This window comes from Emys orbicularis, chromosome 17, assembly GCF_028017835.1.
Source record: "Emys orbicularis isolate rEmyOrb1 chromosome 17, rEmyOrb1.hap1, whole genome shotgun sequence".
Classification (NCBI taxonomy): domain Eukaryota; kingdom Metazoa; phylum Chordata; order Testudines; family Emydidae; genus Emys; species Emys orbicularis.
The window spans coordinates 2,932,989-3,074,467 of NC_088699.1; the positions used below are offsets into that span (position 1 = coordinate 2,932,989).

General features: G+C 54.5%; 3 protein-coding genes across 4 annotated transcripts; 1 reads left to right on the forward strand and 2 right to left on the reverse strand.

The window, feature by feature from the left end:
- The first annotated feature begins 1,671 nt into the window (after positions 1-1,671).
- Positions 1,672-19,389, forward strand: ANKRD13B (ankyrin repeat domain 13B). The gene is given in 15 exon segments (XM_065418315.1): positions 1,672-1,782; positions 11,696-11,831; positions 13,319-13,443; positions 13,695-13,740; positions 14,172-14,315; positions 15,048-15,237; positions 15,438-15,504; positions 15,895-15,976; positions 16,167-16,231; positions 16,368-16,498; positions 16,896-17,053; positions 17,395-17,547; positions 17,952-18,112; positions 18,638-18,744; positions 19,188-19,389. Coding segments are annotated over 15 exon segments (1,878 nt in total).
- A 4,389-nt stretch (positions 19,390-23,778) lies between these two features.
- Positions 23,779-35,696, reverse strand: CORO6 (coronin 6). Of its 2 annotated transcripts, XM_065418170.1 has the most exons (12): positions 35,663-35,696; positions 34,506-34,705; positions 31,275-31,397; positions 29,763-29,892; positions 29,489-29,670; positions 28,577-28,696; positions 27,901-28,020; positions 26,595-26,699; positions 25,871-26,016; positions 25,521-25,578; positions 24,527-24,757; positions 23,779-23,901 (listed from the first exon to the last, which is right to left on the reverse strand). In XM_065418170.1, the coding sequence occupies exons 1-12, from the start codon at positions 35,694-35,696 to the stop codon at positions 23,779-23,781; spliced, it is 1,572 nt and encodes a 523-aa protein (XP_065274242.1). The 2 variants fall into 2 exon arrangements, with proteins under 2 accessions (XP_065274242.1, XP_065274243.1); XM_065418171.1 differs by lacking the exons at positions 28,577-28,696; positions 35,663-35,696 and having other exon boundaries at positions 34,506-34,703.
- A 10,513-nt stretch (positions 35,697-46,209) lies between these two features.
- SSH2 (slingshot protein phosphatase 2) lies at positions 46,210-106,754 on the reverse strand. Its single transcript, XM_065418118.1, has 14 exons — positions 106,633-106,754; positions 82,138-82,241; positions 76,773-76,837; positions 72,195-72,316; positions 69,339-69,407; positions 68,516-68,581; positions 67,703-67,897; positions 65,855-65,948; positions 65,570-65,698; positions 62,635-62,681; positions 60,937-61,083; positions 58,143-58,343; positions 51,538-52,378; positions 46,210-49,411 (listed from the first exon to the last, which is right to left on the reverse strand). Exons 1-14 carry the CDS (start codon positions 106,752-106,754, stop codon positions 47,372-47,374), a joined length of 4,242 nt encoding a protein of 1,413 aa, XP_065274190.1. The 3' UTR covers positions 46,210-47,371.
- Between the last annotated feature and the right edge of the window lie 34,725 nt (positions 106,755-141,479).

Below are 141,479 nucleotides of genomic sequence, written 5' to 3' on the forward strand. Positions count from 1 at the left end.
TCACTCCAGTATATTTTCTACCCTGGCATTACCATCGCCCATTGATTATTGTCATTCCACCAAGTTTCTGTTCTGCCTGTTATTTCAGTATCTCGTTTAATACCAGGCCCTCAAATCCACCCATCTTAGTATTTAGGCATCTAGCATTTGTATGCAAGCACTTCTCAAATGTGTTAATATTTAGTTGTCTGCCTTCATGTGATGTAATCGAATGGGACTTTTTTGTTTGACTGTTTTTTCTTCAGTTCCCACCTCTACTTTATACTTCCATCTCGCCTCTTTATGAGGATGCAGAGTATCCCCTTTAATAAATCCTCCCTTAATGGATGTGTGGCCGAACCATGTGCTCCTCTGCACCTATCGGCTTTCCCCCAGCCCTTAGTTTAAAAATTCCTCTGCAACCTTTTAAATTTTCCACGCCAGCAATCTGGTTCTGTTTTGGTTTAGGTGGAGCCCATCCTCCCTGTATAGGGCTCCTCCTTCCCCAAAGGTTCCCCAGTTCCTAATACATCTAAACCTCTCCTCCCTACACCATTGTCTCCTCCACGCATGGAGACCCTGCCTGTCTGTCTGGCCCTGCGCGTGGATGGGAGCATTTCAGGGAATGCTGCCACGGAGGTCCTGGACTTCAATCTCTTAATCTAGCAGCCTAAATTTGGGCACCAGGACCCCTCTCCTACCTACACGCACTGCAACCAGCGGCTCCTCCCAGCACTGCACATAAGTCTGTCCTGATGTCTCGAGAAGCCCACCAGACAGATTTATGTGCAGTGCTGGGGAGGAGCCAGTGGTCGTGGTACATGGGGGTACCAGTGACATAGCAAGAGGTAGGAGAGAGGTCCTGGGGGCCAAATGTGGGCTGCTAGCTCAGATGAAAGCCCAGGCCCTCGGGTAGCAGGTCAGGCGCTGTGTCTCGCAGGAGGAGCAGGGCATGACATGGGCCCCTAGGCAAGGACCAGTGCCCAGTGCCCCAGCTCTGAGACGGGGCACCTGGCTACCACCAGAGCCCTGAGGTGATGTTGGCAGGGGCGGCGGGAGCAGGGTCACTGCAGGCCCAGCGGGGGGAGCCAGGGCAGGCCATGGGCACGGTCCAGCTGCTGGGATGGGGCCGGGGGCAAAGCCGGGAAGGAGAAGCCAGGGCAGCCCGTGGCCGAGGTGGGAGGAAGATGAGCTTGGGGCCCGGGCTGCCCAGTTCCCGGAGCGCCGGGGGACAGAGAGCCCGGCCTGGCCCGGCCCGGGGAACTACAGCTCCCATCAGGCCCCGCCGCCAGGCCGCTGCACGGAGCTCTCCAGCCGGCGGGGCTGGTCCCGGAGCGGAGCAGGGCGGGGTCCATGCCGGGGCCTGGGGGCCCGCTGGGGCTCGGGGCCCTTGGGCAGCCAGCGCCGCTTCCTGCCGCCGCCTGCGCGCCCTGCGCTCCGGGTGAGCGCTGCGCTGCGCGGCGCGGCCGGGCGCTTCCCTTTGTGTGCGCGGGCGGAGCGCGCAGCGCTGCCTGGGGCCCGGCGCTCGGCGCTGGAGCGCCCCCCTCTCGGGGAGCCCCGGAGCCGGGCCCGGCGCGCCGGAGATCCCCTCCCAGCCACATGCCTCCGCAGCCCCAGCCTCCTCCCCGCGCCGCCGGCAGCCCTGCGCCCAGCCCCCCGCCCCTGCGCCGCCGGAGCCGGCGTGCCGACAGGATGATCGCCGCCGCCTCTGCCGGGAAGGGGCCGGAGGGCAGGTACCCGCTGCACCGCCTGGTCTGGCACAACCGCGCCCGCGAGCTGGACCGGGAGATCAGCACCCAGCAGGTGGGTCCGGCCGGCGCGCACCGCCCCCCTCCCCCGGCTCAGCCCGGGACGGTGCTGGGGGGCAACGGGGCTATTGCTGGGGCCGCGGGGGGGGGGGGACTGATGCAATAGAACCCCCCCCCCAGCAGCATCCCCGGGAACGTGTCTGCATGGCAGGGCTTCCCCGCTCCCCGGCTCCAGCCAGCAGGGCCCTTGCCGGGCGGTGCAGGAAGCCTCCCATTGCGGTGGGTCTGGGGGAGGGGGAGCGGGGTCTTTGCCTCCGCCCGCTAGGACTTGGGGTAGGTAACAGCGCAGTGGTGCCAGAAGGGAGGTGAGGAGAGGGCTGGGGATTCTGCTGTATGATTTGACCCCCCCCAAAAAAGCCCTTCTCCCCAGAAATTGTCCAGGGGCCCCTCACCGGGGCCAGGGGATCCAGGCACTGGCTGTCGCGCCGGGGCCAGAGCCAGCGTCGAAAGCAGCCGACAGAAATCCCGAAGCAGCAGGCAAAGCACTGCAGGGTGGGCGTCCTGGGGCGCCGGCTTTTCACACCCTGGGGTGTCGAGTATTTGTAGAGAGGTACATCCCGGGGCCGGGGTACTCGAGGCCTAAGGAAAGGGGCGCAGAGCAGGGCCAGCTTGGACCAATTGGTTCACCTCTATCAGGAGCCCAGCACCTGGCTTATGGCCCGTGGGGGATGATGGCCACCGTGGGTGATACTCTGCCACCTTCTCCCATCCAAACGCCCCCTGGGTTTGGGAGCTTGGTGGCTGCCTAAGGGCTTTGTGCCAGCGCCTGTCACCATGGGACCGGAGCAGTTCCCAAGTCAGGCGGCTGGCACAGCAAGATCCCATGGCACATACATTCCCTCTGGCCTCAGAGTCCCCTTCACACAGGCTCCCAAGGATCACCTCGCACCTGAGGCTGCGATTTGCCTGGGCCTACAGGCAGGGCCGGCTCCAGGCACCAGCTTAACAAGCAGGTGCTTGGGGCGGCCAAGGGAGAGGGGCAGCACGTGCGGCAATTCGGGGGCGGCAGGTCCCTCACTCCCTCTAGGAGCGAAGGACCTGCCGCTGAACTGCCGCCGCCGATCGCGGCTTTTTTTTTTTTCCCCCTCAATTGCCGCCGCCGATCGCGATTGCGATCACGGCTTTTTTTTTTTTTTTTTTTTGCTTGGGGCGGCAGAAATGCTGGAGCCGGCCCTGCCTACAGGAATCCACACCCAAAGCCCAGTGAATTTCAGTGGAAGCTGGTCACCTAATTCCCTTGGACTGGGTTGAAACTCCCAGCGTGGGTGTTAACAACTCATTGAAAGCTCGGGGTGCTAGGAGGAGAGGAGCGGTAGGCCACGGGCCCCTCGTCCTCCTTTCCTCTCCAACCTGGTTTGTTATAGACACTTGATATATGTTTTGCCTCACAATGAATCTGGAGTAGCTGGAGGGGCACTTGCCTCTGCTATGGTGAAAACAACGCCTGCTAAGAGCAAGGACATGGACCTTGGGAAACGGGCAGTGTGCGTGTCAGGACTGTGTTCTGGCACGGATTGCCCTGGGCACGCTCTGGTGAACACGTTTACACGGGGCAGAGAGTAAGAGCTCCTGGGGCCGCTGGCCCAGCAGATAATTAATCTGGGTTTCCACAGTGTCGAAATACAAATTTACCAGCTTGGGGGGGGGGGGGTCCTTTATCACTGTTATTCAACTAATTAACCCCCCGCCCGCCCCCAGCAGCACAACGCTGTCTCCGTTACAACAGCAGTATGGTGTTGTGGGGAAAATGGCAAACTCCAGGCAGTTCTGCATTCGGGCATCCCAACTCCCTCCTTTGCCTGCCCGCTCTGTGCCAGGGCACAACTCCCTGTGGCTGAAGTTGTGTGAAGTGTGTGACGATGCCTCGGTTTGCAGATCCTGCTGGTGCCCAGGTACTGGGAGTCAAGAGCGCTCAGTACCTTGCAGGATCAGGTCCTTAGTTGTTTTTACCGTGAGACGTACAACCGCCTCTGACGCATCTTCTTCCGGCTGGGATATTTGCTATGCCTGCAAGGGTTTTCTTTACCTTGGCTGGCTGGTGCCACACCCGTCTGTATTGTAGCAGGCAGCTGTGGAAAGATCCTGGCCTAATTGAGATTTGCATGGAAATGGAGACGCCACGTGGGAGCTCCTGTTTTCTCCTCTTTCCTGATCGGAGCAGCCTGTGGGGGAATCTCCTGCTTGTAATTCAGGGTCGTTTTTAGCAGCAGCTCGGGGAGGCGGAGATCTCAGCTAAGTTGAAGAAGTGTGTGCTGGCCATTTCCCCGGGCCCAGAACGGACCAGGCGAGCGTAGAAATAGCAAGGGGGATTTTTCCGCCCCGCTTGGTAACTTATGTCTTTGGAACGTTGCGGCGGCTTTTCCTCTGAAGGAAAAATAACAGGAGTACTTGTGGCACCTTAGAGACTAACAAATTTATTAGAGCATAAGCTTTCGTGGGCTACACCCCACTTCTTCGGATGCATAAGTGGGTTGTAGCCCACGAAAGCTTATGCTCTAATAAATTTGTTAGTCTCTAAGGTGCCACAAGTACTCCTGTTATTTTTGCGGATACAGACTAACACGGCTGCTACTCTGAAACCTCTGAAGGAAAAATTCTCCAAGATGCACGAGGTCTCTCCCCATTTTCTGTGACATGGCTGGAAGAGGCAGCAGTAAAACGAGGGTTTGGTTGGTAGGAGCTGCCTGGGCTAGAGGTCGGCTTATTCTGAGGGAGAAAAATACCCTGCCCCTGGTGCCCACGAGAGCCCTGCGCAGGGCCCAGCTGGAGGACTCCAGGCAGCCCATGGCGCTAAGCCGGGTAGCACCAGCGGCAGGTCCGAGCAGGGTCTCTGATCCACGGCGGCTGTGTGATCACCCCGTCTGACCTCGCCCAGCATCACCTGCATCCTGCCCAGAACGTCCAGCCTCTCCCAAAACACAGCCCACCGTACAGCCCCCCGGCCCTTCCCGTACCATTGCCTGCCGCAGTGCAACCTGCCTGCTCCGCATCTGGCGCTTCGGCCGTCGTCCGGCAAACTCCCCTGGGCTCCTCCGGGAGGGGGCAGGGCAGGGCAGGGCCCACGGAGCAGCTGTTTGGGGCAGGGGTTGCGTCTGAACAGCACTGAGCATGCTCGGTCCTGAACTAACAGCTGAGTCCTGGCCTCACCCCGGCGAGCTGCATGTTGTCAGGTTAGGGCTCCCGTAAATAGGGGCAGCCAGAGCCTGCCTAGGCAAAGATCCCCCTGGAAAGGAGCCCCAGACTTTGTGGGGGGGCAGGGGGGCAACTCGCACAGACTGGCCCCTGGAAAGGGGCTGCCATGGGTATTGCACCTCCGCGGTCCGGCCGGAAGAGGAGAGCGCTGGGTGCTGCTGTGGGAACTCTCGGCTTGTCAGGTTCTGCACAGGTCACTCCAGGTGCCCCATCCCCTCCTAGCCAGGCCCCAGTAATCCCCCGAGGCAGGGGAAGGCCAGTTCTGCCTGCTGGAGCCCAGCTCAGCTACTCAGCCAGACCCAGGCCATGGCACAGCCGAGATCCAAGCCCCACTGTGCTGGGGGCCGGACAGACACAGTGAGGCCTGCAATCGAATTGTATCACACTAGCAATGAAAGGCCCCGGCCAGGTGAGCCCAAGGGACCCGCTCCTTGGGCCAGATGGATCCAGCCCAGATTCCAAGAGCTCAAGGCCCGAGCGATGTGGGCGAGGTCAGACACGTGGCCCTGGCACCAGGGCGGTGCCACTGTAGTGCAGACAGAGCGCTGGCATCTCGCCCTCTGCCCAGCTCTGAGTGCAGCAGTGAACACCAGGCCCCGGCTATGCTGCCTCCCATGCTGCTGGCTCTGTGCTCGGGGCAGCCGGGGCCCTGGGATGGTGCCGGGGCATCACCGCAGCCAGGCTGAGCTGGGTTCAGGCGGCTCAGGGGCAGAAGAGACTCCTCAGCTGGGGTGAGCTCTGCCCCCTAGTCTCCCTCCAGCTCACGGGCCCCCGCAAACGGGGCATAGTCGCCTTGGCCCTGGCTGCCTGCCCCTCTCAGCTGTCGCTGGCAGGGCACACCTGGGAACTCCCAGCTCCTCGATCGCTGTGTGCCAAGCCCCGGGATGGTGCTGGCTTAGGGGGGCTGTTCACACTCTCCTGCTGCCAGCATGGAGCCAGGATTGGGAGGGGTCTGGGGCAGCAGCGAGGGAACCCCCTCTCCATTGCCGCCTCTCGGCTACGGCAAAGCCAAAGGATCTGGGTAGCTGCTTGCAAGACCAGCCCTGGCTTTCCTGCCCCACGGATTCCCTGCCCCCACGCGAGCCCGCCCCTGGGAAATCCCAGGCGTGGCAGCCTGTGCCCATGCTGCAGCACGAAATGAAGGTGTGTCTGGAACATGTTTCAGACCCCGATACATGGCAAGGCACCAAGGGGTGGGGAAGCGAGCAGAACATGGAGCTGAGCCCGAGGGCACGTTCAGCTCTTGCTTGGACAGGTCGGCCAGTGGGGATGGCCCTGGAGCCTGAGTTCCCCGGGCACAAGCAGAGGCGACCCAGGCCTGTGCTGTCAGCTCCAGGGAGACCTCACCGGGCTACACCCGCATCATGGCCAGCTGGGGGGTGGGGACCAGAGGCACAGCTCGACTCACCAGAGGCAGGTTCTGGCTGGCACTGAGGGGCAGGCTGGGCTGGAGCCGGCTGGCACGGCCACTCCGATTGAGTGGAGCCAGAGCAGCGCCTGTGGATTAAACAGTGGGAGTCACAAACAGTTTCCTTCTCCCCCTTGGTGCTGCCCAGCCGGCACCGGGGCAGCCCCAAGCGCCTGCCAATGGAAACTGGCATCTCAGGCTGCAGGATGAACTGTCAGCACCCTTCCTTTTTCCTGGCGGGCTCAGTGATTGGTGCCCTCTGAGGCCAGCTGTCCCCAGCTGCCCGTTGGCAAAGCTGGCCCTTAGCAGCCCTGCAGGAAGGCGGAGTCAGTTCAGCGGGCGTGTGGGAACCGCGTCCCAGCCTCAGGGCCCTGGGGTGGGCTGGGCAGTGGTGTCTGTGCTCATGGCTCTGGACAGAGCCCCTGGCTCTCAGGGCGATGGGGCCGCCCCCCTCCCCCCGAGGAACCCCATCCCGGAGGTGTGATGAGCAGTCCCAGCCCCCCTGTTCTGCTGCCTGCCCAGCTGGGCGGTTGGGCTCTGTCACTGAATGGGGGGACACAAGGCCCTGCACCCCCAGCTTCCTGCGATTCACCCTGACTCTCAGCCAGCCAGTAAAACAGAAGGTTTATTTAGACGCCAGGAACACAGTCCAAGACAGGTCTTGCAGGCACAGACAACAAGACACCCCCCCCCCCAGTTAGGTCCATTTTGGGGCCCCAGGGGCACCACAGCCCCGTTGGGGGGGGGGGGGTCAGAGCCCCATCTGGGCTCCCCTCCATTACACCAGCCAGCTCCCAAACTCTAACTCCCTCCAGCATCTCTCACCCAGCCTCCCCCGGCTCCTCCCCCAGCCTTTGTCCAGTTTCCCGGGCAGAGGTGTCACCTGGCCTCCAACCCCTTCCTGGGTTACAGGCTCAGGTATCTTCCCTCAAGGCCAATCTCCCATCCCCAATCCAGCCAAACTCCCCTGCAACCTTCCCCGGCCAACACTCCCCACTCAGCATTCAAAGACCACATTAAGAACAGTCCCAGTTTGTCACAGGCTCCTCCTGCCCTCCTCCTCCTGAAGACACCACCGACGTGCGGGGAGCCAGCAGCTAATGCCATGGCCTGCTGCAGCCACTTGCCGTGTCTAATATCCGCTGCCCTTGCGCATCTTCCCCTGCAGCCAAGATTGCTGATCTTATCTGGCCACGCAAACTCGCTTTGCTGAGTCCCCATCCTCCTGGTGCCTGGGCGAGAGACGCTGCCACTCACTGGCCATGAGCAGGGCAGGAGCCAGGCGGCTGCCTCAGGAACTCACCGCCCCAGGCACTGTGAGCCGGGTGCTGCCCAGACCAGGCAGCAGCAGCGGGGTGAGCAGGGGAGCCACAGGTGGCGCTGGGTGTGGGGGACGGCCTGGGAGCCCAGAGCTGGCTGGGTGGGAAGCCTGGGCATTAGCACTTGGTGCTGCCATTCACCCAGCTTCTGCTCCCGGTCATGCCTGATCTGTCACCTGGTGTAAATGGGGTGACTCTGGATTTACACCCAAGGCACCAAGAGCCAGCTTTGGTTCCTGGTCCACAGTGAGGGACCCATGTCCCATCCCCTCCCTGGGGCAGCACCCACTGGGCCCAGCCCCCGGGAAAGCCCTGCTCCCGCAGCCTGGGCTGGGGGGAAGCTGCGTTAACCAGCTCCCAGCTGGAGGGCTGGCGTGTGTGTTTTCTTTCATTAGTTAGAGCCCTTTTCATCAGAGCAATTAAGAGCGAGCGAGCGATCACCTTGGAGAGCGTTTAATTAACGTGCCAGCTCCTGCTACACTGGAGGTGCCGCTTCCAGAACCAGTTTTGTTTCTGGGGTCTCAGTACCGTGCGCCGTGCCCCTCCGCAGGGCCAGCTGCGTTTGCCAGGCCCCTGCCACCAAGGTGGGCAGGATGGAGGGGAGGCCATGGCTGGGCGGTGTGGGTTTGGGGGGCCGGCAGGAGCGGTGCATGGGGGTGTTAACAGCTGGATCCAGCTGGCATGTGAATGGGAAGCACCGAGGCGGGGGGGAGGAACCAGGGCATGGGGGAGTCAGACCTGAGCATCGGGGAGCCCGTCTCCCCGGGCGGGGCAAGGCTGAGACCCCTCGCGGGCTCCTCCCTCCCCAGTGTTGTGATTGGGGCACCCCCGAGGGGCATGGCAGGGGATGGCCGAGCTCTGCTCCCTGGGGGGATTGTGGGAGACGCCCCAGCCCGGCTGGCAGCACCCGACCCCACTGGCTGCTCCCAGGGAGCCTGGGGCAGCTGCTGGGGATGAGGAGGGAGCCCATGGGCCGTCTGGTGCTGCCTGCCGCCCCTCGGCCTCCGGCACGGCTCTGAGCTGGGGGGCTCCTCTCCTGGCACAGCTGCCCCGGAGCGCCAGGGCACCATGGGCAGGGGGCTGGCAGCCTTGCAGCAGTGGAGCTGCCCTCCCCCCACTCTCCAGGGGGTTACAGTTTCTCTCAGCAACAAGAATCGGCCCCTGGGAGCTTGTGTCTGGCAAAGGAGTATGGGGCAATTAGCACGGGCAGGGGAGGGGCTCCAGGGAGAGGCCGTCTCCAAGCAACCTGGTCTCCCCCCCACTCCTAGGGAGCCTCCCTGTGGCAGAGCTGCCAGGAAAGGGGGGGCCCCTCTCACCCAAGTCAGGCACTGGGGCCCCCCAGCCAATGCCCCTCATTCCACCCTGCAGCCCCCCGCTGCTCTCCGGGGGGGGGTCTCCCACACTCAAGGCCTCCTCTCAGGGCCCCTGTGCCTCTAGCCGGGGGGCTGGAGGAGACGCTGGCCCAGAGCCACTCAGCTGCCACCTCCAGACATGCAGCCCCATCACATCACAGCCGGGGGCCAACCCAGCACCCCACCCCCGGGGCACTGACCCCCCCGCTGGGCCAGGCACTGGCCAGCTCCCTGCTCCTGCTGCAGACCCAGCTGGGCTTCCCCTCCCACTCCCCATGGGCTGCAGGACCAGCCCAGCGGGCAGGGCACGCTCAGGAAACAGCTGGCACCTGTGAGCCCGGCCATCTCTCGCCAATGGGCTCCCGGCAGCTCACCGGGCCTGGCCCAGAGGCCTGCAGGCCAGACGCCACTAACCCTTTCAGCGCCGCTCTACACCACTGTGCCCCGCCTCGGGGCGGGCCCGAACCTGCAGTCAGGCTCATCTCTGCAGCGGCTGGAGGGCGAAAGGCAGGGCTGCCCCCGGAGCAGGGCTCGCTGGGCCCGCCAGTGGGGGCATTGCTGGGCCCCCCTCCATGTCGGGGCCAGCCTCTGCAGGGAGTGGGGTTCCCCCCCCCCCAGGGTTAGACCTTCTCCTGTGCCTCCTATGGCCTGGCACCCCACACCGTCCCCAGCCTGGCTCCTGGCACGGCCGTCACATGAGCTCCCGTCCTCTCCGCCGCCCAGCTGCCCCTTGACCCGGCAAACCCAACTGATCATCTCCTCAGCTTGGCAGAGCCTTTCATGCACGGCCGGCTCGGCAGCCTGGCAGGAAATGGATGTGACAGCGCTCCCCGGGGACGCCGCTGGGCTTTCAGTGGGGGGAATGGGGGGGCAGCGCGGGATGGGAACGGAGCTGCCCACAGAGCGGGAGCCTTGTGCTAGCGGGCACAGCGGGCGCTGGCAGCCCTCCCTGCTGCCCCCCCAGAAGGGAACGTGGGGCAGAGATGGGGATATGCGCAGGAGGAGCCACTGGCTGTACCCACGCTCCAGGCCTGGGGCATGTGCTGAGCTCCCAGCCAGTCCCAGCAGCTGGGCCCATGGTGCAGAGCTGGGTGGTGAGCAGAGCCGGGCGCCCGCCACTCGCCCTCAGAGCAGGAGGGGGGGAACATGTGGCCTGAGGTGCGGTGATTGGCACGTCTGGCTGGGCGTGACGTGGTGTGTACCGCGGCTGGAGGTAACACACCAGGGGCACGTGAGGGCAGGGAAGCGCATGCTGGGTGACCCAGGCAGCAGTGCTGGGGTGACCCGGGCAGAAACGGGGGATGGGACACAGAGGCTGAGTGCTCAGGACTGCCCTGGGAGCACCCGGCCCAGCCATCCCCGCACCAGGTGGCCGGTGGCTGGGCAGTGCCACGCACCCAGTGCCCAGCGAGGCAGCAAAGAGGCACCATGGTGTCAATTTGCAAATTGCATTGGTCACAAATAAAGGCCGGTGGATTTAGCGGGGAAGGCCGGGGGCAGTTACAGCCTGTATTGGCCCAGCTGCTGTAGGAGGCCAGGGGCAGTTACAGCCTGTATTGGCCCAGCCGCTGTAGGAGGCAGGGCTGAGTGCGTGGGCTCCTCCGAGGTCTGGACGGACTCACCAGCTTGTCTCATCAGCAGAAGCTGGGACAATAAATGCTATGAACCCTTCCACCTCTCTCCTGTCCTGGGCCCAGCACAGCTCCACACCCTCCCCAGCTCGCTACCTAACAGGGGGCATCAGCTCATTGCTTGGGCCAGGGCTGCCCCTGGTGTGTGTGTGGGGGAGCCCTGACACCAGGGTGCTGGTTCGAATCCTGCCCCACAGCCCACCTCCCAGGAACTCGGGCTGCTAGCCCAGCGCTGTCCTCCATGCCCGGCCCCTCCTTGGCTGCCCCAGCCAGGGGCCGAGGAGGCTGAGTGCCGCTCCCCACCGGAGGCAGGGGGAGATGTGCTGGGGGGGTGCCCAGCCCTGGCTGCATCCCGGTGGCCTCCAGCCCCTGCCCTGCAGCTTTGGACAGGGAGTGCCCAGGGCTGGAGCACAGGAGTCCGTGTGGGCTCCTCCAGCTGCCCTGGAGCTGATCAGGTCCCAGCTCAAGGCCAGGCCCTGGGGGCTCAAATCTCACCCACTGCTGGGCTGCCTGCAGCAAGCTGTGCCCTGGGCTCAAAGCGCTCGGTCCTGGAGGCAGCAGGGCCAGAGCTGGAGGGATGTACATGGGGCCCGGGTTGTAGCCCGTCGGCCAGGCCCGGTGCTGTGCTGGCCAGAGAAGCAGCCAGCCCAGGGCACTGGGGTCTCGCCCTGGCTCATCCGCATGGGGCTTCCCCCACGAAGAACAAACAGCACCAATGGGCGAATGGCTGGCCCTGCCTCCGAATTCCCAGGCCAGGGCCTCTCGCCAGCCAGTTCCTTGGGCAGCTCTCTGTTCCTTGCCCTCCCCCTCCTGCCCCATGGGCGTGGCTCTCAGACCCCAGTAGGGCTTACACCCCCTGGAGCACTGAGACACCGGGGGCCCCACAGAGGGGATGACGGCTGGGAGCAGCCCCCTCCAGAGCAGCAGACAGGCCTGCTGGGGCTGCTCCCCCGAACGCCATCCCTGGGTCACCCCAGCTAAGCCCCTCTCTGGGCTCTCCCGGCAGGTGGACATCGAGCAGCTGGACCCGCGGGGCCGCACGCCCCTGCATCTCGCCACCACGCTGGGCCACCTGGACTGCGCCAGAGTCCTGCTGCAGCACGGAGCCGACGTGGGCAAGGAGAACCGCAGCGGCTGGACAGGTGGGCGGGCGGCTCCGGGACGCCGGGGAGAGGCTGACAGCCAGTGCCCGCAGCAGCCCCACCTCTCCTGCGCCGGGGGCTGGCACCTGGGGACGCTGCCATTTCTAGGCACCAGAGCCAGCTCTCTGCAGGGGCTGGCACTTAACGGGCAACAGATCTGAGTGAGACCAGCTCCACTGCACGGGGGTTGGGGGTGTGACAGAGCAACCGGGCGCCCGGTGTGAGCTCATGGAGGTCAATGTGCAGTGCAGGGGGGGGGGGGGCTGAAGAGCGTGAGCTCGTGGGCACCCTGCCCCTAGCCAGCTCCGCTGAGCCCCTAGCCCAGCGTGCCCCCCCAGCCCTGCCGGTGCCCCTCACTCCCGACCCGCAGCCCTCTGCTAGCCCAGCCTGCCCCCCCAGCTCTGCCGGTGCCCCTCACTCCCGACCCGCAGCCTTCTGCCAGCCCAGCCCAGCCCCCCAATCCCAACCTAAGTTCCCTGTAAGCTGCGCGGCCACGCAGCAGGCTATCAAGGGCCGTGCATGCGGGGAGAGGCGCCCCGACCCAGCCCAGCCCTGCTAGTCCTCTCTCCCCATCGCAGCCCCAGGGCAGTCTGCACCCCAAACCACTCATTCCTGGCCCCACCCCAGATCCTGCACCCCCCTGCACCCAACCCTCTGCCCCAGCCCTGAGCTCCCTCCTGCACCCCAAACCCCTCATCCCCTGTCCCACCGCAGAGCCCAGACCCCCAGCCAGAGCCCTCATCCCCCAACTCTCTGCCCCAGCCCTGAGCCCCCTCCCACACCATGAACCCCTCATCCCCCGCCCCACCCCAGCCAGAGCCCTCATCCACCATTCCCCAATCCTCTGCCCCAGCCCTGAGCCCCCTCCCAACTCCGAACCCCTCAGCCCCACCCCTGCCACACAGCACCTCCATATTGGTGCACAGAACAAAATTCATTCCGCACATGGATGTAAAAAATTAGAGGGAACATTGATCCCAACCCACAGCCCCTGCTAGCCCAGCCCTGGGCTCCCGCCTGCCCCCCTTCCACAGCTCTGCTGGTGCCCCCCAGTCCCAGCCCACAGCCCCTCTGCCGGAGCCCCTCAGTACCATCCCCCCCCAACAGCCCCCAGGTCTCCTGGCAGACATTGTGGAGGTGCTGTATAGGCCTACGGTGCAAGAGGGTGTCCGTTCCCAGCACCACATGCAGGTAGCCAGCCTGTGCTCCTGCAGTGGCTCGGGGCAGGTGGGAGGGGCAGCCCCAGGGGGTTCCTAATGGCTGATGCTGATGCCCCCTGGCTGAAGCAAACCCACGGGCCTCACAGAGCTGCAGGAGTCGAGCTCCGCCTGGGGGCACGGCCAGAGGACCAGGCCAGGCTCCTCCCTGCTCTGGAACAGGGTGCCCTGCTCAGGTGCTGCCCTCCCCAGTGCAGGCTGGGGCAGGGCTGGCTCTCCTGGTCCTGTGGGCGGAGGGGACACTGCCTGAGGCCCCCTCTGTCCCCCCAGTGCTCCAAGAGGCGGTGAGCACCCGCGACCTGGAGCTGGTGCAGCTGGTCCTGCGGTACCGTGACTATCAGCGAGCCGTCAAGCGCCTGGCTGGGATCCCCATCCTGCTGGAGAAGCTGCGCAAGGTACGGCCCGCCCGGCCCCCCGCACACTTCCCCCCGGGCCACTGCAGGGAGCCAGTGCTTCCCGGGCCATCGGCCCCCTGCCCAGCGGGGCTCCATGCGCCCTCACCAGCCCCACAGAGGGGGGAGCTGGCAGGTTTTGCACACGGTCACACCAAGGACTCCTGGCTCCCTGCCCCTGCAGCTGCTGGGCGTGAGGGGACCCCGCGGGTGTCCTGGGCACCCCTCAACCCCGGCCTCTCTCCTCTCCCCAGGCCCAGGATTTCTACGTGGAGATGAAATGGGAATTCACCAGCTGGGGTAAGTTCTGGGGCCACTGGGGGGGGGGGGGGGCTGGGCCCAGCACTTTCCCTCCTTGCCCCAGGACAAGCGGCAGAGCCCTATTGCTTCCCCACCCTCCCCATGCCCACGGACGCCCCTCGCATCCCCCCGGTGCTCCCCCACACCCGTGACAGCCTCAGGCAGCCCTCGGGTCCAAGTGCCGCCTGCCAGACCCCCTCCCTGCTGGGGACCCCACTGCCTCGCCCCTCACCTGCCGGGCCCCCCACCCTGCTCCCCCCAGTGGAGAGCTCTGGCCATGCGGCAGTTTGGGGAATTCTAGCTCCTGTCCAAACCGGGCACCTGGGGTTCTGGAGCGACGGGGCCCAGGCCGGCGGGACGCCCCTGCCCGGCACCCCACGAGGCAGCGTGACAGGGGTTGGGAGCTGCCCCTAACGTTTCCCTCCCCACAGTGCCCTTGGTCTCCAAGATCTGCCCCAGCGACACCTACAAGGTGTGGAAGAGCGGCCAGAACCTGCGTGTGGACACGACGCTGCTCGGCTTCGACCACATGACCTGGCAGCGGGGAAACCGCAGCTTCATCTTCCGGGGACAAGGTGAGCGCGGCCCCTGGCACAGTGCGGTGCCCGAAGGCTCCGGGGGCAGCCCGCGGACACTGGCTGGTGATAATGCACACGCCCATCTCACTGCAGCGGGAGGCCACACCGGCCCCTCAGTGCACTCTGCCCCCCAACCTCCCAGCAGCCAGACAGGTGCTGCCTCAGTCGCTGGGGTGACCCTGTGCTGGAGGTGGGGGGAGCCCACTGGCTGAGACGCACTCAGGAAAGGCCCAGCTTAGCCCTGTGGCCTGGGGCTGGTGCTCCATGCCCTGGCTCTGCCCGCTGGCTGATGCCCACTCCCCTGGCACGAGGGTAGCAGAGGTCTCGTCCTGCTGGCTGGGCGGGAGGAGTGAAAAGCTCCTGTCTGCACACCAGGTGGCATGAGGGAAGACGCCTACCCCGCCGGCTGGCACCCTGAAGCTGGCAAGCGGACGCAGCAGCGTGGAGGGGGCACGTGGGGTTCATGCAGCCAGAGGAGCAGTTATGGATGGGGGAGGTGCTGATGTCCAGGGAGGGGCAGCAGCCCACCTGGCCCCTGCTCACTGCCAGGGCAGGGGGGCTCTGCCACAGCCGGAGATCCAGCACTGGCAAAGTCAGGCAGACTCCTGGCACATGCACGCCCAGCCCTACTGCACACGCCCCCATCCCGCACCCCCGGCGCCGTTCTGGAGCCCCCCCCAGAGCTGCAGCCCCCTGGCGCTGGGTGCTGATGTGGCCTCCTCCCGGCAGACACCAGCGCGGTGGTGCTGGAGATCGACCACGAGCGGCAGGTGGTGTACTCCGAGACGCTGGCGCTGGCCAGCCACGACCGCGAGGGCCTGCTGGCTGCTGTGCAGCCCACCGAGGAGCAGGTGATGGGCCGCCTCACCGCGCCTGTCGTCACCACCCAGCTGGACACCAAGAACATTGCCTTCGAGAGGTGGGCACATGCTGGGTGGGGGAAGGCTCGGGAAGGAGGCTGGGAGGCAGGCGACGTCTGCTGCAGCCCAGGGGTGCCTCAGTTCTGGGCAGGGCCTGGCAGATGGGTGCTGGCAGAGGGCGGGGGGCAGCACGGGGTGGGGTGGGCTGAGCGTAAATCCCCCAGGGGTCTGTCGCTCACGGCTGCCTTGTCGCCATCAGGAACAAGACGGGGCTCCTGGGCTGGCGGAGCGAGAAGACGGAGGTGGTGAATGGGTACGAGGCCAAGGTGAGGGGCAGGCGGGGGCAAGGCGGCCTTGCCAATGGCCCAGGGGAGGGGGGTGCAGGGCAGCGGCTGCCAGGGGGAGACAAGTGCACCCTGCCCAGCTCCGGGAGGGGCAGCGGGAGCCAGGACGGGACCTGACGCAGCACAAAGGCAGGGTCACATCTTGGCCCCCTCGCCATCAGGGCTTGCCTGACCCCAGCCAAGGCTCTTTGGTGGGCGCAGAGCCGCGATGCCCCAGGCTTAGCAGGGCCACGGCAGTGGGGCCTTAGCTCCTAACCAGGGCCCAGGTGCCAGGGGAGCAGCCTGAGAAGCCTGGGCACAGCGCCTGGCGGGGCCACACCTCTGGGGGGCAGAGAGAGCTGCAGCCTCTGGCCTTCGGGCTCCTCCCCGCAGGTTTACGGCGCGTCCAACGTGGAGCTGATCACGCGGACGCGGACAGAGCACCTCTCCGACCAGCACAAGGGCAAGAGCAAAGGTAAGGGCCGGCTCTGGGGGATGGGGGGTTGCCCAGGCCCCCGGGGATGGGCCCTGTTTCTGCCCCTGCCGCCCCATAGCTTTCCCGTCTGCCTTTGGCTGTGGGAGGCAGGTGGGTCCCGGCCCTGCCCTGCCCCAGCCGGGGAGCCGATGGTGTCACAGCCCCGTGCTTTGTCCCCGTCTCTCTGCAGGCAGCAAGACCCCACTGCAGTCCTTCCTGGGGATCGCCGAGCAGCACGTGGGGCCCAGCAATGGGGTGAGTAGCGGGCTCAGCTGGGGGGCGACTTTGGGACCAGCACGGCCCTGGCAGCTGGGGGAGGCGAGGGGCCCGTGTTTGGGCGGAGCAGCCCCAGCCTGGCCGGGCTAATGAGGCCTTGCTCGTCCCGGCGCAGACGCTGATCACGCAGACCCGGAGCCACACCAACCCCACGGCCATCACCCCCGAGGAGTACTTCAACCCCAGCTTCGAGCTGGGCAGCAGAGACATGGGGCGCCCCATGGAGCTCACCACCAAGACGCAGAAGTAAGGAGGGGCTGGAGTCCCTGCCAGGAAACCTGGGGCAGAGGGGGACCCCTGGCAAGAGAGGGAAGGCTAGGGATAGGTGGAACTCACTGCTGCAGGGAATTGGGGCAGAGAGAGCAGGAGCGGAGGCTGATCTGGGAGAGAATGGCAGGGCAGGGGCATGGCCAGAGCCCCCTGAATCCACCCGGGGTCTGCCTGGGGCTCCCCACATGGGACCGCAGTGCAGGCTGCCCAGACAGTGAGGAGTGTGGGTTGTCCCACGGGGCAGCAGGCAGCACCTGCCCAGGGAGCTCTCGTGGGCAGCCTGTGCTCCGCAAGGCTCTGTGCTGGGGGACCCTCTGGCTGGGCAGTGCCAGGCCGGGGCCCGTGCTCTGCTGGGCATCTCTCCCTGCTGCAGGTTCAAGGCCAAGCTGTGGCTGTGTGAGGATCACCCACTGTCCCTGGGCGAGCAGGTGGCGCCGATCATCGACCTCATGGCCATAAGCAACGCGCTCTTCGCCAAGCTCCGGGATTTCATCACGCTCCGCCTGCCGCCCGGCTTCCCCGTCAAGATAGGTGAGGCCGCGCTGCCCCTGCCCTGCCCTGATCCGGCCGCTGGGGGCTCCGTGCACCAGGCCCTGGCGTGCCACATGGACGCCAGCTTCTGGCCGGTGCCCTCACCCCACGACCAGGGGCTCCCTGGGGCCTGTGCCCCCAGTGCCCAGGTATGACTCTGGCTGCCGCCCGCGGGAGATGTGTTGGCTGCCAGCGCCCGAGGGGCCCGCAGTCTGCACGTGCCAGTCCCGGAGCCCCACGGACGGGGGGGTGCATGCGCTGCTCTCCTGGCCCTGGCGCTGCCAGCCCCAGGCCCCGCAGGCGGCACCTCCCTCACTGCGCCCGCTCTCTCCCCCCCCCAGAAATCCCCATCTTCCACATCCTCAACGCCCGCATCACCTTCGGGAACCTCAATGGCTGCGACGAGCCCGTCAGCTCCGTGCGCCGCAGCTCCGGGAGCGAGGCACCTTCGCCCAGCAGCGACTCCTCCAGCGTCAGCAGCTCCAGCTCCCTGGGTACGCGGCCCCTGAGGGGACGGGCGAGGCGCCGGGGTCTGCAGTCAGCCCCACATCCTGAGCTACCTGCGCACCAGCCCCCTGGTCCCCCTCCCCCACACGCCCATCACCCCCTCGGGCTTGATAGGGGAGGGGGAGTTTGGCTTGTGCATGTTAGCAGCCCCCCCTTGGACCTGGCTTGCCCCCCCCTGTTGGCGACCAGCCGGGAGGCCAGTAGCAGCTGCGCCCAGTGCTGCTGCCACCTGCCCTCCCCTTCAATAGGGAGGCAGGGCTATGGGGCCTGCAGCTCCCAGCATGCATTGCGGCACAAGCCAGCAGAGTGCATGCTGGGGGATGTAGTCCGCAGGGGGTGCATGCGGCACCGTGTCCTCGCCCCCAGTGACAGGTGCGTCTGGTCCCCGCAGCCTCCTGCCGGGCCTGCGAGATGGACCCGTCCCTGTTTGAGGCCCCGCCTGGGTACAGCGTGCTGGGCAGCCAGCGGGATGCCATGCGCGAGGAGGACGACGACCTGCTGCAGTTCGCCATCCAACAGAGCCTGCTGGAGGCCGGCACGGAGTATGACCAGGTGGGCTCCGCGCCCCCTCTGCCGTGGGGCCAGCAGGTGTCACGGGCCGGGAACAGCCTCATCCCAGCGCGGGGCTCCTGGGGCCGCCCCTTCTGCCGGGCACCGGCGGGGTGCAGGGCGCGGTGAGCACCCAGCCTCGGGGGCTGCCGGGGACCAGCTCTCGCGTTACGTCTGTCCCAGCCCCACAGCCCCAGAAGGGCAGCACAGACACCCTGAGCCCCATACGCAGCTCTGCAGCCAGCCTGGCCCGGGCAGCCCCGCACTGCCGCCCTCCCCTGCCCCGCCTTGGCGCTGGCACACACGTCGGGCAGCAGCGCCAGTCAGGAGAACGGTGCTCCCAGGGCTGCTGCAGCTGGGCTGGTGGTGGGGCCCTGTGCTCGCTGGGATAAACGTCTCCTCTGCGCTCTCTGGCCACGCCCTGGGCCTTGGCCTAACCCCTGGCCAGGCCCCAGGAAGCGCCATCCAGGCTGGGGAGTGGGGGGAGGTGGCAGGCGAAGGGTTAATATGCTGCGGCTCCACCTGCAGGTGACCATCTGGGAAGCTTTGACCAACAGCAAGCCGGGCACGCACCCCATGTCCCAGGAGGGCCGGCGAGGAGACAGGTTGGTAAGGTCTGGCTAGTCCTAGCCAGGGTCAGGGCTCACGGGGCCTGGCATTGGAGCGGGGGGGTCGGTCTGTCCCGCCCAGCCCAGTGGCCCCACGCAGCATAGCCCCATGGCTTTGTTCCACAGTTGTGTGCAGCCCCACCTCGAGAGGGGACCCTCCCCACGACATGCCCAGGCTGTGCCTCAGTTTCCCCAGCTGTAACGAAGCTGGCCACCCTCCAGCTCCTTGGGGACGCCGCCAGGGTCATCATACCGGGGCCTTCTGCTCACCAGAGTCTGGTGTGACCGACGGGGCTCTAGTGTCCCAGCTGGGGGCGGAGAGCTGCTGGGCCTGTCTGCCCCGGTCACTTAGCACCCCGTATCCAGGCGCTGGGAGCGGCACTGCGCCCCACAGCAGCCTCAGCTCAGCATTGGCACCCGCGTTCCCAGGGGTCCCGCTCACCTTTGCTCTGTTCCCCTGCCCCCTGTAGGACACCCCAGCACACGCCTCCCCCCCGGCAGGCCAGCCCCCAGCAGCGGGGCGGGGGCAGCCCCCTGTTCCGCAGCTACGACGAGCAGCTGCGCCTGGCCATGGAGCTGTCGGCGCGGGAGCAGGCAGAGGCGGAGCGGCGCACGCGGCAGGAGGAGGAGGAGCTGCGGCGCATCCTGCAGCTCTCGCTGACCGAGCAGTAGCCCAGCGCCTGCGACGGGTCCTGCAGCTGCTGCCCAGCTTGCGCAGGGCCGGGGTGGTGCGGCCGCCGCTGGGCAGTGGCGTTCCCTGAGCCAGCAGTGCCCACTTGAGCAGAGAGGTGCCAGCGTTGGCCCACCACAGATGCCATCGCACTGAGCCAGTCAGAGACCATGCCAAGAACACTGCCAGGGGGTGCAGGGGCTGGCCCGCCAGGAGGAGACTGCTGCATCAGAGGGAGCCCCCGTGACGCCGCTCCCAGGGCCCTGCACCCCCGAGGGAGCGGGCTGGCTCCCCGTGCCCCCCAGATGCCTCGTTAACCCTCACCTGCCCTGGGCAGCCCCAGTGACCCGGGCCCAGCCAGCGAGGGGCAGAGATTGTGGGCCCAGGGCAGGGTTCGGCGAATGGGGAGAGGGCACCCCGCCCATAACCCTGCAGGGGAGGACAGGACGGGGCTGCGGTGGCAGGAGGTGACCTGTTGCGAGGCAGGGGGCACCCCCAGACCCATTACTCACGCCCCAGTCCCAATGGGCGGGTACTCACCAGCTACAGCCAGCTGCAAGGGCTGGCAGGGCATGGGTGGAGAGCCCAGGGCTGGGCTAGCAGGAGGCTGTGGGTCAGGAATGAGGGGCACCAGCAGAGCTGGGGAGGGGGCGGTCAGGGTCTCAGGAAGGGAGGGTGCTGGCTAAGCGGTGTGGGGCCCAGAGGCAGGGCTGGATGGGGTTAGCTGCGCAGGGAACCAGGAACGCTGCTGCGTGGTGATACAGGGTTCTGCTCCGCTCCCCACTTCATGCTGCCTGGACTGCGCCCCTTACCCTGCCCCTCCCACCCCAGGCAGCTGGGCCTGCCTGAGCCTTCTGCCCCCTGTGACCCACAGCAAGGGCAGGGCCCAGCTGCACACCCCCTCCCCCCCCACTGTGGGCTCACGGATGCCCCCAACTCTTCAGCGACCCAGGGACACTGCCCAGCTGCATGGGGCTCTGGCGCTGCCAGCGGCCGGCCCTGACACCTTCACTCCCATGAGATGCCGTGAGGCTGCTTGTGCCAGGCCCTGCCTCGCCCCAGGGCTGCCCCCAGGAGCTGGGGAACGAGCGGTGCCAGCCCTGCCTGCTGGGCTGTGGCAGTGCCAGAGCTAGGGGAGGGCTGGCAGGCCGGGTGAGACTAGCACCCAGGCAGCCCATAGGGAGGTGGGCACAGGGCAGGTAACCGCTGCCCTCCCTCCGGCTGCAGGCACCAGCCCCGTCTGCTGCCCTCTCAGCACGCGCCAGTCCCGGGCTCCGTGGCACCGATACAGCATCAAGTGCACTTAGCCAGGAGCCAGGCCAGGCTGCCGGCCGCTTTGCCACTCACCACGGAGCCCCACCGGCCCGGTCCCAGCCCCCTGCCAGCACACGTAGGATGGGCACTTACCAAAGCCTGTTAGTGGGGGGAGGGGGGAGGGGGCAGGGCAGGTGCTGCAGCCCCCACCCCCTGCCCAGGAGCCATTCCCCCAAGGAAGCACTGAGAGCCCAGCACTGCTGCCCCCCAGCCCTGGGGCCCCCCACGCACCAGGATCCAGCCGACTCCTGAACTATGGGGAGTGGGGGCAGGTTTCTCTGCCTGGGCAGCACCTGCACCCCAGGCCGGGGGTGGGGGTGTCTGCCCACAGCACCATTAGGAAGGGGAGCCCCACTGCCCCCTGCTGGCCCTCCAGCTCTCAAGTGAGCCTGGGGTGGTGGTGGGGGCTGAGCCGGGAGCACCCCCTGAGCCAGGCCCAGTCCCCGCCACGGTCCCTCTCAGCCTGCACGCTGCAGCCCCATGGCCTGGGCTGAGGGGTTCCCTCGTGCCCCCTGCAGCGCACATGCCTCACACAGGGCCCTAAACCCCAGCGAAACCTTACGTTAAATGGTGCTAACTCCCTGCATCTCCCCACCCCCAAGAACACAGCAGCCCTGTGCTGAGACGGGGCCCGGGCCCTCCCCGCGCCAGGCTGGGGGCACAGGGCTTCGCTCGGTCTGACAGACTTCCAGGCACAACCAGAGAGGCGGCCTGGTGTACACGGCTGCAGGCCACCCCCGGCCAGAGGGGACATGCCGCCTGGCGCCGAGTCATCACACTGAACCCAGGGCAGCAGCGGGCGCTTGGCTCACTCCCGAAGCCGTGACGGGGCAGGGACCTTTTCTTAATCGCCCACGACACCCCCCACACACACCAACTGTACAGCAGGGGCTGGGGCACGTGGGCATGGCCACGCGGGGGGGCCAGGCCCACAGGCTGCGATCACGGTGGACACCAATAAAAGTCTTTAACGTTTGTCTCTTAGCAGATGCTGGCTCCACGGGAAGGTGGGGAGGGGCCCCAAGCCTGGCTCAGGCCCTGGCGGTAGGACACAGCAGGGCACGCGCGTTTGGCTTGATTGAAGGCAGCCAAGCAGGGACCAGAGCCTTGGCTACCCCCCGGCCCCAGAGACGCCTGGTGCAGTGGCTGCTGGCAATGCAGCACCAGCCACTCAGGAGGTAGGGGGCACTGAGCGCAGGGGGGAGCTGGGGTTACTCCAAATCCCCCTGCTAAGTCCCATTTCCCCCACACACCAAGGTGCCCTCCAGCCCCACAGGCAGATTGGCACCACCCCAACCCCCTTTGTGCCATGGCAAAGTGCCCTCCTTTGGCAGGCACTGGGGGCTGGGAGAGCTGCAGCCCTGGGGGTGACGTGCCCCCTCTGGCTGGTGCCCAGCAGGAGCAGCCCCCCTTGCTCTGCTGGAGGGTGAGCGTGGGGGGGGGGGGCAGCGTCTCCCAGGAGACATGGTCTGCGCCTCCTGCGCACTAGCCGAGAGGTCGTGTGGGCTCGTGGTTACAGCACAACACTGCTGGGCTCCAGGGGCTGGGCTGGGGACATCCAGGGGGCTGGCTGCATGCACGTCCCCCTCTGGGCAGCCATCTCCCCACTGCAGGCAGCTGGGGGGTGCTGGGCTAGATCCCGCCCCGGGAGTCCCCCAGTAGCCAGCTGGGCGCACAGAGCAGGGCTCAGTGCTGGTTGGGTGCTTGGCACGGTGCTGGGGTCACCCCCCCCCCAATGCTCACACCCCCCACACCAGGGTCGGAGAATGCAGCCGTTTATTGCTCAGGGACGGGTACAACACCAGGGGCCCAGGAACCTGCAGGCGACACCCAGCCCCCAGCGCCGCCACAAGCCTGGTTCTGTAGCAGGCCTACCCCGGCTGCGGGGAGAGCGGAGTCCCCAGGCCAGGCTGCTGCTCAGGGGCACCCGGGCTGACCCACACGCGCATCGCTGGCAGGGCTGGGCAGAGTGCAGCCCCCCAGGTGCCCTGCATGGATGGGGCAGGCTGGGCTGGGGGGGCTCTCTGCCCCTTCTGCTTTGAGGGCTCCCAGCTCAGTGCCTGCCTGTCCATGGCTGGAGGGGGCGTAGCAGGCCTGAGCGATGCCCTCCCAAGAGCCCAGCCTTGCCCTGGCACCCCGACCATTCAGTGTGCGCTGGGAGGGGCTGGCTGCCAGGGCTCCCAGCCCTTCCTCAGGGCCCTCATGCCAACTGCCTGGACATAGCCCTCGCCCAGCCTGGGCTCCTGTCCCACGCGGTGCCCATGGCCTGGCGTGAGTCCCCCCCTGCACACGTGCCCGGGCAGTGGGGCCGAGTGGGAAGATGGGGGCTCACCGCAAACAGGCCTCTGGGCTACCGACCAGCTCCCCAGGCCAATCAATGCCAGGGGGCCCAGGGCCTGGGGGTGGAGGACCAGGCAGAAGAGGGTAGGGCAGGGGGCCGAGGGGATGGGGGCCTGGCCGGGGAGGGCCAGGCAGCAGGCAGGGGGCTGGACAGGCAGGGGGCCTGGCGGAGGAGGGGCAGGCAGGGCCCAGCAAGCCCCCACAGTGCAAGGGATGAGGGTTTGCCCATAAATACGTTGCCTCAGAAGGCTGGGCTCTGCTGAGCTAGCCACAGACCCCCAGCTCTCTGACCCACGTAACCACCCACTGCCATCACCTGGACCTGGCTGGGGACGGGGCAGAGACAGCAGCAGCTCAGGGCGGGCAGCCAGGGACCTTCCAAACAAATACCTCCCCCTCCCCGCAGCATGGGGTCCCTCCCCTCTGCCCCCCACCCCAGCCCAGCAGGAGGCTTCCCCACACTCAGCCCCAGGGCGGGGATGGAGAGGGGGGTCGGTGTCTCTCGCCAGCAGAGGCCCCAGGGAGCAGCCCCTGGAGCCGAGCAATCCACCGCCACCGCCAGCTGGGCTCCTCTGCAGACTGCCCATGGCGCCAGGGGCGGAGGCCTGCCCGCAGGGGGGCCTGCCCGCAGCTCCGGGGCCAGGGTAAAAAACACGTCTCCCAGCTCCTCCCCTGGGGGGTTGGATTTAATCCTTTCAATACGGCTGGGTCCGCCAGGAGTGGTGGCGTGGGGACCGCTAGGCCGTGCCGTTGGTGAATTTGCAGAGTTTGTTCTCCAGGTCAGAGATGCGCTTCTCCTGCGCTTGGACGGTCTGTCGCAGGGATCGGATCTCCTCCAGCAGATCCTCCAGGCTGGGCCGCTGCAAGGGGGCGAGCAGGGGCAAGGGTCAGAGGTGGGGCTGCCTCACGGGAGTTGTGGGGGGCCCCTGGTCCTTCTCTCCCACCCCCAGCCAGTTACCACGGTCTCATCCTAAGCTGAGCTGTGCAAATGGGCAGCGCAGCCCCTTCCACAGGGCTCCGGAGCCGCCCGAGCCCCAAGAGGAGCTGCCAGACCCATGGCAGGGCCCCCATGGCTCCCCACTCCGGCAGGGAGGGGCCCAGAGGGGCTGTCAGCAGGCTAAAGAAACCCCTGCCCTTCGCATCCCACGCAGCGCAGAAGAGACGCTCCTGGCCCTGCACCAGCTGGGGTGCAACTGCCCTACTTGGGCCCTGGCGGGGCTGGGACTCCACCAGCCAGCAGCTATAGGAGACTCTTATCCACCTGTGTGGTTCAGATACTAGCGGGAAGCCAAGGCCCCAAGCTGTCCTACTGTGCCTGGCTCAGCAGCAGCAGAGTGCAAGGGCCCGGGGACAGGCCTGCCCTGCCCTGCCCCTCCCAAGAGAGGTCAGAAAGAACCGTCCCCTGGGGAAGGCTGGCGGCTGGGGGACCGGGTGAGCCTGGCGGCTGCTTGGCAGGCCCTAAGGCGGGGGCACCCGGGCACTCACTGAGAAATTGGCATCACACGTGGAGTGGCTGCGGCGCGGCCCCACGGGAGGTTTGTTGTCCAGGATGTTCTTCCTGGTGACCTTGAGCTCGCGGTTCTTGACGGGCACGTAGCCGTCCCGCAGCGAGACGAGGACGGGCTCCGCGTCCTGCCCCGCCAGCCACTCGGCCGCCTCGAGAGCCGGCTCGGGGCCGGGCGTGTCAGGGTACAGGTCGTCCTGGAACAGGTCTGACTGCGGGGAGCCGAGGGGCCCGGTGAGGGGCCGTGGCACGGAGCGCCCAGGCCTTGGGCTGCCTCCCCGCGCCCCGTCGACCCAGCCCCATAGCCTAGCGCTCTGCTTACCCCGCCCCTCCCTGTGCCCCATAGCCTAGTGCCCCGTCTACCCTGCCCCTCCCTGCGCCCCATCGACCCCGCCCCATACGCTAGCTCCCCGTCGACCCCACCCCATAGCCTAGTGTCCCATCTACCCTGCCCCTCCCTGTGCCCCATCGACCCTGCCCCACAGCCTAGCGCCCCGTCTACCCTGCCCCTCCCTGCGCCCCATCGACCCCGCCCCACAGCGTAGCACCCCGTCTACCCAGCCCCTCCCCATGCCCCATCGACCCCGCCCCACAGCCTAGCTCCCTGTCGACCCCACCCATAGCCTAGTGCCCCGTCTACCCTGCCCCTCCCTGTGCCCCATAGCCTAGCACCACATCTACCCCGCCCCACAGCCTAGCGCCACATCTACCTTGCCCCTCCCTGTGCCCCATCGACCCCACCCCATAGCCTAGCTCCCCGTCTACCTCGCCCTTCTCCGCGCCCCATAGCCTAGCGCCACGTCTACCCCGCCCCTCCCTGCGCCCCATCTACCCCACCCCTCAGCCTAGGCCCCTCTACCTTCCCCCTCCCCCAGTCCAGGGCTCCAGGAGCCCCATGTCCCGGGAGCCCCGGCCACCAGGGCGCAGCCCACAGGGAAGCAGGGGCTGGGGCCAGGGGGTTCTCCCAGGACTCACCTTCCGCGGCACTGTCATGACGATGGGCTCGCACTTCCGCTCATGCAGCTTGAAGAACCTGGATAAATGGGGCATGTGGTTACGGGCCTGGCCTGGAGCCCCGACCTTCCCATGGCCCAGCCCCCAGTCCCTTAAGTCTGTGCCATGCCCAGTCCCCACCCTGCCAGCAGGGCCCCTCGGGGTTATGGGCAGGGCATGGAGACACCCCCAGGGCTTAGAACTGACAGGAGCTACCATGGGCCTGGGGGAGGGATCCGAGGACTTGTGGGGCAGTAGCTCCAGGGGTGTCTGGGCCCCTGGCAGCCCCACATACCATGGGGGTTAGCGTGAGCCGTGCCCGTCCCCCTCACCTGGCAATCTCGCACTTGCTGACGTCCAGGCCCCGCTTTGGCATGAAGCCCATGCCGCGCTGCGGCTCCTTGCTGCTGTAGGTGCTCAGGTAGTGCACGTAGGGCGCCTCGGCCGTGATCTCGAAGTAGCGGATGCTGCTGTCGCCCTGTGGGTGGGCACAGGCAGGGGCATCAGCATCCCGCAGGGCACCGCTACTCCCCACAGCCCATGGGGAGGAAAAGGGACCTGATGGCGCCAGGGAGGGGTAATGCCCTGCATGCTGGCAGGGCACTGGGTGCGGGATCTGCCCAGGGTACCCGCCCCCAACCCCCCGGCCACCGGGAGCCCGCCCCCAACCCCCCGGCCACTCCGGGCACCCGGAGACCGCCCCCAACCTCCCGGCCACTCCGGGCACCGGGATCCCGCCTCCAACCCCCGGCCACTCCGGGCACCGGGATCCCGCCCCCAACCCCCAGGCCATTCCAGGGACCCGGAACCCACCCCCAACCCCCCGGCCACCTGGAACCCGCCCCCCAACCCCCCGGGCACCGGGATCCCGCCCCCAACCCCCAGGCCATTCCAGGGACCCGGAACCCACCCCCAACCCCCCGGCCACCTGGAACCCGCCCCCCAACCCCCCGGCCACTCCGGGCACCGGGATCCTGCCCCCAACCCCCAGCCACTCCGGGTATCGGGCTGTGTCAGGGCCCAGGGTGCCCTCTGGGCCGGCTGGTGCAACGTTACCTTGCCGCACAGGTAGACGATGCTGGAGTCGGGGTCGTAGAAGGGGAGCAGCACCCCATTGCTGGTGTCCATCTCCTGCAGCGCAATCGGCTCCTCAAAGTTCTCCTGCGGGGGAGGAGGGAGCGCAGGTGAGGAGGGAGCGCAGGTGAGGGGCGGCAGGGCGGCCCAAGCTGGTTAGCCAGACACACACACACACACACACACGTTAGTGACCCAGGCCCGGGGCAGGCCCAGCCCCTTCGGGCCCCTGGCACCAAGCAAGGGACAGCTCTGGCTCTTGGCGGCTGGCCCGGTTCTCCCTTCATCTCCCCCCAGCCATGTACGAGGGCGGCCAGTGGGGCCAACCTGCTCTGCCCCCCCTGGCCTGCCTCTGCTATTCACCCTCCTGCCCCTCGGCCAGGCTCAGCCCTGCCCCACAGAGCTGTGTCCCGGTGCCCCCCACACAGCAGCAGGGGCAGCCCAGGGAGTGGGGGCTGCCCGGGCTGACTGTGAGCATCCCCAGTGCCCCACAGGACAGGCCCTGCCCTCCCTCCCCGCCCCAGAGCATCTGTGCCCCCTGACCCCCAGCCTGACCAAGCCGTCTCTGCTCACCCACCCCGCCCCCAGGCAGGGTGAGCTCCTCCGTCCCAGGAGCATCTGCCCCCCAGCCCGCACCTGGACAGTTGTGCCCCACACTCCCAGCATGCATTGCAGTTCTAGCCCCCTCCACTCTCTCCCCCACCCCATCCCATGCAAATTCACATCACTCCAAGCCCTGGGAACTTGGCATCATCCCGATGGGACAGCTCTGCCCCCGCCGCGCCCGTGACTCGGGGCAAAGTGCCCTGCTCCGAAGGGACACAGTCCGACAGGCATCCTCGGGCCCCCTGGCACTCAGAGCAGCCCCGTTGCTGCTTCCCAAGGCCCTCGGGTTTGCGTCCCCCACCCCACAGCTCTGACCCCTGGCCCTTCGAAGGAGATGGGCTGGCTCGAGGACCGCCAGCTGCTGAAACCAATCTGCCGGGAGGGCTCAGTGTGGGGTTGGGACTGGGGGAGCCAGCCCCTCCCCCAGGAACCCAGCTGTGCTGCCCGGAATGCGCTGACGGGGGGATGCAGGGACCTTACCCGTGGCAGGCTGTGAGCTGTGCCCACGCTGCGTCCCAGGTGTGGCACTCACAGGGTTAATGACTAGTCCCCTCCTGCCCCGCCCGCAGAGGCCAGCTGCTCATGGGGTGCGGGCCCTGCCCACGGGGCAGCAGGGCAGGGTATGTGCGTGCGGGGTGATGATTCCCAAGTCCCGGACGAGCACCCCATGCAGTGGTGTTACCGGGTCCCACAAGCCCAGCTCCCGCTGGCTCATGCGGGTAAAGCCCGTGGTAAAGATGTGTCCTTCCCGCGTGAAGACAGCCCGCATGGGCCTCATTCCTTCGTGGGGGGCAAACCTCTCCTGGGGAAGACAGGCAGCGTGTTACCGGGGGTGGGCGGAGCTCCGCAGCCCTGCCCCTACCCCTGCTGCCAAGGGCCCGGAGCACGGGGGCGCGGCGCATGGGGAGCCCACGCCCAGCGAGACCAGAGGCAGGCTGCGGTGCAGTGTTCAGTGTCCTTACCCCAGCCACTAGGGTGCGCTGTAGCAGAGCTGGGAAGGGAGTCGGCCCAGGCCACAGAAATAGAACCCAGGAGTCCGGAGTCCTCTGACCACCCCGTCTCATTCTAGCCCTCCCCAGCAACGCAGCGTCTGGGGCTGTCCCTGCAGAAATGGGGCGAAGGCCCGGAGTGGGCTGCAGTTTCTAACGGGCTGGGGAGCCCCCCAGGGGAGCTTGGGGCATTTCCTGTTCACACCAGCCAAGGCCTCTCTGTCACGCTGAGCAACGGGTCCCAGGCTCCACGCCGACTGTCCCCCCCACGCAGACGCGCTGGCAGAGCACCGGCTCGCCCCCCCGCCGGGCGGGCTAGACAAGAGCCGCTGGCAAGGCCTGGGGCGCAGAGCAATCGCCTTCTCCTACCAGGTCCCAGAGCGCCAGCTGCCGCTCACTCATCTTGCTGAAGCCCGTGGTGAAGATCTTGCCATCAGCCATGAAGATGGCTCTGATGGGGCGGGCACCTTCATGCGGCTTGACTTTCTCCTGGCGCCGGCGGTTAGAGGGTTAAAACCAAAACACAGACACACACCAAGCTGTTAGTCCGAGGTGAGCCCCCGCACACAGGCAGCATGGCACGGCCCTCCCCTCCCCCCGCCCCTGCAGCCCCAAAGGAGCAGACACTCAACAAACCCCAGCCGTGAGTTGGGCAGTGCAGGGCTGGGTGGGCTCTAATCCCCACAGAGGGCACAGACCAGGAAGTGGCAGGGTGAGCTTTGCCACCCTGGTCCTGCCCTCTACGACAAGAGGGGTCTCTGTGCTCTGCCTCTGGGCATCCATCCTGCACCCAACCAGTCATCGGCCAGGAGCTGGTGCCCTGCTCTTGAGCCCCGAGAGCAGCCAGTCCAAGACGCCCTAGGCCATGGGGCTGGGGGCCGGTGCTCCGGCTGTGCAGGGCTGGTGACATGCACGGTTACAGGCGGGAACAGCTGGGCGTTAGCTCTCAGCGCCGAGGGAGGGAGGGAGCTGTGGGACATGGGGTAACCGCACTGCACAGCCATGCTCCCCTGGGGTGACGGGGGGGAGCTCAGAGACTAGCCCGGCACCTTGGTTTGGAGACACCATGACAGCAGCCCCGCTCCAGCTCCCAAAGGAGGGCCCGAGTTTCCAGCAGAAGGGAGAACAGGGGGCTCCATCTCCCAGGGCGGGCAAGGAGGGGAGAGGCACAGGTTGCTTAGAGCAGGGGGCGGTGCATGCGCTCCATGGGCACGGGATTGCTCCCAGCAGCAGCGTGCGAGGGCTGGGGCCGGCCCGATGCTGGAGGCGCTACGGACTCACCGCCACCACCTGCTGCTTGCGGGGGTCGATGACGCGCACGTGCTTGTCCTTGCAGGTGGTGATGAGCAGGCTGCCGGTGCGGTTCCAGCACACGTTGTAGATGAGGTCGCTGTGCATGTCGTCCAGGGTCAGCAGCATTTCGCCCGTGCCCACGTTCCACAGGATCAGCAGGTTGTCTCCGCCTGGGGACAGGCGGGACGGGCGTCACTCAGGGGCTGCGCCCAGCCCGAGGGCGCAGCCCAGAGACCCTGGGCGCCCGGCCTGGGGGCCTTACCTGCACTGAGGAGCACGTTCCGAGCCGTGGGGTGCCATGTGATGATGCCCACTCTCTTGGAGTGCCCCTCCAGGGTGACGATGGGCTCTGTGATGTTCCGCGTGGGCACGTAGTCGGGGATCTGCCAGACCTGGGGAGCAGGGAGAGCGAGCGGCGGTGAGGCTGTCCTCTCCGGGGGGTCAGAGCCAGATGCTAGTGCGGGGGGGGGGGGGGGGGGGAGACATCCAGGGGCCTGTGGGGGCCGACGGCTCTGGGACATTTATGGGTTCAGGAGCTGTAAGCAGCTAAGAGTCCCAGAGCCAATTTACTTTCTCCCTTAATCCTCTGGCACGTCACCCTGCCCCGGGCAGCCGTGGAGAGAGGGACCCATGCCTGAGCCCCAGGCAGAAAGGGCACTCAGTGCCCCCAAAGACATGGCCTGGGCCCCCCACTACCTGCCCCCCCTCGGCAGGGAGCGCCCCAAGAGCCCAGCGGGCAGCGCTCGCAGTGAAAGGGAATGGGAGCACATGGGGTAGGAACCCAGGGACCGGCCTTGCTACACACTCCCTTCGCTAGCATTGCCCTGGGGTGTTGGGGTGAGGAGGGCTGGATCCCAGCCTGGCCTGTCTGAGGAGCTGACGCCGTCTGCCCAGCCCCTGGGTCTCCTATTTCTGGCTGCCCCCCACCCCCCAGGAGCGGCCGGCTGCACTGGGAGCGCTTCTGCCGCTCCCGCGGCCGCCTGCTAGCAACAAGGGGGAGCCACAGGCCCCCTGCCCCAGCACTACCTCCCATGCGGCTATTCTTAGGTGCTGAGTCAGGCAGTGAGCGCTGCGTCACCCACACCAGCAGGCACCAGCACCGGCACGTGCCACCCGGCTAAAAATAGCCCCCACACTTCCAGTGATTTCAAAAGGAACAGCACTGAGCCAGAGCACTGCCCCCCAGCCACCTGGCCCCCACTGCAGCCCCCCGGCCCCCCTTGCTGCAGCCCCCCCAGCCACCTGGCCCCCACTGCAGCCCCCCAGCCCCCCTTGCTGCAGCCCCCCCCAGCCACCTGGCCCCCGCTGCAGATCCCCAGCCCCCCCGCTGCAGCCCCCCCAGCCACCTGGCCCCCCAGCCCCCCTTGCTGCAGACCCTCAGCCCCCCCTGCTGCAGCCCCCCTTGCTGTAGCCCCCCCCCCAGCCACCTGGCCCCTGCTGCAGCCCCCCAGCCCCCCTTGCTGCAGCCCCCCCCCAGCCACCTGGCCCCTGCTGCAGCCCCCCAGCCCCCCTTGCTGCAGCCCCCGCAGCCACCTGGCCCCCACTGCAGCAGCCTCACATGCACATTCCTGCAGCACCTCTCCAATGCATTCACCCCCCGCAATACCCTCAGCCCCCAAAACCGACCTTGTCACCCCTCAGAGCATGCCCACCCCTTCCCCCCCCACAGCACCCTCCCCTCCAGTACCGTCCCCCCAGCCCATGCTCCCCATGCCCCCCGAGCCCCCCGCCCTGTGAGAGGCCCTGAGCTCAGCTCCCATCCCGTCCCCCATACCATGACCGTGGTGTCCTCGGAGGCGCTGGCAATGACGTTGTCGTTGTGAGGGCACCAGTCGATGTCCAGCACGGGCGCCGTGTGCCCGGTCACCAGGGGATGGTTCTTATCCACGCGCCCCGTCTGGAACACACAGGCAGGGCAGTGAGCAGGGGCCAGCTGACAGCGCCCTGTGCCTCTCACCCCTGCCCCACAGCCAGTGCCCCATCGCGGTCTGCCCTGCCCGCGAGGGGCACCGAGCTGCCCGGCCCCCCAACTGCCGGTACTGGGGCCACGTCCATGGGCAGCCAGCGCTGGGCAGAGGGAGCTGGGCGGAGCACAGCCTCCTCCCCTAGCCAGGCTACCAGCTGCAGTATGTTGGCCCCTCTCACCGTGCCCTGGGCCCGGCTACGGGACTCGTCGAGGGGAGGGGGGCTCCAATGACTGAGCTGGGGGGTGTCAGCACGGATCCCAGTGGGACAGGTGCCCACGTCTCCACACAACTAGCGTCCTCGGCACTAATCGCGCCCTCGGCAGAAGGGCTAGGGCCTGGCTGGGCCCCGCAGTTCGAGTCGCCCTCCCCCAGCATCTCCTATACACTCACTGACCCCCAACACCCTCGTCCCCTGGCAGACAGGGGGCACCCGGCTCCCACAGGGCAGGCCCAGGTTTGTCACTCAGAGCCTGGCCACAGCTCCTTCTCAGCCCGTAGATCTCAGAGCGCTGCTCGAAGCAGTATCACCCACACTGCACAGATGGGAAACCGAGGCACAAGGTAGGGGACGAGTCTTCCCCAAGGCCCTGCAGTGAGTCAGTAGCAGAGCAGGGAATGGAACCCAGGAGTCTGGACTGAGTGTCCCCAGCAGGCCACGCCTCCTCCCAAGCGGGCAGGGGCTTGGACTCAGGACTCCTGGGTTCTAAGCCCAGCTCTGGCACCGACTCGCCATGTGACTGTGGAACAGTCCTGTCCCCTCGCTAGGCCTTAGGAAGGAGCCCCCCACAAGCAGCCTCTGATCTGCCTGCCCCTTCCTGTGCCCCCTCTCTGCCCCTCCCCAGGCCAGCGAGCTGCACACACCAGGGCAGCGCTGTCCAACTGGAAACTCGAGCTGTGGAAACAGTGACCCCGTGGTTTCCTGCTGTCCCCTCGATTGTTCCCGGTATGAGTCACATGTTATTGTGAGCACAGCCTCCCCGCACCGGACAACTGCTCCAATCCATCTCTGCCCGGAGCCCGCCTGGCCACGGGCAGCCTGGTGTGGGTGGGGGGCAGCCAGGTCAAGGTCACAACCCGTAGGTGCTGGTAAATGGACTCCCCAAGGCCCAGAAAGGCTGGTGAGCATGGGAGGGGGCGGAGGGGAGTGGGCCTGGAGGCAGGAGACGGGCAGGTGGACGGGGCAGTGCTGGGGACCAGACAGGACGGAGTGGATACGGCAGAGAGGATAACGGCTGGAGCTGAGAAAGGCTTGTAGCCCGGGGAGGTGGGGGGCAGCAGGAGCAGGACAATGATCTTACCAGAGTAAAACATCCCAGAACTTCTGGGACAGACCCCCGCGCTCAGGGCCAGGGCAGGATCAGGCCCCGTTCTACAGCCCCACTGCTTAGCCTGATGCCCACTCCCAGCAGTAGCCCATCCACCTGCCCCGCTGACAGGCCCTGTTGCAGTCTGGCTGCCTCCGGCATTGCTCGAGGGCTAGCAGGAGCCGGGGGGGGACCCAAAATCCTGCCCCACCCTCTCTGCTCCTCCTCCTGTCTCCCAGCCAGGCTTCCGGCCTGCTCCCCCGGGCCCCCCAGGAGGAAGGCAGCACAGGATGCACCTCCCCACCCCTCTTGACTCACCGGCAGCTCCTGTCTGCTCGCTCACGGTGCCTGGATGGGGGCTGTCTACAGGAGCCATGGAGCTGCCCGACCCTGGGCCCGGAGGCACCCCCCACCCCCCGGGGCAGGTCACACACACCTCTCTCTGCAGCTGCAAAACAAGCCAGTCCCCAGAACCAATTCATTCCCTGAGCAGCCCCTGGTGCTGGGTACCAGCCGCCCAGCCCTCCTGCCGCTACCCACCCCAGCGCCGGTCACACCCCCGGGGCAGCATGCCCTGCCAGGGCCAGTCACTCTCCAACGGCCGAGGCTGTAGCCAGAGGTGCGGGGCCCGAGCCCATCAGCGGACACGAGGGGGTTCAGAGTGGCTGGCTGGGAAAGGGCACCGTGCTCTGGGAGGGGGCCTGCAGGCGCCCCACAGCATGGCAGCTGCTGCCCGCTGGCTCCTCGAGAGCTGCCCCATGCGCTGTGGGGAGGCGGGCGGTTCCCTCGCTAATAAACCCCACTCAGCCAGCGTGGCCAGGCTGACCCAGAACCAGCGGAGCCGGGAGCCCGGCTGCTAACTCCCCTTCGCCTGCGAGCTTGTGCCAGAGGGGCGAGGGTAGAACCCACCCACGCCCCACGTAGGGAAAACCCCACAGCCGGGCTCTGCTGCGGGCCCCTAACCAGCCCCAAGCACAGCACATCGACCTGGCCCAGTCCTGGGGCTGGCGGCTCTTGGCAGCGTGGGGCTGCTGTGAGGAACCGGGAGCTGGGCTTTGTGCTCCTGGCCATGGCCCCACAGCCCCAGGGGCCGGGCGTCACAAAGTGCTGCCTGTGCCCGGCCGGCTGCTCCCATGCCTGCGCTCAGGAGAGGCCAGGGCAGGGACGGCCTGTCCGGCAGGAGCCCGAGAACCGGGCAGCCCGCGATGGGAATTCAGACCAACCCAGCCCCGTTACCATGGCAATGCGCTAGGACTCTCCCAGCTCCAGGCCCAAGACTGCAACAAAGGCCTGGCAAGGCCAGGCAGCTGCTCCCGCGTGCCGGACTGGGGGGAGGGGCTGGCAGATGCCCCCCCAACCCGGCACCATCCCCAGCCAGGCCAGCTGGGCTCAGACGCGGCCGAGCCCGGCTGCCAACGCAGAGGGGGCCGTGGCCCAGCGCTGCTTCGGGGAACTCACCGCTCCCTTCTCCCTGCACTGTTGCTCCTGCTTGGCTCTGCCAGCCAGGGGCCACCACGCAGGCTGGGGCTTCGCACAGAAACACGCCCCGCCCCACGGCCTGCCCCCCACGGGCCCTGGTGGCTGCCGTCCCCTCCCCCCAGCAGCCCGGAGCACTATACAGCACCCAGCCATCTCCACCAGCGCCCGACTGCGGGGAGCCCAGCGAGCCGGAGGGTTAACCCGCCCCCGGGCTCCCGCCTCCTCCTGGCCTACCCACACCAGCCACTCACTCACCTTGGCCAAGGGCAGCACCATGAAGGCCCCTCCGCCGCCGGACTCCACGATGATGGCCACGAACTTGGGGTTGACGGCGCAGAAGGAGCTGTCCCACGTCACCTTGGACACCCGGATGTCCTCGTACATCTGGTCGGCCTTCACCGGCTGCCCGAAGACGTGCCGGAACTTACTCTGGCGCACCACCCTGCGGCTCATGGCTGGCGGGAGATGGGGGGGTCAGCGAGGGAGCAGGCCCCCAGTACCGTCAGACCAGTCCCCTCCCTGCCTGGCCTCCCCAGCCATCCACCTGCCTCTAGTCCCCAGGACACAGCAGGCCCCTGCGGGCGCCAACCCAGCAGAGCTGTGGGGGAGACCAGGGCCGGACGAGCTGGGGAGCTGGTTTGGAGTCTGTGAAGGAGCTCTCTCTGAACGTGGATTCCAGCCTCTCTCCTCCCCAGGCAGCTCAGAGGATCTGGCTGGAGACAGCAAGTGAGGGGGGTGAAGGGGCTGCTTGGCGTCTGTGCCCCATGGCGGGACACACCCCGCAGAGCAGGTGCTGGGAGGCAGCCCGCAGCAGGGCAGGGCTGGGGAGTTCCCAAAGTGCCAGCCCCCCATCCCAGCTGCAGCAGGAGCTCTGCGAGCAAGCGCCCCCCCCCACCCCCCCGTTAGAAGAGCAGCAGAGGCAACACCTGGAGCTGAGAGAGACGCTGGGGAGCCAGGCAGAAGGGAGCAGGGCGGGAGCATCCCTCCTGGGGCTAGTGGAGCTCTACTTCCCCCGACCCTGCCTCTCTCCTGGGACAGAACGGAGGAACGGAGCCCAGCCCAGAGAGCAGGTGCAGCCCCATGGGACGATGGGGCTCTGGATCCCTACTGCCCTGGGTCAGCCCATCGCCCCCATGGTCCCGCGGCCACTGCCCTGGCCAAACCCCAGCCCTAATCAGGCAATTCCATTCAGACTCCCTACCACCAGGCCCCCGCAGCCTGTTGGATCAGAGATTTTGCCTCACTTCCTGCCCCAAACTGCTGGCAGCATTGCTGTGCAGGCATTAAACAGCCACCACATTAGCCTTCAGAGGTGGCTGCATGTTCGCGGTGGGTAGATGGTTTCCCACCCGAAGAGTTCTGGGTCCGGAGAGCCCAGGGTCATGGGGGAGGGAAGGGGGGGGCCCCCTTGCCTGGGTGGGCACAGCCGCGGAGCATCACTGCCATCCTGGCAACTGTGACCGTGACAATGCTGCCCCCACAGCCATTCCCCAGGGGGGCACCCAACGCTGCCCCCTGATGGGAAGCATCAGCAGCACCGTGGTGTTGGAAGGCCCCTGTGGCTCCGGGCTGCAGCACGTCTCCTCAGCAACACCAGCTGCTGCAAGTGTATGGTCCTGCACCCTGCGCTGGCCTCATCGGCACCGATTCTGTGGGTGCTCTGGGGCTGGAACACCCAAGGAAACAAAATAGTGGGTGCTCAGCACCCACCAGCTGGACTTGGGGGAGGGCGGAGAGCAGTGAGCAGGCGGGGGCCTTGGGGAGGGGAAGGAGCGAGGGTGGGGCTGAGGGGAAGGGGACCAACGGGGGAGGGAAAAAGTGGAGCGAGGGTGGGGCCCTGGGGGAAGGGGTGGAGTGGGGGCAGGGCCTCAGGGCGCAGCACCCGTGGGGAAAAGTAGAAGTCGGCGCCTATGGCTGGCCTCCCATAGAATAGAGTCAAGGGCAGAGTCTCGGGCCTGGTCTTCGAGGCGCTCAGCGGCCTGGGCTCAGCGTATCTAGAGGGGTCTATGGCTCCGGGCTGGGGACCGAGCTCCATAACTCCACCCCTCGAGCCCGTGGAACTTTCTACCACCGGGGCAGAGCCCAGCTGGGCAGCAAACAGCATCCCACGGGGTCGGTCCCAGACCCCCAGGAACTCAGGGCCACCCCAAACCTCCCCAGGGGCCCTGCTCCCACCGGCCTTCTCTAACCCAAACCCGGAGCAGCGTGGCTGTACAGGGAGGGGAGGAACAAGCTGCTCCACTGCTCACACAGCTCTCCCCGAAGGAAGCACGTGCTGTCGCTGGACGGCGCTCTGACACCGCGGTGATGAGGGTGAGCCGTGCAGAGAGCAGGGCAGGGGGCAGCTGAGACATGCAGTAGCCTACAGGGGCCATTGGCCCCCATGGTGGGGGGCTGAGAGGGCTGGGAAGGTGGCCACTCGCCTGTAAGCTGTCTGGGCTGTGTTAGTACAGCACCTGGCACAGGCGGGCTCCGGGTGCGACCGCCACGTAACCAAATACAACAGGGACTGCCAGGGGCGGAAGATGGTACAAAGTGGGGGGAGGGCAGCCTAAGGGGAGGTCTCTCTGCATGAGTCTGAGAGCACGGAGCCTGTCTTGGCGTGCCAGCGTGCTCACCCACCTGGCCCTCCTCATGGCCTGCCATGGCTTTGCCACATCCCATCCCCGAGGGAAGGAGGGAACCTGGAAGCCATCTGCTGCCGGGCTGTTGCTGGGCTCTATGGGCACCTGCCCCTCTGAACGCTGCAACCCCTGGGGGGCTAATCCGTGCAACAGGCCAACCTCCGGGCTAGGGGCAGCCATGAAATCGGACATTGCTCTCAGCCCCTGCCCTGTCACGCCGCGCTGGGGCTCTCTGCCTGCCCCCTTCCCATCCCCTCCACTCCACGCCCAGAGGAATAAACCTCCCAGAGACGCTGAGCCATGTTAGAGCAGATAACAAACACATTCTTCCACAAGCGCCCAGCAACCTAGGAGCTCCTAGTGCCAGCGCGTTGCCCCACGTCACCCCGCTTCACAGGTGGAGAAACTGAGGCAGGGGGAGGGACGCGACTTGCCCAAGGTCACCCAGCAGGCCAGTGGCAGGGCCAGGAATTGAAACCTTTGGCTTGCTGCAGTTCATTGGTTCTCCTGTCAGCAGTGTGGCCAGAGGCCTGCGCTGAGCCGGGGCCAGGGGGAATCAAGCCCATCTTCCCCCCAGGCTCGGCCTCCCCCCCGGCCCAGGCTGAAGGGGCACCTCACCCGACCAAGGCTGGGGGGCAGAGCTGAGCAGCATCCCCCAGCGGGCGCCACTCGGGGGGGCTCTGCTCTGCCCCCCAGAGCAGCGGTGGGATTCTGGGGTCACCCCAGGCGCCCAGCCCAGCCCCCGTTCCTCCTCCCCGCTGAGCACAGCCCTGGGGGCCGCGCCTGCCCGCCCAGACCCCGCTGGGGGGCCAGGCCCAGACCCTCCCCAGCATCCCCAGCACACACAGCACCAGCCCGGCACCGGGGGGCCCGGGCAGGATGGGGGGAGGCACGTCGGTTATTCTGTGCCACGCTCCCAATTCAATCCCGCTGGCAAAGCCCCGCCTGCCCCCGGGAGAGGGGCCCGGTGCTGGCCCCACACCCCGCGGGGCCCTGAGCTCCCCCCACCCCAGCAGCGCCCCAGGGAGCCGCGGCCCCCGCCCGTGACACCGCGGACGCTGCAGCAGCTAAAGAAGGAGACGCGGCGGCGGCAGCGGGACGAGCCGGGGTCACTTTCCTAATATAGTCACATCTCTGCCAGCCGGGCCGGGGGGACCCCGCGAGCCGAGCCGGGCCGGGATTCCCCCGCCCAGCCAGCACCGGGCTGCCCGGGACACGGGCTGGCAGCACCCCCCGCTCCCCAGCATCCCCGGCCCCATGGGGCGCGGGCCGGGCCGGGGCCCCTCACCTGCTCCGGGGCGAGCTCGGCTGCTTTGCCCGGCCCGCCGGGGCGGCTCGTCTCGGGCTCGCGGGCTGCGGGCTCCGGGGCGGAAATGGACGAAGCGCTTCGTGCGGCTCTAACCGGCCCAGCCCGCGGCAGCTGCCGCCAGCCACGTGCGGCCGGGCCGGGGAGCGACAGCTGCTGGGGGGGGCAGGGCCCCCGGCCGGGGGAGGGGCCGGCGGGCACCAGCTGCTGCCCCGCCCCAGGGGAAGGGCTGCCCCCCAGCCCCAGGGAAAGAGCTGGTCCCCCAGTGACCTAGGCAGCGCCACAGGGGGCCTCTCCCCTTCTGGCAGGCCGGCCTGGCAGCGCCCAGCAGCTATGGGGGGGTGGGGGGGAGAGACAGGCTCCTGTTGGAGCGGGGGCTCAGGAGGACGGGGTGGGGGGGGGTGTTTCTGCCCGGCTGGGTCCGCTCGGAGGGTTTGGGTGTCACCAAAACAATCCATTGGAGAAACCTAAGAGCAAACTGCTGGTCCCCCCGCCCCTCCCCGCTAGTCTGAGTGGGGCCAGCCCTGGGGGGCCGGTGAAATCATTGTACAGCCAGCTGATGGGCCGCCGTGGTGGCTTGTGGGCTGCCGCACCCCCGTTGACTGGCGGGACCCCCCGACAGCTGGAGCTCACCGCAGAGCGCGAGGCTGGAGGGACAGACAGGTCGCAGCAAGCTCTCAGCTAAGCGCCAGAGCAGGCAGCCACGAGGGGCCACGCCCATCAGACGGTAACGAATTCACCCTCCCACCCCCACAGAGGCCACTGTTGCCCCCATCACGCATAGGGAAACTGAGGCACGGGGAGTGTTACAGGGTCACGTGGGAGCCAGTGGCTGGCGGGCCTAAAGCCCTACAGCCCCATCTCCCCATCTCTGCTCCAACTGCGAGGCACCGCTGCATCCGGGCACATGCGGTGCAGGGGTCCCGTAGCCTGTCACGTCCCCTGCTGGCTCCAGCAGGCTGAGCACCCAGAGGTGAACGGGCAGCATCTTGACCCTACGGGGGTGTGTCCCAACCCCCAGTGGGAGGGGAGGGAGTGCTGCGGGAGTGGGGGGGGGATATGGGGAGCAGCCACACCCCCCTTCACACAGTGGCGTTGGGGTGACCGCAGCAGCTGCAAAGCAGGAATGTTGCTGGTTGCTGCGGCTCCTCGCAGGGAGGGGTGAGGGACAGCCTGGCACTGGCTGTCAGCACCGGTGATGGGCCAACTCATCCGTGGGTCCCACCCCGGCAGCCAAGCCCTCCCGCGAGGCACCAGAGAGCGTGTGCACCATCACAGCCGGCCCGCGTAGCAGGCACAGCGTGTGCCACCCCCCCAGGGCAGCTCCTAGAGCCCCCTAGGAGGCGGGCGACTCTCAGGCCCAGACAGACAAGGCCAAGAGTGGGGAGCGAACGGAGGCTCAGAGCAGAGCCGGGACGGGCCCAGGGACAAGCAGCAGAGGCAGGAACAGAACCCAAGAGTCCTGCTTCCAGGGCCTCTCCCTGGCAGTGCTGCCCTGCGCTGGGCTGGGCACTATGCAGGATGAGCCGGGACTCTGAACCTGCCGGGAAAATGCAACGTCGTTAGCACAACTCTGGCTCAGAGGGGCTGGGGGGGAAGGAACAGGCCTCAGGTCCCGCGGGCGGCAGCCAGCCCCTGCTGGACACAGCCCAGCCAGAGCCCTCGGCCAGGGCCCTGGTGCCAAATGCCACTAGCGCAAGGCATTCTGGGAGAGCCCGATGCTACTGGGGCTCGGTCTCTGCTTGGCTGCAGCCCAAGAGCAAAGCCGCAGTCAGCAGCGTGTTCTGGTAACGTTCCCTGCACACCAGCAAACCCTCAGCACAGCAGGCCCAGCCCCCTGCAGGGCCTGCAGCCGCCCCCGGGGGATTAAGGGGATTGTGGGGCTCAGGCCAGCCAACGAGGGAAGCGATGCCCTGGCTCCAAGAGCGGCAAGGGCCCTACAAGGGCACCGAATGGAGCTGCATGGGGACTGGGTGAGTAGGAGCGAGACAGGACGGGCACAGCCCCAAACCCTCCCACTCCCAGCACCTGGCCCGGGCCGGCACTGCTGATGGAGGGCATGGTCACCTCAGGAGCTGCGCCAGCCCTCGAGGAACAAGGGCAGAGACCCTGAGCCACTGCTCGGTAGGGGCAAGGGGACCATGGGGTGGAGGCAGCGCCTGGGCCTGCCCTGGCCCCATCTGTGCACGCTGCCCTTTGCCCTCTCTGCTGACCCCGCAGCGGGTGGCTACCACAGAGGTGCCCCACAGGCCAGCAGGGACGTGAGCACCCTGGCTCCACAGGAACCACCCTTCTGTCTCCCACCCAGCTCCCAGATTGTCCACGCGGACGCCTGGGCTCCGAGAAAAGGCTGTTGGTGCCCAGCACCTCGGCTTCAGCCTCCCCTGGCTCTTGCTGGCCCAGGCAGGCCGTAGGTCCCAGGGTCATCGCAGCACTGGGGAAGGTAGGAACATCCCCCCAATGCCAGCCTGGCGCTCAGGGAGCAGGTGAGAGGACAGGGCCATGGGAAAGCCCTGACCACAGCCCCTCTGCCACCTCCGCTCTGGCCACAAGGGATTGAGTTTGGAGCCAGCTCAGCCCACCCACTCCCTTCCATCCCATTGCTCTCCTCTGCACCACCTGTTTGCCAGCCGCTGCAGGAACTCTGGCCCTGGCATTAGCACCTGGTGCAGCAGCATCGCCTGGCGTCCTGCGGGGAGAGATGGCCAGTGAGAGGGCAGCTGGCTCTGGGGAGGGGGCTCGGGATCTGCCCCAAGGGGGCAGCAGACAGAAGAGATGGTGCTGGGTAAAAAGGGGATTTGCTGAGGAAGCTGGACCGTGCCTGGCTGGTGGCAGGGAGCGTCAGGCTGGGCATGTTGGCCAGGGGACGGAGGGATGGCAGTTTGGGCAGCTGGGGAAGGGGTTTGGCCCTGCAGGTGAGGAGCTGGCGCTCGCATGTGGACCCACTGGAAGGAGGCGCAGCGGCAAAGGGGAGGGTGACGGCTGATGCTGGAGGAGGGGCTGATGCCCGTTGGGGTGCCAGGGGTTGTTGGAAATCTTTTTACCGTGCTGGTGATTTAGTGTCCCCCCCGGTGAGGGGGGGATGCTGCTTTCTAGTGGAGTGGATTTGTTCTATTGGACGTTACTTTATATTATCACCTCCCCACTCACGCCCCAGTTCTGGGTTTTTCCTTGCTAACAGGGGAAGGTTTTCTCCATGGGGCTGGGGTGCCTCTGTCTCTCGGCCTTCCTGGGGCAGCAGAGCCCAGGCCAGATGTATGTGCCTGGGGCATTGGATGGAGCCTGGCCCCAAGAGTAAGGCGGGAATTCTGACTGATCTCCCTCCCCAACCCGCTTACCCTTGGCCTCTCCACCTGCAGCCTGCGCCATCCCCGCTGGAGAGCTCCTGGTCCAAGCAGGCCGACGCTCCTGGCGTTTCCTCCCCTTGTGTCCATGGCGGCTCAGGCTGCATTAGCGCTGCGCAGCGGAGGCTCGTTGGGGTCGATAATGGGGAAGTGCCTGTGCCCTCTGCCGCCGGAGGAACTTAGCCTGCGTCTGATCTTGGACGACACCCAACGCTCCGGAGTGGGAGAAGCCGCTCCCTGCCCTTGCCCAGATCTTGCTCCAGGCCTGAGAGGTTCTTTCCCAGCCGCGGCCTCTCGCCTAGGCCAGCTGGTATCGAGCCCACCGTCCTCTTGCACAGCCGCAGGTGAGACCGGCCCACAACTGTGTTCTAGGCCACGCACAGCAGGGAATAGGGCAGGGGCAGCAGCCCCTCAGCTTTGCACTCTCGGCGGGGCGGACATAGACTTAGAGGAGGCCAGGCCAGGAGCTTTGGATTAAGCGGATATCCCAGAAAAGGAGTTGGTGGGTGTTTTGCTGCTGGAGGCTGCGGAATGGGCTGCTGTGGCCCCGGCTGTAGTGCCGGCAGCCTGTAGGGCACCGTGAGGACAGAGGCCGGGGACCAGCGAAAGGAGGAAGATGGGGAAGGTCGCCCATGTGTGATTTGCTGGGGATGCATTTTGCTCTTACAGCTAGAATCCCAGTCCTGCTCCTTGGTATGCTAGTCCGGATCCCACCAGGCCTGGCCCGGCCCCTAATGCAGGCCCTGCCCAACCCTCAACAGCACCTCAGTGCTTCTTACGCCTTTGAGTTGAATAGTTCGGTTTAACCACTATTCCCTTCAGCTCCCTCTTCCCCTTCGACCCACTAGCCCAGTCGCTGCCTTTGGACAAGCTGCAGAAGCCAGACTCCTCCGTGGGCTGCTCCGAGTGCCAGCCGCGCCCCAGCTAACAAGGGAATCCGAACGCGCCTGGATAAATGCCTCATCCCTGCAGGATGGATCAGGAAATCGGGGGGTGGGGGTGATCCTTTCTCATTTAAACCCTAAGCATGCAAGATAGCTGCCTGGTGCATTTCATCTGCCGGATCCCCACGCATGCAGCTCAGTGCAGCTGGCTGCCTGGCTGGCTAGCAGGGCTGCCCCAAGCTCCCAGGGAAGGCAAGTACCTCGCCCAGCTGCAGGTTTGGAAGAAACGTGCAAGTCGTAATAGCCAGGGCCAGGGATCTTTCCGTGACCAGCTCTCCCAGCGCAGCTTGGGGGACGCTAGTTCGGTGTTGGATTGAGAGAACGCCACCGACTGAAATCACCACCCCCGCTTCCTGTGGCGTTAAGGACGACTGCTCCTTGGGGGCCTCCCATCCCAGCAGTGACCAGGCCTGCCCCGGCTTAGCTCCGAGGGGTGCCTTAGGTGCAGAGAAATGCTGAGAGGGGACAGGAGTTTGGCTGGAGCGGTTCCTGCACTGGGCACCTCCCCCATGGCCTAGGCAAGGGCAGGCAGGACCCACGGCAGAGGGCCAGGATTCTCCTTCTTGGGGCCCGGGTTACACCCAAGGATTTCCCAGGAGGTGGGGAGGGGAGATGGGAGTAAGGGCATGTTTCAAAAGCACTTAATGCTGGCTGCCCCTGCTCCCAGGACTCCTGCCAATCACAGCTGGTCTCGAGGTGCTAGAGACCCCCATCCCTAGCTTGACCGTGTCCCCATGGGCCACGTGATCCTTTGCATTTCCCCACAGCAGAGGGCAAGGAACCCGTGGAGCAAGCTGCCAAGCCTGTCTCTTGCTGCCTCCCTCTCCTAGGAGATCTGCTTTAGCCAGCGCAGGTCACGTGAGCTTAACGCAGGAGCAACCGGATGAAATCCCACAGCCTGGGTTACCCGGGAGGTGAGACGAACACAGGCCGTCACGTACCAGGTCAGCCTGGCAGTGCCTGGCTAACAGCACCCTGCTCATGCTCACCACTCCCGCCCGCGCCGCGAGCAAGATGGCTCACGTTTGAGTCCCATGAACCCCCCCACAGTACCAGCCCTGTCTCCTTCCCCCCCGCCCCCCAGGAAACTGAGGCACCCACATGCTTCATCTCAAAATAAAAATTTATTCAGTAACAAGAACATTGAATCTGCACATCAGTGCACGAGTTCACATTTCCAAACAGCCAAGCACGTGGGTACGAGTCTGGGACCAGTGGGAACATCCCAGTGGTGGTGGAAGATCGGGGAGGGTACAAGACGAAGTGCCCCCCTCCTCCCCCCCAGTCCAGAACTCCGTTTCCAGCTGTCTCCGGGGCAGGTGCTGCAGGGCCCCTGCGAGGGAGCCTGCCTGGCTGTGAATTCTGGAGCAAGAACAGTTCCTACAAACCAATGCACGGAAGTCACAGTTGTAGGGAAAAAAACAAACCCAAAAGGCACTGGCACGTGGGTCAGAGCCCAGCAAGGATCTCGGTGTGCGTGGGCTGAGCTCTAGCCTCCGCCCCAGCACCAGCCTCCCAGCGTGTGTGTGTGTGTGTGTGTGACCTCTGCCAGCTGCGAGGGGTTAAGCCTTGGCACCCTTCCTGTCTCCCGCACCAGGCAGGCTCCTGCAGCTCCTCCTTCGGGAAAGGGATGTGGCATTCTGTTGAGCTGGGTCACCCATCTCGGGAGCAGGTCACTCACCATAGGGGGAAGCGACATGCACCCCACTCCCAGACAGGCTGTGCACCGCAAGGAACCTGAAACGACAGGCTGGGGGCATTGTTACTGCCCCTGGGCATGTGCCTGGGGGGAGCTCAGGCTCTAGACAAGCATATACCGGTTTAAAACCCACGTCCTGATCTCGGCTGTCGTCTGGAGGGAAGCCTGAGGTGTGCCAGGAACAACACGGAGCTAAATCCCACCCTGCTGAAATAAAGCAGGGAACCAGACCCAGGGCTGACCTCGGCATTCGGACGTGCACTTGGAATAGGCCACCACGACTGAGCAGAAGGGGATTTTTTTACACATTTTCTTGAGCGGCTCAAAGAAAGCTACGTACGCATCAATGAGTGCAACAGACCAGTTCACGTTTCACGCACACACGATCCGGGAGGACCGAACACCATGGCACCCTCCGTGCAAGGCTTGCACGGCAGGCAATTGACAGTACAGCCGGAGCTCGGGGGCAGAGATATTGTCCACGAGTCAGGGGCACAATGTAAACAACGTATCCTCCAAGAGCTTTGCAAGAGATCAGCAGAACGGTGGCTTTGTACAGAAATGCCCTTCATGGTTCTTTAAACATTTGTCACAAGCCCCCTCAGCAGCGGAGGGGACTGGGCATGCTGCTGCGTCCTCTCAGCCAGGACAGCACCTGCTCTGCCTCGACCTGTGTCAGTTCCCAGACTGATCACCTGGGGCGTCTTGGCCAAGCCACTCTGTAACCACAACAGGCTCCCAGATCCCACCCTCCAGCCATAAGCCAGCAGCGGGCGGAGAAGCCACTGCTCACTCAGGCATGCCAGAGCTGGGCTGGGCTAGAGCAATGGGTGAGCGGATTCTGGCCTAGCATCCCGGTGCTGTGAACAGGCCGACGGCTTCACGTGGTCCAGCCAGAATAGCCGTGCCATGCTCGAGCCATGGGTGCCCAGCACCCCCACAGAACACGGGGAAGGGGCAGGCGCCAGCTCTGTGAAGAAGCAGAGTCCTGCGGCAAGATTCCTGAGCCCCTACTTCTCTTCAACCCCCCTTTCCGTCCTCCCGCGGGGACTCTTCCTGCAAGCCAACTGGGGGTTTGTTGGCAGGCCGCGTACCTGCGCTGGCTAAGGCAGCTCTGTACGTTTGCACTCCACAAAGCCCAGTGCTGGATGGCAAACAAGGCATTTCCATTGTCCTCCTCACAGAGCAGCCCCAGCCCCTTCCCAGTGCTCCACGGCCCACGGTCTGCCTGGGCCAGCGTTTCAGCCACGGCCCCTCGCAAGTTCTGGGCTCCTCGGGACAGTCGCTGCTGCTACGTGATGAACTCTGGCGCTCAGAACCGGCCCCGCTGGACGTTGCTCCAGCCGCGAGTCCTGGCAGGACCCAACTGAGCTCTGCTCTCAGTGACTGCGCAGCACTGTCTGAGTTGGGCATTGCCCGTTTCACCTCACCCTCAAAACCGGTGTGCGCACAGCACCGTCGATCCTGTAACGCCGCCCTGGCCAGGGCTCAGCCCCATTGCAACAAGCAGCTGCTAAGAACGCCAGGGGGTTGCTAGTTGCGTAGCCAGCGCGGTTAACAAAATGCCAGGCCCCACCAACAGCCCCCTGGTGGCCCAGCACCAGCACTGCAGGACGGCGAGTCGGTGCTCACAAACGAGCTGGAATTCGCTAGAGGGGACATTTGTGAAAGGTGCTGCTGTGCACCACTGGAAACCAGCCGCCAAGGGCCAGCGGAGCCCTGCCCTGTGCTCACTCTCGAGCAAAACCGGCTGAACCTCAGAGAGGCTCTGAAATACCAGCCCGCCATTCTGCAGTGGAAGAGGGGAACGTCCTGCAACAGGGGCTCTTGCAAGACTTAAGGAGGATGGAGACATTTGGCAGAAGCGGGCAACGGGCTCTCACTTGCTGGGAGAGAAGACAGCTTACAAAGGGAAACCCACTCAAGCGTTCGGGCAGAGGCCAATGCACACCACTCAGTTGGAGTCGGGGGGGTTTGTTTTCCAGTTTACAGAATGCAGTCTTGTCCTTTCAAGAAAACAATGTAAGAAATAACAAAAGTTATCTAGATAAATACTGTATGTACACAACTGAGGGGGGAAAAGGGAACTTCCAGACAAATCATTGCTCCAGGTTAAGTGTTAAGGTGAGAGCAGAGCGAGGGGAAACATGTAACAATTACATCAGCCTTCGGGTCTGAGAGCCAGCTGAGTGTGTATGTGAGTGTGGGGAGAATCACTCGGGCAGCACTAGAAAAAACAGCTCTGGGTGGGGGAGAGAAAGGTGAACAGATGATATGGCCATTAACTCAGAAGGCCCACAGCAGTATTCAAGTAACGAAAGGGTTAAAACCCTATAGAATTGTTTGTTTTAAAAGAACACACGTCAGTTTTCCCCCCAATTGCTGCTGTTAAAACGGGTTCTTTTAGATTATGAAATTCAAATGAATTTGGCAGCCCCAGGTTCGGAGCAGAGGAGAGGCTGGTTCTGGGAGGGGTTGCTGTTTGAAGTTTCTAACCACATTGGTCATGACACTTTATGCATGGGGGGGGGGGGGGGGGGGTAAATCATATTGGAGCCACTCCCTGGAAACAAACCATGCAACTTTGGGCAAGTTTGCATTCCAAAGTTGGAGCCACAGCGAGAGACTGAAAAGTGCAGCCCAGCCATCAGCTGCCTTTGGGCTACAGGCACAAGCCAACCCGACGGGTTTGCACTGAGGCAGTTTCAGAAGCTATGTGTCACTGTTGTGGAGTTCCAGTTAGCTCGAAGTGGATCAAAAAAAAGCCACGAACAAATCTTGGCACAACCTTCATATTTACACCAGCTGCCACTCCGGTAAGTGCCCCAGCTAGCACCAATTTGTGTGTGTGTGTCTTCAAGTTATTTGTGACTTGGTTCCAATCTAACCTAACCCTCACGATTTCACCACACAGAGATGAGCCAACTGCCAACAGCAATGGTCACTTATGAAAGGTGTTCTTTGAAAACAAAGAATATTTGAGGTTATTTGAGTTAAAAATAATTAAAAAAATAACAAACGGTCTTGCAGTCAGCGTCCCACACAAAATACAACCCAAACCTACATGCGCCAGGAACAGTAAAATGACAAAATATATAAAATTAATGAATAAAGTGCATGTTCCTTACATATTACACCTGCCCCTTGTATGAACACAACAACATGGGTTTTGTTTAAAAAGAAGTCACAGCTGAGGGCTCAGGATCACATGGTATTATAGAATGGATTGCTTGTCCGCTTTTTGTCGTTAGCCTTTTTTAGTCTCCTCAGAGGGTGAGTTCTACCATGTTGATGTCTAGGTGCTCCAGCCAGGCTTGGAGCCGGGAGCCAAGAGTCTAGTACCTGCGTCTGTAGCAGCGGAAGACCCTCTTCCAAGCTAGTCAATCTAGGATCTGCGCTGGGACACACACTCTGCGGAGCTGAGCAGAACTCTTTGGCATACTGCACGGGCGGCCTCTCCACCGGCCGGCTCTGGGCAATGCACTCAGTTGTTTTAAGCTGCTCTACAAAATGCTTGGTGGGCTTTGGATCCTGGCGAATAAGGGGAGAGGAGGCACAAGGCTTTTCAGGTGGGCCTTCCAAGCCGTGCTCGGCCAATGCCCCACGCTTGCCTTGACCAGTCCTCGGGGAGGCGGGCAGCAAGTCAGGACAGGTCAGGCTGGCATGGGAAGAGGCCGACTCCCTCTTGGTTAAGTCATCTTGAGAGAGTTCCAGGCAGCCCAGCTTGGCTAAGGATGCCGAGCGTTTCATCTGGGACGGCGTGGTAAGCCCAGCTTGCCGTACCCGGGCCTCAAGTTCCTTCGCACGCTGCTTCACTGAGCTGGGAGTCTCACTCAGGTTTTCGATGCTGGGGCTGTTGGAGCTGTGGGGGAGGCCGCAGGGGAGGAAAGAGACATCCATGGCTTCAGTGCTGTCACTGATTAAATGCAAGTCCTCGTTGCTCAGCTCCATCAAGGCACTGTCACTCGCCTCGCACAGGATATGCCCGTTCCTTGAGAGGCTGCTCGGTGCCACTGGCTCATCGTCCGTGCTTGTGCTGTGCTCCGTAACGCCCTCCAGATGAACGACGCGTTGGTGCCAAAGGTCATCCAGGCCCGCTGAAGGCGAGCGCGTCACCTGGCCAACGAACGAAGAGGTATCCAGGTTAATCAGTGCCGCACCATACTCTTCCTCGGGGCTGCCAAGGATGAAGGTGGCCCGCCCGATCTCCTTGTGCTCTAGTACCGAAGGGTTATGCAAAGGCAGAGCGTCTGGATGTACAGGTGCCGTCTCCCCGCACACCGAAGGGTTCAGGTTTTCATCTACTGGAAGCAACACTGCAGTGTTCTCCAGCGTGGCCTGCTCACAGCTGCTGTCACGCTCATGGAGATCAGGTGGCGTGCCCATGGGGGTGTACTCGATAATTTCTATCCTCTTGGGGAGGTGACAGGGCAGGGCTGACTCCCCAGAGCCATCCAACGACACCACCGTCCTGAGCACTTCCTGCTCAGCCCCAGGCTCTGCCAGCGGAGACTCCTGAGCCGGCTGCACAAGGCAAGGGGCGAGTGGTGGGGACAGCTGCGGGTCAGCCGGCCGTTCAGGGCCATGAGGCAATGCACCCTCGGCTGCTGGGCTCTTTGCCCTGGCCTTGTCGCTCTCATTCTCTCTACGGGCAGGATCCAGCTCCCGCAATGGTTCCTCGGTCCTTCCCTTTGGCACGAGCTCGGCAGCTGCAGAATCATTCTTGGAATTCTTGCGAGTAGGTAGCAGGCACATGGGGGGAACGTGCTGGTGCTCTTGTTCCTGTCTCAAGCGTTCCTCAAATTCCAAGGTGGCACGTTTAACAGATCCCGGACACCACTTCGACCCAGGGTTCAGACCCTGCACTCGAGGCTCCTGCTGGTCTTCTGCGGGATCGCTTTCTTCCACACCTGACACGCAGGTAGATGGTTGGAAGGTGGGAGCACCTTCCTGGCCTGGTTTTGGAAAGTCTTTTGCCGTTTCCTGCTGTGCAATGCAAGCTCCTTCGCTCTGCTCAGCCTTCCCAGGTTTATTTTCAGATGCCCAGACCACCTCTACAGGCAACTCATGGACTGTATTCCTCTTTGGTGCTTGGGCATGGTTGGCTGAGCCCTCCATCTTCTGCTGGCACGGTCCTACGCCCTGGTTGATGGATTCAATTTCAGTTATGATTTCTTTCACCGAGATTGCATTTTCCGAGTGGGATCTTGGGAGAGGGCCCATGGGGGTCAGTTCAGAGACGTCCTGCAAACACAGAGAGACTTATTACGAAATGCACAGCAGCCTTGCTGACAAAACACCTGCCGTCAGACAGCCTGAACTGCAGCCAACACACATACAAGAGAAAGAAAAAGGCCTCGGTGCTAATGCAGCGTCATGGGTGCCCGGATCTCACTCCAAGCAGGCAGCCTGGGATGCTCACTACTGGAGCAGTTCCACAGGTGCTCTGGTCTCAAAACTTTCCAACCAGGATTTGCCACTAGCCTAAGGCATTTAGATGCCAGGAGATTTAGGCACCCAACTTCCATGTGCTTCTTACTTAACATGCATTCGAAGGCAAAACTTAGATCATTTGAAAAGAAAATAAGAATAAGAGCGAGAGTTCTCACCCTGTACAGAAGAGGAATGAAAAGGACTATGGAACGCTTTAAATCCAACCACCAGGCCGGATCCGTACGCTAAAGGCCGGATCCGTACGCTAAAGGCCCTTGTTGGAGTCTAAACGTTCCACAATTTCCACTGGAGAGTAGCTCGGGATGCTAGAGCAGAGACAGGGCCACTAGTAAGTACGCTGTCAATTGTGCCTTGGGGGTACTGGACTAAAATATTAGGTAGGACCAAACAGGCTTGGCCCAAGATGGAAAGGAGGCAACCAGTGCTGTACTAACCAGAAGAGAAAACTATTCAAGTTAAACAGTTTCCCAGGAAAAAGCAGGTCTGGGATTAATCAAGATCACAGTCAGAACTGCCAGCCTGGTCTGACTGGAGAGCGAACTAGGGCTGATTCCCAGCACCCTCTTTCACTTGGCCCAGCAGAGAAAGGAGGCAGGAATTCCGAATATTGGGAGTTAAACTACGTCAACCACATGTCTCCTGGGGTGCACCACTGAACGTCACGTGTATCACACTCGGATATCTGACAAGGGACAAATTCAACGGCTATTAGTAGCGACTCTCCAAGTGAAAGGTGAGAGCATAAAATCAGCAGCAATAATAATCAACCTTTCAGCTACTTCGGTTAGAGAGTCTAGATCCCATTCAACAAGTCAACAATTTACATATAAAAAGCATCCTCTTGGACATAACCCCCTTGAGCTCTCTAAGGACACGGGTTACCCTTCTGCCGCCGAGCTGCAGTCCGAGTCGTGAATGGAGAACTGTCTGCAGCACTTACTACATTTAAAAAATCCTCAGTGGAAGATAGAAAATCGAATAAAACCTACAACTCAACCAGCGAGAGCGCTCTGGGAGAAGCAGCCAGCACGCCACTGCTGATCAGCCATAGCCCACTAAGATACAAGATGTTTAGGTCTAAAGGGCTCTAGCTTCCTTTTTCATTCTGCATGGCATTAAGACTCTAGACAACTGCCAATCAGAGGGCACCTAACTGCAGTGTCCTGTTCCCACCTGTGTCCTTGCCCCTTGAACAGATGCACTGCCGGGCAGACATTACGTTTATATTTTTGGGGTGGGGGTTCATTACTCATGAAAACGAACCACCGATAGCACTAGTCACCCAATCCTGACCTGCAGCTCCCCCCACTTGTATTCCAGTGCTGGGCTCCCCACACACAGCTCTGCCAACGCCTTTCAGTCCTGACCTGCTGCTCCCCTGCCCCCCGGCTATTCCAAGGCTTGAGAACCCTTCACACAGCTCTGCCGGTGCACCTCAGTCCTGATCCGCAGCCCCTCTTCCGTTCTGTTCCAAATTTGGGGTTCACTGCCTGTAGCTCTGCCCAGGCTCTTCAATGCTGACCCTCCCCGCTTTGCTACCCAACAATCACTCCCACAGATCTACCGCCGTCCCTCCATCCCGATCTGCTACCCCAGGCCTGGAGCTTTCCACCCGAGAACGTCGCCGATTTGGTCAGGCTGTTTGGTGGTGTTTATGCTGGGGACAAATAACTGCACTAGATGTGATTTCCCAGGCTAGGGGCACGTGCTCGGAGTTGAGAAGCTCACAGTAGCTGTACTACCACCACCTCGCTGCTCTCCTTATGCAAAGCTTTACATCTAAGAGTTTATCACATTAACTGGAAGACCAGAATGTTGCCCATCTTTCCACGGCATTAACCATACAGCAAGAGACTCCTACAGCCATCAGAAACATTCCAACAGCCGCTCACAGGAGAGCAGCAAGCCATTGGTACCTTTGGTTGTTCCTCATCTGTGGGAGACTCTTCTGGTGCTGCAGGGGAGTTGCCTACAGACCTATTTCTCTGGGTATCGACAGCAGTCTCTGCTGGCAGCACCTCCAGCACAGACATCTTGGAGACCCCGTTCCTTCCGCTTCCCTGCTCGTCCGTCTTGGAGTGAGAACAGGCGTGAGACCGGCTCTCTTGGGACAGCTCCTCAAACTTCTCGAGGGCACTGAGGAAATCAATCCTGTCTGTGGTTTCAGGCTGGGAACTGAGCTGTGGGCTTGGGGAATTCTGATCAGGCGACCTGGGAAGGTCTTTTAAACAAGCCGTGAATTCCTCCATGGGTACCAAATGCACGTTCAGGTCAGTTTTAAGGGCATCTGTCTCTAGATCATCCACGGTCAGATCAGGGAACGCTGTGGCCATCTCCAAAGGCTCTTCAAGTTGCATCAAGGCCTCAGAAGAATGGCAATTATCCAGGGGAAATTCTGACTCATCCAAGCAGCACCCTGCCGGACACCCGTTGATGTTGTTCAGGTTCAGTTCGTCCTCTATTTGTTCGGCGCGGAAGTCTCTGGCTGTGAATTCCAAACGGATCCTCCTCTCTTTGGCGCCCAGCTCCTCGATCACGTCTGTGTCCTGCTGGAGCAGACGGTCCACGTGCGGCCCCACTGAGAAGACGGGAGACGCAGGCTGGTGGTTGTCGTTTGCCGTGGGCTCGGAGAGCTGCTCTGCGGAAGTGGTAATCTCCTTTTTGTTCAGCTCCATCCCGGGTTTGCAGATGGGCTGGTGGTGCTCCGAGAGGTCGCTATCCGAGTGCGACCGCCACAGTTTGTTATGCCGCTGTTTGCTGCGGGAGAAGGGAAACGTTTTAGTCACTGTCAGACACCACCTGCGGCTCACACATGCTTAAAATACAACCCTGGGCCAAACCCAGGCTGGCATAAGTGTGTGTGTGGGGGGGCGCTTCCATGGTAGCCTCTGGGCCAGATTCAGCGGCAACAACCAGTCCCTTCCATTAAACGTGGTCAGAAAATGAATCCACCTGGGCCTAAGTGGCCAAGTTGGTGCCGCCAGCACCGCTCTAGCATGGCGGGCGAGCAGCTTGTATGCCACGGGGGCAGGGGACAGCAGTACAGTAGGAAAACCAACCAATAGGAAGGGGTAATACAAAGCAGGCCTCTGCCCTCCGCACTTTCTGCTCCCAGGGGCAAGCTCCACTCTGCGGGGAGTGGGTACAATTGCAATGTACCCCAGAACACCCATCTGTGTAAACGAGCACAGGGGTGTAAGTCATTTACACGCACGAACCCCCAGTGGTTTGTACTGGCCCCAGGGAATTCTGCTCAACTTGGTCCTTTATCCGACCCCAGACGATGGACGTGTTGGAAGGGGAGAACACGCTGCAGGGCGACAGCCATGGGGACGCTCAGCGGGGTGGATGGGGGGCCCGGAACAAAAGGATGCCTGAATCCCCCCCTAGGGCTCCGGCACCTGTGGGGCAGGCTCTGGTAAATGACTGAGCTTTGGAAACCAGAGAGAGGGGTGGGGGCTGGGGACATCCTGCATGGTTACAGGAGGCCAAAAATAGCATCTTGTTTGCAGGACAGAGGCCCAGGACAGCCACCCCCCTCGCTGCTGGAAAACATCCTCGGGAGGGTCCCAGCAGTCATATGCTCGAGCTAACGGCATCAGCAGCACCTGTTCTGAGAACTGTTGTGTCCGCGGCCCACACAATGGGGCCATTTCTCCGAAGTGGAACCGGACCAATGAAAACACGTGCCCAGCCCAGCCCTGCGCTTTAGATTTCCCTTCCTCTGCTTGCTGCACTTTCACCAGCTCCCCCTAGGAGGAGAGCACACACCGCAGCACGCTCCAGCTCGAAAGGACGCTGCAGACAGCCAGCCAAGTCTGTGGATGCCCTTCTGCAATGTCCCCTCCCAGTCGCCTGCGTGCGCGCTGAGATCTGCTGAGCACAGGTACGCTGCTTAGCTAAGACACCGGCACAGGCCTAACAAGGCTGCATGTTTCTGATGGGGAATGCCCTACTGCTGGGGGTCCTCACAAAATAACCCAGTGCCGAATTAGATTGCAGACCCAGCAGTCAGGCACCAAGAGTCGGTGTGTGTGAAATGGGGCAGGATCAGACCTACGAAGGGCCTGTCAGATACATGCACTTGGCTCCCGCTGGGAACGGACCCTGGAGACGGAGAGTATTTTGTCTGCAAATATCCGTTAATGCAATGACGTAAAGCAGCGACTTCCGCTCCTGGCAGTCACCACGTTTTCCTTCGGTTTACGAAGGATGTTGGGATTACAGCATGAGCCGGGACTCGGGAGGGCAGAGCTCCATGGAGGGCTCCCCGCCTGCATGTCCTCGGGCACACTGCTTTGTCTCTGTGCCCCCGGTTCTGGAAAATCCTTCTCAGGGACACTGTCTGGTTAAATACAAACGCATTGGGGCCTGGACTGTCTCTCGCTATACTCCCGTGTGCAGTCCAACGCACAGCACAATGTGCCCTGCTTGTGACTGGACCTTGTCTGGACACTACGGGCACACATCGGGCAGAGCTTTCTGGGCGGTTCATATCTCAGTCACCAGAGGGGCGGGGCATGAACTCTGCATGTGTGTTTTATTTTGAAATTCAAGTCACCTGTTTGCAGGAGTGTTTTATCTGCCTCCAGCAGAGCCTGAGCCCAGGTAACAGCAATAACCAAGCCTGATTTCACCCTGTTAATTTTTAACCTTGGACCCCCCCCCATTGCGCAAGGATACAAGGTGCCAAAAGCAGGTTCAAAGACCACAAACAAAGACTCATTGCTGCAAACCAACAGCCATTTTCTAAGACACCTGGATGAAAGCTTTGGCCATGCTTCTCCTACACAGACGTCTACGCTGCTTGGTCTACTTTGTTCCACAGATGCACCCTAGCGCCCAGCACAGTTTCAGCTGAGAAATCAATGTGTCAACACAGACCTCTGCCTACAGAGCAGCTGGAGAGGGGATCCTGCCCTCTGGAATAGTAACCACAGCATATGCATGATTTCTGGAGAGACTCAAAGGGGCTCCCTGTCTATCTCGGGTACTTACACAGCTCCCCTTACCCCAGAATCAGAGTGCCTCTCAATGTTCAGCAGATTCATCCTCAACACCCCATGAGGCAGGGCACTGCTGTTATCCCCATTGGACAGATGGGGAAATGGAGGCAGAGAGACTAAGTGACTCGCCCAAGGTTACACAAGAAGTCTTTAGCAGAGCAGGGAATTGAACCTGCATCTCTGGAGTCCCAGGCTAGTGCCCTGGACCGTCCTTCCTTGAGCTGACAGCCCAAACCCAAGCGTAGGCCGTCGGGCTGCCACGCAGCTTGGCTCCCCTGGTCTGGCCGCACAGTTCTACTGAAATGTTGGGGGCGGAGGCGAGGGGTTCCCTGTTGAGTCTGCCATCTCCATTCGGCCGGTAGTTCTAGCGCTCTCAAAGCAAACCCTCCTTTGCACTGGACACAGGAGTGAGATCTGCACCTTCACTTCCCGGGCCCTCGGTGGGATCGAGGACGAGAGTGCCCTCCAACCGGCAGGGATGCACTGCCAGCGCTCAGAACGGTCGCCCAAGGGGCTGGGGAAAAGGGGGTCTCCAGAATTCCAGGCCATGCTCAGGGTCGAGCAGAACAAGTGGGCGCTGGCGCTCGGGTGGGATCGCTGGGCGCAGCTGGAGTGAAGGTCTCTCGTTCCCCCACCCGTGTCTCAGGCTGGAGGCTGGGCAGAGTGAAGGAGCGCTCTCAGGCCCTGACGTTCAGTCACTTTCTCCGGTAGCTGTTCCCACGGCCGGCGGCCCCAGGTGGTTTGGTAAAAGGAACGTTCATGCTGCGCAAGGCACAGAACGGCCCTCGGGCTCGGCCCCTGCCTGACACTGTCTGAGCGAGCGCTGCAGCAGCGCGGTGCCCAAGCTTGCTAGGAGGGAGAAGAGAGTTTAATGAGGTGAAGGAAAGACTCTGGCCCTGCTGCTAATGGCTGACAGCTCCACGGAGCTAAACAGCCCTGCTGCTGTGACAAAAGGAGCCAGGGGGCTCAGTGTTTACGGCTGGAAAGCAATATCCCGCTTACCACGCCCCCTTCACTTTCCCAACAACGGCAACAGCCTCGACTCCACCATCTGAGCAGTCACAGGAGCACGGATCTGCCCTGGGTGAATACAGCAAACAGGCCCGGGGGCCGCTCGAGGGGAGACCCCAAAGCTGCGACGAAAGAGGGCAGAGAAGCCTTTTGGAGCGGTGAAAGCAGATACACGAGGAATGCGTGGTGCCCCGAGGTTCTGCCTGCTGCTCTGCCCAGCGTGGCACTGAGCTCACCCCAGACTTGTTAGCCTCGTGCGCTCAAAGGCCTCACGCTGCTTTGCCTTCGAAAGGCCTCACTGATAACCTCATTCTACTGGGGACCTGTCCAGAGCGGGCAGAGACTCGGCAGCTGCATATCCGGGGTGAGGGTGAGCCACGCATGGCAGGAGTGAAGGTGGCATTCCCATACTGGTTACGAATCAACTTTTCCAAGTCTAGCACAGAGGGAGCAAAGAAGAAGAAATCAAGACCTCATCACGCAGAGGCTTTCACTGACTGGATTTCCCGGTGTACTAGTGGCTGCCAGACAAGCTCACTCGGTGACCTAGATTCGTAGAGGGCTTGAGGATGCGAAGTACTAGCCACATACCAAGTACGATTCTGTTCGCCCACACGGCAAGCCCTAGAGAGACGGACTGCATGTACGTCTGGGCTCCTCTTTCCAGAGCGGGACAGGTCAAACATCTCACAGCCGGATCAGCGTGGTGCTCTGCTCTTCTAACACCACCGCGTACATTTCCAGGCTCGCTTCACCTTGCTCTGGTCTGAGCTGCACGCTGGCGAGTGCCGGGAAAGCCGACGATGTCCTAACGCACAGGTAACTGCCCGAGGATTAATCTGCGCCCATCTACAAACAGCCTGCAGCAGAGGAGGGATCCAGCACCAATACTGCAGTCTGGCAGAACACAAAGTATCTTTGCCTTCCAGCAGGTCAAGTCAGGACATTGCTTAACGCCTCCTTTATGGGGATGTCCAGGAAACATGCAATATTGATGTCTTTTTACTAGTCAGCTGACAGGCCTCCTGTTACTAAACCCGCTGCCATGCCTTACCTCCCAGCTGAGCGGAAAATGCCATCCAGGAATAAACACTCGATGTTTAGACTACAGAGGAAAGGGGCTCCCCGCACTGCCTGCAGCAACCGTTCTTCAACCAAACGGTCTCGAAGCCATCGCAGACATTGAGCGAGTGTGTTTCTAAAAGGGATTGGTGATGCTGAGACGGCCGGGCCGTATTTCTGAGACGGCAGAGAGGGGCACTGGTTTCCTACTTAGCCATGCTGTAAAAGCTAGTGGAATCATCTGGTTCTGCTGGTGCCTAGCTCAGAGTTGAGATTAGGCCTGGGACACCTTGTCATGCCACTGGCTGCTCGGACGGATTACTCAGCTCCCCCGCCCCCCCCCCGTGGAGCTTCGGGTGACTGGCTAAGGCTCCCCATACAAATGGAGCACTCTTCCCAACCCCCGCTCCTAAGAGAACGATGAACTTGCACACCCACGAAGGGAAGCACTGAATTAATCCAGTGGAGCCACTCAAGTGTCTTGTGCCTTACTTTATTCTGTAAATAAGGTTAAGATTTTGGCATGGGCAGGACATAGGCACTTAAAATTCACGGGCCGGACATGGGCAATAAACCATAAGTCACAGAAGCCCGAGCCCCGCACGGGGGGGTGGGGTGTGGCAGCCCGAGCCCCGCACAGGGATGGGGGAAGCGGGGGTGGCAGCCCGAGCCCCGCACGGGGGGGTGGGGGGGGGGGAAAGCGGGGGTGGCAGCCAGCGGGGCTGAAGCAGAAATCATGGAGCTCTGTTAAAGTCATGGAATCCGTGACCAAATTTGATCCTCCTTTCTAGCAAAGTGGAAGCATGTCAGACAGCTCTCTCAAGCACACACTAATTCTGAATGAGGCAGGAACACAAGCACCTGCCTGCAAATGTGCTGGGCCGGCCATGTGGTCAGGTCAGACAGAAATGCTCAGTGACGGCTGAAAACAAACATAATTAAACCAAAAAATAACAGGAGTACTTGTGGCACCTTAGAGACTAATTTGTTAGTCTCTAAGGTGCCACAAGTACTCCTGTTATTTTTGAGGATACAGACTAACACGGCTGCTACTCTGAAACCTATAATTAAACCAAGGCTCCAAACCCCAGTGCACATGGTACAAACACAAGATCAAGGCTGAATGTCAGCGACCACAACACGCAGTCCGGGGCTACACCCTGCTGTCGGCACAGCTGCCTGTGGCTTCGTACAGATGGGCAGCGGCGGCGGTTTCTGACGTGTGAGAGAGACACACCCAGCTTCCCACACTCCTTTGCAGCACCCGTACTGAAGGAGGCACAATCCGCTTGGGTTCAGACCCTTTCCGGTTCTCCTTTCCCTAGAAGCCTGGGCCAGAGCGGGCTGGGCAATGATTTTGTGTTTAGGAAACACAGGGCAGGAGACAGAGATTTGTGCTCGAAATCTTACGGCCCAGTTCCCCCCTTGCCTCCAGAGCTCACCTCGCCAGCAGAATCCCTTGGTACTCCTCCAGCTGCCTCATGAAGCTTGGGTTGGGCTTGGTGACCGTGCGCCGTTCCTTCACGTGGTCATAGGCTCGGTCCAGGTTCCAGCCGTACTCCTTCATGGCATATGCGATCACCGTGGAGGCCGACCGGCTGACTCCCATCTTGCAGTGCACCAGGCATTTCGACCCGTTCTTCCTAGGGCGGGGAATGGAAAAGGACGATTTTAAAGCCTCCTCTGAAAAGCTCAGGAGAGGCAGACATTGTAGGGGAGAGCTCCAAGTTACCACACAGCTCTTTCTAAGCACTTTCATTCTAAGGGAAAAGCATCCTAGAGAACACACAAAATATATCAGGAATTGCCCATCAGCCTTGGGGGCCCTAGAACAGGGGTTCTCAGAACAATTTTTTGGATGGCCTCAGAGTGTGGGGCCAACCAACCCTTGCTGGTGGCCGCTCTGACCATTTTTGCAAACCCGAGTCCTGCCGCCACGGGCTGAAGCCCAGAGCCTGAAGCCAGCCGAGCACACACACTGGCCCCATGTGCCTGCGGAGGGGCTGCCTGGAGCCCCCAGGAGGCTACATGGTGCAGGCTGCTGATCCCCTGCTGGGGACGCCAGCAAACACCAAGGCAGCCAGAAGCAACAGCTGGGCGCATTTGAGAAACGCTGCCCTAGTAGATCCTTCCAGCCCTTCAGTGGGATTGGACAAAGATCAAGTCCAAAGGCCACGAGTCTGTTTCAACTCAGCCTTTTTGAATCAAAAGCCCCTGTCTGTTGGCCTCTGAAAGACCCAAGCTGAACCAGTCTATGCAAACCTCCTGGGGTGGTACGTCTCTGGAGGTGTTTACAGTCTCAGCAACTAGCCTTCATCGCCCCCACTGTTATTAGCTCCCGGGAGAGGCGTGGTAACCCTCCCCCGGAGCAGAAGATAATCATGCATAAACCATTCATAAATTGAATAAAAGGGTCCCCCAAGATACTGCATGGGGTTGCAATATCTGTCACAACGGGCTTCTATATACCAAGCAGCTCCGGACTCTCACTGCATGAAGTCGTTTTTCACCCCTGGCTCTCGTTCATTGCACAGAGCAGTCTTGGTACAGAGCTAGTCGTGAGGAGTTTGGTCTGGCTTGAGAAGGGTTTGCTCCATCGCCAGCAATGCAGGGGTTTTACTTCAGCAAAGTGTGAGCGGCAAACGAAGGAGCACAGGCTGTAATTTGCCTCGTCCAGCACGGACGTCCGCCGTACAGCTTTCAGAGTTCAGACCTGCCCCCGTGTTCTTTGCATACGCATGATAAAAAGGTATTTGTTAGTTACTGACAGGCCTCTGCGTCAAGGGAGTCTGTCACTAGGGCTGTAGTCTCACTGCAAAGAGAGGTGTGTTTTTACAGATGGCGGTCTCCATCCAAGATCCTAGAGATCTGGAGGTACAAAAACCCCACACCTCTTTCGCAGCGAAGACTTGGCCCAAGATGCTTTATAACCCAAGTTACGCAAAAACTTGCAAATGTTAGAACTCCCCCTGCACCTGCCCCCGATGGGCGAGATTCTAGAAAAGCCGGGGCTGGGTGGGAAGGCAAGGTGGGACAGGCACACAAGCGCCAAAAGGGCTTTAACTGCCCCAACCTGGAACTAACTTGCCTCACACAAACTTCAAGCTTTAAACGTCGGGTGAATTCAGGGTGGGGAACAAAATGTGCCTCCTGAGAGGAGAATGTTTCTGACAAGGACAAGGTCCAAAGTCATTGCACCAAGGAGCTCGATGTGCTTTAGAAGTATATCTATAAATAGCGCTAGGGTAAATCTGAGAGGCTTAATGATTTGTTGGAGAAGGAGCCATTGTCAATCGGGTCATCAGCTCTAGGGCACGGGCAAGAGACAGATGCAAACCCCACACAAGAGAGGGTTAAAGGCAGTCCCTCGTTTGGAAATCCATCCCAGCCTTGCTGGCAATGCATGCCAATTGCTTCTGTGACCAGCGTCTTCCTGAATCAGATGGCTGCTGGACTTATTATAGACAACCCAGAGAACCAGCACACGTGTTGGCAACCCAATGGCCTCCAGCTACCAGACTAGATGTGGCCGTTCAGATAGGAGGCCTAGCAAGCATCTTAGTACTAACGGACGAGGGTTTTATTCAGAGCAGTGTCTGCCTGCTTTGTACGCAGGGAATGATTTGGATTTTGTTCATGGTTATGTTGCTTTCCGGTGTCTGCTGACTTCTGCTTGTTTTACTGTTGCCTTGTCCTCCCAACTCGGCACGCCTGTTTTGCCCACGTGTCAACAAGGGAATAAGAACTCTCTCCAACAGCGACCAGATTCTTTGTTACCTGTCTGCCCGGTGCTGAGCACCATGGAGTGTTTGGGCTTCCTCAATGCTCTCCTAATATAAACCTGCCAGCGGGGATGCTGTGTAACAAGTAACCCCATTCCCTTTTGGCATTAACAGCTGTGTTTGCATGGCTCTATGTCCCTTGACATTTTACAGAAGTTTAACACCTCAGATGGTTCTTAGTTTCTGAAGTCCTGGAAGCATCCCTAAGGCACTACAAATGCAGTGCAGCCGAGGGGACGACCACATAGCAGCGTTTTTCCCTCTTACTACCATGTGCTTTTTTGTAATTCAGACAGAAAAGCCCACTGCACACAGCAACAGCGGGAACAGAGAATGCAAATGTCTCGATCCTAACACAGGACAAAGGGTAGTTGGAAAGAGTGAAGGGCCAGAAGGAAACATTGCATTACTAGGAGCTTGCTGTATTGTGTTTGTTCTTTAAGTGCAGACTTACTTGGCTTTGGAGATGAATTTGTAAGTGTCGTTCCAATACGCCAGCAGATCTGTAGCCTCCTCGTCGTACACCCGGATGTTATGGTACTCGAAGACGCCTGGGAAGAAGTTATCTATTTCTCGAGTCACATTCAGAATGTACCGCACCCTGTGTGGAAGCAGAGGGCAGATAAGATTGGACAGACCGTCTCTGTAAGGAAATGGCTTTGCCTTGTTTTGAATCTGTTTAGAGCCAAGCAGTCAGAGTTACACGACTACAACACAGAGCAAGCCAAACTGGGAGTTAGACTTCAAAGCAGGGAGGAAGGGATTGATTGCGAGGCCAGGCTAAGGGTTTGCTGTGGAATTTCTAACCTAGTCTCTGTGGAAGGGGCTTCGGTCTGCTGTGAATGGAAACCGAGCCAGGACTGGCCAGCCTGCCCATTCAGCCTGCTCTGTATTGCACAGAAGGGCCAGCAGTGGTCACTTGGCACATGCTACAATACAGCTTCATCTCTTCCTGCCAGCTGGAATCCATCCCCCTGGGAGAGAGACAATCCCGTTTCCAATCTCTCTTCCCATCGCGCCCGTTACCAGCAGTGTCAGGAGACTAGGCGGTAAGGGCATTAGCCTGAAGGGCCCTGCTCTCAACAATACGGGACCCTCCTAACACGCCTCTCTCCTGGGTCCAAGCAGGAGTAGCCGCCTTCATGCTGGGATTTGCACCAGGCCCTTCACTTCAATCCAAGACACCAGACTAGCCTCAGAATTAAGGCCACAGCGAGCAACTCCTGATGGTTGCATAGATCGGACCCCCTCATATTCTGCAGCTGCCCAGAACCCAGAGAAACTGGAAGGGCGCTGCCTGTGGTTGGGGCGGATTTGATTCTTCTCCCCAGCACAGACCGTTCTGAGCAGTGAGTGGCTGAGAGAAGCACATGGTATTCACATGTAAGACACCCCGAGCCCCTAAACTCATGAGAGATCTGCAAGCCTCCATGTCTTAGCAGACACAGCAGCAGAGTTTCCAGGGGAAAATGCCCTTTGCCAGGCTAGGAGCAGGTGTCAGGTGGTGGTGATTGAAAAGCTCAGCTCAGGATGAGGAGAGATTGCTGTAACCAGTGGTTTCCCGGCATGTTCTGTCTGGATCGATGTGGCCTACAGATGGGTCGCCTAACCCCAAACCTTACAGCCACGAAGGGGGAACGTTACCGCTTTGAGCTGCAAGATGCTCAGTGCAGCCCCTGCTCTAAGGCAGCGACGGCTGCTTTGACACACACTTGCCTGCCCAGGTGGTGAGGAGTGCCTCCGTGCAGCGCATGCGGGGTCTCATCCCACCCCACCCCAGGAGAGCAGCATGCAGAGCCCAACGAAAGGCCCCCCAGAGAACCAGCTCTGCACTGTCTATTCGGTGAGGGAACCGCAGATCTCGGTTACCCGTTGCTATGTGACCGTCAGCTGCCTGCACTCATCAGTGGGTTTCAGTCAAGGTCAGGGCTACCGGAGCCTTTTCCTTCCCTGTCTTCGTATGGGGGACTTGGGTGCTACTTTGCCAGTTCGCTGTCACCATGCTAGGTTTGCAAGCTCTTGGTTAGCACACAGCAGCAGCAGGTCTGGGATGGAAATCTGGTTGTGCAGGGACTTAGGTAAGGCAAAGCCTTCCCACCCATGCCCAGCAACTTGCATGCAGGGGCCTGCTACACAGCTCAAAGCTGCTTACCCTCTGTTCTGTAAATCTTCCAAATTGGAGGCATTCCACTCAGAACCCTGTGCAAAAAATAAAAAAGGGAGCATCAGCAGGAGTGAAGCGCAGTGTACACCACCGGGAGGGACGGCCCCCGCCAGCCGGGTGCGAGCTGCAGGGAGCCAGCGAGCTGTGCAGGGAGGTAGCTGGCCAATCCAGTGCTGTAAACTGAGATTTGTTGAAAATAGACGGTAAAAGGGGGGAAAAAAAAAAATAGTGCTCATGTCTCAAAGCGCAGACACTTATCTCACTTTACAATCAGAGCTGCCCTGAATCAACAGGAAGCCCTGCAAGACAGACCCAGGTAGAGCCCTAGTTAGTTTCCTGCAAAGCCACTGAGAAACCTAGTTCAGAAAAATAAAGACAGGCCCCCTCCCACACAAGACCCTGCCACTGACTCTGCCCCATGGAAGAGACGCTGTCTGCAGAGAGACAGAGAGAGTGTGTGTGTAAAACCACTGAGACCCTCTCTACACGGGTTCCCACATCAAAGACCGTATGAGTTTTTTCTCTTGCCTGTGTGAGCACAGAAACAGGCCAGGGAAGCAGGTTTTTGCTTCGCCATCTCACCAGCTTCTCTCCGCAGCGCAGACAGGGCCTCCAAGCCTAGCTGCTTGTCCACTACCCAAACGCTACAGATTGCGTGGGAATGAGAACGAAGGCCACCTTGGGAGCCAGTTGCTAAGAGGAGCAAAGGGAGGTGGAAGCCTCAGCTGCCCGCTTCCCCTGCCTCCTCCCGCAAAGTAGTTTCTGAACTGAAAGGGGGGGCGGGGGCGGGACGGGGACGAGGAGAGGCAAACGAAGCCTGCATGAGGGAGATGGACGAGCAGCTGCTTCAGAAGCCCAGACACTCTGCAGCCCATGATAAGAGTGGAGCAGCAAGGTTCCAACCCCTAAAGCATGGGCGGCTGCGTGACCGTGTGCCCAGCCCGAAGGGACGGACATCCATCCCGTGGAGCAAGCTGCTTGTGCAGTGGGAGCTGAACGGAGCAGAACTGGTGGAAAACGGCCCCACTCAGGGCAGGGTCAGCGGTGCCTGCATCCAGCCATGCTGGTAACTCTGACATGCCCGGACATTCTTCCATTCCAGACAATGCTGTGCAAATGAAACCCTTCCCAGCACATCCAGCTCGCAGCAAGGCTCGCGTATTCCCACTGGGATATACATTACTGCGCTGCTATGGGGTCCTCTGGCCTTTCCCGCACGTGCTGTAGAAACCTTGGGGAGGTAATTTTTAAACACATCAGTTCAGCTGATTCTCTCAAATGAACACACACCGTTAAAACGATGACAGCATCATCACATGGGGCCAGGCCAGGCCAGGCCGGTGCACTGAACAGCACGCTATGAAGACGAGCGTCTCCCCACAAAGCTCCATGCTTTGGTGCCTGGGACTGGGAAGAAAACTAGCGGTGCTTGAGCTAACTCCAGGGAGATCACAAGCCCCATGAGGAGCCCCTTGCTAGCCGACCGAGAGCAGCCAGCCCACATGCTCTCTGCTCTGCCCAAGCCGTCAAAGTGAGTCAGCCCGCTAGCTGCAGCAGGTTCATACCTCCCAGTCATGGGAACCACGTCGCCCCCGGCTTGCTCTGCTTAACAGACCCGGACACAGGCAGTTACTCAGATTTCCTCATCCCTCCCTGGGTTCTAACAGGGCTCTCTCCTGCTAGTGAGATGCACCAAGCCGTCCAGAGATTTCACGGCACAGCCTTGGCCTCTCAGCTGTATTGTGCTCAGGAATGAAATTGCTGGCTGAACACAACCTTACTGGTCTCTACCTTGCGTCCGTCCCTGGCTGCCGCGAGCCATAGAGACGGACTTTGCTGGGTGCTGCCTGGGGAGTCTTTCCTGCATGGGCTTGCTTGCATCCAAGTCCCAAAAGCTGTCTGAAGTTGCCTGGATTACTTCTGACTAATCTGATGAGCTTGTATGAACTTCTCACTAGAAACCACCTGGGCAAAGCAAGTCATTAGCCTGAGACACTTCTGCTGCTTAACTGTTCCTGCCTCCCCTCCACCCGCCCAATTTCTTGGGAGCACTCACATTTAACCACATTATGCCTCCGGAGCTAGCTTCAGGAGAGAGGGAGAGACGTGGCCTCCTTGCTTGGGATGGATTGGCTAGTTCAAGGAGGAGTGGCTCTGTTTAAAAAGGAGCAGACCTCACGCTAAGCCAACAAAGCCAGGGTCCATCCCCTGGGGCTGGGAAGTCAAGGGGAGGGCTGACTCGTCCTTGGAGCTGCGGTAAGTAGACAGGCCCTGGCAGCGATGAAAGGCAGTTAAGTAAGCACAACATTAAAGGAAAAATGTTTACGCAGCCTTAAGTGGATAATCTGCAGGGTTCTTTGTTAGGCTCCTCTGTTCCCAGCTGAGAAATGAGTTCAAAAGATCTCTACTGTTACAGGAAGTGTAATTCCACCTGTGACTTATACAGCCCTTCCCTGCCTGGGTTCCAGTTTGCTTTCTTTGTCACTGCTGTGTCCTCCCAAGGAGAGGTACACCCCGGTGACCTCACACGCAGGCTCCCGTATAGGAAGAGACGGGCTAGGGATTTGACTGTTACATGCCAGTAGAAACAGGGCGCGAACTCAGGTTTGAGCGCAGAAATACAGAGCTAAGACTTGCTTCCCTCATCTGGGAGCTGTGGAAGGGAGCTGCAGCAAGGCTGGATTGATCACATTGGGGTCAGTACGTCCAAGACACCAGCCAGCTCTCAGCCAATAGTACCTCGCCTTACGCATCAGCTCTAGGAGCAGCTACTGTTCCACTGATGGAAATGTTACTTCACACAGAGATCAGCCCACTGGTGGTAAGAGGCGTTATTTGCTTGAGAGGCCTGTTCTCAGTCACATAGAAATCTTGGGATTACCAACAGATTCGACCTTGCAGAGTCCTGGCCTTAAGGGCTTACCAGAAAGACATGGTCAAATATCTGCGTGGGACTGTCCATCTGCCCAAGAATCACGATCATTTCATTGTCAATGAACTCCTTGAACTCCCGCAGGTTGCACACCATCTGCATCTCCAGCTCCGTGCGGATCTGAGGAGGAGAAGAAGGCCGGGTTTCCCCAGGTGAATAAAGGGACAATGCCCATGTTGCGCAGTGCCCTCTGTGCTCCCGCTAGCCACCCTCCTCACCCGCAGTATTCTCCCGCACGCTAGTTCCAGCATGGGCGATGGTGGGCTCCCCGCTCACCTCTTTGGACGTGATGTTCTCCAAGTCTTTCTGCATCATGATCTCCCTTAACTTGGTTTTAATTAACCGCTCTGTGCGCTCACGCTCCGTGGGGCTAGGAGAAGGAAGCAACAGCCACTTACTGCTAGGTTGGGTAGAGTTGATTCACAGTGGTTTTTAACGGGTTAATGACGCTATGCAGATGCACCTAGAGCGAGACACTGCTGAGAAGATCCCCACCTGGGAGGAATCTAACGCTTTACCTCTGGATCCCCTTAAACCCAGATCAGGTTCACAGCTGTGCTTTATATGGAACAGAAACGCCATTGGATGGATCCAGTACTTTAATGGCGCTCCATAAAAACCTCTCCAGTATTTTGCCGTTTCAGTGGCTTCAGGCAGCGTATTCCCCCCTGCTAGTCTCTCAGCTTCCCCCTTACCTTTCTTGGAAAGGTAACAGCTCCACACCTCCTTACATGGAGACAGACTGCAGCTAAGCCTGCATGCATTCCACCAGCCTCTGCTGCCTGTCGCCTTATCGCTGGGTGCAAAAATAGCTTTACTAATCAACCAGGACGGTGGCAGTTGTACTGTAGCTCCGGTGCTCTGAGCTGGCTCACCCATCGTTTAAAGATGGGGCCCAGCGGTAACATCTCACACCTATTCTAGCCGTCTGTAACGCTGCCAAGACAGTAAATGCATGGAGGCTTCTGCTTTATGAACATCTAGAATTCCTCTCCAGCTGGTGGTTTATGAGTAAGAGAATTACAAAAATACTGGTGCTTTTAATCACAGAGCCCTGCCTGGGACTCCATAGGTCCCAGTCAGATTTTTCAGTGGAGAAAGGGTGGGGGTTTTAAACATGAACAAATCATGGCAGACTATTAAGCTGGCAGCCTGCCAGAGTCTTGCCACTCACTTCCCTGTACGTTAAAGACAATCAGGTGTGAAGACTCATTGGCAGCTGAAATGCCCCACACGATTATTCACTCACTGCTCTGCTAAGACAACCTGAGCTCTGCGTGCTGTAATGAAATCTATGGGAAGGAACACAGTGGGCAAGCAGCCTGTGGTGGCAAAAAGGCGCTTCCTCCGTTATCCTCGGGGGGAGTGTGGGGAAGGAGCTCTCGAGGTAATGCCATTGCTCCCTCTGCTGCAAGGAGAGGCTACACAATTACTGACAACTGGTTGGGAGCGAGTCGTAAGCGGGCAGCTTGGAAACCTGGCCCCACTACCAGCACGGCCATCTCAGTCGCTGTCCTGACGCGCGCCACCAGCCAGTGTCCGAGCATCATGCATCTTCCCACCCTGTTCCTCAAGGGGATAAAAGCCCTCGTCTCTACCCCACATTTAATCATTAGGCACGCTGACTGGATCAGCTGCTTGAGGCTTCCCAGCTAAGAGGCCTGAAGGCTTCTGGGCCACGCAGCAAGAACAAAATAAAAACCCAGTTTATTATAAACCAGCAACATGCCCATGTAAGCTCCTGAGCTGGTCTGGTGGTCTAGGCACAGGAGTGGGAGACAAGCTCCTGGGTTCTACTCCCAGCTCTGCCACCGATTCCCTCTTGGGGCTTTGAGCAAGTCACTTCGCCTTCCCCATCTGTCAAAGGGGATAGTATTGCCCAGACTGAGGGCCGTACGGAGCTCTGGAAGTGCTGAGAATCAGCACTGAAAAGGACACACAGGGTTTCCATTAGCTAGTCTTCCAGCCTTGATGTTTGTTTAATCCGGGATCCACCTATGAACTTACAATGCTTCCTGCTGACAAGGCATGAAGCCCGATCCCATGGGGCAGCATCTCCTCCTGCAGAGGTTTGGTGCCGCACGCGGCACAGCCTCTCTGCCCAGCAGAGACAGGTTGACTTACACGTCCGTGAAGAGGGCGGGGGAGTCGGGCCGGTGCGACTGCACGTCCTGCATGGCGTTCCATTCGTTGACTGAAGACTGGTCGGAGTTGATGTGGCTCTCATAGTAACTGACCCACGTGAGGAAGAGGCTCCCTGGGTAGTAGTTGTGACTTCGGGCCACCTCGCAGGCCTTGTGTAAACTCTGCAGGGCAGACCTGGAAGAAGCGCCCACACATCAGCATGTCCCCCCGGTGACGAGGAACAAACCCCAGAGTCCCACCATTCCCGTTCACTGCAGCTGGCTGGGCTATGGGGCAGCACATCCTGCCTCTGTCGGTCAGTCCCCAGGTCTGAACCTGGATGCAGTGGTACCCTCGGCCTACAGCTGCCTGGAAAGGTTACTGCTTAATGCAGCTCTGGACTCTCACACACCGCAAAGGTCTGCAGTTCTGAGTCAAAAGAACCCTGCGAAGCGGCAGCTCACGCTGAGTGCCCTTCGCAACACGTCACGGGAATCATTCTGAAACCTCGTACCGGCCTTTGGCGAGCCCCTCAGCCCTGCCTGTCATGCCACTCACTGCACACACGCGAGGCTACGTGCCCCCTGGAGCTGAATAAATGATCATATTGATGTTACAGACTCTGCATTGTTTGCCACCAGTTATTGTACCCAGGCAGCACAGCTCTCTGTGTGTCTGAGCAAGGCACTGAGGCCATGTGCCTGGGTCTCGGAAGACATGGGGGACACACAGCAGCACCTGCTTTGTGAAAGCAGAAGCATCTAAAATGCCTTGGATAAAGGAGCACTGGGACAGATCACAGGGAGTCCTTACCACATTGCTTGAACGGACACTGGCTTGAACACATGGACCCTGTTGTCCGTTGATACGCTGAACCCTCTGGTGAAAGAAAAAAATTGACCCATTAAGAATGAGACACTTATCACGGAGTCTTTTTTCAGCCAACAACCATTGATTTATAACCAGCCAGGACAGCAAAGGGATAATCCGAGGCACACATTGGTTTGGCCAGTTTCAGCTAGAGGACTGATGCAATAGCATGGTACAGCTCTGGGCAGACTCATTTTTAGTGGCTGCTGTTCAGCGACGAAGCCAGGACACTGGCTGAAATAAAGGCATTCGTCAGCCACAGAAGCAGCAGTGCCCAGGTGAGCAGTTTACCCAGGCTACATTCAAGTTCAAAACCAGAAATGGAAACTACACAGTACAGCTGAGCGAGGCAACCAAAGCAGCAAAGGTCACTCTCTGGGCAGTCCATACAGCTGGCACTGAGAGGAGTTTACAATCCAGGAGGACATTGGGCAATGAAGACATCACACTTATGTTTACGTTAGCAGAATATGGTTGTCCCTACAGGTGCTACACAGCCACACCTGATAGGATCCCTTTTCAGAAGCTTTCACCCCGTCCCCTCCCCACATACAGCGTGGAAGCTTCTTAGCAGCTTATGCGCACACATGCGTAAGCTGCTGCCTGACTGCAAGGCAACTGGTTGCCGTCTCCCATGACTACTGTGATTTGAAGGACAGCCTGAACTGCCCATATTGACAAGCATTTGAATGCGATTCCACACAGTATCCTCTGTGTGCAGTATAATGAACAGAACATGGAAGCCCTCTGCTTCCCAGACACTTACCCATCCCCATCCAAGTGAATAAGGGTGTCGCTCCACAGGGGCAGCACCAAGCCCATTGTGCAAGTGCTACTGTAAGAAGAAACAGAAGGTCAGCCATTGTGCCACCCGCTTCCCCCAGCTACTCTGCAAATTGTACAGCAATGGTTGCAAACCCATTTGTATTCATCTGAAATCCTGACCAGACCCCTCTCTAACCTGGGTCTTGTTCTTTACAGGTGTCCTTGGAAGTGCAAGCGGTGTTGGATATGGGCTGTTAACCAAAGCTGGGGTCTGCTCGCCCCCCTGCAGCAAGCCTGTAACGTTCGTGTTTCCCAGGGTGAATTGTGAAGTGACATCAGAGCAGCAGGCTCTATGCAGGAGGGCAGAGGCTGGGTCACCCAATTTTCAGTCAACTCAAGGTTTTTACACTTGAACGAAAGGAACCGTTCTGATTTCTTTCAGGTTTGCCACCACAAGTGGCTCCTTTCTAGCTGCGACTTTGGAATCCAAGGTTCTCTGTTTTTATTGGTCATTCAGCCACAGCTGCTAGGAACTCAGGTGAGTGTAATTTAATGCTCCTCTGAATGACGGCAATGGGAAGGAAGGTATGGTAGGTTGTGCATCGCAGCACACCACCCCCATCTGCGGATTTCCCTTTGCCCCCACGGTGGCTAAGCTCAGGCTGCCACAAGAGACGCTTATGGGAAATGTCACTGTTCTTCCAATAGCTGCTATGTCTTTTCCCTCATTTGACTAGCATGCCACGTTTGGTCACATGGAAATGCTTTGTCCTCTCTGAAAGAAGAGGGAAACCCTGGGATAAAAACAGAAATAAAGTGATGGAAGAACTGACGGGGGAAACTGTACGTGTCAGGTTGCCAAGGGGAAAAGCAAAACCCAAATTAGGAGGAAATTGCTGGGTGCTCAAAGCAGGTGCTTTCAGGGAGCGTCTGATGCTATTGTCCGGCTCTCCAATTCTTCGCACTGGACTCAGTGTGCTGCCTAACACCCACCTGGGTGACTGGAGCTCAGGGGAGGCAAACAGACTCAGAATGGACTGCGAAAATGCACACCCACTGCACACACGCACGCAGGAATGGCCATAATGCCCGGCCCCAGGAGACAGCCACAGGCAACTATTTCTGTTGACTAAACGAGATGAGCTCATGGAAAAATGAGTTTTTAAAAGGCGACCCAAGGTGGCCGGGGTATTTTTAGTGATACTTTTCCGCGAGCGTTTATCAGGGACCTTAGCAACAAGTCTGTATCGAGTTATAAATAGCAAGTGGGCTGGAGGAAGGGGGGGAGAAGAGGGAGAGCAGGACAGTCTAGAACCCAAGTAACTAGCACAAAGCTCAGAAAGCCTGCGCAGCATCTATCTGAGCGTTTGAGACTCGGTGTGAGGGAGCCCTCACTTAGCTGCATTCCAGGGGGCAGCACTGGTATGCCAGACCCAAGAGCAAATTCCCAGCTCACAGAATTCTGTGCAAGAACAACTTGTTTGTAAGTTGCGCAAGAACGTAATAATTGTGTTAGTGCACCCATGATTTTCAACCCCGCTGCACATGGCACCAGCTGCGCACGGGCCCCAGTTCTTTTGTCCCAGTTGCTTCTGAGCCAAGCTTCCCAAGCACCGCTACAAATTAAGCACCATGACTGCTGGGATATCTAAATGACAACCAGGAAGGCAGTTTCAAAGGCGAACGGTTTCAGCCAGCCATGTGATGGCCGTGTAACAACCCTGGAGGAATATTTCTGACATGCATCGCACATAACTTTAAGGTTGGTAACATTCATTCTCATACTGCGGCTCTATTCAGATGTTCTGGGGCTGGTGCATACTCGCTGTTTCTCAAGGTAACTTCACAGGAAATTAACAGGAGGGCTCAGGACCTGGGTTCCTTTTCTCTCCCCTCTTAGCTAAGACCCAGATGGGTTTGTGATGCTTTAGGGTGCATGTCCTCCCACCCCACCCCACGCCCTACAAGAGCCCAGAGTCCTATTTTAAGAAGTCTCTAGGAAGTCTCTGCCCTACAGCAGCCGGCAGGCCTCTCCACGGCTTCTGGATACACAGACAGCAAAGATGACTTAGTGGCCACATTTTGCGACCCTTTGGAGAGGTCGCCACAATTTACATAAATACTGTGAAAGCACGACACCACGCTGACACACAAACGGCTGGAGAGCGCACGCGCTGCGTAACCTCTGCCACCAGAGTGCCTGGCATTTCCTTCGGGCCCTTTGTGTCCCCACCACAACCGAGCCCCCTCCAGGCCTCAGCAAGGGGCTGCGCATCTGACTGCTCCCCCTGACCGGGGAAAGGCAGCTATTGTTACAGTTTTTTATTGTATAGACTCTAGGGAAATCAGACAAGCCGGCTCCAGCGTTTTTGCCGCCCCAAGCGGCAGGAAAAAAAAAAAAAAAAGAGCCACAATCGGCGGCACTTCTACCGCCGCCGCTTCATTCTTTAGCGGCAATTTGGCGGCTGGTCCTTCCCTCCGAGAGGGACTGAGGGACCTGCCGCTGAATTGCTGCCGAAGAGCCGGACGTGCCGCCCCAAGCACCTGCTTGCTGCGCTGGTGCCTGGAGCCGGCCCTAGGATAAGCAGGGCTTTGGGTCTTGCCGCTTACTGCTTTCAAAACTCCTGCATCCACACGGGAGATTGGTTACGCTATTTTTCGGGACTTCCAAATGCTGCCCATCCTCTGTCCCTCCCAACTCTGTGCTGCTTCCCTACGTCCCAAGTCCCACAGCCTAGGTTTGCGTTTCAGAGATGCACCAAGCCTCCAGGCTCCCCCACCCCTCTTTCAAGATATTAGAAGGCAATTTGGGGGCTGGAGAGGCGAGTCTAGAGGCTGAAGCAGTCTGCCTAGATACCTGTCATTGGAAGAGAAATCCATTCCTAGGACAATGCTTTCCTCAGTGTCTTGTCTGCCATTGGTTGAAACTACCACCATGTATCTAGTGCGGTTCTGGTACGTACTTTCCAGTCTTACTGCCTAAGGGTCAAGGAGACAAAAAAAAAAAAGGTCAGCAGCAAAGCCAGTGAAACACACAGTTGTGACTTACAAAGCATCATTCCATGCTGATGTTAGGCCCAACCAGGCATTTTGCACCAGCGCAGAAGACCACAGCCTCTACGCTGGGTACACAGTACTGCAGCGAATACAGAAATCAGCATCATTCTCTCAGCTCTCTCACAGACACCAGGAGCTGCTCTTTACATCCACCAAGCACTTGCCTGCAGACGTGCCCTGTTCAACCAGGTTGCGTTCAAACACTCTTGTCATCAGTACCTGGGGAGAGCTGCCACAGTCCTCTGGGCAAGTTGGCATAGGTAGTCCTAGGAGGTGCTGCGTGCTCTGAACCCGATGGGCACAGAGCGGGCTCAGCGCCACCCAGAAGTTACGTAGCACCTCAGAGATGGGTCCTTCCCTGAAGCTATCCACACTGAATTATGGTAGTTCTTTAAATGGTTGACTGACTAGTTGATTCTCTCCCCCCAAAACCAAGCACAGCTGGTGAAACTCAGGCAGCAAGCAGCCTTCCGGCGTGCTTTGAACACTGACCGCAAGAGAGGCAAGTCAGCAAGATCCAGGAAGGCTGCATCACAGAGCCCGGTATATTTACAAGAAGCCAAGAGGAACTACATTCAAATGACCTGAGCAAGTCTTCGTAAGATCAGAAGTTGATTAGCTGTGGCATGCCAAGGGGACGGCACACAGACAGAGTGCATTTGGCTAGGCCAGGTTTGCCCATATGGATCTGTGGCAGGCAGTTTCTTTTGCTTTTAGTGCTTTTGGGCTCGGTCCCAAGACATCTGCAGTTATTTTAGTCACAGAAACCCAATTAAAGATAAACTGGGAGGCCATTAGGGAGGAGATGTCTTAATGATGATCTGTTGGGTCGTGTCTAATGTAGCCCAGAGTCCGAGTGTTTACATTCGCATTGTTACATGGCTTCCTGAACTTCTCAGTGAGCCATGGGGAGCCAATGAGGATGAGAAAAGCCTTGTCTACATGAGCAGCATCAGGGAAGCCTCCCAGTGTTGTAGCAGGAGCAACAGCCGGCACAGAGGAGCGACTGGCATTTCAGCCACCACTAGACCAGACCTATCTGACACTGCAGCAGACTAGAACCACGACAAGGCACCTGGCTTGCAGTGTGATGGGGTGCTGGCAGACTGGAAGAGACACTGCATGGTGGGAGAGGTGCCCTCACTCCACTCTGCTCAGGAGTCACCACGCTGGAGCCAGCCTGATTTGCCTTCTCATTCCTTGCTCCAGTGAGGAGGAGGGACATGAGTTTGCATTTCTGCAGGCCAGCCCTTCCAGACGGGATCGCTGCCAAAGGGGCGACTTCTAGCACTAGTAGCTGACACCAGATCGCAGAGGAAACGGCTGCGCCTGACCCCAAAGAGCAGAGGACAACCGGGGTCTTGGCGGTTCAATTTTTCCACCCACATTAGGACACAAACCCCAGAGGATAAAACCAAGAGAGTGAGCAAGCAGTGAGCAGCACAACCACCACCCTGCGCCCAGGGACCTGTCCCAGGCTCCAGAGGCCTGTCTGCAGCCAGAGGATTAGTGTAATCTAATTTACTTCACAAAACCAATCTAGGTAGCTGTAATTAGCTGTGTGGTTTTAATGTAAGACCCTTTAGAGCAGGGCTGCCCAAGCAGGTGTCAAAGGTCACATGGCCTCAAGTCACTGAGACAGGACTTTCATAGGAATGATTAAGAGAAACTGACTTTTTAGGATCAGCATTTAATACCTCCGTGCCCGCTGAGAGCCACCAGGGGTGCAGCTGAGGCAATCTGTTTCACTAAATTGACCAGAATGCTCAATAATCAGCTCTGCACTTCTAAACCAGGTGACACCAGAGGATCTCAAAGCAATTCACAAACAATTAGAGTCTCAACATGCCTGTGAGGGAGCTGCAATTCCCAGTCCCCTCCTCCAAACCGGGATCTCATTCTCTACCAATGGCAGTGATAAAGCAAAACAGAATCAGCTGCAATAATTACTACCCACCCAAATGACATGGCTGTCCTAGCAATGGTGGGTTACGCAGAGTCACTGGGACAACACCAGCTGATCCAGGCGAGAGAACGTTCTCTTCTCAAATTAAGAAACTTACCTACATACTGGTAATATAAAAATCTATTGCAGCTATTCCTGTAACCAGGGTCTGTCTATAGACAACATGTTGTGATTATAACACAGCTTTCCCCTCAGCTGCAAGCTTGTTTTGACCACAAATGACATCATGCAGTATTTAGCAACCCACATGGAAGCACATTATGCAGGTCCAAAGCCGATACAGAGGTCTTACCCATCACCTAGATGGGGAGTACAGAAACCAGCAATGCCTACAACAGGACCGTGAGAATTTATAAGCTAGAAATTTGGTTTGGATACAGAACAAGATTATTTTTTAAGTTTAAAAGCCAGCTGCCCAATTTCTACATTCTTCCGCATTCCAGAAGGTTCTTGTACAACTTAACCCATTGCCTTCCTGCTACGGGTCTTACACTGGTCCATTAAAGGGCCCAATCCTGCTCCCTTTGAAGTCCCTGAGAAGTCTGCCCATTGCTCCAACAGGAACAAACGCAGACTCTTCTGCTGTCCTCTAAAAAGTGACACTCACCCTCCAAAGAGCAGCTGCCAACACACAAGAAGAGAGGTGGGTTTTTACGCTGTTTACACTACAAGTCTCAGCTGAACGTATTATTTTAAACGAGTCTCTTGCAGCTCTGTGCACCCTTCATTTGTGAGGAATCAATTCAATTCAGACGGACTTCTGACCTCAGCCTCGTGCAAGACACTAGCATTCGCACTGAACGCCACACAAAAGGCTGTCTCTCTCAGCCTACACAGTCCTTATTCAGCTGTTAACAGGGCAAACTGGTCTCACAAGGCACAGCGCAGCCAGCAATACTGCTGAGTAATGCAGCCTCAAACATTCTGACTTTGGGCCCCAATCTGCGAGGTGCCAAGAGCCCCCTGGGATGTGAGTGCTCTGTATGCTCATGGCCTTCTGCATCAGGCCTCTGGCTTGTCTGGGCTGGGTTATTCCACATGCAATTGCAAAGCACTCGCCAGCCTCCTTTTTAAACGGCAGCTGCTTTCCTCTTGTGTGTGTAAGGAAGATCCGGCTACAGGGAAAGCCAGGAGGAAAGTGCAAACTAGCAGTGCCGGAACATCTCTTCTGGTGCTTGGCTAGGCCTGGTGAGGTATAAACTGCTGTGGCAGATTCAAGAGATGAACCCAGACAACACAAGAGAGCCCATCAATGCTAATGGAGGACAAGAGAGCCAATGAAGATCTTCGAAATGTTTAGATACTGCCAGTGCCTCCGGCCAGCATTCCCCTCTGTTTCTGGAGGCTTCCAGGACAAAGTAACTGTAATGCCACCACTTCAGTTCCATAGCATCTTTCATGGGAGGATCTCAATGTGCTAACTAACCAACAAGTCTTTGCTCATAACACCACGGCAAAATAGGCATGAGCCACAAAGGGATTATTTCTCCCACTAAGGGAATGCAGTCACATCTGGGGTAGTACATGGCAGCTGCTCAACAGCCCACAGTAACACCATGCAATGATGTAGAAAGGGAAGATGAGAACCCAAATGACTCTACAGGGGGGTATTTCAGGAAGGCTGGATATAATCAGTAGGGTTCTGTGTCTGTCATGGAGGTTGCGGAAGTCACGGATTCTGTGACTTTCCATGACCTCCGTGACTTCTGCAGCGGCCGGTGTGGCTGGCTCCAGGGCAAGCCGCTCGGGCAGCCCCACAGCCAACCACACCAGCCGCTGCTGGAGCAGTCCTGGGGACCGCCTGAGCAGTGGTCCATGGCAGCGGTCCCAGGACGGCTAGAGCAGCCGCTGTTGGCGGGCCCTGGCAACTGGTGCCACTGACCCCCTCAGCAGCACCCCCCCCCGGGCACCCCCACAGCAATGACACCCCCTCCCCCCAAAGATGTAGTCAGGGGTATTTATAGTACAAGTCATGGACAGATCATGGGCTGTGAATTTTGGTTTATTGCCCATGACTTTTATTAAAAATACCCTTGACTAAATTGTATCCTTAATAATCAGCAATTTAGAATTCAACCAAGACACCAGGGTAATGTTCTTAATTCTTATGACAGTTGCTCTGGGATCTTTCATGACCACAGGTGCTCAGGACATGAGTCACCAAATGTACGCAGAACCCTTGAGTCAAAACATTGTCCAACTCCTTGTCTCACTGGACAAACCAGTGAGCTGGCCGCACCTTTTTCTTGTGAACGTCTGGGCTGTAAACAAGTTTCTGGATTTCGATAGCAAAGCTATTGACATGGCTACGTACCACAGCTTTCATTGGTCACTCTGCAGCACCTCTCAATGGGACCTAGCCACACATTAACAGTCGCGGATTATTTATCATAAATCAAACAGCCAACCTACCAGTCGAATGTTGTCTTCTGGGCGGAGCAGGATGAACATGGCCTGCAGGTGCTGCTGGAGATCCCCTGAAGGAGAGAGGGAAAGGTGAGGACGCACATAAACACCTTTAGTCACGTCCTACCTCCTGGCATCCCAAACATCCCCTGGGCAGGTGCTGTCCTGGCTGCCGCCAGCTCCACCTGTGACTAGCGTCTCTCTGTGTCGTCAGCTCTTTGCTCTGTGCCATTACCGGGCTCTCTGGGCAGACAGGACTTGCACTCTCTGGGTAATGTTTGTCCCTCGAAGACCTGTTCCAGAACACCTCTGAACACTCTATGTCCTAGCCCCATTCTGGTCTTGTGTCCCCCACATCTGGGTTGTCCCATTTACTTCACCCGGCTCAGTGATTGCACTCTGGCTCAGGTACCCCCACGACGTACAATCCACTCCTTTCTTAGAGCAACGCTTTCCCATTTTGGTTCATGGGCCACCCCCAGCTGCCTGCCCAGGATATCAGGAGAGCCATTAATGTTAGCTGGAAATGCGAGCTACAGGTTTATTGGTGGCACTGAGAAAGGATGCAGGTGCTATCCCAGCTGCTCAATACATTAGAAGCTTGTTAATAAGAAAGGGAGTGGAGTAGCACACATTCCCAAGCCAGCAGGCATTCACAAACCAAGCCCAGATTAATTCCCGGCCTACATCTATTCCCCTTTGCACCTCCTGGGAGTCAGAATTTGCAGCAGTGCTGCTGCTCAGGACATGGAGAAAGAGGGATGCGTCTCCAGCAAGCACCTCATTCTATGAAATGTCAGTGAGCAACACAGCCTCCAGCAAGAGACCCTCTCTGCAACAGCCACCTGGAAAAGTCACTTGCAACCCCAGGTGGCAGCTATCACAGAGGAGTGGGGGTCCATTCTTCCACCCTCTCCTTTCTCATGCAGATGGAAAGCTCAGACTAGTTAACCGGCTCCTTAGGGAAGGACAAAGGTTTCAGTGGAGCAAGTGATCAGCACTATAAAGTCTTGTGGACAGTAAAGGTTATGGAAACCTTAGTCCAGCGCCTCCTAGTGACAGCATATTGCACTGCCATGCAGGGAATCTGGGCCCCCAGGTTTCCAAGAAGGCGGGGGCTGGGAGAACTGGGGAAATATTGCACCCGGTCCTTGGGCGAGTATCTTACACTGCTCTGGAACGGCTCCCCATCGCCCGCAGTGCTGAAGAGAGCTAGTGGCAGCATCTGGCCCCCTCCACCAGATGGGACTTGAATACAAGGCTTTGTGGGGGTGGGGAGACACAGGAAGGGGGAGCTTGGAGCTTGCTCCCACCTTACAAATTTCAGCATCTGCAGAGTTGGTCCAAGAGCCTGTCCTAGGACAGCGTTTCATTGGGGCCTCAGCTGGGCAGGAGAAGCTAGGAGACTGTCACTGGAAATGCTGAGTGACTACTACAGGCAGACAGCCCTGGACACAGAGAACAGGGTGAAACTGGCTCATCAATGGGATACACACAATTCTCTGCACCTTCGTTGTTCCTTCGCTCTCAACACTGCAGACTCCTGGCGGTGCCACCAGGAATCACACGAACTAGCACCAACTGGTTAAGACGACAGCGTTTTCCCCTTGGGAGAGCTCAGAGCGCCAGCAGTTCTACATCTCCCTTGCTCCAGATGGCTCCTGGCAGCACGAGGGCTTCACTCACAGGAAGCATCTAAGAAAGTGAAATACTCTGTGCCCCAAACCTTTTCCAGATCAGATTAGACAAAACTCAGCTACAGCCCCCTAGGGTCTTTAACAATCAGCCCCTGTCATGCTGGAGCTGCAAACGGCACCTAGGAGGCGAATCCCTAGGTATACGCTATGGCTAGCTTCCCTCCCAGCTGCCGATTTCAAGGAAAGACAAAGCAAGTTGCCGAGCAGGTTTCTCTCTCTGGGAGACTCGGAGGGGCCAGTTGGGAAGATATTTTATCCTTCTGATACAGAGGGAGATTTTTTGTATTTCCCCATATTTCCCTGTTGGCCAACAGCCCAATCAACCCTGGTGGAGACTTTAAACTTTACACCAGAGAGAGAGACAACATCCCTGGCCAGCTTTGCTCCTCTCCCACGCCCCATGTGAGTGATGCAAACACCAGGTGTTATACACCCTGGAATGGGTTCCCTAGGGAGGTGGTGGTGGAATCTCCATCCTTCGAGGTTTTTAAGGTCAGGCTTGACAAAGCCCTGGCTGGGATGATTTAGTTGGGGTTGGTCCTGCTTTGAGCAGGGGGTTGGACTAGATGACCTCCTGAGGTCCCCTTCCAACCCTGCTATTCTATGATTCTATGACCTGGGCAGAGGGGTACACCATGTTACGCTGTTATCGGGCCCTGTCGGGTTGGCACCACTGGCATTTCAAGGGCAGCTACCACATCTCTAACACAACCCCCAGCAGGGCACGGTGGTAACACAGGGCTGACTTTGTTTAAACTGGGCTGGCAAGTGGGGTACAAGCTACCAGCCAGGGTGGGAAGTTGGACTTTTCTAACTTTAAGTAGACATATCCCCTTGGGTGTTTACATCTTGGGAAGCCGCGACATCTTTTCTTGGCTCAGTCCGGCCCTGACAGAGTCCAAAAGAATAGACAAGTTAGCTCCCTTCACACAGTGAATTTTGCCAGGCACCACTTGGCAGCGCTCGAGAGGGAGCCATGGGCAGAAGCCAAGTGTGGAAGGCTGTTTTCTTAGCTGGCCAATCTGCCAACTAGTCAATTTCCCCTTTTTGGGCGTGATGCTATTAAAAAAGCCATGGGGCTAGCATTAAATATGTCCTGTTGTGAAATAATAAATATCTTGTTTGCGGGGACTCCCACACTCCTGCTGAATGTGGGGAAAGAGGTTAGAAAAGCATTCCTTCTCCATTTCTCTCACGGCCGGGAGAGAAATCCGTTTGCCAGAATTCTGTGTGCACCAGAGGTTAGCAAGCTGTGGTGCTGAGCCAGGCAAAGGCCAAGAATGGAGATGGAAGTTTCGTTTCCATATACTCCTCTCACCACCAGTGGTTGGTTCACAAATTGGAACCATGTTGTGTCCAAGACTGTGCAGCTCAGATCTGTTCTGCCTTGTGTGGTGTAGTTGATTTCACCAGGCAACGATAAAAACAAGTACTACTACTTCATAGATAGGATTCGCTGTGTGCACATATATTCAAATATATACATAATATACAATAGGGAGGAACTGGTTGAGAATTTGAAAGTGGAAGGCAGCTTGGGTGAAAGTGATCATGAAATGATAGAGTTCAAGATTTTAAGGAATGGTAGTAGGAGGAAGAACAGCAAAATAAAGACAATGGATTTCAAGAAGGCGACTTCAGCAAACTCAGGGAGTTGGTAGATAAGACCCCATGGGAAGCAAGTCTAAGGGGAAAAACAATAGAAGACAGTTAGCAGTTTTTCAGAGAGACATTAAGGGCACAAGAGCAAATTATCCCACTGCGTAGGAAAGATAGGAAGTTTGGCAAGAGACCACCCTGGCTTAACCAGGAGATCTTCAATGATCTAAAAATCAAAAAAGAGCCCTACAAAAAGTGGAAACTAGATCAAATTACAAAGGATGAATATAAACAAACAACACAAGCATGTAGGGACCAGAACAAAACCCAGGTCAACTAACTCCCAATCCTGTAGGTCACACTGCCTCCTAGAATACAAAATACAATGCTGCAAGTGATCACACCAAAGCAGGTTTGCCCTTGCAGAAATTTGATCTCTGTAGACTCCATATTCACTACATGAGAGTTTTCTTACTCAGCCAACTGTACCCCTGATCCCTTTGGAAGTCAGCTCTAACACATGGAGTCTGGGCACCAGAGAGCTGTAGTTCTGTTTATGCTACCATTGCATGATCTATTCTGGCCAGGATCACACCTGAATTCCATCCAGCTGGGATAAAAGGTGGCCCTCTCCACATGGTAAAGCGAATAGAGCATCTGTCAAGCAGACACTTGGGCTGTAACTGTGCAGCGTATTTTGGAGAGTGAAAAAAAGAGACAGGTCAAGGCATCAGTTCTGAAAGATGCTGGCCCCACTTACATACCACAGACAGATTCACTTAAATCCTCAGCCAAAGAGACTGGCTTTAAACCAATGTTAGGCCCATTCTATTTTCTTTGAAAGGCAGGGGTTTCTTATGCCCCAACCCAGCCTCCCACAGCTCAGCTTCTGCTCCTGCCATGGTTTTGGCCAGGGGGGGAGGGGAAAGACAATTTTCTGACTCCTGACTTTGTCCTTAGCACTGTTAACATTGGCAGTCGGGGCGGGGTGCGTGCGTGGAGGAGACTCTCCCTGACCATCTCTTTGGTTCGGCAGCCGGGTGACATTCTAACGACACGCCAGAGCCATGGAAATCATGGCCGGAACCGACTGAAGTCACTCTTTTGGGTGGTCGCTTTTTGGCAAGGACAGAGTTGAATCCAGCCTCTTTGGTTTTTGTCTGCCCCAGGTGGAAGTTCGAAGTTCTCAACATTATATGTCCCCTTCCCCCACCAGTGATTGTTTAATGAAGGGGAAAAAAATCGGAGACACTATGATGCCTGTAAAGTGCCATCCATGAATCAGCACCATGTACACACTGAGCAACCGTCTTCCCTGCAGCGTTTGGTTTTCGTTATTCAGAGACTGACTTTTCCAACAAAGGATCAAAACAGAAAACAAATCAAGCTTCCAGCAGACAAAGAGGGTGGAATTCTGACTCGCTTCATATTATTCATTCCGTACACGAGTCTATCTGAATAAGAGACACATTAACAGACTCCGAATGCTTCCCACCACCACTCAGAATTAGAAGGAGGTCTTTATTTTTGCTGTCAGTAAACAAGCTGTTTACAGACCAGGGAGAGCAGTTACTCAACCCAGATTATCCCAGGGTTTGGACGTTATGCACCAATCTTTGCACATGGACCCCAATACAAAGGTTATTGAATACATTAATAATGCAGGACATCATCCTTTGGGGGAGACGCATTTGCACTAATGCACTTTCAATAACGTTACTGGATGGGAAGAGTTTGCACCCTTTGCAATTCAGCTGTTTATGTAGAACCAGTGACCACATGGACGTGCCGTCACGATCGCTTCAATAAATCCCCACTTTGATGAAAAGACAGACCGAGCGCTTTGGATTTTGTTGGGAAGGGATTGCTGCATTCACGTTTATATTACTGGGACCCTTAGGTCTACCAACATGACGTGTAGCAGCCTCGAGAGACGAATGTCTGAGATGAAAGCCAAGAGCTGCACTAACATGGCTTTTGGTGGGTTGGCACCGAATCCCAAAGAGGAGAATTTAGGGGACCGGGCAGTCAGGAAAATCCAGGCTGTCAGATGTAAACAGAGGCGGTGTATTTACCTGCATGCTTGTTGCGCCTGTTGTTGATTCTGGGGGTAGAGGACCCATTTCCTCGGGGCAGGAAGAGAGCCGCACCTTTCACAGTGAGGAAGCTTTCGCTGATGCTGCAAGGGAAAGAAAACTAATGAGCCAGTAGAAAGGAGAGAAAGCACCATGACAAACAAGGGCCCTGGACAGGGAAGATACTTAGACCCAAACCATGGTGCTGGTGAAGGACAGTTAGTTTCTTTCCCCCTCTAGAAATACATTCATGCTCTGAACCCTGCAGTAAGTGAGTCGTGTGTGTAGGGCTATTGAGAGCAACGGTACATAAAGCAGCTGGGGCATTGCCCTAAGAGGTGTTTTTGATTTGGAAACCTAGACGTCTGGTAGACATTTCCACATGGCAATATGTATATCAATGCTTGAAATCCATAATGTAATGGATCTGGCTAATCCTATGCTTTGTTGTTCAGAGAGTTAGCTGATGGCCCCATAGCAACAGATGCCTTGCTTTGTAGTTAGCTGAAGGACCATCAGTCCGTCCAACAGATTAATGGACCATAAAACTCTATTGTCTGATGATTCGTATGATAATTGGCTCATGAAGAGACTCAAATAAATTAAAAGCAAAACCATAATGCTGTTACTTTAAGACACCTTTCATTGGCTTGACTTTGCCCTTAAATCAAGTGACATGAAGACTGAAGTGCACTGCTGAAATAGCTACACAGATCACCGAGACCCTCTTCTGAAAAAGATTTTACATTAAGAAAACTCTAAGTAGCTTTCTTTTTTAAAGCATATGCCTGTTGTAGTTCATTGAGGAAAACATGATTCTTAGCACAACTCGGCTGGGATTAAGTCATCCTGTTACACAGAGCTTGGGGCACCTGTTTTACTCTGAACTGAAAGGGGAAAACCACACAAACATTAAAAAGTAGTAAATCCAAAACGACAACGCTAGAGTAACAGGATGAACTATGCACGTTCTAGACAGGATATGAGTCCCTGCCATTGTGCACAACAGCTCCATGCCTTCCATGAGAAACCAGATCGCTGGGTTCGTTCACCCACGAGACTAATAGCCTCTTTACACGCCTTTCTCAAGTTAAATATGACAGTTTACTGTTCCCCTCTCAAAGGCTGAGTTAATGAAACGGAAGTTAGAAACAGCACAAAACCCCTCCACATATTTGAGGAAAATGAAAAGTTACAAGAAATGGATAAAAGCTAACCTATGTCAAGTTAACACCCTTCGCACATACTTCCTTTTCACAAGGGTGGCCAGATCAAAGGGCTGTCTTAGCAATCTGATTCACGAAAGCATCTAAGCACATACGTACAGTTAAGCACATGCTTAAGCCCCATTGAAGAAAAAGGCTTTGTAGAGAATTCAGTTGTCACCCAGTAGTCAATGGGACCAGCATGTGCACAAGTGCTTTCCTGAACGGAGGCCTTATTGCTGGATATCCTGACCTTCTCGTATCTGCTCTAACTCCACACACTCCCATGGGAAAGAGTGGATTGCCCCTGCCCTGGAATGGCACCCAAAATGGGAACGCTCTTTGTAGACACATCTCGAGGGAGCCCTCGAGCCCAGAGCTCCTCCCCCGCGCTGCACTTTTTTACCCTGGCAGTTGTACACTTCCCCAGAGGCCTTTTCCATTTAGCCCGTGACTTGCCAGCTCTTTGGTGCCCTGGTCCAACACACCAGAATTTCAAAAGGAAGAAAAATTCTTCCTAGATCAAAAAGGATCAAGAATCGTTATTGTGCTAAATTAAGATGCATCACTGGGCATGCGGACCAGATGTTTTCTCTGGAGAAAAAACAGGCCCTCAGAACCTCCCAGGACAAGAATTTTAGCCAACAGCTCCCCTGGCACCATGTGACAATTATGTTCTCTACAAAGCCTTTAGGCTACGCAGTGCCTTGAAGTTCACTTTGGACATACCAAGAAAATGTTCAGTTATCTTGAAACCACTTATTTTGTGGAATCCTCCTGCCGGGCCTCACTTCCCCATAACTACATTTTTTCCAGTCTGTATTGGCTTCATGCTTCACAGAAGCATGTTTCCGATTTTGCCACTAGAAGAACAGGTTGCTGGACAAGGCTGCTGACCCACCAGCTAGAGATCGTGCAGATAAAGCACAGTTCTCTGCTATGCTGAGCCACTCCATCCAAGGAGATTATAGGGGAACAAAAGCTAACGACAAAGGAATTACTTCCCCCTTTCCTCTGCAGCTTCCTCTCAAAAGGACTGACGCTAGAAAAACGTGAAACGGGCACAGCCAGTCTTCTCAGCAACCACTTAACCCGCACAGCCAGCCACTGATATTGGCCTCCCACTCCACCTGTTTCCCCAGAAGGTTGACATAACATGACCATTTATGAAGATACTTTTAGGGGATTAAGACGAACGCGCGTGGAGGGCTGGGCAGCTTAAACACAGAATTAAAATCTATTTGCTTATATGGTTCAGCCATATTGGTATTAGTCTTCCAGGGATGAGAACGTTCTGTGCCCACCTTCTCCAGCCCTTGTCTATTCTATAGTCCCATGTTCTGTACAGTATGAACAGGGATTCTTGAGGGGAGAAGGGCGGTTGGTATTTATCGCTGGGGGGAAACAGGCGGAAAAGGAACACAGAGTTCAGCATGTTTACTTGATACCATTAAAATATGTTTTCTGGCATTTCTAGTTCTTACTCCTCTGGGGTTGGTGCCTGCCTGAACCAGAGGGGCGCTGCAGAAGTACAGGTATGGAGATCAGGTGTGCCACTGTCCTTCAGACGGTTTGCCACCTGAATGATTTTTGTGCGGTTGGGGTCGGCGTTTCGGGACACCTAGCAGCCTGCTAAGTCGGCGAGAGCTGGAGCATTAATCAGAGGTGCTGCAAGGGCCAAGGAGACGTGTGCATGTCTCAGAAGGGAATATAGTCTCCAGTCGGAGAGGCAGAAAGCAGGTTTTTAAGAATGTGGAAAAACGGATCGGTCCTGTGCAGCAGGCAGATCAAGTAACCAGAACCAAGCAGCCGACAGGGCAGGCATCAGTGAAGGTAACCACCATCAGCCAGCGTTCACACACTCAGCACAGGAGCAGGGGGCGTGGGAGGGGCCAAGAGCCACAAGCATGCGTGGGGTCTCTTGCCACACCGTGACAGACAGGCTATGGAGACGCAATGGCTGAGCGAGGAAGGCACATTACTCTCAATCAGCAATCAGAACGCCCTGTATTGCTCTCCCTACCTGCCATTTGAAGATACGGCCGTGTGCACTACAGCTGCCAGCTGAGTGGTGGGGGGGTTTGTTGCCCTGGTGTTTGTTTTGAATTACCTTCAGAGTATTTTTCTCCAGCGCATTCCCATGCTGGGGTGGAGAGAAAGGCATGCTGGGTACGGCCTTCAAATACATCAGATGTGAAAAGTAAATTCATTGACCTGAGTCTCTGTTCCCTTGGCCTTTCTGCCAGGGCGATACAATAATAGTTACAGTAGCAGAGTCATTTGCCATTTAAACTAGGGTGTGCCCCACCCCCAGCTTCCAGCATCACCTGCTTCCTCCTGCAGTGAGGTCACAATGCTAAATGCATGACATCATAATGGAATCCAGTGTCACGCACAGACACCAAACACGGGGCAATGACTTTCCTAAGGCTCCAAGCAGTGAGAGAAGCTGGGGTTGAAAGGAAAGAGCCCTTAGCAAAGAAAATTAACCTCAAACTACCTGGCTTCATTGACATTCTCTTGGGAGAAGTGGGCCCCACTTTAAAGATACAAAGGCAATTCTTTTGATTTGCCACCCTGCGCACACCTAACAACGGCAGAGCGCTCCCACGCTGGCTCCAATCTGTTCTGCCTGACGGCCACTTTCATGTGCAGCCCCAAGCTCTCCAAAGCAGAGATTACACCAAGCCCAACCCTGGTGCTTACCGTTATAAATACACTCCCCATAAGAAGACACAAGGTTGAGGCCATAGACCCCTGATGACCTAGGAATTTAGCAAGTGGGTAAGACGTGTGTGAACATGAAAATAAGAGAAAAGAAAGTACAGTGGGATTGTAGACGTGTAGAATAGAGCACAGAGCAATTCTTCCACTGAACAGGACTGTTTTTCCAGCTCCCTGCTGATAGCCCTTGATGTGTTGTGTGCCGGGTGGTGCGCACTGACACCTGTACATGTGGTTTAAATCCAGTTTAATGGAACATCCCAGAACTCCTTGGATCTGGAGCCTAAATCAATGACTTCTGGTACTGGAGCAGCCACAAATTGCAACAACTAAATGACTCTCACATAGGACGAAGCTGTGCCCTCCGAGGGGGACAATCCCACCCTCCCGGTGCCCAAAACCCAACCCCTAGGTTTCACTGCAAGGAAGGCAAAAAAATCCAGCCTGCTTCAGTCAATCTGGTTGTTTGGGGAAACATCCCTGCCCAGCCACAAGCCACAAGAATCTGCAGTGACCTAGATAAGGGAGGGAGGGCTGAGTGCTGGAAACCAGCAAACCGGAAGTGGCCCTGAGTACAGGGCTCCAAATCTCATGCCAGATGCCCCGAGAGCTCCAGCTCACCCTGGAATGTGGGGGTGGGAATCTCGAGGGACCCGGCCCGTCCTGGCCTCTTTGCCCTCACCTATCCCGGGAGCCACCAAACTCACCCCTCACCGGGCTTGGGGCCCTCAATGCAGTTAGTTTTTAAATAGGATGCCAGACACGCAGCCAGCCACCACTCACAGGCCACACAAAACCCTACTTCTCCCTGCCTGAGACGACGCCCGAGATGCTCGGTGTTATTCATTCCTTACACGTGCCAGCTGGCCACGGCTCCAAATACACCGCTAAGGAGAGCCACGTGTTTTCACCGTACTGCAAACAGGTATTTAGTGCTTCTAGAGAACTTTCCATTTCCAAAGCACTTTGCCCACACTCCTGGCCATCTGACTGGGACACCAGAACATCTCGTACGGCTTCTTCTGCTGGCCCCACTTCGTCTCCCCAGCACAAAACATTGTGAAATGTGTCTTTATGGATGGTGCTTTAAAAAGAAGGAAAACAACTGCTCTAAAGCACCTGAGCTGCTTCTGGCAACGTCTAATGCCAATAAACACTTAATGAGGGTATTGTGAGCTGGAGGAGAGCTCTCCAGTCAGTCCTGCTTATTCATCAGAGCAGCTTCCTTCCGGCGGGCTTTGTCTGGACCAGCCCTTAGCCAGGCACTTACCAAAGCAGCCCACCTCACGGAGGACTGAAACAGCCACTCTGAAAGGTGCAGCCGATAGGTGGCAGAGGGAAGAATTCCCCTCTCCCCCTATGGCGGCGAGCACTCTGAACCAAGCTGCTCTGCAAAAGACAAAGCCCCCAGCCTTCGTCAGCTCGCTAACCACGAGTGCCGTGGGGCAGAGTCAGGAAGGGGACCTGCGTGACGGTTTATTGGAAGAAGAGCTTATTGTTCAGAGATCCTTTTCTAAAAACGGGGATTCCAGATATTTTATATTTGAACCACCACCACCCCCGATCCCGTGTTTATAGCAAAATGCCAAGTTTCTTTGCTAGTCTATGACATCATTCGCTTGGGCTCTGCAGAAATGGTTTGGAAACTGTGGCCAATATGGAGAGCAACTGCCCTGCAAGACAAGAGGCTGCCCTTCTATTTCTGTGCCAAGTCAGGGGTAGCTGTAGGTCACCGTGACAATGGAGTTATGCTGTAACCATGGAGGCCTGGAAGCTGCCGAGCAAGAGCAGATTTCCCTAAAGGCCATCTCTGGGGGGACAGCACCGCCTGGCAGGAGTCCGTGGCCAGGGCTGATGAGCTGGATCCATATTGCTGGAGCAGTGCCTGGTGCAAGCAGCTATTTCCAGGTAGTTTGTGCTGCAGCTCTCTGCCCCACGCACAGGGCTGCCCCACGCACAGGGCTGCCCCACGCACAGGGCTGCCCCACGCACAGGGCTGCCCCACGCACAGGGCTGCCCCACGCACAGGGCTGCCCCACGCACAGGGCTGCCCCACGCACAGGGCTGCCCCACGCAGCTCCAGAGGGCGGCAGTTCGGATTGTTAGAGAAGGGAGGTAGAAAGCTAGAGGCACTGACAAAGCAAAAGAGGCGAGTCCCAGCGCGTTTACAGCTCCCCACCAGAAACGAAACAGCCTGCAAGTTAGCATGCATGTTCCTGAGTGAGAGCATTCAGCAGACAAAGCACTGCACAGGGGTCCCGGTATCGGACACAGAGTATCCGCGAAGCTGTGTGAACAGACAGGACTGACACAAGGTGGGACAGGGACATGAAGGCACTTGACCTAGCTCACATTCTAGGCACTGGAAGGGTCAGGAAGGGACTTCCAGGTCCCCTGACTCCCAGTCCACTGCCCTAGTAGCAGACCATGCTTTCCGCTCAGAAGAGCTCCGTGGACTAGCACTCCACCAATGGCTAGAAAGAGCAGCAAGCACCAATCCCGAGCCCCTTCCCAAGGCTGCGGAGCTAGGAAGACAGAGCAATGCGGGACCGCACACGGCAGGGTGGTGCAGTGTACCCGAACAAAGAGAACTGCACATTGAAAGTGTGACACTGGGTGCAGAAGAAATGCAAAGCGTTTCAAAGGGAAGCAGGACCAACCACCACGTTGTCCCCCCACCCCCGGGTCTCAGTTCCTGTACGGGAAGGGATTCATAGATTCTAGGACTGGAAGGGACCTCGAGAGGTCATCGAGTCCAGTCCCCTGCCCGCATGGCAGGACCAAATACTGTCTAGACCATCCCTGATAGACATTTATCTAACCTACTCTTAAATATCTCCAGAGATGGAGATTCCACAACCTCCCTAGGCAATTTATTCCAGTGTTTAACCACCCTGACAGTTAGGAACTTTTTCCTAATGTCCAGCCTAGACCTCCCTTGCTGCAGTTTAAGCCCATTAAACTGAGCCAGTGCCCGCACTGCTTTCACCACAGAGCATTCCCTCCACCTCTGGCTCAACACCAAGCCCATGCAAAGGTGCCTTTCCGTCACCCCCGTCAGCACAAAGAGGAAACCAGAAGTTCGTGGTGTACAGCGGATTAGTCCTGTTCCCAAGGGAATGGCAGTCCCGACAGCTGGCAGGCAATTACACCTGCGGGCAGCAGTGGGACAAAGGGCAATATGAGAGTGCACTGATGGCCATCTGCACCCTGGACTACTGCTGTGGCGTGTTCTGCAGGCAACCAGAGCGAGTGCATCAGACTAGAGACAGTGCTCGGCCCACTCGCCGCTACACTCCAGACACTCTTACGGCCCCCATCCTAACAGCAGCGAACACCACGCCAGCAAGGAGTGTCTCCGACAACACGGCTGGGGTGTGGGGGGAAACTATTACCCTCACTGACAGATGGAGAACTGCAGCACAGAGAGAATAAGTGATGTGACGTGACGTGACCAAGGGCACCCAGGATCTGTGTGCAGGGAGCTGAACCCATTTCCCACAAGTCCCAGGACAAGGCTGTCCTTCCCCAGGCTCCTGCAATGCCTGAAGGAAGGAAGGAAATAAGAAACAGACATGGATGTTGTGGAAACAATTCTGCAAGTTTAGGAGATTCCAAACATTGGGCCTCTCCTCAGATGTTTGCCAGGACAAAGCAATTTGCTACCCGTTTCCCCCTGTTATTGGGGTTTATTTGTTTTTCAGCAACCTTTCCTTCCTGCCCCCCTGTGCTGTGCCCATCTTTTGAAGCCTCAGGTTTTGGTCACCACCAGAGGAAAGCGACTGCATTAGGGAGTCATTTCGTAGAGCTATTCTTGCGCTCCAGTTGAAGTTTGGCTCGTGGCTACTTGTCGCAGGCACTAGGGGATTTCACGCAAACTGCCAGGCTCCTAGGGCTGTATAAAGCTAAGATAACACTACGAAGCCCACAGACAACAAGTGCGTATTAAAACTCAGTCACCAAAGGCTGGCATGACAGCAGGTGGAACCACACGAGACTAGAAAATATGTCCAGGCAGCCCAGCGGGGTTGGTTGACAGTATGAGCTTGTATGCCTAGACCTCTCTGACCCCAGGCACAGAAAACAAACCAAGTGCCGAGCAGCAGACAGGCTGTGGCTTACCGAAAGGGCACCGTGACGCGTCTGTGGAAACAGCAATGCTAAGGCCGAGGGGAGAACAGGGAAGTAGTAGTCTGACTAAAGTCAAGCACTTGCCATTCTGCACTTCTGCAACTTGAGAAACAGCATGGGGGGAAAACAAACCAAGCGTGGGAACCGAGCGCCGACTCACAGATGTTTGACGCAAACTGCATTTTTAGCAACATCTGCACTTGTACAAAGCTTGAAAACAAAGGAGTTGTCAACAGGCATTTCCTCTGCTGGGAGGTGGGGCTCTCTCCAGGGAGTTAGCGATGATGAAACAGGCAGACAGCACACACTCCAGCGGTATATACATGGTGGAACAGCATCTCCTGCCCCCCACTCCACCTCAATCAAATCCTTTTCTACCTCGACAGCTTGGCTAACATGGAGGGCATCTGCAGAAGCTGCCCTAAGGTGAAACTAGAAGTGGCTGCGCGTGAGCCACAAGGCGCTCAGATACCCTGGTGATGAGATGCCGTAAGAACCTGAATGGACTGGAAGGGCTTGGCTGGTTTGCATTAAATTCTCCCTGCAAAGAACGTTTACAGCAGGAGCAGACTGGACAACCCTCAAAAGGAGCTCTCTCATCTCATGCAAACGTAACAACCCTGCCCAGACAGGGAAGTGACTGGCCCAAGATCACATGGCAAGCCAACGGCAGAGCTGGTGACAGAAGCCAAGAGCCCTCATTCCCAGCCTGGGCTTCCATGACTAGCTCATTCTTAGCCATCTCCTGGGTCTACAGCTGACAAATCCAACACATCAAGTATCCCGGAGTTCGTTTGGCATCTGTCCTTCGCTTCCCTCTTGCGAGAGCAATTGGCTCGGCTGCTTTTTAAACCAGTTATTTTGAAAAGCAGCAGAGCCAATGCTCCCTCCGACAATCGCTCTCACAAGAGGGAAGCGAAGGGCAGATGCCAAATGAAACCGAGGCCATTAAGCCCTCGGAGGAAATGTTACCAGCCTTCTGGTACCAGCCATGCCAATGAACCACCAGCCACAGGGCCCTACAATGGGAGCTGGATATTTACCCCTCATGCTTCAGTGCCCCGCGGAGTGGCACACAAGCCCAGCGGTGATAGCTTGAGCTCTCGGGGAACCCAGGAGTCTCCCCTTGTATCCTGGCTCTGGCTGGGCCTCATGGCAGATCCCTCTCTCTGTGTGTGTTTAACAGGAAAGCCAGGTTATTCCCGAACTCCCTCTGTGCTGACACAGACCCGCTCCAGACAAGCCGCTCTCCCTCCTCCACAGGACTCCGTCCCCCGTAATGTACAGGCCAGAGAAGTTTTGGGGGAGAGGGATCAAGTGACTCTGGAGGGGCCCCAGTTCACCACAATGCTGCTGCTGCAGAGAACAGGAGACGCTACGCCAGAGGCTAAGCAAAGGGCTCTCATCTCAGCAGCACAACCTGAGCTGCTGCCAACAAGGGTGTGGCAACACCGTTCAGTGTTCTCCAGGCAATGCTTCAGCCCACGCAGCCGCAACAGGTCTCAGCGCTGTCCTGCGGACAGCCGCAGCACCTGGCCCATTCCTCCTCCTCTTCTTGGTGCCCTGAAGTCAGCTGGGCTGCCAGCATGCAGCGCCCCATCAGGTTCATTCCCTTGCAGGCACACAGGGAATGGATTCATTAAAGGAACAATGAAGATGGCTTCCTTTAAAACCAGACTCCAGAGAAAGGAGTCAAACTCAGTCAAATTTCAGCGGCTAGTGCAGATGATGTCAAAGCCTGCACGCTTCCCCTTGACCTCGCCTGCACTCTCCAAAGCTCCTATGAACGAAAGAGCCCAGCAATACACTTCCCGCCCCTCCCTGCTCAAGGAAGCAACGTAGCAAGTCCCTTCATGTGGGCACAGGTTCCTGCTTTGACTCGACAAGGCAGAGAAAAGGTCCGTAAGTCCAAACTCAAATTAAATTCAGCTTGCCCACCCCAAATATCTAGAGACATAATGCCCTGACCCTCAAGCTGGGGTACAAGTAAGAGCTCACTCCTGAACTGGTGTCCAGCAGCTGAGCTGCAATCACACCGAGAAACTTATGGATTTGACATGCGATTCTCCCTCACATCCTCTCATCAAACTGTCTGTTGCGTTTCCTGTCAGGCAACGACCTCAAGGTCAAAGAGGAGCAGCTGAGAAAGCGAACAAACTTCCTGATTCTCTCTCACACATTTCCCATGCAGCTCATGGCTTGGCAAGAAGCACTCTAGGAAAAGCCAGTGTTAATACCTCGAACCAGAATTGTGACGGTTGTTTTAGGTGAAATTAGCATCTTGATTATCCTCCTGTCACAGGGAACTAGATATAAATTCAGAGAACAGAATCGCCAATGTACTGAATACATTGGTCAAAAGTCACCTAATTTGCTTCAGTTTATCCATCTGGAAAAATGGAACCAGTTGTCTATCAAAAGGTTGTAAAGTGCCTTGAAAGGCTCGAGAGCTGCACAAAAGCATTGCTCTGAGAGCACTCCCAAATCAAACGATTCTTCCGAAAAGGGGTGGTTAAAGCAACAACAGCTGACACTGAGAAATTCTGGTATTAAGTATTTACAGCAGTTGTATACAATACCAGGCATTTTTTTAAAGTAGTGATACTGGAAATGAGGAAGCAAAAAGGGGCTTGGTTTATATGATCCCATCCCCAAAGACTCTTGGGTCTCCAAGTCAAGACATTCCCAGACTAAATCCCTACATGATATATTCTTCTAGCTCTATATATTGTTTAAAGATCTGTAGACTTCCAATATACATAATCAGCCTTGCTAAGCAGAAAAGTTATACCCAAGGGAGTCTTCTAAGAGTTATTACCATATGCTCCGTACTTATTTAAATACTTGGCTCTGTCCAAGACTAGCTGGCTTTTATTCTATGAGCAAAGCGATAAGATGTGCCTTCAGCGAGAGTTTTAATGCACTTTTTAACCAACTTGGAAAAACTCAAAACAGCAGAATTTATTCATGTTAAGAATCAAAAAAGGCTAAACAAACTACCAGTTTGGTATTCTAAAAATTAATCCCCATTTTACAATGTACCTTCCCCCCTTTCAGGATTAATACAGACAGTCCTGGAGGGCATTCTTTGAATTCTATCTTCATTTCCTTAGTCACTAAAGGTTGAAAGCTTCCCCATGCAAAGTTTGTTAAAGTTTAACCATCCCGGAGCAGTTTGGTACGACACTTCTGACCAAAACCTATTACTATCGTCTCTGCTCCAAATACATTTAATTCTTAAAAAAACAGGTTACTACTAATCCAGGCACAAACTTCTCTCTACACCTGTAGCTGTGTGAGAACCCAGGCTCCCCCACACCTAACCATGTTTGGTCTGGCTAGCAGAGCCCCATAACTTCAAACAAAAGAGACACTGTTGCTTTAAATATTACTGTAACAGAAGTCAAGTGAGAGACACAGAGGTCAACATACTGTCCCTCTCCATATTAATCAAGTCCAGGGCTATCTATATTTAGCCAAAGCATGCCCAACGCTACAAAGACGGAAAAAGAACTGGGACCACTGACTCTCCTGAATTAGAGTACTGGCTGCATCCCCTGTGAAATGGGTAATCAGCAAAGCAAGCCCAATCTCGTACTGATTCACACCCTCCCTAAAATCTACACTAGTCCATAATCCCTACTGCACACAGCTGCTGCAAGGCCAGATTTGATACCGTTCAATGGGTGTGACTCAGGTACAGGCAGGTTGAGGAGAACCAAGACAATGACGGCTGCTTGCATCAGAGGTGAAACGTTCAGTCTGTTGGGAACGCAAACAAACAAGTTCAGTACCTGCGCACCACTGCTGCATTGGTAGTGGCTTGGTTACAGCTGCCAGACTGAGTGCTAACAAAGATGCGAGCTGGAGATGCTAGGCAGCAGCAAGGAAAACCAATACGGATGTGGGTCCAAGGAAGAAAGTACAGTAAAGTTAGATGCTGGTTTTGGGTGATTTGGATTTAAAAGAGAATCTTGTAAAAACTGCATTTGGGGCCAGTGCAGACCAGACCTGCAGCAGAGATAGCCTTGTCTGAACTGTTACTGCCCTTTCACCTTAACTAGGTGTAGCAACAATGGGAGCTCAAGCATGGGGAACGCCCAGGTAGCCACCAGCCCTGTGAACACTGTCATGTCGACCTCCTTCAGCAGGTACAGACACCATGGGGCTTGTGTTCGTGGCCCCTGGCAGCCCATCTGTACGAGTCCTCCCACCATTGCTAACACTGGTGCAACTGACCCGATGGCAGCAATGGTGGGAAAGTTTACGGGACAGGGAAGCTACTGCAGACCTTGAGGAAGTGCTATGCCAGAGGCCAGAATGAATTGCCTGAGCTGCTGGGAACGAGGGATGGATTGGAGGAACAACATTTTGCAATGCAGCAGCTGGGAAGACAGGCTGCCTCAGATTACCACCTACAAAGAACCTTCCTGGTAAAAACAGAAGTCATGGAGTACTGTAAACAGGACACAAAAGTCTGTCTATCTCCATTCAAAGTGATCAAAGGTGCAATTAAGGCTTTCCGTTGCAGTGAAGAGCAGCAGACAGTTACATTTCTGTGATGCTGGGGGGAGGGAGGGAGGGAGAGTGAGTGTGTGTAGAAGAGGCTCATGTATTCTGATTCGTGAAGTAGCAGGAATTTCATTGTTCAGTGGTTTACCTGTTGCACACTCCCACTGCATTTATTTATTTTCCCCACACTCCCACTGCATTTTCTGTTCTCCACATCCAGGGCTGGTGCTCAACTGGCCCTAGTGCTGAGGCAACCTCTCCCACATAAACAAGTCAGTTGGGAACTTAATAGCCCATTTGATAACCAATATTAATTTACAGTAGATTAAAAAAAGGTGTTAAACAGATTTTCAGGGAGAACGGTCATTTGCCAGACTTCTCTCAGCCGCTCCTGATTCAAAACTGGGAGTCACCAAGACCTTTGAATGGTCTGGTGATGTAACCTGTAACCAAGGTACTCCAGCTTTGCAAATCTGAGAGTGACTTCACTTCGTGCAACAGCAGATTCAAGCAAAAATGTTTCTCTTTTAATGTGATTAAAAACAATTCCCTGAAATTATCATTAATTAGCAAAGACAAAACAAAGAAAAAATTTCCTTTATTAATTAAACAAACATTTTATATGTGAAATCCCTACACCGAAACTCTATGTCACTTCACTTTGGTGCCTTAAATTGAAAGAGAGCATTTCCTTCGTATTCTCTAGATCAACACAGCTGACCTTTCTGTGTCAAGCAGCAATACTTTGCACTGGGACGAACTCTGAAATCTTAAGAGCATTATGCATGTGTCTATATTCACCCTACCAGACTACATTACAACTCACGCAGTGTATTTCTCAGGCTCGTTAAAAACATGCCAGGTTTATTGTGGATTTAGGAAAAATCTTTGTTCAGTAATTTGTCACTATCAAATACTAATAGTTTAATATCTGTCTCAAAGTGTAACAACCCCATTTATAATATACCATTATGCAAAATGCATTGGATCAGGATCAAAAAGTAAAAACTAGCCAGGACATTAAAAACGACATTTCAGTGTTCACTGGACTGCCCAAGTGTAGAAACAGCAGTAGAGAAAAGGGACTGATCAGCTGTATTTGATAGCATGTTGTTGTTATTAGGTAGGCAGGTCTCTTCTGTTCCCGAAGACCTCACCCCAAAGACTTGTCTGCCCTAAGGAAGTTTGTAAGCATTTTCTCTGCATAGTCCTATGGTGCCAGATGCAGCAGAGAGGTGGGAAGGAATTTTTCAGCTACTGCGGTGTCTAACTGCACTCTGCGTACAAGCAGCGGCCACCACTGGCAGCAGCGCCACCATATCATCATTAGGATAGCTAGGCACGCCAACATTTTCCCAGTGTAGACACACCCTCTGTGATAACCATTAGGATCCAGAAATCAGTGGTAAACCTCCCAGTCAGAGGCTGAGATGAACCAGAGATTTGTTTTAAAATGCAAATTCAGCATTGCTTCCCATGCCCCTCCAAGTCTGTATGGCAAGTTTTTCTTGGCAGTGATATTGCCAATTTTCTCTTGACTCGGGATCAACTTACCAAGAGTACTTCATTCTTGAAATAATTTCCACTGATCACTCACCACGCACCCTTTAAACCAAAGCTGACAGACCATGAGGTGAAAAGCAAAGCTGCTGTATTTCAAGTCTCTTTAAAGAAGGGCTCTTGCTGGGATTAAGTGCGACAGTGAACCATTGGTAAGTACTCACACTGATATGGTCTTTCAACCAGTTGAGCACCTACCATTCCATCTAGACCACATTTCCTTAGTCCCCATGACACTCCAGTTAAGACAGTGGTGCGTAAACTTTTCCAGTCACGCCCCCCCTTACCATTAACGGAATCTGCCTGTGCCCCCGCTCCATTACTGCACAGCCAAGGCTTCTTCAGCAGCGGCGCTTGGGCTGGGGTTGGAGCTGGTTAGGGTTAGAGAGGGAATGAGGGCTGGGCTGGGGGTGGAGTGGAGCTAGGGCTGGGAGTGGAGTGGGGTTGGGGGCAGATCTGGCCTGGAGGCGGAACAGGACTGGGGTTGAATGGGGATGGGGGAGAAGCTGGTCTGGGGGATGAAGCTCCCTCTGGATTAAAAAAAGAACAAAACAGGTTCCTGGAGGATAGGTGCCTCAGTGGCTATCAGCAAAGATGGTCAGAGATACCACTCCATGCTCTCTCTGGTTGTCCCGAAGCCTGACTGCCAGAAGCTGGATGACAAGGGATGGATCACTCGATAATTGCCCTGTTCTCTTCATTCCTCTGAAGCTCCTGGAACTGACCACTGTCGGAAGACAGGATACTGGAGATGGATCATTGGTCTGACCCAAAATGGCCACTCTTATGTAAGTTTTATGTTACACGAGTGCGCGGAACTCTGAAGTTTACAGATTTCCAGATGTTTTTACCCCCATGAAGCTCAGATGGTAACTTCTGACAGCTCTTATGGCTTAGGTGCTCTGTCTTTTTGAGAAATACAAGGACCCCTGAGTGAAGAACATTTGACAATTGGCTACCACACATTAGAAGTGGAAGGATCAATACACTACTGGATGCAGCTGTGTGCTACAGACCTGAAGAGAGCCTCTCTCCCCGCCTAGCAGGAACAGAGCGTGCCCTTAGGAGCAGGTCTCCTAAGCAGGGATTCAATTGATTTGGAGCCCTGAGAGCCATGCAACACGTTTTATAATCTGACATAAGGAGGAAATTAAAGAAATTACTACTGCGATCATGCAGTGGTTGTGCCCACGCTACCAAGAGCTCGGCAATTCAAAGTGAAAACTTGCCCCCATCCAGTGCTAACTTTGGTGCACCTTTCCTTCCAAAGACCCCGCCGTCTGACGCAAATTGCCTGGCTTCTTTAACAATCTTGACATTTAAAAAGAGATTTTAGCAACACACACCAACACATCTAGACACGCACATGATGTACATACTAATGGACAATTCACAGCACAAACTCACTCTGCACTCGCATTACCGCCCTAATTAGTAAAGTACACGAGCGTGCATATTCTCCGTTTGCTTTCTTGTGCTTTCCCATTGCAGAGAAGTGGTGGGAGGGTTAAAGGTGATACTGACAAATGCTTTGCTTCCATCATATATAATTGGTTTTCAATCCTGAAACACACAGAGGAACCCAGCTGTTCTGATTCATCTTTGTTTTCAGATTTTCCCACCTGCTCTTTCACAGCAAGAAGGGCAGCAACCCATGCCAGCTAAACAGCCATTTGGGTGCACTCATCCCACCACAATCATATTTAATTAGCTCAACTACTTTTAAAGAGGGTTTTGTTTCCCCTTCCATCATAAAGCCTGGGACCGGCGAAGGGATTAGTTTAATTCTGACCACTCCTGAAAACTGGGCCAACAATAGTTACTCCTGCTTGTTACTTGCCCACTGAATTTCACAGAGTGCAACTGTTTTGTTTTTTTAAGGATAGGCCAAAGGTGAATCTCTCTTTTGCAAAGTCAGAATGATCTACCCCAGTCCCATCTGACCCAAAATTAGTCTCATCGGTTCCCCTGAGACTCCAGCGGTGTTTTACAGTCAGACTACTCACATCAATGCATTGGTGAGCTGCTACATAGTCAAGGTGAACATGGACAGTGCAAGATACAATCTAAGGAGAGATGATGTCTTTTTGAACGTCTGTTTGAAGCACGCATGTAGTTTGCTCTCCTTGCAAGCAATATTTGCAGTTGCTGTGCAAAAAACAGAAGGCTTATACAAAGCTGATCACTGAAAAGAGTGTTCTACTTAGAAATAATTTTGTATATACACTGCACACACCTCAGATTTCTCTTCCCCATTTCTTTTCCTACAAAGAGCTCTGGTAGTAAAGATGGGCACTTGCTCCTCAGAGAGCTTATTTTCTATTGCCAATTCCCCATCAGAGATCAGCCATCTGGTGTGACCACTGACTCCGCAGCAACCAACTATGATGTAATAAGATGGCAGCGACATCATATGATGAACAGCAGGCTCAGATGGACTCAAGCAAAGACGCTCTATTCAACTTGCAATATTAAAAAAGCAAGAGACATACAGGAGAGTGTGTGTGAGATAGCATAGAAGGGTTTCTAAATAGAATATTTTACAAAAAGTCTGCAACAGGATGACCTGATGTGGAGCTTTCAAGACACCTGAACACTTAAGTATAGACAATAGCTTGAGGTGTGACCGAAGGTCTGCGAAGCTTTGTAAATATAAGGTTTTGGAGGCGTCACAGCAATCTAGCAATCCCCAGCTCCCAGAACGCTCTGAGGCTGCGCTGGATCAAAAGATGACACTGAACGTAATTTGACATGTCTTCTTCCCACAAGCCATGTCACAAACTTTAAAAGGGAGGAATAGGCAGATATGCTGTATTTGCACTTAAAAACAAATGTCTGCCTCAAGTTTTAGCCAAGTGTAAACAAAACCCAGAAAAGAGAAGGGTTACTGGGGAAATCAGAGATCAAAAGCACATGATGCTGGGACAACACAGATCTTATCAAACCATCCTTACAAAGTACACATGCAAATGCAGTTTTCAACACCGACTACTCAAAAGGACACAAACATTTGCTTAGAGAAAGAATAAATGATTTGTGGGGTTAGCCTACTAGGCAACTAGAGGGGTTTCAAGAAAAAACTCAAATCTTAACTTGTTAATAACCATTATAAACAAATGAATGCGCCGCATGTGTTCAGATACTCTGGTGATGAGGATCAGCTAAGTACCTGCCTAGACTGAAAGATGCACTGAAGTAGGAGAATGCGGTCGTTAGACGCTTCGAGAACGAAACCAATTCATTACTTTCTTATGTCAAGATGGCTAGTTGACACACGTGCCCTACTTCAGAGAATGCTACTGAATTTCCTAGAAATGTGCTTTCACCACTGTGCCAGCTTAGTCAGTCCTCCACATTTCACGTGGAGATATAGACACACACACACGATCTGCTAAGTGCTGCTACGTTCCTTTCTTGAATTCAAAAACTTCCAAATGAACAGCATGCAGATCCTGTGCTGGGGTCTTAGAGACTGGGCCCCTTTACTGCTCCCCGTTCGAATGAACCTCTCAGGTGCAATACAAATTCAGAGATTTTAAGGCCAGATGGGATCATTTTAGATCATCCAGTCTGACCTCCTTGATAAGGCAGGACAGAATTTCACCCAATTACCTGTTTATTCAGCCCAGTAACATGTGTTTGACTAAAGTAAAATAAACAAAATAGGACGTAGTTCCCAACAATCACTCCCTGACCAAGTCAACTGTTTTATGTACTTGGTTACGCCTTTCCTATGCTCTTTATTCCTAATATAAAACCTCCACTTTGGAACAGAGGAGTTGCTATACCAGAGCGGATCAGTGGTTCAACCAGTTCCATCTCCTAGCTCATCCCAGCGCTGCCAGCACCAGATACTCCAAAGGTAAAAGCACAATGAATAAACTGCCCAGAGAATACGTTTTGGTGAGTGACTGGCTTATGACATGAAAGTTTCTCTCTCTCATAAAATGTTTTTTTAAATCCTATATGATGTAACAGTGTTTTTATTAGATTCCAAGATCAACTATTCCCAGTTAGCTGTAATTGTTGAAAGAAAGCTACAGTACCTGTGTGTATATATACACACACACAGTGCAAAGCTGCCTTTAAACAAACAAATTACGCCATGTTATGACAATAATAAGGCAACAAAAGCAAGGAAGTTCAAAGTTAAGGGTGCACGGTTGACTTAATACATCTATGTGGAAAGAGGGTTCTCTGAATAGCAGGCTGACTTTACATAAGAATCTGGTTGAAGATGGAATGTCAGACAACTTTGAATTTCTGACTTTGCTCAATGCGTAGCACACCTGGTAAGGTGGGAAAATGGCCTGCTGAACTAGTTTTAAACCAGTTCAGGTGAATATGGTTCACATGCGGTTGGTCAGGCCAGCGTGGAGGGACAATAACTCTTTAATAATTACCATAGGCTAGGACACAGGATTCTGAACTAACTGACCCTGATCAGATTGGCCAGATAATCAGCATTTCAACAAAATCAGTCTGAAGTTGTTTAAATCCCTTCCAGGAAATACTGTTTTAGCCTGAGGTTCTATAATAAAGGTCCAAAGACATGTCGTGCCGGGATAGAACCAGGCAGCCTAAATATGAGCTGGCCCCAAACGGCCATTCTCTACTGATAGGCTCTTGTCTTTAGAGAAGCGGGGCTGGAACGATAACTTCTACGGAAAACCACGTTTTCCTTGGGGGTGAACATTTACACAGAAGCCCCAACATCTCAGAAGTAACTGGCATGGTTCATGGCCCTTCCAAATGTGAATCCGTCTGGGCAGCTAAATATTGAAAGTTAACTACTTATTGCTTGAAAATTAGTTACCCTGGGATCACTGATTTCTCGCTCAAGTCTTGATCCTATTTCAGGCACCCCTTCTGCCTCCCACCATAAGAACGGCCACACTGGGTCAAATCAATGGTTCATCTAGCCCAATATCCAGTCTCTGACAGTGGCCCACAAAAGATCAGTGAAATTTAAATACACCCCCACCTCCAGGAAAATAGACAGAAAGTCCAAGCAGGAAGGCTAGACATGGATAACGGCATCCTCCGCCTGGGTTAATGATCAACAGAGTTCTTTGCAGTGTGGTAAAACACACCTATGCAAACACACTGAGGTAATCAGGGGGAGAAACACTGGGGAGTGACAGGCCTTTCCCATGCTCTATTTGACACATCAGGATGAGGGGAAAAGGGAAGAAATGTCACTCAGCTCTGCTGGTATAATCAGAAACAGGCTGATCTTCTAAGATGCTGGGTAGAGAACAGCATAGAACTGATGCTCAGTTCACAACTTCTTGCCATGAAGGATGGAGCAGAGTATTTATTATATTGTTGCCCAAGCATCCAAGGATATCTCGCTTGTATGCCAGGAAAGTAATATCGATATTCAATGCTGATCAAAAGTCTCTACTGAGCTTTTTAAGTGGGAAAAGCTCCAGCCAGTCTATTTGGGGGTTTCAAACGTCCAAAACTACAAATGACCCTTAGTTCGCAACACGAATTCAAATCAACTGCAGCTGAAAACAGCAATCTGGGCTACTCCCTGGAACTCCCTTTCCCTTGAATCTGCCGCTCCCTCTAAATCCCAAGTGTCAGCAATTCTCACTAGAAGGGTAAAATATTTCCAAAGGTAGAAAAGCAATTAAACTAAAGCTCTTCACTAGAACGCCACATTTGCCGAGATACAGAAGAGCCTCCAGGATACTGTAAGTGTGGCATCCACGTATCTCATGGCTGTACACAGGCCTCCACACAAGGAATCACACTGAAGATCAAACTTGACACTACAAAGTTAGATTTCAAGATAAAGGGCACGATCAGGCTCCTCTGAAGGCAACAGGGAAAAAAGAAGAAGAAGAAAAAAAAGAGAACGAACACAGGATGAGGCCTAAAGTGAGGAGTGGATAGGAAGAAATGAGTCAATAAAATGAGTATTAATTACATCGTGTACAGAATTAAATGCCCTATTAACAGCTTGTAACATCCCTTGTATGTCACACAAACGCCGAAGGAAGCTGGTTATTTTTAAGTGGTTGCACTATCCTGCATTTTCCAATTCGGCAAAGACATTTCATGACAAGTTTTAACCCTTTGCTGAAAGGAATTCTACTGAGAGTTTTCAGTTGCTTTCTTCCTTTAAAGCAGAGGTTCTCAACCCGCAGTCCAATCAGCACATAGCTGTGGCCCATGTGACATCCTCAGGGCCACACAGGTATTATACATAGTGGGTTGGATGCAGCCCACATATCACAGAGAGCTGCATACGCGGCCCACAGTGGTAAACAGGTTGAGAACCACCGCTGTAAAGGATTCCAAGACTCACGTAAAACATATTTGGAGAAACTGGTAGTTCGACATTCCTCCTTTTAGTCTGAAACAGTCTCTTCAACGCAGAGTTTAGCTCTCATAACTGGGAACAGGCCAGCATTAAATAAAAGAATCATTAAAGATCTCTCTCAGTTTACAGAATAGCAAATACAACAGATGTATAAATATTTCCGTTTTGGTAAAATGCTTTTATTAGCACTCTAGCTAGTACTCATGTCCCCCCTTACCATAGTATCTGGGTAAGGTTTAATCTTTGTCACAGACCTTCTGAGGTGGGAGACTGCTCTTAAGCCCATTTTGCAGATGGAGAACTGAGACACAAAGACGAAGGGACAGATTTTCAAAGGTACTCAGTTGTCCAAAGCTACAGCTAGGCTCCTAATGGGATTTTCAAAAGCATCCAAGTGCCAAGGGGAGTTATAGATGCATCTATAGGCACCTAAATACCTTTGACAATCTGGCCCCAAGTGACTTGCCAAAGGTCACACAGGAAGTCTGTGGTGGAGCAGGGAACGCCCTAACCACTGGACCAGACTTCCTCTCTAAAATACAGAAGGCAGAGAGAGAGATGTGGCAGTAAAATTAAGGACAGTTTGCTACCTTCTCAGGGCTGAGTAACACTGGCATTAGCAATCCGCGTGCTGTCTTTACCATTCCACACAGAGAACAATGTTTTGGTGCAGCAAAACCTTGACGTCTGATTTTGCAGGTAACTGTACAAGGATCTGTGATCTCTAACTGAATTCCTGATTTGCAAAGCAAAACCTTCTAATTTAAGAACAATCCGCTGAAAAACTCCCCGCTATCCAATCACAAAAAGCACACCATTGTCCCCAGTTTAGAACCCTGTTCCAGATAAATGTGTGACTCCAACACTGGGCCCTAGATGGAGGGCCACAAACTCTTTAATACCCGTTAATCTCAGTTTACAGAAGGCTGAGGACAGCGCAAGCTCCTCTGATAACTGAGTTATCACCAACTCCAGGAAAGGAAAGAGTTTGGTCCTTCCAAGTACATTGCAATTGCAGCTGCTCCTGGACCCAGCACCCTTGGGCGATCAGACCCTCCGAGACAGGAAAAGTGGAGTTCTCCTTCCCCACGGCACCAGTTTTGCTCATCTCTCTCCATAAATAGTCTCAGATTGTGGGTTAAATCTTTGAGTAATGTATATAAATCAAACATATCTATAACCACTGAAATTGTTACCTAGCTACCTAACATAAGCAAGACATTATAAAGTAAATGTTTCGGCAAATACTAGCAATTATCCTGATACAGAAAAACAAAAACAAAAACAACAACAAAAAGCCCAACACATTTGCTGCCTCAGATCCTCCAAAGCAGACTCATTTTGATTTCTATTTACACAGAGACCTTGGGTACTCTGTTAGATCCCCACATTCAGAGGCACAAATGGGAAAGCTGTGATGTTTACAGGCAAAGTTATCAATTAAACAGAATAACTAATTACAAACATGTCTGGTCAAGGATGGAAGGCTTAGAGGGACCTCGTTAAACAAATGAAACTAACAAATACATAGCACCAATTGTTTAGTCTTAAACACAAGGAAGAAGCAACAGTGGCCAGTGACCAATTTCTATGACAAATCTAAGAGAATACGCATCAAGCTATATCTCAAATGCAAAGTGTCCAGGTTTCTGGTGGTAGCTCTTCACAATAGGAATGCTGCAGCAGCTGGCTTCATGCCAGCATTTTATCTAACTAGTCTCAAGCTTGTCTTGGTCTCTTTAGAAGATAAAACAGAAGCTGATTTGTTGGAAGAACCACCAGGCATGATTATACCACTACCAGTGTCTACCTCGAGACTTGATCCTCCCCTACTACCAACTCCCCCAAAGCCACTATTATTTAGAAATGAATATGCTTATTTGTAGGTAGGTGCATTTAAATCAGTATGTACTGCTGGAGGGACTGGTTATTCAAGAAGCTTAGCAATGGGACGTGGAGCCTTTCAGTTTGAAGCTGGCCAAGATTGGTAGTGACTTGTAATCCCTATCCACCCACGACTCTTTAACCATAGCACCGTTTACTGCTGCAATGGACAAGTCTTGCTGCTTAGGGCAGTATTCAAGCTAGACTCCAGCTTATGCATTTGAAAAAGAGTGGAGGGGATCTGCAGAGAGGAGGATAGCAGGTGCAAGGGTTGACAGTTTGTGATCCCCCACATCAACTACTACTTAACACACAACTTGCTAGCCATCAAAAAAGCAGAGTTTGGGAGAGTGCCACTCCATTTTTTGTAGCATCAGTTGTCCATTATCCTGAACAGAAAGGAGATAGGACACTGACTACAGATGGAAGAAGATTTGGAACAGAAACAGGAGAGGGACAACAAAACATTTACCAAAACTCCAGGGTGTCAGTCTTGCCACGCATTCCCTTAACCTCACGTATGTTGATGGACTCCTAGCATTAACCCAGTAAGAGTCTGTCCTATCAGCATGCAACTAAGAGTTTATCCCAAAGTTTCAAGTTTCCAGGGTGTCCTTGAAGAAAACAGAATAGCAGCTAAAGCCTGGCAATAAAAGTAAGCAATCCCTCCTCCCGCTCCTCAACCCACACTTTATAAGAGAACACACTCGTCTCAGAGCCTGGGGAGGCGTAGGGGAGAAGAAAGTTTATAGAAAGCTGAAATCGGAGGTTGGTAAATTGTCGCAGTCTAGTAAAGCATGGTACAAAGAGAAATTAAAAGGCTAATTTGCTGACAAGATCATCTGTGGCTATTTTCATAGCATTCCCCGATATCTGATACCCAAGCCCGAAGTACTGCGGGAGTTTCAGTCTCGGACTTTACGAGGACAACTCCTTTCTAAAGCCTCTGCTGATACAGGCAAAGATTTTCACCAGTGACTAGTGATTGTGGGTGTCCATGTTATAAAGAATCTGATTTTCAGAAAAAGCTGAACACCCACCCTGAAAAATCCAGGCACTTGAGGGAATCCCAAGTTGGGCACCAAAACCGGAGCTATTCAAAGTCACTTGTGAAAAGCTTGGCCATGGTGTAGACTCCCCGTTGCCCTGGATTACTGGCCCGACATTAAAGGGGAAGTCTGAATTAATAACCAGAAAAGACACTTCAAAGAAAAAAGCCATTAAGACAAAAACTGTATGAGTATTTCCTTGCAAACTGCCGAAGTCCAAGAGGCAAAGTGAAGAATTCTTCCCCAACCCCGGCAGCTGTCCTGCTGTTCCAAAAACAAATAACATTCTGCATTTCTGACCACGCACCTTCCCACCACCACATGATTAAACCCATCTTTGCGCTCCTGGGCAAGTGTTTCATCAGCTCAGTTCCTGGAAGGGCAGATACTGTGAGGACACAGAGTCTCCTCCAGCCGGGAAGTGACACAGGCGGAGCCTGATTAAGAAATTCAGCTAACAAGGAGTAGATTTTCCCTTCCCCCTGCAAGAATCTCCCTCCTGGAGCCGGGTCTCCTGCCTGCCGGGGCTGGCCTGGATTTAGCAGCCCGTTAAAGAGCCAGCGGAACAAACAAGCGAAAATCAACCCCCCACCCCCGGCTGCTGTTCCCGGTCCAGCCACTGGGCCGCCGCTCCCGAGGGCTCACAACTGCTGCCTTGGGAGCGGGACAAACTTTCCCCGGCAGCTGAGCTTTGCAGGCAGCCCACGCTCGGATCAGTTCCATAGTCAGTGCAAAACTCCGCCGGCCGGAGCACGCCTCCTTCCCTCCCCCAGAGCTAGGGCCTGGCTCCCCCCCCGGGGCACGGCTCCCCCCCCCACGCATTACCCGCGGGACCCGGCTCCTTCCCTCCCCCAGAGCTGGGGCCTGGCTCCCCCCCGGGGCACGGCTCCCCCCCCACGCATTACCCGCGGGACGCGGCTCCTTCCCTCCCCCAGAGCTGGGGCCTGGCTCCCCCCATGCATTACCCCCGGGACCCGGCTCCTTCCCTCCCCCAGAGCTGGGGCCTGACTCCCTCCCATACTCCCCCCCCCACCGAGCTGGGGCACGGTTCCCCCCCGTGCATTACCCCCGGGACCCGGCCCGCCCCGGCACTCACAGCTGGTTGATGGCGTTCTGGGAGATCACCGCGTTGTCCGAGAAGTACGGGATCATCCTGGGGCAGGGGCAGCGGCAGGTGCAGGCGTGGCCCGGGCCGGCCGCGAGCCGGCTGCGGGTCATGGGGAGGCGCCGCGGGGGCAGACCGGGCCGGGGGCAGCCAGCGGAGCCCGCAGCCCCCGCGCTCGCTCCGCGCCGCTCCTGTGCCCCGGCAGCCAGCGCCACGCGCCGCCCAGCTGTGCGCCGGCTCCCCGCCCCCGGCCGCACTGCGCAGGCGCGGCCCGGCCCCCCACGTGGCTCCCCCCCCCGGGGGCCTGAGACGCCCAGCCCCTCCGGGGGGGTGGGGGCAAAGTGAACCCCCGCTTGGCTGGTTGGTAAAGCCCGTGCCTGGGCTCCAGCTGGGGAGGGAAGGGGCACCTAGCCCCCCCCCCTGCAGCTGTTCTGCCTTGTACCTGCCCTGGGGCAGCTGGTGCTGGTTGGTGTCCGGCAGGCTCCTGGGGGAGATGGAGCCCAGGCCTGACCCACGGGGGTAGGGGGTGAAGACATTAAGGTCAAAGAGGAGAGTAGGCCATTATCTGCCAGGGCTTGGCCTAACCGGGGCTAGGCCAGGGCTCAAACCTGCTCCCACAGCCCATCCTTACTCCCAGGAGCATGCCAAGTCACTGCCAGGGGAGCACCCAGGCTGGTCAGCGTTCACAGCTGCAGGGGCTGGTGCTACGGCCCTGCCCCCTCTAACCACTTCGGCTGGATACCCTACTATCAAGCAGGACAGGGCTGATTCTCCCTGCTCGTAGACAAGTTTGACAGCAGTGTAACACTAGTGCTTGGAATGGAATTATATTCCCATTAGACTGCTATAACTGAGTTAAGAATTAAGTCCCCTATTGGGAATTTTAGAGAAAGCTGTTGCACGCTAGCTGTCTGACTTAATGAAATTGCTCCTATAACAGCCAACTGATAAACTTAATAGAAGCGCATTATTAATGCCTTAGCAGCAGGCTATTTTTTTCCTCCAGCAGAGAATTACAAACCTAGGCAGGAAAGTTGTTCTGTCACCACGCTGCTGCAGGGGAAGATGGAAACACAAGCACTGTAGAGAAGAGATGAGGAAGGAATAGCCCATCTGGTTGCATTAGCTAAGGTGTAGAGTCAGTTATTTGCATAACACCGTACATGAACATAGCATACATTAGTCAAGCTTTATTAACTTCCTTAGACCAACATATCCCTTTTCCAAATAATTTTGGCAAGTTTTATTATTTTCCTGTCTCACTTGTTTCAGCACCTGATTAATGTGCAGTAGCAAGAAAGTGAAGCATTTGGAGAGCAGAAATCAGGGATGTTAAAAGCAATATCCAACCTCATTCTGCTAGGTTTCACAGACTGACCCCATTCCCGTCTCCCTTTAATTAGTGCAGTATCAACATTAACCAACAAGTAAAATTTCACATCTACGCCATAATGATAGGCACCAGGAAACATGTTTCAAGATGCTTTAGGGATAAATCATCAGACAAGATGCTTAGAAAAGTAAGTTTGGCTACTACCATGACAAGTGTTATAATCTACTAAAGGAAAAACAGTTTTAAAAGACTACCAAAGAGTTTAGACTCTACCTCATGTACAAAAGCTGTTCTATACATACAGTGGCACAGCTGTACCAATGCAGCGCATCTGGGGAAGACGCTCTGTGCCGATGGGAGAGAGCTTCTCCCGGCTTGTCTGTTGGAGGGTGGTTTATTCACACCTCCGAGCGACAGACGATGTGTAGGATAGACAGAGGCTGTAACATAGACATAGCTTTAGCCTCCAATGTCTAGCAAGAGACCAGTAACCAGGCAGGACTTTACAACGCACCCCTGCTGCTACACTTCTCATTAGGTTACTTAACACCCAGTTAATCTGCCAGTCTTGAATCCTCTTCCATGCTACAGTGTATGTCAGCCTCGCGTAGATCAAGCAGCCCCCTGCCCCCTTAAGATGAGTGCTTTGAGGAAGAGCAGAGCTCACTTGGTGCTGCAGAGATAAATAAATAAATTAATTAATTAATTAATGGAGATATCCCATCTCCTAGAGCTGGAAGGGACCTTGAAAGGTCATTGAGTCCAGCCCCCTGCCTTCACTAGCAGGACTTCACTAGCAGTACTGATTTTTGCCCCAGATCCCTAAGTGGCCTCCTCAAGGATTGAACTCACAACCCTGGGTTTAGCAGGCCAATGCTCAAACCACTGAGCTATCCCTCTCCCCGTGGGCGTTAGCAGAAGGCTGCCTTAATGGGGTTGCTTGGGGCAATGATGGAAGAGTAATAATCATCTGAGTCTGTCCCAGCAGGAGTCAGCCCACAATTCGGATTCCCGGTCGGTTTATGCTCAGTGGCTACAGAGCAGGATTTTACATGAGTTCCTATTGTGAAAAGGAGGCCACTGAGCTGTGTTTCCCCTCCGAAGACTGCCACTGCTGAGCCAGCACAGCAAGCCTTTCACACTCAGCATGGGGGGGGGGGGGGGGGGGGAAGTACCAACTTCATGGGACTCCTCCGAGAGCTGGCAGTAGCCTCGCCCTAGTTCTTAGTAAAGGGTGAACATCCGTCACCTCCTCCAGCAGGGGAGAGCGCAGGAAGGAAAATATTTCTCCACACCCAAGTAAAATAAAAGTTCAACAGCATTTTAACTCCCTTTAATCTTCATCTTTTGCTCCCTAGGCCCTGGAGACAAGGCTCTGAGGAGCCACCCAGGAATTCAGGGATTACTTTAGATTAGATGAGAAACATGTCTGTATCTCTTTCCCCCCCCCCCCCCCCGTCCCGAGCAGGGAGTCAAGAGAGGTGGCCATCCTAATTCACTGATTCCAAGGTCGGCAGGGAGCACTGTGATCATCTAGTCTGACCTCTTGCATAACAGGCCGTAGACCTTCCCCACAATAATGCCTAGAGCAGACACAGCCACTCTTGATTTAAAAAACTGTCAGTGATGGAGAATCCACTAGGACCCACGATAAATTGTTCCAATGATTTCCCCTCACTGTTACAAAGTTTGCCTTATTTCCAATCTGAATTTATCTAGCTTCAGGTTCCAGCCACTGTAAGACCTCTCTCTGGTAGACTGAAGAACCCATTAGCATTATGTTCCCCATGTACATTCTTATAGACTAATCAGGTCACCCTTCATCTTCTAAACTAAACAGATTGCGCTCTCAGCGTCTATCACTATAAGGCAGGGGGGTCTCCAACTTTTTTTTTTTTTTTTTTTTATATACTGGCGACCCCTTTCACATAGTGAGCCTCTGAGTGTGACCCCCCCAAATCAATTAAACACATCTTAATATATTTAACACCATTATAAATGCTGGAGGTAAGCAGGGTTTGGGGTGGAGGTTGACAGCTCACGACCCCCCATGTAATGACCTCGTGACCCCGAGGGGTCCCGAACCCCAGTTTGAGAACCCCTGCTATAAGGCATGTTTTCAAATCCTTTCATCATTCTTACAACTCTTCTCTGAACCCTCTCCAATTTATCAACATCCTTCTTGAACTGCGGCCACTAGAACTGGACATAGGAATCCAGCAGCAGTCAGATCTGTGCCAATTACAGAGGTAAAATAACCTCTCTACTGCGACTCGTGATTCCCCTGTTTATGCATCCAAGGATCACATTAGCCTTTTGGCTACAGCAGCCCCCTGGGAGGTCATATTCAGCTGATTATCCACCACAACCCAATTAGTTCTATGCATTGGGCAGGGAGAAGAGAATCAGCAAGCCTTTTGTCAGAGTCAGACCCATGTTATCTTTAACTCTTCAGAGAGCCAGCAGTTTGACAGAGGGACAAAGCAATTTGGGAATCACTTCAGGTACCAGAAATAATTTTTCTATGGGAACTGCTCCCTGACAGACTAGTATACACAAACCAGGCATATTGTGTCTGCTTACTACACAACATCAATTATTGGTGTAGACCGCAGAGACACAAGGCACATAACTGACCGGTCATTGCAGTTGAGATGAGTTTATTCTTGGGGGAAAAAAAAAAAGATGTTGGACAAATTAAATTGTGGACAGAGAGGAGGGATTATATAAAAGTCTTTCCCCCCCTCTTCCTACACTAGAGCAAGGGGCTTGGGTCATTAGTAGTACTTAACCGTTTCAGTATGAGAAAACAGAAAGTGGACAAGTTACTTTTCATCAATAAACACTTCTAAAAAAACCAATGTGTTAAGATTCTGCTAGCAGCTGAGTGAAGATCCAGAGAAGAAGATGCAACACTAGCCAACTGTCCTCCTGCAAGAGAAGCATTTTGCTAGACTGGAGTTAGTCTGTCTTATCCCAAAAGGTATGCAAGTCAGGGCACTGGGAAGCAGGATCCCATCAGCCCCTCAAGAGCCTGGTGAGAGGGCCCCATCTAGAGTTAGTACATACCAATGTCCACATACGGAAAACAAACCAGCGCTTCTGTCCCCATGCTAATGAATAACCTGCACAGTGCTTGAGTTTGGCTCTTGAGATAATCCATTTAATTTACTAAAATGTTGCCTCAACAGCTGCTAGAAATATCTTAATATGTTCAGCAAACAGTAGAAATGTAGTCCCTTCATAGAGTGGAAAAACAAATGTAGTGATTAATCAATCACACTTAACATATGGATAATACATTTCTAAATGAATTAACCCTGGATTAAAATCAGATATTGCATCCCATATGCTGAGACCAACAATGTAAGAGATGCTTCACCAGGGACATTTCATTCTGAGGATAGTGTAAGATGTCAGCAGCAACTCTCAAGTTAAGCTTGCACTGAGATCTGCACTACAAACAGATTTCTATGTTATTTCTATGAAAAGTTGTGTTGTAAAGATTGAAACATCAGCCCCATGGTCAAATCTCTCTCAACATCATGCTACAAGTCAGGACAGGATGCACTGTTCAAACGGCCTGTAGGGATTGAAATATGCTGTTCTACTCTCCTGCTTCCTTCAGGGTTAGGGAAACAGCCACATATTTCTTTGCCAAAGCGTTTCCCCAGCATGTCAGGGCTCCAAGCTAAATATTAGCAGAAACTGAAACGTCAGCAAGAGATCCTCGGATGTATTGTGCACATGAGGCATAAGCAAGGAGTGGGGTGAAAGAAAAGCATCTGAATTTTGATTAGCACTATTTTGGTGTCTCAAAATTGCAAGACACAGAAGGCTATTAAAATATATATTAGCAACAAGGTAATGTTCTTCACTCTAGGTGGTGACTCAGGTATGTGAAGAATTTAAAATGCATGGAGTCCAAGCAGTGAGGGGTACTGTTCTAAATTACTAAAATGCTGGAATAAGGTGTGTAAGTGTAAACATTGCTGTAAATAGCCCCCCCTCCCCTGCAAGGCAAGGATTACATTTTGCAGTTTTAGGGGTCTGTGTTTAGTTTTGCACTCAATAGCTGGTAACAGGATTATCATCACACTGCCTGGGGTAATAGGGCTAGGGGGCAGTAAACAATAGTGGTGTAACAAACTGCTGATGTGGCAACGTGGTCTCAATATTTGTCGGGAATAAATAAAAATGAGCAGAACCACCACACACACACACAGGTTTTGCCCAGATTAAAGAAAGCAGTTCAAGTCTCTCCCACCACCTCCCAAAGCTAACTCAGACTGGCTTCCATTAGAGCCAGAGCTGATTATGAATATACCATGCAAAGCCTATGTTAAAATAATGTTGAGGGAGCCTGGATAGGCATTCCAAAGTCAGGGAATGCCAGAGTTCGAGTTGCATGCACATAACACTAAGTTCTCTTCTCTCGAAACAATTCACTGGAAAGAGTCCGACCTTATCTTCTATTCTGCAAGCAAAACATGAACAAAGTTACAAAATCTCCAAGCATCATGTTCAATCCTAAATCTGGATTTTGATGATATCATCACTCTAGGACAAAAAGCCTTTACTCTGGCCTTCCTGCAGTCATAACATACGGAGGCCCCAATCCTGCAGGGAGCTCCCTGCAGGCAGACCCTTGTGACTACATGGAGCCAGCAGTCCACCTGTTTGGTGCTCCTTGCATGAGCAAGGCCTCAATTAATGCATGTGTCAGCAGTCAAAATGTTAGGGTTGCTGCCATCTGAAGGAAGGATAAAATTAGAACGATTAACAATGATTTAGAGGCATTTGGTGCAGATAGAGTTTGACACCTTGGAGGTGGGGGGGGGGGGGGGGAAGTTTCTTGCCGAGCTGTGGCTTCTTGTCAGCGCGAGTGGACAACTTGAGGTATGGGTGTAAACTGATGTTAAAATATTTCCCACCCATGCCGTGGCCTCTGGTGTGCCAGAGTGCTGCGTATCAGAGCAAACATCTATTGCACTGTTACGTCCCTGCCCACACTTGTTTGTTGCCTCTCATCAGATGCAAAGATTGCAAGCAGTATAGGGCACAGACGGTCTTACTACATGTGTATATGGTGCTTAGTGCAATAGGAGCCCGCTGGAAGCCCCCCATCCTTTTTTACATTTCTAAGGGATTCCATGGGTGGGTTTTGCAATTAAAACGGCTACTACTTTAGAGCCGGCTCCTGTGCTAGGGCTCTTCCGCAGGGGGCCCAAGGCCTGCCCAGCGTCCCGCAGTTCACGTCCCCTCTGCTGTGCCTGCAGGACTCACTCAGACCTGCTACAAGTAGGGGAGCTGTGGTGAGTGGCTGTAGGGAGCCTGCGGTGGCGGGAAGACGTGAACGGGTTTTGCCTAGTGTAAGAACAAAACAAAACAGTGTCTGTGCGGACACCCTAAGTTACAGTGAGAGTGGTTGAGTTGTGCAGACCATGTGAAAAGTCTCGGGGGGCACCTCTGAACAATAGGATGTTATTGTGTGCATGAATTTCTGCCCAAGTCTGTTAACATCTATGGGATAGCTAAGGCAGTGTAGGACCTAGACTCATTTTTCTTTCCACATAATATGGAATTATGTAAAATTCTGAAGCTTCTGCTTTACAAAAATGCATTCCTCTGCAGAGCCGGATGAGTTACTGTACAGCCTGCTCACTCACCTTTAGCATGAACATGGAACTAGTGCTACTCTCTAGTCACACATCTGTTTCCTGTGTCATTTATGAGAAGACACGAGTTAAAATCAAAACCACCGCTGTGGCCTAGACGATTAGCTTTGGTGTCTAGCAGCAGCACCTCCTGCATCAATTAAGCATCAGCATGGCAGGGAAGGTTACAGAGGCGGCATGTTTGTCTTCTCCATGTTTGTAAGTAAGAGAACGCCAAGTTTTTCTCCGCAGTGACATTTCAGAAAGGGTACTCTGACTGCCTTCTAGAGAGAACTGCATTCAGTCCTTCCCCACTAGGAGCATGCTTGTTCTCAATGCTGGACTTGAGATAAGAGTAGTGAATGATGTGAAGGAAGAGGAGCAGTGCATCTCTCTAACAACACAACATTGGAACTTAACATTTCTTTTTAAATGGCACAAAGTATTAATCGCACTCCAAACTGTGCATGAAGGACAGCAGTATTTGAGCTGCAGCTCACTTCCCTCCCACCTTCCCTCAAACCGTTTCAACAGCACAGTGCTCATGAAACCACCGTGTGCAGTGCAGGATGGAGGGAAAGACAGGGCAGGAAGGAAACTCATTCAATTTAAAGCCTTCATTGTGAATCAAAGGCACATGACTCACCGCGGCAGTGGTCCTTATCTGTATAGACAGCAGCTATATTACAGAGTTAGGGGGATTTAACTCAGTAATTAGTAAGATGTCCTGATGCACACTGATTAAGAAATAGGTGCTATATAAAACTGTATTTCATCCTATATCATCTCATTAGGACAGATTCCATAACCAAATTTGGACATCTCAGATGTCAGGAAACACACTTCCGGTCCTTACTCACAGTTTTGTAAGTAATGAGAGCGGGATACTAGGGTGATGAACGCCACAGAAATAACTGTAAAGTGAAATGTACTTAACTATTTGATCTAGTCAGTTGATGAAATCAGCATGATCAGGGTCGATAATATATGAACAACACTGAATAGTTCTGCAAAAGCTCTGCAAGCATTTTGCAAGACTAGTCCTGGATTAAATCGATCAATTGCATGAAACAGTGATAATAGACAGTCTCACAATGCAGATTTCAAAATGCTTAACCAAGGACACCAGTAGCATTAGCCCCATTTTACAGACAGGTAAATTGAGGCACAGAGCAGGGAAGTGACTTTCCCAAGGTTATCCAGATGGCTAGTAGCAGAGCCAGGAACAGAACAGCTGCAGCTAATCTACTGTAGTCAGTCCCCTTGCGAAGAGCAAGACGTGCTGGAAATAGGTTTATGTAGGGAATTAATGTTTGCTGAGCTGAACAAGTTACAAACTTTGGAGTCGTCTTCTCCTCCTATTACCCCCTTGAGGTGTGTACTCTGGTGCTGGTGGTGCCGGGGTGGAGGACTAACAGACAGTCTGCTAAGCCACTCATCAACTCCGCTCTAGCTCACTCTGCAGTTTTTCTAAGGGAAGCATTTTCTATTTGTAAGTCAAGAGGTATATTGAAAGCAATGTTTAAGGAAATCAATTCTTTAGATAAATCTGGTTAAAATGACAAAGCTTCCTGGAGACTGCATTCCAAAGCTAAATTCACACAGATGCCTCCAGCGCAGACCCCCTCTGGCCCATTCCCTTCAACGTGTAGAAGGCACCCTGAGTAGCAGATGGCTGTGGTTTGGCAGCATGAGGTTTACATTTTGCTCATTAAGGCAACACCACTGAGAGTTCCATTTTCATTTTCTAAAGTATGTATTTTAGGGAAAGGAATAATCCTAGGGGAATCGTTTCAGTATAGGTAAGGAGAATCACAAATCAGACATCCATAAAGACAACAGCGAGCATTAAACATCCAGTTTCTCAGTGTCTACTCTAGTATTGGAGTCTCGTATTAAAAGCAGCAAAAGGGAAGATAATGCATTCGGTACTTTTCCTCCAATACAGCTTATCCAAGTCAAGGCCACACTCTGCTTTCAGACGCCTCTCTCTCTCCTCTGGAAAGGTGCGTTTTTGTTGTCACTAAAAGAAAACCAATACAAATTCTACAATCTCCTGTGTGCACAGAGCCAGAGACAAAGGGGAGACTCATTAGTAAAGCAAGCAGAAACAAGAAATAATAGTAGAAGCTAAGATCTTTAGAAGAAAGCTTGTCATTAAGCAAGTTTCAACACTTCCGTATCAGTCAGATAAACACTCCCATACTCTTTTTTACAGACAGGTTGCTGCAGCAGAGTGCCGAGATGCGGCTGTGGAATTCCAGATGGAGGTACGCTAGCATACATTGTTGTGCAGCACTCGGGTTTAATGAGAAGCAGTGTGCAGAACGTGACCACCACCTGATTTCTGAAACACTCCGTGACAACTGCCCAGAGTCCTCACCAAAGCCTAAGTCCACGGTTCGCGTGCAGTTTTGAAGAGCAAGTCAATTTTTGAGCTAGAGCGCATACACACAAGCAGAGCATCGAGAAAACGCCACTTAATGTCACCATTTAACTGAAAGCCCAGCCAAGTTTCACAAAAATATTTGCTTCAACTGCAGAGGGTAGGATTTCAGTTCTCAAGGTAATTTCCCCCCTAAAACATTAAGAATGCCTCTTAAATTAAAATGAAAATGAAAAAGTGCATGGAATCAGTGTGCTATTCGATACACTTTAAAACGAATACATGATCTGCAGTAGGTCTCAGTTTGACTTAATCAGCCCAAACTTCAATCAGCATTTCAGTCAGCTCCCCTTCCAATGCAGGGAACAGCCCTTCCCTGTGTCCCTACCCCACCCTTGGCAGCATCATGGGAGTATGCATCTTTCTGGCCCACACTTTAAATGAGCTCTTGAGACCAAGTACTTTTGACCCCATGTGCGTCTCTCCGCAGAACAAAAGTTTATCCTTGTTTCAGAGGGCAACCTGCAATTCCTCGCCCAATACCAGTCTGAGTCCTAGTGGGAAAGCAAAGAGGAACAATGTAAAATTACACTGCATTTAAGCTCTAGGTGAAAGCCTATCTAGCAAGGTTAAGTCCTTGTAGTTACAGTGAGTTAAGCCAAAAGAACAAAACCCTGATATTTTAGACTCACTGGTTCCTTCTCCCTTCTCCACAGCACCCCCTCATCCCAGAGTTGTGTTACCCACGGTTGTCAGGGGTCACTGCTAGTTACACCCTTTGGTGATTTTGACGTTTAGAGGTGTAATCAGGCCAGAGTGTCACCTTTTGTACCACCGCATGGGTAAGGATTATTTCTCCAGATCAGCACCAACCAGGACAAGGGTTGTTTGAGTGCTCGTTTGTTTAAATTGGAGCTTCCGTGTCCCCACCTGCATTTCTAACTCTCAGACCAGATCAAGAGGTAATGGTATATGCACCTTTTGATGTTACCAAATAAAGAGTCTTCCTCCAAACAACAGATTCTCCTCTGCTGAAGACAGCCCATTCACATAGCTATTCTTATTCCAGGCTGAAGTATTAGTCTTTCAGACTAGGTTATCACCCCACCCTCAGCAGTCTTTGTACTGCTATGCTTAATTGTTAGTGTATTCCAAGTACACCATTCCCTGTATCCTCTGAACTTTTGTTTATAATCAGGGAGGATTTTTCTTGGGTGGTACCTTTCCCAAATCACAATTCTACACATCAAGCCTTTAGGACTAACTCAATCCCTTCTTCTGCCCCATTACAACCCCCACAAACACCCTCATATAAATAAAGCCAGTCTAGATTATAAAAACCCACTTCCCCATGGAACTGAGAGCAAGTGCAGGCGGTTATGCCCTGCTTGTGTGTTGGTGCTCATTTCCCCCACCCTGCACTAGTTTATCTTTTCAGAGAGTCTAAGCTCTTTGGGGGAAGGACTAAGTCTTCATGAAGCTGAACAGGAGCTAGCACGGGGTTTATATTGCAGCAGTGCCCTCAGAACGGGTATTCTTACACACAGAGCGCAAGAGAAGTATGGCCCCCCTTGTTTCTGCAATGCTACTTCACACAGCCTTGATTTGGGCTGCTGCAGGTAAAGAGTGTGATGTGAAACACCTGACAGCAGCATTGCACTCATGGACTCCTCATCGGTAGTTCACGGTCAGTCTGACTATTCACAAAAACAGGACATTATTTACAGAACAAATACATGAAAACTGGATCCTGAATGCAGACACTGAAGAGTGTTCTATTACACCATGTATCCTACCATTATTTGTAACATCCTCCAACGAGTAAAAAATAACTTCCCCAGCTAATTCCCTCTCCTCCCCTCCCGCACTCTGCTGCTCAGAATCGAGATGAGCTTGGCTGTTGATTCTCATTTGCCGAGACCAAAGTACTGGAATGCAGTTGCTGGCAGTGTGGTCAAAGCTACTGCAAAGCCAGGAGGAGCAGAATAAAAGTAGATGTTCTCACACTGTCCCCACTTTCAATGGTGGCACATTAATGTTTGTTTTGACACTTTTTTTGGGGGGGAGGGTGGTACAGGTATGCAAGGGCAGGGGGTGGAAGATGAGCTATTTAAAGCTAAATGGACTTTTTCAGAAGATCAGGCTCAGATTTGACTATTTAAAAGCTTCCAGTAGGTGTGTTTTTAAGCGGTATCCGAAATCAATGCAAGGCTGAAACAAGGTTCCTTGTTTTCTAGCAGCTCAAACCAATTCTGGATAGAGACATGGACAAGCATCCTGCACTTGTGTTCTGCAAACAGAAACAGTTATTAACCCCTGTGACGTTATTGATATAATCTGGGACCATATAGATCATTGTTGCAACCAAGGTCCTGTAGTGGCACCCAAATCTTGTATAAAGGGGGTCAAATGGGGTGTCTAAGACAAGGTTATGGATTACTGGTTATAATTATGCTGTCTATATGTGTGTATCAGTGTTATAGTTGAAGTTATGAATATTGGCTCTATACTGTCTGTATCGCAAACTTATGCTATGCTTCTGGGTAACATCCCAGACAAGCTGGTGTTAGCTCTGCCTAGCCTGCTTGATGGCCCATTAAGAACCATCAGCTATACAATGGACTCATTGAGAAAAGGCAAATATGCCTTGAGACTCAGCAAAGTATGCAGGGACTGGCCCATGTGACTCCAGACTCCATTTTGCTGTAATTTTCCACAGTAAGAAAAAAGAGGTGTTCTTACACCTGGAAAAGACTAAGGCTGATGCCTCATCTCCATTTGGTCTTCAATCCTGCTTCATACCTCTGGAGGAACTTTGCTACAAGCTGAAGCTTTGAACAAAGGACTGAGGACCCATCCCAGCGGGGGATGTATTCCAGAGACTTGATTGGAACCTGCAGTTTATTCTATCGCTGCTGCAAGCCTGAACCAAGAACTTTGCCATCACTGTATGTAATTGACTCCATTTAACCAATTCTAACTCTCATCTCTATCTTTTTCCTTTTATGAATAAACCTTTAGATTTTAGATTCTAAAGGATTGGCAACAGCGTGATTTGTGGGTAAGACCTGATTTATATATTGACCTGGATCTGGGGCTTGGTCCTTTGGGATCAGGAGAACCTTTTTCTTTTACTGGGGTCTTGGTTTTCACAACCATTTGTCCCCATAACGAGTGGCACTGGTGGTAATACTGGGAAACTGGAGTGTCTAAGGAGTTTGCTTGTAAGACTTGCGGTTAGCCAGTGGGGTGAGACCGAAGTCCTCTTGGTCTGGCTGGTTTGGTTTGCCTTAATTGTGGAAAAAACCCCAGCCTTGGGCTGTAACTGCCCTGTTTGAGCAATTTGTCCTGAGTTGGCACTCTCAGTTGGGTTCCGCCAGAACCGCATTGTCACAACCCCAACATAAAAATTGATAAGATAACCAACTGAAATAAGGTTGAGACTTTACTATGGAAGTCTAAATTATCCTAACAGATCAGACTAGTGTTTTCTCTAGTCTAGTATCCAGTCTTCAACAACAGCTGGTGGCAGATGCTTCCAAGGAAGATCTAAGAAACCCAATTATAAAATAGTCTGCCCATAAGAGAAATTTCTTCCCTCTCCATTAGCTAGAAGTTGGCTTATACCCTGAAGCACCCTGTTCCAAACATCAGACTTTTTAAGTCTTAACTAATATAAAACTGCAGATATTCTCATTACCCACAAGCTTCCTGTTAAGATAGACCATGTTAGCCTCTGACATTCTTGCGGCAATAAGTTCCACAGGTTACCATGTGTCAAGTAAATAAAGCTGACAAAAGGAAATGATTTTGTAAGTTTTCTGGGATCGATGCACCTGAAAGGCAAGTTGATCAGAATAAAATTTAAGGCACCAATTTAGAACCAAAACCTTTTTTTGGAGTTTCCACAAGAACAGCAGATTTGCTGTATCTGCAGAAAGCTAAGACTCCATACTACTTAGTCAGAATTCTGTCCAGTTTGAGTTTTACATTTTACACCCAACAAGGAAGTTCCCAATTAATTATTAAATAACTGACAGTATTTCACCAGTTGTGTTGCTTACAGATTATATATTGCATCCAAAAAATTACAACAGAAGAACGTTAAGGCTGCAAAGGCAAAACTAAACAGTTAGGAAATGCCTTAATTAAAGGTTGCCTGTGCACCATCCATTCCGTGCACTGAAAGAGGCAGGGGTCCTTGGAAAAAAAAAAAAGTTATGCGATCATATAATTAAAGATCATGTATCATAGTGCACACACACGAGAAGGTCAAATTAAGGTTGCATGGGCATCATTGATTCAAGCATTTTTTAAACTCCTAAGTGCTTCACTTTGCAAGTTTAATGTTCTTTTAACTTAAGACTTTTGGATGTTAAATATTTTATAATAATTCTATCACCACAGCTCATAGGGAGTTGGATTTCTTCCAGGCATGTAATGGTGCTTATGAAAAATGGTGCCAGTTTACATATAATCTCCTAACATTAAAACCTAGAGTGCTTCCTAATCTTACCCATCTGGGAGCCCCTGGCAGGTCTCAGCAGCAGAGTCCTTAAATTCATCCTTTTTGAGGAGTTGCTTTTGTCTCCGCCTTTTAACCTCAGGTGGCAGCATCTGTCCATTCACGTGTCAGGGATGAGACTTGCTGGGCTTTGCTTTCGCATACACCAATACTCTCCTCACACTCCCCTGTTTCTCTAGACACTCAATTCTTTCCTTCGGCTGCACAGCTTCATGGCCAAGGGAAATAGTTCTTGTAGCATTTCCGATCAATCGATCTTCCCTAACATGGCCAGAAGAAAGCCGACGATCCCGCAATACTTTTTAAGACACTTTCTCGGCTCTTCACACGAATGACTGTTGCTTGGGGAGGTCTCTGAATTGAAAACTGAAGCAGTTTTCAAACTGATCGGTTTATCCACAGGTACTAGGAGCTATAATGCCAGCTTTCCCCCAGCCCACCACTGTGACTCAACCAGGACCTTCCAAGAAGGAAAAGGGGCAGTTTTGTCTCGAAGTGCAGCCAGACATAGTCTAAGATGCCAACAAGGGAGGTGAATTAGTGTTTTGCATGTAGACACCCATCAAGGGGAAGTTAGTAAGAGAGTTTCAGTCCAGCCATAAATAAACTAGACGGTACCTACTTCAGAAGGCACAGACCCTGACTGCATTGGAACTAGGGTTCCAGGAGTGCCATATTGTGTTACCGATTCCCAGGCTATCCCATCTATAGATGTGATTAATGAATTTTCCTTTCCTCATTCTCGATCTCCTTTCCATAGGAGGTTATAACCCTGGAAGGAGTGCAATGGAGCTGTCATCACAGTGACAATATAAGCCCAGAAGCCACTGTTCTCCTTGTTAAAGTAGCAAACAAATTCAGTTTTTACGTGTTCACGTTGAGGTTAAACAAAAGCAAACACTTGGCAAATTAGTATTTTTCTAGTTATCAGTAACCAAAGCAAGAAGAATCATGTGAATATTTATCCAACTCATACACACAACTCGAGCTATTTTATTGTGCAAATAAAGTGGTTCATGAAACAATGTAAAATATTTACTTTATACAATATTAACCTCCAATTCCAGTGCAGGGGGTTGATGGGATCACAGCTACAGACTAGTCATATTGTGTGGGTTTTGGATTCTGCAGATGACTGAAAGTTTAAGTTCCCTGTGCCATCCAATGTTTGCAACTGTAGCTAGAGTCTGCAGTTCCACGAAGCAAGCACACTGCTTGGCAGGTGGGCTGGAGGGGAGAACTTTCAAATTCCCAAAAGCTCTCCCCATATCCTTGGGTAACCACAGCAGGCCCCTTTGAGTGAGCCTGTCCCTGGGCCCGCCCAATTCACCCCACTGTCTGAAATGGCAGTTCAAAGAACAGGGGTTTCCAGCCCCTGGTGCTGCCCCCTTTCTGAACGCATGCACAGACTTCACTCTGAATTACATTCAAGCTTCCCCTCCTCACATCCAATCCCTACCAGCATTTCTGTCCTTGCCTCTTGCACACTGAATACACGGCCTTCAATTCCTCTCCTTGACCCTCCCCAGTTCTGCAGGTACCATACACGACATCCTTGCTCAGAGAGTTTGGGATCAGGGATTTAGCATTCAAAAGGGGAAACTATGATCAGTGGTTTCTAAGTGGTGTGTGGACCACCTGTGGCACTTATTGGTGGTTACAGAGCTGGCTGTTCAAATGGTATGTGTTTCTTTCCTACTGTTAAATTTTCCATGCAAGTGACTGGTGTAATCGCTGCCACAGGGATGCCGGATTGCTAGTGGAAAGGGAGATGGTCCACACAGATGCAAAGGGGAAAAGCTGTGGATCCATGAGACACACTGAGATGTGGCTCAGGCTATGAAAGAGCGTGGGAACCTCTGCAGTGGATAACAGCATCTACCTTCTCAGATATCTCCACTGGATACACCAAGCCGCAGATAACTTTTATCCTGATAGAAGGGGTATTAAGCCACCCCACCTACAGTTACAGGAACATGCCTCCAAGTCCGAGACCCGGAAAGATGGCTGCTACGGCAAGGAGCAAGAAGGAAGCATGATTAAGGTTTGCGGAGCGTTAGAAGTTAGTACATCACTTTTGGAGGTCACTCAAATACAGTGCAATAAGGATCAGCACCCAGCAGTGTCTTGCAGCAAAGAGCATCACACGGCACTCTTCTGTCCCAAACCTACAGCGAGGAAGGTCAAAGGCACACAGATGCAAGGAAGTCTACATACCAGTCCACACCCGCGCTCTGCACCACTAACTAGCAATTACACATTTCTGCTGATGGGGGTTGTAATTTACAGCAAGAGACCTGGATTCGATTTTTTAAATTTAACAGCATGGCTGCAGAATTATGCAGCTGTTCCCATATACAAACTTTCAGTACAAAGGACCTAATTCAGTTTAGCCTCAAGGCAAGTGATTGCAACCCATATACAGTTATTAACCATAAGTAAGGCTGCGTGTCTGTCACGGAAGTCACGGATTCCGTGACTTTCCGTGACCTCTGCAGCGGCTGGCTCCGGGGCTGCCCAAGCAGATCAGGCAGCCCCCAGGCTAGCCGCACCAGCCGCTGCTAAGGCAGTTTGGGTGTGGGAGGGGGCTCAGATCTGGGGCAGGGGTGCGGGGTAGTGCTTACCTTAGGGGGGCTCCCTAGAAGCAGCCGGCATGTCCCTGCAGCTCCTAGGCGGAGGGGCCAGCGGGCTCCATGCGCTGCCCGCGCTCACAGGCGCCACCCCTGCCACTCCTATTGGTTCCCGGCCAATGGGAGCTGCGGAGCTGGAGCCCCCCCTGGCCTAGAAGCTGCAGGGACATGCAGAGCTGGGTAGGGAGCCTGCCAGCCTCGCCAACCCTCCCCCACCCCCAGTAGGGGTCCTGGGCCACGTGCCAGCACCCACCTTCCTCCCAGCACCCGCTGGGGTTCCAGGCCGTCCCCTGAGAGCACCCCCGGCCCAAGTTTTAATGAGAGGTATATAATACAAGTCATGGACAGGTCACGGGCCGTGAATTTTTGTTTACTGCCTGTGACCTGTCCATGACTTTTACTAAAAATACCCATGACTAAAACGTAGCCTTAACCATAAGCTCCTGCATTAAATTGTGGGCTTCCACTCCCCAAATGAAGGGAGTCAACACTGAAACCCTGAAGCATCGTGGCTACCTGGAACCATCACCACACCACTAACCAGAAATGTTTCTCCTGGAAGGGACTATTTTACCTGAATCCACAGAAAGTGCAGAGCATGCCAGGACACATTTCTTCATTGCATTTTATTAATAGGCTTAAAATTAGGACGAAATAGATGTTTTCTCCTGACACTTCTGGGAAGAGACATATGACCCCCTCTGGGCACAGAACTATCCATATGCAAATAAACATTATTCTGATTGAGTGACATGCAAAGCAGGTTCACAGGGCTCCTCTGAGTGCTTAGAAGATGATGGCATATGCCTGAGGCTTTTATTCAGTGTTGTATGCAGTGGTTATAATGCAGGAAAAAAGAATGCTAACCTAGTTCCAAACGCTGCACTTGATCAACTATTTTTGTTCCAATGATTATATAAATGATACTTCATGACTAGGAGGGACATGCAGGTGGCTTCTCACCTGTACTTCAAAGGGATCTGACAGTATATGTTAGAGGACAGCCTGACAAAGGATCACATGCAGAGAGCAGGATGATGCCTGGGAGCCTGGCCTGTCAGCAAATGAAAGATGCAGAGCACACAAGAAAAGTTAATATACCACCAGTTGGTGTAACACTTATAAACAAGACTCAACACTCACCTAAAAAGCATGACAGTGTAGCAATGCAAAATTCATAGCCGTGCTAGGCTGCAGGCCAGAGAGATCGATAAAATAGACACGGAAAATAAAGGGAGCTGGAGTCAAAGTGCACTTCAGCTAGATTCGAGTCTGGGATAGTTTGATGGCCTTTTATTGCACAGTCACCGAAGATTAATTGGTCAGGGGAAGATCATCATGAAGGTAACAGTTGAGGCAGAATGGAGCAGCCAAATTACTTTCCCATTCCCTTTCTAAACAATTCATGGATTTCAACTGGTTTGGAGGGGACAATTTTGGTCCCATTGGCCAAAGGCAAAGGTGACACCATATGGCTGAAGAGAGAAAGACAGGATTAAGTGGTGACTGGGGAAACCTGGCCTAGGCATGGTGTACGATCAGGAGCTTTGGGGGACACCACTATGAACTACAGACATGGCCAGCAGTTAGAAGCTGAAGAATCAGACTGGTCCACTGTCTCTGGGGAGGGGAGAGACTGGGAAGGAAAGTTCTGAGTAATCTGAAGATGGGGGAAGGCAAAATAAGTTTCAAGTTGGTTAAAATTCCACAAGCAGTCTCAGTCCGCTGGAGCACGTTTTCACAAATGAGCAAAAAAGTGAACTATTTGCTTTCTATCTCTATAAACTTGCACCCCCTCCCATAGAACATTAGACAACTATTTGCTTTGCAGCCACACAGGAGTTTGCTCTAATCTCCTGGTCATCACTGCAAAATATATATACGGATATTTAGGAGTTTCGTATCTATTTTGAAAATTGTGCTCTTAAGGCAGAGGTCCCCAAACTGTGGGGTGTGCCCCCCGGGGGGACAGAGGAACATTCAGGGGGATGCAGCTGGGGCCAGGACCAGCCACCACAGGGGTCAGGGAGGGAGTGCCACCTAGATTCACTCCTGGACCCAGCCCCAGGGCCCCAGCCACCGGCCTGAGCCCCCAGCCTCAGCCCCCTTACTCCTGTCCACATCTGCTCCCCCCACCCTGAGCCGTGGCCTCGCTCCAGGCCCTGGGGGGGGTGGGATGCAGACAGAGGTAAGTGGGGCACAACCCTGAAAAGTTTGGGGACCACTATCTTAAGGACTTGGAGTTAAGGCAGGTCACCAAGAGGTGACACCTTGGAGGCTGAAAGGATCATATCTCCCTGTCTGGCCACTGGCCTCCGGCTCTATGCCTATTTGCATACTGAGTCAGGTGTGAAGGGAGGGACTGTGAAATCTACAAGAAGGGGGTGTTCTGTATATGAATAAGAACAAAGGATTGGTCTGGTAGATCTTGGAGTGCAAAGAGACACACTGAATCCTTCACGGAGTGCTTGTCTCGTGAAAGGAGGGCCACAGCCAGCCTGGCGGTAAAGGACTGGAAGGACGTGGGGTGAGCAATATTCTACAGGACACGAGAATATCTTGTTCATTAAATCTAGGCTCTTGGGTGCATGGAACCGTTTGTTTCCGATACTTCGACCTGCTATAGCCAGAATCTCTGGGCTTTGTTAAATAAACTTATTTCACAATAAACATGTCTAAGTGCTGAGTGCTAAACGTAGCGGTGATCTGAGGTGGGACTGGTAAGCTGCAGTACCCTGTTTCTTTGGACGCAGCAAATCTGTGAGAGTCCTGTGGACCATGGGCTGGACGCTCTAGGGAGCCGCTTGGATGGCTCGAGGGTTGGGATGTGCCTATTGCCAATTTGCAGAGTGACAACGGGGCCTGCGAGGCCTAGAGGGCAGGTTGTGTTGCGTGTGGCCAGTGGAGCTGACCACAGCAGGCACAGACAGGGTTTCCTCCTGCTAAGGGCAGGTGGTAGCAAGATGCCTCACAACCTGGGTACCTCTGAGGAGCATCACAGCCTGCTCAGACTTAGAGACTAAACAGTGCAGAGAAAACAAATGTGTTAAGTGAATCTCCGTATGTGCTTATGCCCAATATTTAAACTACAGCTTGTATAGGTGAAGAATTAAGTGTTTAAAAAAAAAATCCCTGTTAATTACCTAATAGCATTTATTAAAATAGGAAAGGATTAACTTATCTTATTCCTGAAACCAACTTCCCGCTATAATGAAAATGCTTTCAAGTAGAATTTCCCCCCATTTTCATGCTGGAGTCAGTGGGCGATGTTGAGGCATGCTTGGGGCAGAGGACGCTACCCTGAGGGTGGTGCTATCATGACTTTGCAGGAGGTCAGGCAAGGCAAGGCATGTTCTTCCTGAAAGAGCCATTTAAACCAAACCCACTGCAGGAGCAGAGTCAGAGATAAAAGTCAGGGCCCGGGGAGGTAAGTTAGGATGATTGCATCAGCTCTGCCTCATCCCCAGGAAAGCTGCACCAACTGGGCCCTGCTCAGACAAGCAGTCAGAAATTCCATTAATAGATGCCTTTAAAGAGTTAATTCTAAATACAGCTGATAATTAAGGCTGGATTTAACTCAGCCCATTTTTAACTGCAAGCTGCCATCTAGTACCAGGCTGCAGACACAATAGGCTACTTACTGCCGCCCGGAAACAGCATTTCAGCTTTCTTAGAAAGGGTCTTGGCCGCCGTTAGCTTCCCTACCACCAGCAACAGGAAGTCTCAGAGCGGAGGTCACCACGTCAACAGTGGGGTGTCATTTCCTGTCCTAGAGAAGTATTTTAAATATGCATAAAATGTTATCACTGAACCCAACTTAAAACGAAGCCCCTAACTAGGCCACAGCAACTGAGCGGACACAAAAATCCCACACTTCTGCCAAGCCCAAGTGCATGAGTGAGGCTCCGAAGAGCCATGAGATTTTAATAAATAAATTGGGTGTGTTATTTGTGTTAGGCTTTTGAGCCTTCAGGCTTCATGTTTTCAAGCTCTTCTTCACAGTCACCAAAGCTAGAGAGACTTCTTAATGAGAGCAAAGATTCTCATGTAGGTGCCCGACTCTAGGAGCTGGGGGTCTATGGGGGAAAAAGCCACCCAACACCACAGGACTTATAAGATCATGAGAAGTGGCAAGACGAATGAGAGTGGAAGCTGCAAAAGCCTGTTAGTCACCTTCATGAGCCCATCCTGAAGCAGGAGTGTTATTCACAGCTTTATAAGCAACTGGAATAGCTCCTTCCCCCCCTTGTTACCTACTCCTACGAACATATTAAAAAACTGAACACTAGGAAAGTTTATCTGTGCCTTACCTGAAAATGTCCTTTCTTGGAATAATGAGGCCACAGCTCCAGGACATCAGATCTCTGCTCTAAGCCAGCCTTGGAGGCAGACCAAGCCTGATAATCAGGGCAGGGAAGGTGTGGCTCTGTCTGAGACACACCCATTGCCTAGGAAATCTCTCGCCACTCTAGATCAGCTCTGCTCCCATACCCAGACTCCCCGCACGTGCTGATCCTTGAGATCACATTGGGTTGCTCTCAGCTTTGGCCAGTTTCTGCTGTTCTCACTCTAGTTTGGAGCAGATCCCTTGCACAGTCCTTGACCCTGTGAGCAACCCATCCCGCCAGGCTGGCACTCTGGTGTGGATCACGGAGTGGGAACTGGACTTTAATCTGCTCAGACTCATTCACTGTCTGAAGGACCCTCCTGGGGGAAGAGCTGAGAGGAGAAGTTGAAGCTCACTAGCTGTCTCACGCAAGCACGTCCACACAGGAGATCACTGATCCCAGAAGATAGAAGCATCTGCATGGGAACTTCCTTGGGGAGGCTGACTACTCCAGTAAGATCTCCGTTTCTCTCATCTTTCCTATAATAAGAAACTTTGGAGAGGACAATTGCTATCTCCACTCAAGGGGAATCCACTGAGACTTAACTGACTCGTTCGCAAAGCCACGGCTCTGCACCATCTGTCTGTGGGGTACTGTCTACGGCAGGGCGGAGGCTGTGATCAGGTGGTCACTTCCATCAACACTCAAGGGGCTGTTGCTAAACAGAGCAGGAGGACCATACTGGCAGCAGTGTGCTTTGAAAGCAAAGTACCCATGAGACAGTCAAATCGGGATCTAGAAATAAGCAGCCTTCAAGTCTACTGATGTCATGCAGTTCCCATCACCGATGGTCTCTCACGAGGTGGAACCATATCTCCCTTGCCCGACTGACCCATGTGATCCGCCTCCAAGGCTGTGCAGAGCAAAGACCTCAATGCCATGGAATTGTGGACCTCATAACAAACAAGATAGGATCACAACAGCCAAAAAGAATCATTGTACCTCCTTCCTTTGTTCCATTTGAAGATGGTAATTCTCTACAACAAAATCCGACACAAAGGAGAGACCCGACCGAGAGAACATTTCAGTGAGACAGTTCTGTTGCTGTTGGACAAGTCACCTAGTTACAGGCAGCAGCTATGTTCAAAGTATTTGAAGTGATCCAACTTTCAGAGTAAAAACAGCTGAACGTTTTGAAATTGTGGAAAAGTTACCATTGTTAAGTCTGTGTGGCCAATGGAGGTCCGAGAGGTCACCAGCTCATAACACACAGAATCATAGAATCTCAAGGTTGGAAGGGACCTCAGGAGGTTCTAGTCCAACCCCCTGCTCAAAGCAGGACCAATCCCAACATTGTTTAATGCACGTAGCTCTAGTGCGCTGGTTTTGTTAAGGTAAGAGTTTGGTGGCAGTTGCCGTTTTCTGTTTGAAATGACTGGACTTGGTATTGACAGGAATTAATACCGACTTCCCAAAAGAACCCTTAGAAGAAAAACAGGATTACAGCTCGTTTGGCTCTCACGCTATTCTCGGACAGGAGCAGAGGATGATGCCTGGGTAGGTCTGAGGACATATGTGCGCAAGAGGAACACCCACCATGTACATACCCAGTGAAATAGGCAGAGGACAAAAAGATACTTTGATACCTCCTTACCATGTATTCAATACTCAAAGTACACTCACCTGCAAAAAAAAGTGAGCACATCTGTCCAACTTTTTGAATTTTAACATTTGAAAGACATGCCCGGTTCGTTAAATGTGTAATCTGATTTCACTCAATTTAATAAAATCATGGAAAACAGCATGTCATGGGTAGTCAGTGATCCCATATTACAGGGTGAGTAATACCCTTTTAAATGGAGAGATCTGATTACATTACTGTCTGTTTCTCTAAACAAACACTCCCTGTTGTAATGATTGTCGTCTCCCATGTCTACATGGCAAAGGGTTGTAAACTTGTGAGAACCTCCTAAATAAATCAACAGTGCAAATGATGGCTGGGCTTACAGGCATTAAGTAACCCAGTCGCTTCAGCTTTTGGGACAGTTGATCAGTGGCCAAGAGACGTGGCAGGAATATCTGGAGGTGAAGGAGGAGGAGAACTGAAGGGTGCTAACGGGAGGACGAAGTCAGATTCTGTGATGCTGTCCCGTAAACAGATTAACCTGCTGTCACCCAACATTAGTAAGAGGGGCGGAGTGGCTGTGGCCCAGGTTTTGACCAGAGGGCCATGGCTGACAGAGCAAAGCCACTGCGCCCTGGAGCTCTCAGTATCCCCGTGTCACGGGTGATGGGCCAATCCTGAGGACCCGAGCAACTGCCACGCCTGGGAGCTGGAGGTGCTCAGCATCACAGGACTTGGCAATGGATGCTTCGCCCACAGCTGCACAGGCTCTTCCCACCTGTTCCCCATGTAGTGGTGGGTAAAGCCCCCCTCCCCAGAGGCAGGGATTTTTCCCTCCCAAGAAGCCTTCCTGTACCCTTCTGACCCGCCACAGAGCCATTTCCTCTGCTGCAGTGGCCCCTTTGCTGGGGACGCCATCTAGGCTGGGGTTAGCTGACATTAGCTTTCCAGAAAGGTCAGGATGATCCACCTGGGTTGGACTAGCAAGAGCTAGAAAGTGGGAAGGGGCTGCGGGAGCAGGGGGAGAGAACAGCACTGCAGTCACCATGGAAACCATCCTTCACTACTGCTGCAAGCGCTAAGTGACTCTCTTACCTTCTGGGCTGGGACCGGCACTCTTCCTCCCCGCTGTCCGCCTCCTGCATGCACAGAGGAGAAAAAACAGGACCAGTTAAAATACTAACCCATTCATAAAACTGCAGACTATTGCACTTCACTAGCTTGGACGGTGTCTCTGGGCAGGGGGCTCTCTTTTTCATTACCCCTGTACACCTCTCTTCCTGCTGCTGCATAGGCACTTACTTTCTGAAAGCCTTTAAATAAACACATGGGAATCATTTCACATATGCAGAATTTAACATGCTGCTGCATGGCCTTCCAACAACCTCTGCCAAGCAAAGAGCACCAACAGTCAAGCACTTACGTTGCTCTTGGGGGAAAAAACCCAGTGTCTGACAGTGAGAAGCTCAGAATCAAAAAAAGGTGAACCCAAAATGGGGCTGGGTAAGTGCAGACGAACTAGAAAGTGGAAATTTGACATGGTACACTGCCTCTGATGCAAAATTAATAGGCATAATTTCTAACATGCTGTGGAATTTTACTAGGGTTTTCTATTAGAGCCTGAAGCAATAGTTCAGCAGAGAAATCTCAAGGTGATTAATTCCACTTCATAGCAGATTAAAATGGACATTTGCAGGCAGGACTGGGGGAGGGGTGTAGAATTTGCTTTATCAGTGAAAATAATAAAATCAAGCTTGGTCAATGTAGTTCCGTGTTGGCTGGAAAGCGTTTTAAAGCACAAGCAACATTCTAAGTTGGCACAAAAAGGTCTTCAAGGAAACCAAAGCTCAGCACCTGGTAACAGGAGATACAGGCAATGCTACTCTTTCAAGTTTACGCCCAGGTCACTTGGGGGCTTTCGGCTGCGATTTTATTGAATCATAGAACCATAGGACTGGAAGGGACTTCAATAGGTCATCTAGTCCAGTCCCCTGCACACAAGGCAGGACTACGTAATAACTAGACCATCCCTGACAGGTGTTTGTCTGACCTGTTCTTAAAAACCTCCAATGACAGAGATTCCACAACCTCCCTAGGCAATTTTTTCCAGGGCTTATCCACCCTGAGAGTTTTTCCTCATGTCCAACCTAAACTGCTCTTGCTGCAATTTAAGCCCATTGCTTCTTGTCCTATCCTCAGAGGTTAAGGAGAACAATTTTTCGGTGTCAGATTCCAAGCAGGGTCACACCTTCCATTATTTGGGAGGGAGACCTCCAAAGAGCACACAGGTGCTCTAGGTAGTGGTGTTGGCAATTCAATATGTGGCACCTCTTTCTTTTAAGTCAGCACTGCCTCAGTGCAGTGCTATGGGGTGTTTTTGCCATCTTTCAGGCAAGAGGTAAAACCCAAGGTTCTCCAAGCGCAGTTTTTTTCTCCATGGGTTGAGCATTAGCAGGATATACTGACCAAACCCCAGTGCAGACATTTACTTCATTCTACCATGGATTTTTAAATTAGATCCCAGATTCTTCCTCACTGTTAGACTGGTGTGTAGTGTTACAGTCTACTGTCATAACAGCTGCTCCATTCCACCCCGCAGGAGGAAGGGGTATCTAGCACTTTTAAAGGAGCATCCACAGAGGAGCTTATGTGGTGGGAAGAAGGCTATCAGCAGGAAGGGACCATCTTTTGCACAGCTGGAGTGATCAGAAAGTGCCCATTATATTTCTATAAAGCGCCCACACTAGGCTTTCCCCTACAGCATTGCATTACACCTAGATACCTTTGTTAGAACATTGGAGCCATTCTATCACCACAATTCCGAGTGACCGCACCTGCCGCACGGTGGGAGTAGATCTGAATCCCAAAGACTCTGTATGCTGCTTGCCAGTGAACCCTACACAGAGACAGAGGCTTTGCCAGCTACAGAACTATTCTAGTTTTCCTTCTACATCTTTCATCCGCTACGGCTGCTTTGAAAATGCTCTTGCACCCATCCCTACCAACCCATTCAGCTGCCACCTGCAAGGCGTACAGGTGGAGACAAATACAGAATGGTTGGCTAGTACCTACCATGAGGTAGCAGAAGGGTAAGAAATAAGATTGTGGATTGGGTCGGGATAGGATCAGCAGAACAATCAGCCATTATGTCTGCTGACCCCCCCTTCCAGCCCCACCAGAGGGTAAGTGCAGACCTGCTGCTTGGGGGCAGGAGAGCAAGTGGAGCAGTGGGAGAGGGAGGAGTTCTGCAGCACTTGCAGAATTTGCAAAAAAAATTCAGACCTGCAATTCCTAAGTCACAGGCTCAAAAAGGGTGGAATGGAAATGTCACATTTCAGCACAGGGAATTGTATAACCAGATTCGGTTTCCTGTAATGTCACAGAACAAGAGGCACAGATCAAGAAAGCCGTTAGTGCAGCATTACTTCGGTCACGTTAGTTATTACGTGCAAAGCTCAAGGCCTTTCTTTATACAAAATGCAAAATACAGACGCAGAACAGCCAGCAGAAATATTTGCATCTCTGCTATCTGAGACTCTGATCCTGAGAGGTGCTCGCTAGCAGAGTTCCAGGAACAGCACAGGTGCCCAGCACCTCTCAGGCTCAGACCCCAGTTAATGTGTCGTAAACGAGGAGACAAATAGCAAAACAGACACCTACGGCCACAAATCGGAGCTAAAACTGCAGGCTACACATGCAGAGGGGAAACCAGCAGGGCTACCTTCCACACCCCAGACCTCAGAATTAGCAATGTCATTCCAGCAGCGTGAGACAGGCATGCCAGCACCCCTCTCCTAACTGAAAACCCCAACACACGCCATCGTCAGGAGAGAACGTGATGCAAATATTAACACTGTCGAACAGGTACAACTGCACAGGGAGAGAATTGGCTGAGCAGCTTTCCAAGCCCTCCCTCCTGCAATGAAGCATTGCAATGTTCAGCCAGCCGCAGGCAGGGACTGGCTCAAGGCGTCTGGATGCTGCAAGCCGCAGCTCTGATAGGCCGCGTGCCGGCAGGAGTCTGAAGCTGGTTGACATTATGCGGGCATCCACGGGGATGGCACAGGCTCGGATCCCTCAGAGCCACGCTGTTGCCCACCTTGCTGACCACAGCTGTTCTTGCAACCGGCATCCCAGGTAGCTGAAGACACCAGGTTTTAGCCTGAGCTTCCCTGCAACTTGTCAAGAGCACCGCACACGGCTGCCCAGGATGTGGTGCCATTCTGTGCTGGCTACCGTGTAAGCTCTGGGCAACGGGGGCTTTGTCTTCCTAGCTGCCTGCACGGTACTTAGCACAACACGGCCCTCACCATCATTGGAACCTTTAAACAACAACAACAAGCGTTTGTAGCAGCCCCTCATCAGTCATCTACCAGTGAGGTCAAATCTAGAATAATCAAGTGACCAACAGTCTCAGGACTAGATGCCTTTCCTGGTTTAGCTATGAAGTCCTAAGCGTATATGTAATTATCTCCTTACGAACAAATTTCCTTTTAAGGGAAACACCAACACGGAGTGTAGCGAACTGGTGCAAATCAAGTGACTTGAAAGAGCTAGACATCTCACCTCCTCAAAATGGATAGATTGGCAAGATGAGGAACGAGGAACCCATTGTCAACTTTGCAATCAGATTGCGTTTTCCCATCACCGAGTTAATCAGCTGTCAGGCAGGGTAAAAGTCTCAAAAGCACGCAGGTCACTCAAGCACTTTTGAAAAGGTTGCCCACTGTAGATCTGTACCAACTATCATTAGAACCAGTTGGATTCTGCCAGGTCACAAGACACATGGCCAACACTCCATATGGGTTCCCCAGGAAGGGGACTTACTAACCTGTCTAATAACAGCAGTCAATGTGAACAGCAGCCATTATGAGTGAGCCAAGAGCTCGAAAGCGTTTGTTCTCTAGTCAAATGAGTTCCTCAAGCCCAGGATAAGATAAAGTGGTAGAGAGAAGCACTTCAGGTCTGCGCTACCTCACTCAGTAATCTAAGCTATGCAGACAATGCTGTTTTCAGGCTGGAACGTGCAGCAAAAAACATCATTACAGCAAGTGGCCAGCTGCACATCCAAAAAACTCCAGCCATGGCGACTAGCAAGCACCATGTTCCCTCAGCAAAACAAACAGAGGGGTGCCCTGAAGCATGCAGACCATTTCAGTTATCTTGGCTCCACGTGGAATTCAAACCTCAAGAGCTCTCTGAAAACGTGGAGGCGGCTAGACATGACCCCATCAGTTGCCAGCTGTCACCGCTGAAGATCTGACGAGATCTAAACATTAGACATAAATGCAGCACATTTTAGGGTCAGGAGTTCAGCTGTTCAGGGCATAGCCAATTATGGTCATATAAACTGGACTATGGACACATGCAATTCTGGTCAGAGTCTCCAAGATCTAATACTGCTACCTGCACTCTGATGTCCAGCCTGGGACGTCTGAAAACTCATCTTCTCTTTAAACTTTAGGATTTATGGCAACCATCTGTCTTCCCTTTCTGTCTTTACTACCAAGTTTCCCGCTCATCGGTCTGCCAGCCAGTTTGCATCTCATGTCTCTGTCTAGGTATGCACGCCCCACCCCAAATCAGCTTTATGGGAGCATCTCATCTTGCTTCCATCCTTCTAGCTTATTCAGGATCCTGCTCCCCAAACACTTTTTCCTCTCTCGCCCTGTGACTCTTTCACTGACTTTCCACATCAAGTTCAATTTTTTCTATCTCATATTGGAGGCTCTTTGCAACTCTAGCACAGCTTCTCTTATCTGCTTCACGCCTCCCAAGTTTCCCTCCCGACTGCCCCCTTTGCAGCCTCCTCTTGGTGCCAGCTTATGGGCTGCTCCCGTTATGCTTAATTGTCTTCCACTTCAAACACTCTCTTATTCTGCCATGGAATTTCTCCTCCACCATGAGCCCGGACCATCATCTGACACGCCGCATATCTGGCCTATTGCATTATTTCCTGAGCTAGGTGTAATCACAGGTATTTTTCTAGGACTGTAAAGCAGTACGATCACTAAGCACACTTTAAGATGAGGGACGGCTATAAACCTGGAACTACAATTTAATACAAATTCTCCACTAGAGGGCAGGAGAGACACGGCATGGAGAAACACAGCAAGTTCCGGAGTGACTCTCACCTAAGGGAGAGGCATCTCCCACATGCACGTTACTTTTAAATAGAAAGTGTTTTGGAAGATCCAGTTGCCGTTTCTCAGTACGTTCCCAGAGCGTGGGAAGTATTGGTGCAGTGCAGCCTGCTGTCAGCTAAAGAGACTACCTAGAATCTGTTTAAGCAGCACTGTTTTTCTAACTGCGGTACAAAGGCCATTCGGAGAGGTGTACCGTGGGGCGTCTGTTGAGCTGACAGCCACCAACACTGAAGTGGCTCACGTGCATCCCTGGAATACAAGCTGTCAAGTGTTTTCCATTCGCTATGGCCCGTACGTTATAGCCAAAGCGCAGCAAGGAGTGCCTGGCCAGTAGCTTGTGGTCAGTGCTATGCAGAGACTCCTGGGGGCTGATTGGTACAAGGGGCTGGCTTGAGAATGGAATAATCCATGTACAACAACCCCTGCTGTTTTAGAAGCAGCCCTGACAAGCTCCAAAGGGGTCATGTCCTGTCTTCCTTGGCCAGAGAAATGGCAGAAACGGGGGCCTCAGGGGAAACAGAAGAAGGAGAGTCTCATGGCTCTAACTAGGCCACAATATTAACGACAGCTTAAAATGTCACTCTTTGCGCCTTCAGGCTACACGGAACAGAATATGCAAAACACAAGCCCAGTTTTTACTTTGATCTTCTGCCAGGTGCCAGTCATTAAAAGGGCAAGGGAGAACAGAGAAATTATTTAGCATTAGTCAGACTTATACAATGGCACTCTCTCCATGTCACATGAGCCACTCTCCTGTCCCTATGAAGCTTCTCTCTTATCTCCACGTGGCAATAAAAACAGTGCTCATCTGCATTCTGAAAGTCACATGCCAGCTTGTTCTGTCTGCATGTAACATCCGAGTTCCCTGGCGCACGCATTCTTTGGATAAGATGTACGATTTCCACCAACTAGTGTATCCAACATTTACTACACTTTCCTTAGCCATGGTACATTAGTGAGGCTTCTTGCCATCTACATGTTTGAACCCTAAAATAAAATTCACTTTAGCATACCTGTTTGGTTATATCGCTAAAGCATGTGTCACAGACTTCTAGGAAACATGCCTCAACTGCTGCTTGCATCCTTTGCAAAGTGAAATGCTAGCTGCTAAACTACCATCAAGAACACCCTTCTATCAAAACAAGCAGATGAGTTAATCTCTCAGTTTGCCAGTGTGAAGCCATGGTATTAATAGGCCACTACATTTTATGCATTCCACCCTCAGTGTGAAGATTCAGCTGTAGTCTAACATGCATGGCAGAGTTTCCCATAGCCAGGCTACATCACAAACTGGATGTGTACCAGGAGTTAGCGTTTTTCCTTAGAACTGTGATAATCATCATTTAAAATGATTAAAAACAGAGGAAACGGTCTCTTTTCCATCATAACAGCTAGCAGCATCTTCCTTAGAAAAGATTTCTGGTATCAAAAAGGAATGAAATCTGCTCCCATGACTGTACACACTTTGAATGGCATTAAAAGATCACCAGAGTTAGTCTGGGGTCAGACTGCTCTAGCTGGACATTTTAATGGAAGATGCCAGATCAATTTATAAATGAGATGCAAAAATACACCTACTAATTCCATCGTCTGCAAGCCTGGTGCATTTAGTTATGCCGCTCGGAGACATGAGCATACAGTGGTTATCTGCATTTCTGAAACACAAAGCTTTCCAGCCTTCACCCGTGGAGAAACCCGCTTTGAGTCCAGGAAAGATGGCAAACTCGCTGATACAGGAGTGAGCTGCCAACAGCAGTAACTACCCAACAGTGCAAGGTGGTTAGCGTATTGCCAAGGCCAGTTACCTTGCAGGTTTAACCTTTATGAGGGGTCTGATCAACATCATGGATCACAGAATAGCAGGGTTGGAAGGGACCTCAGGAGATCATCTAGTCCAACCCCCTGCTCAAAGCAGGACGCAATCCCCAGACTGATTTTTTTACCCCCGTTCCCTAAATGGCCCCCTCAAGGATTGAACTCACAACCCTGGTTTGAGGCCAATGCTCAAACCACTGAGCTATCCCTCTGTTCTGCTACTACTTAAAGCCTCCACACCTCATGAGGCAGGATTGCTTTAGGAGTAAACTTTCATTCACAGCTATTGAGTAGCACCAGGCAATGAACTGAACGGGCTCACGTGAGTGTAGGAACTGAAGACATCCTTTGCTATAGATCTGGTCATTGCTAAGCTGTTGAAGTAAAGGTGTGCTCACTCTACCTACCCTTCCTTGACTACAGCCCTGCCCATATACCCAAATTACACTGTGAAAACCTCTCAGCTGGGCAGGATCTTTGCTGGGAAGAAGGCAGCTGGTCTAGTCAAATCAGGGGCTATGCACCCACGCATTAATCCAATAGCTAATCCATGCAAATGCTGTTCATGAGCATGAGGGAGAGCATCCTCCAGGTCTCCCAGTGCATCTTTGTCTTTGCGACAGCTGTCTCATACATTGCAAGCTCTTCGGTACAGGCGCTCTTTGGACAGCACGGAGCACATCAGCATAATAAGCAAGCCTTTGCCTAGCACCGGATCACCAAGCTCCTTCTCTGCCTATGGACCCAACCAGATTAATACTGGCAACAGCCCTCAATCACAGAAGTCACATAGAGATAATACATTCACTGCACAGACTCCTGAAGTCCAAGGGAGTTTGAGCTGCACAAGGAATGCACGACAAGTACCAACTGAAGCCCGATAGCGCCAATGACAAACTGTGCATAAGATGCCCTGTTAAGTAGGCTGGTCCTATGAACAGTGAGCTTAAAATCACTTACTGGGAACAAACAAACAAACAGAAAAAAAAAACTGGATGTACAAAGTCAGACAGATTCAGTTAAAAACCACCATATGCATGTCCCTCCGCGGCAGACCTACACGAAGTGTTTTTAAACATTCTCTGAAACAAGCTGTGTTAACATAAACCCCACATATGCTGTGGTCACAGCAAGGCCTGAGTGCCAGCAATAACACCAGACTGGTACAAAGAAACAAGGACGGACTTGAAACCCTGGGCTGAGAAGTTTAAATCTTTTGAAAGACCCAAGGTTGCACATGAATTAATTCTAGCTTGAATTTCTGAAACACCACAATTTTGAGTTCCATGCTTGGGCTTTGCTTCGGAGTGGTTTGATGCCAAGAAGGATGTTTTAACCACAGAAAGTGGGTAGCCAGAGGATCAAACTGCACACGGACGTCCATGTCACAGCTGAGAAGATTACTAGCAGTTTATGGAAATATTTTCTGAATATTAAGTAACCGATTTTGAACGGAGTTGATTCTAGATATCATTCCCCTGGCAGTGATGTGAAAGCACCCATACATGTGTGTGTGCACACCATAAAGCTCAACGCAGAACCAATTAATTCTACAAGCCCCTCAAGCAGCCCTGGAAGAGACAAACCCTCATTAGTTTCATATCCTTTCATATACATTATAATAAGGTTACCTGATATATTCCAAGGAGCTTGAAGGTGAAATAAGCAGTCACCATGCCTATGAGATCAGCATAGGAGTGAGTGGTACATAGGAGTGAGTGGTAAAATACACAGCACAGCAGAGAGCTGCACTGAAGCAAATACATTTGCTTGTTACGCACTTGAATGACAAAGGCACCAATCAGAAAGGCTTGTGTATGACCTGGAACCACGAGTCCTAAAGAAGTACAATAAGAACATAAGAATGGCCATACTGGGTCAGACCAATGGTCCATCCAGCCCAGTATCCTGTCTACCGACAGTGGCCAATGCCAGGTTCACTCCCTCTGGGGCACCTAACAGGTAATGATCAAGTGATATCTCTCCTGCCATCCATCTCCACCCTCTGGCAAACAGAGGCTAGGGACACCATTCCTTACCCATCCTGGCTAATAGCCATTAATGGACTTAACCTCCATGAATTTATCCAGTTCTCTTTTAAACCCTGTTATAGTCCTAGCCTTCACAACCTCCTCAGGCAAGGAGTTCCACAGGTTGACTGTGCGCTGTGTGAAGAAGAACTTCCTTTTATTTGTTTTAAACCTGCTGCCCATTAATTTCATTTGGTGGCCCCTAGATCTTATATTATGGAACAAGTAAATAACTTTTCCTTATTCACTTTCTCCACACCACTTATGATTTTATATACACCTCTATCATAGCCCCCTTAGTCTCCTCTTTTCCAAGCTGAAAAGTCCTAGCCTCTTTAATCTCTCCTCATATGGGACCCGTTCCAAACCCCTAATCATTTTAGTTGCCCTTCTCTGAACCTTTTCTAATGCCAGTACATCTTTTTTGAGATGAGGAGACCTTATCTGTACACAGTATTCAAGATGTGGGCGTACCATGAATTTATATAAGGGCAAGAAAATATTCGCCATCTTATTCTCTATCCATTTTTAATGATGCCTAACATCCGGTTTGTTTTTTTGACTGCCGCTGCACACTGCGTGGAGGTCTTCAGAGAACGATTCACGATGATGCCAAGAGCTCTTTCCTGATTAGGAAATAGGCCACGAGAAAAATGGAGAGCACGCGCATCTAAATCTCTGCATGCAATCGCTCTTCCTGATCTTTCCAACCCAGGGGCCAAGAGGGATCACTCAGCCAGTCACCACTGGTCTTTTCATTGGGATAGCTCTGGGACCTATTCATGTTTTTAGACAGTTCTTGCTGCCTCCCTGGATAAGATAACACCTTGCTTTAAACGCATGAAAACCACCCAAGACCCTGAGACAAGCAGCACAGTTCCATGAGACAGTTCAGGAGCAAAAGCTGTCAGAGAATTTCTAGTACACCTCCACCTCAGATGGAGGACAGCAATAGGCAAGGTAGGGTAGTATTTCACACCCAGTCTCCCTCCCTTTTTCCAACCTCAGACTTAGCATGGCAAAACACACCACTGACTGTGTGATCCGGAGACATCGTGCACAGCACTTCTGCTACAGGAGAAGAATCACTTCCCGCTCAACAGCATCCGAGCAGAAACGCACTGAAGAGACAGGGTGCAAGCAGCCTGGCTGTCCCTGCCAGGATGCAGGGAAGGGAAGGCATCCCGTCCCGTCCCTTCCACTGCCAAGTCTGATAGGGTAGCGAGGCACCAAGCAAGACACACCGAATCACTCGAAAGCTGCAATTCCACTGTAACCATTGGTAAGTAGAAATGCAAGTTCCACCCCCTGAAGATGACACCCCCTTCCTGGACCAACTGTCAAAAAGTTCCTCTGTTCATTTCAGGCATAAGAATAAACAGCGAGAGGCTCTGATGAACGTGTGGACAGTCCAAATTCAGAATCAACAACAGAGATAGTACTTAGAAACATAAGAATGGCCACACGGGGTCAGACCATCCAGCCCAGTATCCCGTCTTCCTTCAGCAGCATCTGGCATTGGCTGCTGTTGGAACGTACAGAACAGGGCAGTTATCAAGTTATCTTCGCAGTCTGCTTTGGACTTAACAAAATTACTCAGGATAGTTATCATCTGCAAATTTTGCCACTTCCCTGTTTACCCCTTTTTCCTGATCATTTATGAATATGTAGACCAGACCCCTGGGGGACCCCACTATTTACCTCTCTCCAGTCTGAAAGTTGACCATTTATTCCTACTGTTTGTTTCCTGTCTTTTAACTAGTTACTGATCCATGAGAGGACCTTCCCTCTTATCCCATGACTGCTTACTATTACCAAAAACCCACAGAACCCTTCCAGTTGATTTAGTCTTCTTTATCTGAAAGAGAATTGGGTCTATGAAACACATGCACACAGGTCTGGTATTCTATCCAGTAGGTGGTCAGCGGTGACAGACACTAGGATAGACAAGACATGATGGGATTTAAACAACTGCAAAACCTAGAACTAGCAATAAGAAACATTAGAGGGAACTTGGTGGAAGATTATATAAAGGACAGAGTAAGAGCTGATCTGTCCTTTTTTATCTGGTCTCAGTGTCAAAATAAGGGGAAGTAAATGTATAAGGAAGTACCTGTTTACATAGCATGGAGTCCACCTGTAAAAGTCAGTCACAAAAAAAAGTCACAAATACTATATCTGGATGATTTTACTATGGCCATGGACGATACTGGAGCTAATCCAGATACGACAATAAGCAAATTCATGGTGCAAGGATGCGGAAAGCATTTTTCCATCATGTGCTGCATTGATAGGTGCATTATGGGGCTTTCTACTTTACTCTCAAGCATCAGGTGTTGGCCGGCGCTGAAGGCAGAATACTGG

What these genes read in the sequence shown, in the direction of transcription:
- CORO6 (XM_065418170.1), bottom strand. Translation starts at nt 35,696, where the DNA reads ATGGCAGTGATGCTCCGCGGCTGTGCCCACCCAG. An exon ending in AGCTGGCGCTCTGGGACCTG is followed by an intron (nt 28,021 to 28,576) that starts GTAGGAGAAGGC and finishes TGTCTTCCCCAG; the next exon opens with GAGAGGTTTGCCCCCCACGA. An exon ending in TCGTCTACCTGTGCGGCAAG is followed by an intron (nt 26,017 to 26,594) that starts GTAACGTTGCAC and finishes GCCCACCCACAG; the next exon opens with GGCGACAGCAGCATCCGCTA.
- SSH2 (XM_065418118.1), bottom strand. Translation starts at nt 106,754, where the DNA reads ATGACCCGCAGCCGGCTCGCGGCCGGCCCGGGCCACGCCTGCACCTGC. An exon ending in GTGTCCGTTCAAGCAATGTG is followed by an intron (nt 67,898 to 68,515) that starts GTAAGGACTCCC and finishes CGCTTCTTCCAG; the next exon opens with GTCTGCCCTGCAGAGTTTAC. An exon ending in AAATTCATCTCCAAAGCCAA is followed by an intron (nt 58,344 to 60,936) that starts GTAAGTCTGCAC and finishes TCCCCGCCCTAG; the next exon opens with GAAGAACGGGTCGAAATGCC.